This window comes from Hibiscus syriacus, unplaced genomic scaffold (genome assembly GCF_006381635.1).
Source record: "Hibiscus syriacus cultivar Baekdansim isolate YM2019G1 unplaced genomic scaffold, ASM638163v2 tig00112236_pilon, whole genome shotgun sequence".
In the NCBI taxonomy this organism is placed as follows: Eukaryota; Viridiplantae; Streptophyta; class Magnoliopsida; order Malvales; family Malvaceae; genus Hibiscus; species Hibiscus syriacus.
This window is the reverse complement of record NW_024063279.1, coordinates 341,657-482,500: the sequence shown is the minus strand read 5'-3', so window position 1 is coordinate 482,500 and position 140,844 is coordinate 341,657. Positions and strand designations below refer to the sequence as shown.

Genomic DNA, 140,844 nt, shown 5'->3' with positions numbered 1-140,844 from the left:
GAGTATTTCGACTATTAAAAGTTGGTCCTTAAACTATAGGACGTTGTTTTGTTGAGTCCATTGACTTTTAAAAGTTATAAAACGGTCACCCAACTATTCATATGTTCCAAACTTGTAATTTTCTGTTAAAAAATGATTTTCGTTTGAGTTTGACATTAACATACTGATTAAGATATAATAGTCAACTGAGATTATATGATCATATTTTATCATATCTCAATCACCGGTGTTAACGTTAAACTTCGATTTTCGTCAAATTTTTAATAAAAATGACGAGTTTAGAACATATCAATAGTCGAACGATTTTTTTTATAACTTTAATAATTGGATTATTTTATAACTTTAATAGTCGGATACTCAATAAAATAAATTGTATAATCGAAGAATCATTAACTTTAATTTATAGCTTAGTCAACGCATAAACTAATAACGCTAAATTGTTACCGAATACGAAAACTTTGACACTATTTGCTATAGGCATATGATGAATGAAATGGCAATTTGATTAACGCTAATAATACTTGAAATCTATTAAAAATTTCACCATCAATTCTTAAAATAATTTATAAATGTTGGCACGAAATTTATGGCAGTTTCTTTTTATTGGTGCATAAGTTTTTTCATTATTTAAATTTATGAACCGACTTTTTAATTTTAATTAAGGGGGACAATCGTGAGGGGAAACTGTTGCCTTCAATTACATCATGTTTGCGCCGGAGGTCTTGACTAGCTCGACATTTTCAAAAGCTTCAACTTGTCATTATTGCTTAAAAAATTATAAAACTAATTACAACTACACATCAATGTCAAGCTTTTAACTTTAATAATTGTAAATTTCTATGCATAAAAATTAATCTAAATAACCCGACACCAACAATGTGTTAATTTTAAAAAGATGCTGCTGATCTGAGCTGAGAGTGCGTAGTGCAAGCTTTATTGATTGGTCTAATAAATGAAGCATTATATTTTTAAAATAATATTAAATGTTTAAAAAATAATTTAATAAAAAATTATCATCATAATGAGTTTTTATAGTACTTGAATTGAATTACTTAATTAATTAACAGAATATAAATAATTATATTTAAAAAAATAGGTTTATATATATTGTTGAAAAGTCAATAATTTGCAGCTTTCAAAGGTCATATTTTGCTGCAGACACCGTTAATTTGGAGGTTCAAAGTTGGCAGCAAGATTAGTTGAAAGTTGGCAGCTGAAATGTTGGAAATTTGGCAAGGAAAAATTACCAAATTTAGTCCCTATACTTTAAGGTATTTATAAGATTAATCCTTAAGCCTCAACTATAAATACCATAACCTATTTAGCTTCAAAAACCATCACAAATCATTTCTTTCAATCAATACTAAAGAGTTTAGAGAGTTTTCTTGTGAGTTGTGAGTGTTTAGTAAATACTGTAAATTTTCTCTCTTTAGTAAAATATCTGCAGCAGTCTGGAGACGTGGGCATAATTGGCCGAACTCCGTTATCAATTTCGGGTATTATTTTTTCGCTTTTATTTCGCATTCTCACTAATATGGTTATAGGGAAATTACTCGTTTATTTCCCAACAACTGGTATCAGGAGCTTTTGGTGGTGAATTTTGTCAGTTTTTCTACAAGGTTACTATTCATGTGAATAGTGAATTTCGTGAATAGTAAAATTTGGTCGGCGATACAAGCTTTTCGAAGGAGGTGTTCTAATACACGGTGGTTCGCAGGAATTGTCAGAAACGATCCAATTGAAGCCAGATTTGAGTGGGAGCGATGGCTGCAAACGAAGAGAATATGAAAATTGAGAAGTTTGATGGTGCAGACTTTGGCTTTTGGAAGATACAGATTGAAGATTTTATGTACCAGAAAAATCTATATGAATCTCTCTTAGGAAAGCAATCAGAGGGCATGAAGAATGAAGATCGGGCTCTTCTCGACAGACAAGCCCTCGGAGTTATCCGACTGACGTTATCCCGCAGTGTTACTTTCAACATAGCAAAGGAAAAGACCACGATGGGTCTTATGGCGGCTCTCTCCAGTATGTATGAGAAGCCATCATCCTCAAACAAAGTTCACATGATGAGGCAATTATTCAATTTGCGGATGATGGAAGGGGCATCAGTGGCTCAACACCTAAATAAACTCAACACAATCACAACCCAATTAAGTTTCGTGGAAATTGAATTCGATGATGAAGTTCGAGCTTTAATTATCTTATCATCTCTACCAGACAGTTGGAATGCTACTGTTACAGCAGTCAGCAGCTCGTCGGGAAACAGTAAATTAAAATTCGACGATGTTCGGGATCTGGTATTGAGTGAAGAAATTCAACGGAGAGAATCGGGTGAAGCATCAAACTCTTCAGCCTTGCACACAGAATCTAGAGGGAGAATTTCATAAAGAAATCTAAATCGTGGCAGATCGAAATCTAGAAGGGGAAAATCAAAATCGGGAAAGAAATATTTTAACTGTTATAATTGTGGCAAGAAGGGTCACTTTAAAAGAGATTGTCGAGTACCGAAGAAAGATACCGGCGCACAGGAATCTGCCAACATGACAGAGGAGACAGGTGATGCCATGATTCTAAGCGTTAACAGTCTGATTAAATCATGGATCTTGGATTCATGGGCATCTTTCCACTCCACTCAATGCAAAGAAATCATGGAGAACTATGTCAGTGGTGATTTTGGGAAGGTTCATCTAGCTGGTGATGAAACCTTGAAGATCGTCGGAAAATGAGACATCCGATTAAAGTTGCCAAACCAGACCACCTGGAAGCTGAAAGAAGTGAGACATATTCATGTCCTCAAAAGAAATTTGATTTCTGTATGACAGCTTGATGGAGCAGGATATAGTATAACCTTTACAGGTTGTGAATGGAATATTACCAAAGGAGCACTCGTCATTGTTCGTGGTAAGAAGATTGGTACTCTCTATGTAACCTCAAACTTGAAGAATACCATTGCAGTAGCAGATGCTGATGAAAAATCAAACCTATGGCACCAAAGGCTTGGCCATATGAGCAATAAAGGGATGAAGACACTTTTATCAAAAGGGAAGCTGTCGAACCTAAAGAGTATAGATGTCGGACTATGTGAGGATTGCATCTTTGGCAAACAAAAGAAACTCAGTTTTACAAAGATTGACAAGACACCCAAGGCTGAAAAGTTAGAGTTGGTTCATACTGATGTATGGGGACCATCTCCAGTTCCATCTCTTGCAGGGTCACTATATTATGTCACTTTTATCGATGATTCTACAAGGAAGGTGTGAGTTTATTTTATGAAGAAGAAATCAGAAGTCTTTGATACCTTCAGAAAATGGAATGCCATGGTGGAAAATGAGACTGGTTTGAAAGTCAAGCGGTTGAGGTCTGATAATGGAGGAGAGTACAGAAATAGTAGATTCAGATATTTCTGCGCAAAAAATTGGATCAAGATGGAGACAACAATTCTCATGACACCGCATCAGAATGTCGTAGCAGAGCGCATGAACAGAACTCTGAATGAACGTGCCAAAAGCATGAGGATACATGCTGGATTGCCTAAATTGCTATGGGCTGAAGCTATCAACACCGCAGCTTACCTGATCAACCGTGGGCTCTCAGTTCCCTTGGATGGTGGAATACCAGAGGAAGTTTGGAGCATAAAAGAAATAAACCTTTCACACTTAAGAGTGTTTTGGTTGTATTTCTTATGTACACATAAATTCTGCTGAAAGAAGTAAACTTGATGCCAAGTCCAACAATTGTGTCTTTTTTAGTTATGGTGGTGATGAGTTCAGCTACCAATTTTGGGACTATGAAAATCAAAAGATCATTAGAAGCAGAGATGTCATTTTCAATAAGAACACGGTGTACAAAGACAGATCAACCATAGAACCAAGTAGCTCCAATACCGAAGCTGAAACAAAGAAATTTGTTGAGTTCGAGGAGATTTATGGAAATGATGTTCAGATCAGTCCTGAAGCAGTTCAAGAAGAACCAGGCACACCAGAACTAAGACGCTCCTCCAGAATTCCTAAACCAACCCAGCGTTATTCGCCTTCTATGCACAACTTGTTGTTAATTGATAATGGTGAACCAGAGTGCTATGATGAAGCAATGTAGGTGGAGGATTCGGTCAAATTGGAGTCTTCCATGAAAGATGAGATGAACTCGCTTATGTCAACAAAGACGATGACTACAGACAAACTGAAGTTGTGTTCAGCTTCAGTTGGCATGCTAGAATAACAAGACCAGAAATGTTGTTGCATTGATCGAGCAGTGAAGACAGATTAAAATCAGTCTTCAAGTGGGAGATTGTTGAAAAGTCAATAATTTGCAGGTTTCAAAGGTCATATTTTGCTGCAGCCACCGTGAATTTGGTGGTTCAAAGTTGGCAACAAGATTAGTTGAAAGTTGGCAGCTGAAATGGTGGAAATTGGCAAGGGAAAATACCAAATTTAGCCCATATACTATAAGATATTTACAAGATTAGTCCTTAAGCTTCAACTATAAATACCCTAACCCATTTAGCTTCAAAAACCATCCCAAATCATTTCTTTCTCCCAATACTAAAGAGTTTAGAGAGTTTTCTTGTGAGTTGTGTGTGTTTTGTAAACACATGTAAATTTTCTCTCTTTAGTAAAAGATCTGCAACAGTCTGGAGACGTAGGCATAATTGGCCGAACTCTGTTATCAATTTTGGGTATTATTTTTCCGTTTTTATTTCTCATTCTCACTAATCTGGTTGTAGAGAAATTATTCGTTTATTTCCTAACATATATATATAATATATATCATGTTGGCGTTTTTTAGTTGGCTTTAGTTTAGGATAAATATTTATTTAATCCTCAAGTTTTATTTTTCGCTCTACACTAATCTTTGAGTTTTTTTACATTAATACATGAAATTTTTGTTTATTTAAAATTAATCTCCAAATTTAACTACTTTCCCCATACCTCTTGCTTCAGATGAATACTTAATTTATTTTTATTGTATGTGATAATTAACTCATGCAGGTAATCAATTCATATGGAAAAACACAAAAATATATTTTATTTAAAAGATAATTAATATGATTATAAGATTAATTTAGGCGTCAATTCAGTGTGAAAATATATTTTATTTAAAGGATAGTTGATATTATTACAAGTGGTGTTAGGTAAGAACAAGAGTAGTGACCACTGAGCCGTGGTATTGATTTGATATTTATTCGTAAAAGGGTATTTTGACCCTTTGTTTGATTTAAAATCAGAGCAGATTTAAATATGACTTGGATGTCGCTGTGGAGCAAAATGGAAGTGAAAGCTACAGCCAGATCAAATAAACAAAAATATACAGACAATGAAATTGGAAAACCACATACGAAACAAGCTCATCTTCTTCTTACAAGCAGCCGCATTACCATTTGCTCACAACCGAATCAAGTTCTTTGTGATTTGCATCGACTAAGGATTATTACATCTTAATTCCAACAATTTTGTCCAAATATTAACATGAAAATTAAAAGACAAAGGAAACGACAGCGTATGCGTATATAATTTCTTTTTTTTACAGATCAGAGTATGGAGGAGACGTCCATATGGAAGCAGAGAGCAAACGCCTGGATTTCCAGCCTAATACGAGCCTGTTATTGGCCAACTCCTCCACTCTAAATCCATCATTGAATAATCCTACCAGAAGCTTTGCTTGACAATGATTACCAAAGCTGATGTTAACTGCCTTGTAACCTACTCTATTTAACCATTCCCACCAGGGTCCACTCTCGTCTTCGTTTCGGGTCCGGTAAATCCGGTTCAAGGATCCGGCTATTCGAGGCCCCAGAATTAGTCTTTCGACCAAGGTTCGAGCCCTGCATTGCGTAGGGAATCCGGCTTCTAATGAGTCGAACATGGCTGAGTAATGGTGCAATGAGTCCATGAACCGTCCCATGAACTCTCCATTTCCCACGTGTCCCACTTCTTCTTCCACCACGGTCACCAATCTTGGATTCAGAGTCTTGGCGCCGGATAAGAACGAAGCGACCGAACCAGGTGCTCGGTGGCTGAAGTGAGGCGAGTGCAACATACAATTGATCACCAAGGCCTCACCTTGTACTAACTTCACGCCCGACGGTCTAAATGTTTCATCGGAGTCCAGCTTATACTGATGGAAAGAAAAAGGCTGCCCAATAGAGGCCGCGAAAGCGGCTAACCGTCGACCAGTCTCTTGAATGGTCCCAAATGATCGACAGCCGTTACTACCTCTTGATAAAGCCGTGATCCTAAGATGTGGGGTTGGTGGTCCTTCCCTACACACCAAAGCTTGCATCAAAGACGCCCATTGGATCCCTTCCATGATGTCGTAGTCCACTATGTGGATCCTCCTGTCATGACTCGCTGCTTCCAGGATAGCTTGATTGGCCGTGAAGTGACCGAATTTCACATATGGTGACATGTCCTGCAACAGCTGAAACGCCGCAATCATGTCTGATTGATGGTGTCTGTCACGGTGATGATGAGTTCCATTGGTTATCAAACATTTGGAATAGTCACCACCGGAGCCTTCGAGTAGACCTTGTAAGGCCTCGGTGAAGTAGGCTGCCAACCTTTCCATGTTGGTTCCATCATTGGGGGATACCAACTCCTTGAGTCGAACGAATATCACCCGAGCTAGTTCACGGCTCTTGGTAGCTCCCATGAGCCCCTCGGCAGCAGCCATCAATAAGTGAACCAATCTCAACCCCTTCAAATCCCCACTGTTCGTTTCATCATCCGCAATAATCCTATCAGTCGAGGCAGAAACAGAAACAGAAACAGAAACAGAGTCACTCGACTCATTCTCGACTTGAGCCAACTCGAACCCTGTTCCATCATCCATCATGGACTCAATGAGATCTTGAAACTCGTCACGGTCGCTCGATAACGAGCCCCAATCAACAACTGGGGAACACCAGTCGTTCCAGGCACGTGCAGGGTCATCATCTGTAGTAGTGGTGGTGGTTGTGCTGGTACTGTAAGAAGAGAAGTCGACCTCGAACTCCAAGGCGTTATCTATGGCCATGGCCATGGCTGCCTACTAGATTAAGGAATTTAGCTGTATCAAGAGACTAAGGTACCGTAGGAATCAAATCGAGTATAAAAGTTATAATAATTTAGGGATTACCGACTGAACTATACGATTGATCCAAGGTTGGTTTAGTTTTATATATACACCCAACACCAAGGTCTCTATCCAATCTTTCCGGAACTTGTATATTTTTGCGGTGGAAGCCCTCCAATTTATGAATATTATCAAACCATCTCCCCTACAAATATTAGCTTTTCTTTTTCTATATCTTTCACTCCCACTTAGGTACAATAGTCACTTTATACTTACATCATGCATGACCATACCTAGAATCTAAAGGTAGATTGTAAACATCAAAGATATAGGGGAGCCATTTGTCTTACAAATACTTGGCAAACGAGGTTATATATTGGTTCGTAAATAAGTTCCATTAATGGAGGTTGGCAAACAATGTCATCCAGGAGCAGGTGATGATTTAAAATCAATTTGTTTGTTAAAGCCACCAGCCACCCTTCCCTGCCTGGTTTTTGTTGATCATGCCCCCCATTTGCAGCACATATATAAAACTTTTGGACGTATAATTAAATAAAAAGAAGACATATTCATCAATTATATTCATGATCTCATGAAAAATTATGTGTATATATAGAGTACTTGAACTTAATGTATTATATTATGCGTTTTCTTTTCAAATTTGCATGTGACATCCACGAAAAATTATTAGACGGTCCCGGCGCACCGTGTCATCCGTGATCCCAACCAATAATATTTGTCTATATCGTTTTTTTCAAGGTGAATCTTCACTTCTTTCCTACATGTAAATAAGAAGCGTGTAGTTATTTGAAAATTATTTTAAAATTCGTGGCTCTCATTTATTGGGACCATAGATGACGTGGTGAGACAGATTTATCAAATAATTTCTCGACGTCCGCATATGATAGGACTAAATTATGCAACTAGAAACTAGAATGGAATGGTGGAATATAGAGATAAAATCATGGGGAGAATATAGAGAAACCTGACAATAGAGGCGCATGACTGCAAAATCTTCAATTTTTAATGAAGGCAATTTTGCGTAGAAATCATCAAAAGTGAAAGTTCAGTTGCATGAGAAAATAATGTTAGATAAAGGGGGTTTGGAACCTTACATTATTGTCTTCATAACACTAATATTTGTGGCGTTTACGAATAAGCTTGCCCAAAAAGGCTTTGAGGAAAAAAGAAGACCAGAGTATCATTTGACCAGTCTAATTAATTTCCTAAATACTAATAATAATTTCTTGGCCGGCTGCACTTCGAATCACCTTCCCAAGTTCACCACACCATACAGCTTGCATGGCTTTCTCCGTAATAGTTTTTTTTTTTAACCCAATGGATGTTCAAGTTTTGATATTTTTTTGAATAGTCTAAATTGATTATAATATAATATTTGTTCAGAATATTTTTAATAATTAACAACGCATACACTCTGTAAATGCAGTTGTTCGAACCCATGACATTTTTAATTATTAAAAATGCACACACTCTGCAAACACAATATTCGAACCAAGGACATTAAGGAAAAACAACACTCCCTTTAACTATTAAGGTCACTTGATAGATTAGATTATTGAATAATTTTGTTGTTAGAATTAATTAGTTCAAATATTGTGATATAGGTTTAGATATATTTCATTATTAATTCGTTTATAATTTATAAAAGTAAATTTTAATTTATAATTATATTGATATATTAGTTGTATCATGTTTGTGAATTGTACTCAGTAACATTGATTATGCCGCACATATGTAATTATAGTTATAACTTAAAAAATATTAAGTTTTTTTTTGCCATCTTTAATTCTTCTACTCATAGGCTATACGGTTAGTCAAAAAAGTTTAGTGTTAGTCTGATTTTAGTTATTAAATTATTTAAAATTATTTTAGTATTATCAATATATTAGTTGTATTCTTATAGTTGTCTTTTTAGTTTTCTACAAAAGATAATCAATTCCTTTGATTGTGGTTTCAGTTAATCGTTCCAATCATTTATCGTCATTCACAATAAGATCAATATTAAAATATTTGCATTTCACTCATCTTTCTTCTTCTGGATTGATTTTCAATGAAACTTATTTAAAATTATAAAAAAGAAAAAAATCTAAAGATTCAACATTCTAACGTTTCGATCTCCTTCGACCATCATTTGGTGATGATAGTTTCAAAATATATTATTCATTTTCTCAAAAAATGTTGCTCGCCATTTTAATCTTTTAACAAACACCATGAATCCCTCAAATTCGAGAAAGCATCCAAACTTTAAAAAATAATAGATTTTGTTTGTGTGTTTACTTTTGTGAGTTTTAAAGAGATTTTAAAAAATTTAAATCAAAATGATGATATGACATCTTCTTCGATATCTAGGATTGTCATACATAGAATGTCAATTTTTGGTGAAGATTGAAACGGGTGAAAACCCTAATTCCGATGAAGACAATGATGAGGTAAAAACTTTGAATTCCGTATCAACACCAAAATATTATGTTAACAGGTTGTTGATGATTTATCATTTAATGCTACAATAATAATAATTTGAAAATTTTAATAATAAAACTGAAATAACCTATAATTTAATGACAAAAAATGAGATAAACACTAAAATTTAGTGACTAAGAATGTAGTTTACTTTTTTTTTTATTTCTCTTAGAATTTCAACATCTATTAAAATATAAAGGATAAAGTACATAAATGGTCCCTTCACTACAAGATATTACTTTATTAGATCTCTCGACTATTAAAAATTACAAAATGGTCACCCGACTATTCATTATGTTCCAAACTAATCATTTTTCCGTTGAAAATTTGACGACAATCTGAGTTGTACGTTAACCTGCTAACTGAGATGATCTCATAATCTCAAACGACTATCATATCTAAGTCAGTATGTTAACGTCTAACTCAGATGACCGTTAATTTTGTAGTAAAAAGGACGGGTTTAGAGCATAATGAATAGTAGAGTTATCATTTTGTAACTTTTAATAGTTAAGGAATAACATTTGTGTACTTTAACCAAATGGTAATTGATAGTTATATTTGGTTTCGAAGCTTTGGATGTTTTAATTGAATATAATAAATTATTTATTAAAAGTTTGAGCGTGTAAATTTTTTAAATAAAATGTCTGAAATTTTATGGATGGGAATACTGGTTGATTGAGTCACATTCAAACACCATAGGTGGCAGCATAATTGGACTTGCTAAATGTCAAGTAATTGCAAAGCAAAATGTTATGATGTAGGGCGGAAGGCCGGTTAAGTTTTGTAGGTTATTTGCAGCTGCGACGATAAATGAAATTTGACCAACAAATAAATCAAATTAACATCCACTTCATACAAAACCATCAACATTTAACTGATTACACCTAAGCACAAAACGTTAAAAAAAAGGATCAATCGCTGCATTTCTCCAAAGGTGCAATTTTTCTTTATTCTTTTTTGATAATTTTAAATTTAATTGTAATTTTACCTAGAGGGAAGGAAATGTTGGTAAAGAGACTGTAAAATTCAAACTGTTAGCACTGACTAGATGATAATAAACAAAATGAACAAGAAACAAATAATCGTGTCGTGGTATGAATCACTGCCTTAGAAACGATTTCGCCTCGATGTATGTAATCGTTGCAGTAGGTTGTTGTCCCCCTGTAGACACCAAATTTCGTCCCATTTATAATATTTAATATAGAACATATTATATATATATTATATGCGTTATTATTATTTTATTAACAGATACTCTTTTATTATGTACAGGTCCAATACATTAAATAAAATGGCCTAACAATAGCCCATTTTTAACAAAGCCCAAGACCCGTGGAACCCCTAACCCAGGTCAGCTAGGGTTTCCCAAACCCTAGCAGTTCCAGCCGCCTCTCACCATCAGCGCCGCAGCCTCTTCACCAAGGTCCCCTCTCGCAGCACGTCTCTTCAAATTCCCACAGTGTCGTTTCCTCTACGCCTCTGCCCAAGTTTTACAATGGCACGCCACCACAGTTACACGCCTCTCAACGATCGAGTTTCACGGTAACCCACTCCGAACCGTTCGTCGCAAAGATCAACACCAATCAACTAAGTTAGAGTAGGATTCAAAAACAAAACAACATACTTTACTACTATAAATAACTGTAATCAACCATTGTAAAAGGCATTCGGAATATATACGAAATACAAGTAAACTTTTGCAGAGATTATTTTCTTCTAGTAGTACATTCGGCAGTTACGAAAATATTCCCGAGAAGTGAGCAGAAGGTAAAAGGCTCAGATTCTTTAGTGATGTAAAATGTCTCTCTTGAATTTGAAGCTAAAACGCTGATCTTGAATTTGAAACCGCGAGGCTTCATTTTTCGAGGAAGTTATTTAGATTATTGGAATGAATATACAAAGAGCTTCAAGAAAACATGAACTTTTTCGTATTCTATCACCGGCGAGCGGCGGTCGGCGCCAGTAGTGACGGTCGGAATCTGGGTTTGGCGGCGGCGCTCATGTGTTCATCAAGAACACATGAACTGGGCAGAGAGAATGAGAGAAAACGGGGGGGGATCGTGCGATTTGGAGAAGGAAAATGAAGGATTTTAAAAAAAAAATTAACTTTTATACTAAAACCATTTAACACGTGTGTTGACCCGACCCGTTCTTTGGCCCGCGAGTTTTTTTAGTAAATAAGGGTAAATATTTGTTTCAGTCCCTTGTCATCTTCGAACACCCATAATGAACCCTAAAATGAATTCCCATTTTTATTTTCATTTGATGTTCGACCCCTAATTTATGTTTTTTACGATTTAATCCCTGAGCAATTTAATTCATTTATTTTTACTAGTATTTATATTATATTTTATATATATAATATATATATATATATACGGTTATTTTCTTTTTCTTTTCTGTTTATTTATTTTTTATTGTTTTTTTTATGTTTCATTTCCTTATTTACATGTATTTATTACTTTTATCGCTTTATATATATATATATATATGTATTTTTATATATTTTATCTATATACCTATTATTAATATATATATATTATTTTCAATTAACCTTTTGGTTATTTCTTGATCTAACTATTATATCTTATAATTTTATATATATTATATATGTATCTTTTATTTACCACTCTTATTCATTTTAACTAATAAAATATTTTTTTTAACATTTTATTTTATGTATTTACGTATGAACATATATATTCATTTTGCTTATTGTTGATGTTTTTCCTTTCTAATGCTTTACTATGTATATATATCTCGTTTCATTCATTCTTCATTTATCCCATTTTATTTTATTTATTTATCCCCTTTATTTTATTTTCTTTATATCATTTGTTTTCTTTACTCTAACACATTCACTTTTAAAGGGTACAGCTTTTGAATCAATCAATTGTAAGTAGTCAAGATCGCTATTTTACCTCTTAATTTAAATTTACATTTTTCTTAACTAAAGACAACTGGAAATTACGTAGTACCGAAAGGACGGTTCAAGGGTGCTAATCCTTCCTTGACCGTAATTGACTCCCGGATCCGACATATCACTGGTAAAACACAGATCAGGTAAGAAATAATGTATCCGATTAACCTATTTATTTTTAAATAAATAATCGGTGGCAACTCCAATCCACATTTTTCAAGTTGAAGCCCAATTCCGAGGCCCAACCGAAAGACGGTTACGACAGCTTGGCGACTCCGCTGGGGACACAGGTAAGTGAGTCAGGCTAATTTCCAGTTGCCTTTTTAATGAAAATTGTAAGTTTAAATTTTAAGGTAACATTTCGATCCTTATTGCTTACCTTTGATTGTATTTTTCAAGTAAATAGTTGCCCTAACCGTTTTCTAATGATTTCAGCCCTTAAAGATTTTCCACCTAAGACTCTAAACCCGAGCTCCAAACCCGTTTTAAGTAGGGGTGAAAGCGACGCCTTCGTGTGAATTTATTCACCGTATGGGCCTAGCAAGTAGCCTTCGGGATTCATATACCTTATGCCTTCGTGTGAATTTATTCTTCGTATGGGCATAAGGGAATGTATCCTCCCGAGTTTAACTTAGTCCACACAAGCCTGTGATGGGTTTAGGACTAAGGGTCTGGCAGGCTTAAGGGGGCACCAGCAAGGAGAACTCGGGTACCGTTTTTTAAAACCTAACCAGGAGACTATGGAGAAATTAAGCCTACCCCGAAACCACATTCCGAAACCTATGACATTTCTTTTCTAACTATGTTATTTTTTGTCTATTTTTATTTTTATCTTACTAAATTTTTGTCTTCGTGTTTGCATTTACATCATAACGAGAGGTCATTGATCCCTAAAAACGTGTTTATTAGAACTCAAATAATCTGAGTCCATGGATAAAGGTGTTGTAATACAAGAGATTAAAAACCCCGAGGTACGACTATGGTTCGAAAAGACTCAGAAGGAAAAGGGAGACAGTCTTAAAGGAAGCTATGTGTCAGAGCTGGTTAGTTATGCCTCTATCAGCCTAAAACAGAACAATGTGCAAGAGCTTCGAGACATCTGGGACAGTTGGAAGGATGACCAAAACAGAGGTTTAGCCAACGATACGGTGACATTGCACTTTTTGCTTCACGTTAAGACTGATGAGCCCTTGATCAGAGCCTTGGTTTAGTTCTGGAACCCGAGATACAGTTGCTTCACTTTTAACCAGGAAGACATGGTGCCCACCATCGAAGAATACACTACACTGCTGAACTATGAAAACATCAAACTAGAGCGAGTCTACATTAAACACATCAAAAGTCAGCCCTTTAAAAATACACTCGCCAGGGTTGCAGGAGTAGACGAGAAATGGGTAATTAACCAGACTCAGCGCAGAGGCAGTGGGGAAGGAATTGAGTGGAACCACATAAAACAACTATTGAAGAACCTCCCTGATGAATGGAAGACTATAGATCTTTTTGCACTGAGTCTGTATGGTTTGATCATCTTTCCGAAGGCTTTAGGGTGCATCGACGCAGCCGCGGTGGAACTATTTGAGCAACTCCCGAAACGAGTCAACCCAGCACCGGCCATCTTAGTCGAGACTTTCCGATCTCTCAATCATTGTAGAAGAACTGGTGGAGGAAGGTTCACAGGGTGTGTTCAGCTACTCCAGGTCTAGATTGATAGTCACTTTTGGAAGACTAATGGGGTTGTCTACCGCCGATTCAGCACTACCTATTCACCATTGGGAGAGTTCATCACTATGAAATGGCATGAAGGTGCTTCAAATGAAAAATAGATGAAGATCTTTATGCATCTTCAGGACCGGGATATTACTTGGAGAGCCCCTTGGTTGTTCCTCAGTGACGTTCTTTTTCGGTGTTGGGATTCTGACACTATGACCCTACTTGGACTTTGGAGTGCAGTTGGGTATGCTCCGTTGGTGGCACTTAGACAGTATGGGGCACGTCAGTTTGTCCCAGCAACATACGGATTATCTACATCAGAGTTTGTATATCACGGTGACGGTTATAAGAAGAAGATCAAAGAGATTGTCGATTCATGGAAGAAAGTGTTTCGGATGGATATTGTGGCTGCTAAAGACATGCTTACCCCAGACTATTTAGAGTGGCGAAGATTGCGAAAAAACGACAATATCCTGGTGCCAGACTGTGAGGACACACAGACCATGGAGGAGCATCTCAGGCATGTCCCTTCTGAACTCGAGATAGCCAAAGCAGAGTTTGAAGATGTGAAAAATGAGTTAAAGCAGAAGGTCAGAAAACTTGAAGGTGAACGTTATCAATGGAAGCTAGATGCCGACTCTCAGAAAGATAGAGCAGACAAACTGGAAAAAGAACATAAAAAAGTCCGTTTTGAGCTCGAGGATTTGAGAAAAGGGTATCAAGATAAAGTCAAGGATAACTCCAAGTTGAAAGTGGCATCTGAATACTGGAAAGACGAAGCTAATAGCCTAAAAAGGAAATTTGAGGGGCCAGATGAGAAAACTTGGAAAGAACAGATAAAAACTGCCCATAGATGCCTAGTAGACAACCAGCATCAAAACCAACGCTTGAAAATCCAGATGGCTGATCTGGAGAAACAACATGAGAGAGATGGAAAAACAATAGCTAAGTTAGAAACTATTGTAGATGGGTTCAAAAAGCAAGCGAGCGAGCTTCAGATAGTACCCTTCGACGGGGGTTCGCACTGGTTTCCGTTAAAAGCAAGCACAACAAAGGGTAAAGGCCAGAGACGCAGTTATCCGAGACTTCCTGGATCAAGTACAGAAGAAAGCTCGCCATCTACACGGCCTGGCAAGGGAAGCCGGAGTAGTTCAACAAGGCATTCAACCAGTAACAGATGAAGGCAGAAGACTTGTCAACCTACTAGAAGTTGTTTGGGGTTTAGAGGATTTAGTCCGAATATACCTTTGATTGTTTTTATGTCTCTTACAAGATAAAACATTTTTGTCTAAATAAAGATTATTTATAATAATGAACACTTTTCTGGATCAGTGCCTCTAAATCGCATACATCATGCATTGAATACTTTGCATTTTATATTTATGTTTATTTTTATATTTTCCATATTTTTACATTCATATTAACTAACAGAACATGTCTCAAAAGGGAAAGAGCAAACACCAAGCTTACCACCGCAAATATTAAATACGCATCACCCGCACAATACCCGAGCAAAGAAAAGACAAATAGAGGCCAAAATGGAAAAACTCGAGGAGAATATGGCAAGACTACAAAAAGAACTGGAAGATAAGATGGCTCAAAACAGTCAGAGCACTCTGGAGTCCATCAAGAAAAACCAGGAATCCTTGGTCGACCAAATAATGGCCAAGTTATCAGGTTTACAGTAAGCTAGTGCAGTAGGGGAAGTCCCTCTGAAGGGGTAACCATATCACCAACCTCACAGGTGGTTATGTCACCCGAGATCTTACCCAGACCACAAGAAAATTCTTCTGATGTCAAAGGAAAAGCACCATCTGCTGTAAAGGTGCAAACTTCCAAAACTAATCCTGATAATCATCCGGATGATTACAGTATCCCGGATTTCAATGAAGATGACAAAGCGAAAAAGATGGAAGAGAAGATCAGGATGATAGAAGATAGAATGAAGATGGTCTAAGGGGACCATGATTATTATGGAGTGGACGCAAGGGAGCTAAGCCTGGTTCCAGATTTTTGTGCTTCCACCACAGTTTAAAGTTCCTGAGTTTGAGAAGTTCGATGGGAATAGCTGCCCATCAACCCATATCACTATGTTCTGTCGGAAGATGACAGGATATGGAGGGAATGATTAACTCCTGATCCACTGCTTTCAGGAGAGCCTATCTGGTTCAGCTATCCGTTGGTACAATCAGCTCAGCCAAACTCACATCAAGACATGGAAAGACTTAGCCAAGTCTTTCCTATAACAATATAAACATATCAATGATATGAGACCTGACCGGGTTATGCTGCAAAGCCTGGAAAAGAAGCACAATGAGAGTTTCCGACAATATGCGCAGCGATGAAGGGATTTGTCTGTGCAGGTTCATCCACTCTTGGATGAGAAAGAGACTAGAAAGTTGTTTATACAAACCCTGAAGGCACCTTACTTCGGACACCTGGTGGCAATTACATATGGAGGTTTCTCAGATTTAGTCATGGCCGGTGAAATGATTGAGTTGGCCATTAAACAAGGAAAAATCTAGGGAGGAGACTCCAGTAAGAAACCTCCCATGAAAAGCAAAGACCGAGAGATCAACAATGACAACACTTATAACGTCAACAAGGGTGTAACGGTCTCAAGCTCAAAAACCAATGTAACTGTACCATCTAGTACTTCTACCCAAACTCAAAGGGAACCAAGGAGGGAAAGGGAGCAGTTTGATCCTATTCCCATGACATATAAAGAGTTATATCAACAACTCCTCGACACTCATACAGTTTCACCTTACCCAATGGATCCGATAAAGCCCCCATATCTGAGATGGTATGATGAGAACGCGAACTGTGAATATCATAGTGGTGTGCAGGGGCATTCGATTGAAGGTTATCTCGCATTCAAGAGGCTTGTACAACGAATGCGGAATAAGAACTGGATCACCTTCAACTCTGAAACACCAAACGTCGCCCAGAATCCCTTGCCTAATCATCCGGAGACCGAAATTAATGCAGTCATCACCAAAGACGACAGGAGAATCAAAACCATTGTTTCAGAAATCAAAGCTCCTTTGGCTTGGGTATGGAGCCAAATGGTAAAGGCAGGGCTTCTTGTATCCCAGTCATATGCAGTAAAAAATGAAGGTGGTAGCTATTGTTGTTACCACAACGAAGAGGGGCATAAAGTGCAAGAATACCCCGAATTCAAGACATTAGTCTAGCTCATCATGGACCAGAAAGAGTTGGAGTTTTATGAAGAAGTTCAGGATTCCCTAGATGCAGGCATTTGCGCTACCGGAGAATCATCAGAAAAAAGACTCGGTAGGGGTAGTCCTTTAATCATCACCCCTAAGGCAAAGACGACAACGAAAACTCCACAAGCAAAGGTGGTGATTACATCACCTCGACCTTTTCAGTACAAGGACAATCGGCAAGTGCCATGGAAGTACGGATGCCAGGTGAGTACTTTCAAAGGATGTGACAACAATGTGGGGCAAAGACAACTAGAGCCCTTCAAGGAAGATGTATTGGCTATCAATGAGCCTATAAAGGAGGAAGAAGCTAAAGAATTCCTCAAATTACTGAAGCATAGTGAGTACAGTGTTATAGAACAGCTCCACAACTTGCCAACACGCTCTTCAATGTTGGCACTCTTATTAAACTAAGAAGCACATCGGGAGGCACTATTGAAGGTCCTGAATCAGACATTCGTGCCACAAGACATACCAGTCAGCAAGATGGGTCGACTGGTAAATAATATTCAAGCTGATAATCTCATCTCATTTTCAGATTATGAGATTCCATCCGGAGGAAGAGGCCGAACGAAGGCATTGCACATCATTACCTACTGTAAGGGGCATGCTCTGCCAAGTGTATTGATCGACAACGGATCAGCCTTAAACGTGATGCCTTAGTAACATTGAAAAAGATGCCAATAGATACCTCGCATATGAAAGCCTGCCAGAATGTGGTTCGAGCATTTGATGGGACCAAAAGAGAGGTTATTAGTAAGATAGAGGTGCCATTGACTATCAGACCTGTCACCTATGATGTCGAGTTTCTGGTAATGGATATCATGCCTTCCTACAACTGTCTTCTGGGAAGGCCATGGATTCATCAAGATGGTGCAGTACCATCCACACTGCACCAGAAGGTTAAATTTGTTATTGACGGGGCCTTAGTAATTGTCGATGCTAAGGAAGATATTGTGGCAAGTGTGACCACGGAGGCCCCATACATCGAGGTGGATGAGGAAGCGGTGGAGTGTTCATTCCACTCCTTGGAGTTTATGAATGCCACTTTGTGGCGGAAGGAAGAATGATTCCTAGACCCCGGCTTTCCAAGTGTACCAGAATAGAGATCATGCAAACATTAGGATGAGGTGCCAAGACAGGAAGAGGGTTTGGAAAGTTTCTACAGGGGAGGATTGATCTAGTCCTTTTTATTTCAAAGCCAGACCGGTTTGGGCTCGGCTTTCAGCCCAGTTACCATGAGAAGAGAAAAGAAGTTCAGAAGAACCGAGAGAGAAGACTAGCTAGGTTGATTGGAAGTGAACTTCAATGGGAGCCCATGACATTCCCGCCTCTTTGTCATACATTCAAGTCAAGTGGTTATGCGTTTGAGACCACATTGTCAGACTTAGAAGCGGATTTGGAAGATTTGAGCATCAATGTTTTATCCACTGGAAATGCTGATGACGCAGTTAGATCTGAGATATGCCCTCTGCCACTTGGGTTCGTGCCTAGCCGTTGGTCAGTCGAAGAACTACATGTGGTTTACAAGAATCTTTCAGAGTAATATTCAAACTATCCCTATTCGCCTATACATGTGGTTAATAAACATTATGTTTGAGTTCAATAAAAGATGCATTTTTTCTTTTCTCATGGCAAACAAATTTTCCTTTGTTCCTTTTTGAATTCATTGTCTATCTTCTTCATTTCGATACTTCATTTCCACTTTCCCTCAAATTTAATTCTTGATTTTTTGTGTGGGATATTTTCCTCTCACACATGCACATTTTCCCTTCTTTCAGATTCCCAGATAACAATAATGTAGGCACTAATGTGGATTTTGAATCGGCCATTTGCCTCGGGGAATTTTATGAGTGCGACACTGAAGATGAGTGCAACTTGCCTACTGAATTGTTGAGAATGGTAGAAAGAGAAGATAAACAAATACTGCCCCATAAAGAGACAATCGAAATCTTGAATCTGGGTACTGAGGAAGATCGAAAGGAGGTTAAAATCGGCACGACTCTTTTGACGGAAGCAAGACACAACTTGATAGTCTTACTTCAAGAGTACAGAGAGGTGTTCGCCTGGTCGTATCAAGACATGCCTGGATTAGACACGGATATGGTAGTCCACAAACTGCCAATTAAACCAGAATGCAAACCAGTGCATCAGAAATTGAGAAGAATGCGACCAGAAATGCTCCTTAAGATCAAGGAAGAAGTTAGGAAGCAATTTGATGATGGTTTTCTTCAAGTGGCCAATTATCCGGAGTGGGTGGCCAACATAGTGCCAGTGCCGAAAAAGGACGGGAAAGTACGCATGTGTGTCGATTACCGGGACCTTAATAAGGCATGTCCCATGGACAACTTTCCCTTGCCACACATAGACACTCTGGTGGACAATACAGCCGGGAACAACTACTTTTCATTCATGGATGGATTTTCGGGGTACAATCAGATCAAAATGCATCCCGAAGATATGGAGAATACCACTTTTGTCACGATGTGGGGAACTTTTTGTTACGAAGTGATGCCTTTCGGATTAAAGAATGCTGGGGCAACATATCAGAGAGCTATGGCGACTCTGTTCCACGATATGATGCATAAAGAAATCGAGGTTTATGTCGACGACATGATTGTCAAGGCACAGACCGAAAATGAACACATCGAGCATTTGAGAAAGCTCTTCCAAATATTGAGGAAGTTCCAGCTTCGTCTGAACCCTAGCAAGTGTACTTTTGGGGTAACATCCGGGAAACTATTAGGCTTCGTGGTCAGTAAAAAAGGCATTGAGGTTGATCCTGACAAAGTTAAGGCCATCTAGAATCTACCTCCACCTCGAACACAAAATGAGGTTCGAGGTTTTCTGGGTAGATTAAATTACATAGCTTGGTTCATATCTCAGTTAACCGATAAGTGTGATCCAATCTTTCGAATTCTCCGAAAAAACAACCCTGGGGCATGGGTTGAAAACTGTCAGAATACATTCAAAAAAGTGAAAGAGTACATGTCTCATACTCCTATCTTGATGTCCCCCATCCCAGGCAAACCTCTGTTCTTATATCTATCCATATTCGAGAACTCAATGGGGTGTGTCCTGGGTCAACATGACGAGTCTGGAAGAAAATAAAGAGCCATCTACTATATGAGTAAGAAGTTCACCGATTGCGAGGTCAGATATCCTCCTATCGAGAAAGTTTGTTGTGCTTTAGTCTGGGCTACAAAAAGACTCAGACAATACATGTTGTATCACACCACGTGGTTGATTTCCAAATTAGATCCTTTAAAATACATGATGGGTGTACCTGCTCTATCTGGAAGGTTAGCCCGATGACAGATGTTATTGTCTGAGCTCGACATGGAGTACGTGAGCCAGAAAGCCATAAAAGGAAGTGCTATATCAGATTTCTTAGCAATCAGAACCGATGAGAGTTATGAGCCATTAGCCTTTGATTTCCCAGACGAAGACTTGATGGCTTTATCCTTAGAAGAAACAGGTACTTCAACAGATAGTTCCTGGAGAATGTACTTCGATGGGGCATCCAATGCATTAGGACATGGCATCGGGGAAATACTGATCTCTCTAGAAGAGAGTCACTATCCATTTACCAGCAGACTGAACTTTAATTGTACCAATAACATGGCAGAGTATGAGGCATGTATCTTGGGAATTCGAGATGCACTGGGGCAAAATGTAAAAACCTTACGAATATACGGAGATTCAGCATTAGTAATCTATCAGCTCCGTGGAGAATGGGAAACCAAAGATACAAAACTGGTAGAATATCGGAAGCTAATACTGGATCTGCTCGAAGATTTCAATGAAGTCACTTTCCACTATGTACCAAGAGAAGAGAATCAAATGGCTGATGCTTTGGCTACCTTGGCAGCCGTATTCAAAGTTGGCAAAGAGTCTGAGATGATGCCAATTGACATGCAGTCGTATGAGTACCCGGCTCATTGTTACCAGATTGAAGAAGTAAAAGACACTAAGCCTTGGTACGACGATATTTTACAGTATATCAAGCATCGAAGCTATCTAGAGGAGGCCACTGAAACTGATAAAATAACCATTAGAAGGATGGCAACTGGATACGTCCTTGACGGAGAAATCTTGTACAAGAAAAGCCATAATCAAGTTTTGTTAAGGTGCGTCGATACTGAAGATGCAAAAATGATAGTGGAAGAAGTACATGACGGAGTTTGTGGATCACATGCAAATGGACATATGATGTCAAGACAGATAATGAGATGCGGATATTTCTGGTCCACACTAGAAAGTGATTGCATCAACTATGCTAGAAAGTGTCATAAATGTCAGATTTACGGAGATAAAATAAATGTTCCACCACATCGCTTCATGTAATGACGTCACCATGGCCTTTCTCTATGTGGGGCATGGATGTAATTGGGCAAATCCATCCAAAGGCTTCGAATGGCCATCGTTTCATCCTTGTAGCCATCGATTATTTCACTAAATGGGTAGAGGTTGCTTCCTATATCAATGTCACTCAATCAGTTATCTGTAAGTTTTTGAAGAAAGAAATCATATGTCGGTATGGTTTACCTGAAAGGATCATTACCGATAATGCTACAAACTTGAACAATAAAATGATGAAAGCTGATTGTGAGCAATTCAACATAAAGCATCACAATTCTACTACCTACAGACCAAAGATGAATGGTGCAGTAGAAGCAGCAAACAAAAACATTAAAAAGATAGTGGAGAAAACAACCGAGATCTACAAGGACTGGCATAAGAAGTTGTCTTTCGCTTTGTTCGCTTATCGAACCTCAGTACGAACCTCGACTGGGGCAACTCTATTTTCACTAGCTTATGGAATGGAAGCAGTACTGCCCATTGAAGTAGAAATTCCGTCACTACGGGTCTTGACAGAAGTCAAACTAGATGACGCAGAATGGATGCAATCCAGATACGATCAGCTTAATCTGATAGATGAAAAGAGACTGAAAGCCATTCACCATGGTCAAATCTATCAAAAAACGAATGATTCGAGCACATGACAAGAAGGTACGCCCAAGAATATTCCATGAAGGAGATCTGGTGCTAAAGAGAATTTTGCCAGTTCAAAAGATTTCCGAGGAAAATGGACGCCAAATTGGGAATGACCCTATGTCGTGAAGAAGGCCTTTTCCGGAGGGGCCCTTGTCCTGGCTGAAATGGACGACCTGACCTGCCACATCCCATCAACTCAGATGCAGTCAAGAAATATTACGCTTAGGATGAAAACCCGAAAACGTGCCCTAAGTAGAAAAAAAAAACGTTTAGGGTGAAAACCTGAAAGGGCGCCCTAGAAAAAAAAAAAAAAAAGTGGGTTCAATGTGAAAACCCGCAAAGGGTCTTGCAACCAAGATGGATCCAAGTTGAAAACCCGAAATGGCGATTTGGATAAATTAAGAGACCCAGACATTTGAAACTCCTCGGCATATGAATTTCCGCAGACTCAGCGAGTCAGAGAAAGGTTGCACTCTCTTGAAGATTGTCGCACTTTTTCAAAGATCCTTTGGCAAAGGTTGTATTCAAGGTCACCTAACGGCTTTTCAGCTCAGAAGTGCCCACATTATTGAAATCTAAGACATTCATTTATACCTCATCATGTCTTCATCTTCCAGAGTGTTTGTCATGTATTATTTGTTCTTTTTCCCTCATGAATAAAAGACAATCCGTTTCTCTACACCAATTCCTTTTGAGCATCTTGGATTGAGCTTAAACTTAATGATTTATTCACTCATGCAAAAGATATTTGTATATTACTGCACAAAGATTCATTGAAAAGTACAGGTACTCGGAAGTTGATCAGGGCTCATGCATATACTTGAGATAGTCGAGAGGCAGTTCTCGGATCAAGGATAAAAAAACATCAGATTTGAACATTTGAAGAATTCAAGACCAGGCGTCGAAATCTTCAAACTTCCCAATTTCAGAGCCAATTTCAACTTTACAGCGAAGGATATTGGACTCCAGACAACGCAAGTTCAACTTCACGACGAAGGGACCGCTGGTTGTCAATAAACAATTTCCCAATTTCAGAGCCAATTTCAACTTCACAACGAAGGATATTGGACTCCAGACAACGCAAGTTCAACTTCACGACGAAGGGACCGCTGGTTGTCAATAAACAACTCCCCAATTTCAGAGCCAATTTCAACTTCACAGCGAAGGATATTGGACTCCATACAACGCAAGTTCAACTTCACGACGAAGGGACCGCTGGTTGTCAACAACAACTTCCCAATTTCAGAGCCAATTTTAACTTCACAGCGAAGGATATTGGACTCTAAGACAATGCAAGTTCAACTTCACGATGAAGGGACCGCTGGTTGTCAACAATAACTTCCCAATTTCAGAGCCAATTTCAACTTCACAGCGAAGGATATTGGACTCCAGACAACGCAAGTTCAACTTCACGACGAAGGGACCGCTGGTTGTCAACAACAAAATCCCAATTTCAGAGCCAATTTCAACTTCACAGCGAAGGATATTGGACTCCAGACAGCACAAGCTCAACTTCACAGCGAAGGGGTTGGCTGACTGTCAACAAACAATGCTACTTACTTGGATCTAAACTTCACGACGAAGGATATCCAAATCCATGGCTCAACTTCACGACGAAGGAGCCATATACGATTTCAACTTCATAAACAGATTGACCCAACTTCACGACGAATGAGTCATCTGTAACACAACAACACCAAAGTCTTCAGTTCAAGTTTCACCTTCACGACAAAGTATCTTGACCAGAAGACGATTCAGAGGCCACTTTCCAAAAGTTTCGAGCTCATTTTCAACTTCACAATGAAGGATTTTGTGCTCAGAATTTTCCATTTTTGACTCAACCTCATGAAGAGGGAGTCATTTCACCATTGACAAACCAGTTTCAGCATCGGGTTTCAACTCTATAACGGAGGATAGTCGATGCGAACGAAATCTGTGTCTTTTAATCTTTGCTCTATTTCTGTTACACGATAATGAGCAAAGACCCCCGAAATTAACACGATAGCTCTGAATAATTGTACACCTGAAGATAGAAGTGAACAATGGTGGAATTGCTCTTCTCACTGTAAAAATAATTTGATAGAACTTCGAAAGCAGAAAATTTAGTAAAAGCAGATGTTGTTTCTTGAGATAGTTTGAGAATTTTGAAAACCCTATCTATTTATAGACTTTACTCGAGGGTTAAAATCATCAGCATGAATCAATAATAAACACCGACTTAATTTTTTAAAGTAACATCTAATTAATTATTGTAATTAATCTGTTATAGCTGGCTCAACCTGACCTCAAAACTGTTTAGGTTCATCCAAAAAATATAGCTGTTAAAGCAACTTTTATATCAGCTAGTCAAACCACTAAAATTAAGCCTCGTTAATTAGCTAATAAAAATCAAAAATTAATTTGTTGTCTGTTGCATTGAAGGGTTGAATCTGACTAAAAAATGTCTAGATTCATTTAGTGGAAAACCATCAATCAACCTTTCAAATAACAGCTGTAAAAATTGTTATGTTACAACTAATTAATTCTGATTTTATTCTAATTAACAGATAAATTACACACTAATTAATAGATAATTTACAGTCAATGTTATCTATATTAAAACGTTCTGGTTTTAACAATTTGTCTATAAATTTGGTTCAAGAATTCTCATTTCAAAATTTCAAAAAACAATTCTAAAGAAATTATTTCGATTTTTCCCAAAAAGTTAGAACACGCAAATGTGTCGAAGACACATATTTCCATGACCACAACCACGAATCAAAACGAACTAAACGGGCAGGCAGCAGCGGCACATGCGTGCAAGGGAGTTATCTAACTACATTCAACAAAGGAGAGTATGAAAGGCTCTTCAAATACACTTCCCAAGGGATTTACCCTCCCAATATGGGGTATTATCAACATTCCCCCGTAAATTTGAAAAAATATATTTAAAAAGAGAAAATTCTAATTAAAAACGAGAGGAGAAAATGCCAGACTAGTTGTTTAAGCACCAGTAAACGTATATAGAACTAATACATAGTGGTAATGAGTAATTTTTCTCTTAGATAAGTGAACGAATCTTGAACTTTCTAAGATTAGGGTGAGCTCATAACAAACAACTAACATTTTCATCCACCAAAGTCCTCGATGTGTCTACAAAGAATATATACAGATGTGTGTGTGTATATAGCCCTCTTTCCTCAAGATTCTAGCAAGTGTACTGAAAAATTACCCAACGTTTTTCATAGAAGGTGATTAATCCTTCTCACTTACAAAGGTTATTTCATCAGGTTTATTGCAACATAAACCATCCAAAATTGGGTTATAAAATAATTAAGATCTTTTACAAAAGATTTACCTCACAATAGATAAGATGAATTTTTCAAAATCATTTTAAATAAACTACCCAAATTCTAGGATAAGAAATCATTAAGAATAAATATTCAATCTCGTTAATCGATGTATTCAGTATGTCATTCTCTGTTTATTATTATCCAGTAAGTTCTAACGGTTTGATTTTTGCAACCTCCTTACCAACAATTTAGAAACGATTTTTATACTGCAAAATGTTAAACCCCGTGTCAAAGCTTGTTCCTGACCAGTTAAAGTTCGACACACTCAATGGGACCAATTATCGGAGGTGGTCCCAACAAATAATCATATTCTTCGAGCAACATGATATTGATTATGTGTTGCTTAAGCCACCGCCTCAACCACAACCGACTTTGTCCTTAGACTCTACTTTCAATGCTTTTGGTGGTGGCACCACTCCTACTCCTATCAGTGAAGTGCTTCAACCTGTAGCTGATCATGGATCAAGTTTACGGTTATGAGAAGCTAGTCTTTGACATCCCAAATGAGAGCATGATAATGCTTGAATTACAATGATGATATTTTGAAAATTTACCATTTTCCATACTTTTTTCAATGAAAAAAATTAAGCTTGGATATATTAGTACATTTCTTGCTGAGCAAACAACTACGTATTCTTACATTTCTTGAAGTTTTTGAATTTTGATATTATACATTTTTGTTTTCTTTTTGGGAAGTTGAATTAGTTGAGTTCTCAATTCATACGTCAACCCACAGTGACAAATTGTGGCTTAGGAAGTGGCAGCAAATCAGGATGGGATAAAGGCAGTTAGAAAACGGCCGGGCCGGCAGTTGCGTACGTAATGAAAGAAACAGACATGTCCGCGAAAGAAAGGCACCTCTGAGCCGGTTGGGCACACGCCACCCTAGATTACTTTCAGCTGGGACAGCTATTAAATTAGGGACAAGTCAAACTGCCCCTTATCACATCCAACTGTTTAATAAATATCCCAGCTTTTGTCAATTCTAACAAAATATTACTATTGATTTTAATTATATTTGTGTCTGCGTGTTGGTCTTTCCCTCTGTTGTATATGAATGGTATTATACCTGATGTCGAATCTAATTACTTCTAACATTCCTTTTTATTTTTGTTGATTTGAAATTAATCATATTAATAAACATATTAATAGAAAAATGGAATTTAAGTTTAATTATAAACATATTAATATTAATAAAAATAATATTTTAGTAATTTTTATAGTAAAACTAGAAGTGTCAAACTGGTCCTTCGGATCGGGAATGTGTTGGGTTCTTTCGGGTCGATTAATTTTTGGTCTATATAAATTTGGTTTAATTTTGTTCGGATCGGATCTAGTTCGAATCTAGTTCGGGTGTACGATAAATCGGGTCGGGTATCGGGTCGAGTCAATATCATATTGGTTGATTTTCGGTTTAGGTCAACCTTTAGATCATGCCAATTCGGGTTGAATTGGTTATGAGTCTAATAAAAAATCAAGTATATATAGAATTATTGATACATTCTTGTAAACATATGTCTTCTTGTTTGTTATTTTATCATTGAGACTTAATTTAAACTCTCAATCGTTCAATATTTTGTATTAAACCATTATTTAGAGATGATAAATCGATAATTTGATACAAATATGATCCTATAATATGTGTTAAAATTTGTTATCAAAATTTTATGTGTTAGAATTTGTTATGAAATTTTTATATGAACCTCATATAAAAAGTTTATAATGAGAACTCTTTGATAAAGAAATAATTTTTTATTAAAATGTTATTACCAATTATAAATTTAATATTTTATTAAATTTTAAAAAAATAATAAATATATTTATTTATTAAGTTTTAGTCGTAACATAAATAAACTTTATATTATTTTTATTATGAATATAATATTATTTATCTTGTTTTAGTTGTTTTCTATTGTTTTTATTATAAATCTAATATTTTTATTACAAGTAAGATAAGTAAACTTTATTTATTACCGTTTTCAATCATACAATTAGATTCTTAGTTTTATATTCTTCTTAAACTTTCTATTTTTTATTATAATATAATATTTTAATAATTACCAATTTTATTTAAATTAATTTATTATTCAAAATAACTTTAATCATTTAAAGTAAAGTAAACTTACTTATATATATTCAAAATAAAAAAAACGACCTCACTAGTTAGGTTAAAGTATAATTTTATTTATATAGAATTTCTTTTATATATTATTTACAAATAATATATATATATATAAGTATGATGTTCTTCTTTAACTCAATAAATTTAGAATTCAAGAATTTCCTTTATCATCGCTCAATCATGTTAGTTTCAATCGTCACTCAACTCCTGCCAGCTCCAACTGTCGTGCGCAGGTGTCTCCGTTTATGCTTCAACTCTCACACGCAGACACCTCTTCACCCATTACCCAACTCCTCCTACCTTGTTGTGTGAGCACCTTACCATGGTATTGCTTGTTGTCATAATCGATAACTTCTAATTTCCAAATACATCACATTTCACTTTTTTTCAATATTCACTTTAATTTAATTTCTTTAGTTAGCTATTTTAATATCATATCACTTTATTATTTCCATTATTATTTACAATTATCACTGTTAATTTATTACTAAAATCTGTTACGATCGTTATTATTTTTCTAAAAATTAATATTATTTTCTATTATAATTATTATTAAAAAATTAAGTGCAAGAGTTTTTAGTAGTCAAAGTGGTAATGTCAATATCTTTTATCTTATTGTATATCTCGTTCACGCTAATTTGATTATCTTATTCGTCAGTCGAGAATAAAATCTTATTTGAAAAAAGATTTATTCTACGCGACTCTAGGTATATTTCTATATTGTAGTACATTATTTATTTAAAAAATTCTATTCAGATTTTTTGGTTCTATATTATTAATAGAATTATGTGTGTATTTATTACATGTTTTTTTAATATAATTGTGTGATTCATTATGTGTCTTTGACGTGCATGTAAGGTTCAACTTAATACTAGTAATATTTTTCTTTGCTTTTGCAGTCATGGAATCTAATGTTAATGCATGTGAGGTTCCAAGTGATACCAATAATGTTGTAGTATAATCACAATCTTTTTCTAAGAGGCGAAGTCAGATTTGGAAACATTTTCTCGTTATTAATTCCACATAGACTAAATATGGAAAAGAGAGGGCACTTACGAAACATTGCAAGATTGATTCCTTTATTTTTAACTCACATTATGGAACCTCCAATATGCAAAAACACACTGAAGAATGTAAACAATATAATAGTTTGAGAACAGAGGGATTATAAGGTAATGTTTCTGACCAAAAAATCTATAGAGAGTTGGTAGCTAAAACAATTATAAAGCATGAATATATGTTTTTCTTGGGTTGAACTTGAAGGTAATAGAAAATTTCATGCATATTTGAACAATCAAGTTAGAAGCGTATGTAGAAATACTGCAATAGTGGATTGCTTGAAGTTGCATAAAAGTTTGAAATATAACTTAAAGGAAACTCTTCGTAATATCTTCGGTCGTATTTTTTGATGTGTGATATGTGGACATGTTGTCAAACTGAGAGATATTTATGTTTAACTGCTCATTATGTTGATGCTAATTGGAAGTCAAATAGTAAAGTTTTAAACTTTTGTCATATTGATTCACCGCATACTGGAAGTACTATGTATAATATTTTGCTAGACTTACTTCAGGATTGGGGTATTGACTATAAGATTTTCTCCATTACACTGGATAATGCTTCTAGTAATGATAAAACGCAAGATCACTTTAAGGAAACTTTTAATGTTCGAGGGACTTTATTATGTGGAGGGGCTTACTTTCATGTTCGATGTGTTGCACATGTGTTGAATCTCATTGTTAAGGATGGTCTTAATGTCATTGAACATATTGTTGTCAATATAAGAGAATGTGTGAAGTATATCAAATGGCCATAAACAAGAAAAAACTGTTTTTTGACGTAGTGTGAAATTAGCTAAGATAGAAGAACTAAAATATTGTGGGTTGATGTTCCTACAAGATAAAATTCTACATACATGATGCTTGATAAGGTTATTTTATATCGTGAAGCTTTTAAGCAAATAGTTGTTGTTGATTCTTCTTTTTGTCACTGTCCAAACACCGAAGAATGGGAACGCTTGAAAATATTCTAGATATTTTAGAACCATTCTTTGATATAACTGAGTTATTTTCAAGAAATTATTATCCTACCGCGAATTTATACTATGTGAATGTTTGGAAAAATTTATGCTTTTAAGAAAGCTGAGAAGAAGTAATGATGTAGTTTTGAAAACAATGACAATAGAAATGAAGATAAAGTTTGATAAGTATTGGTTCAACTCGAGTGAGGATGACTATGGCACGTTGTTTACCTTTGTGGTGATTCTTGATCCTCATTGTAAGTTGTCTTTTCTCAAATATTGTTATGAAAAATTATTTGAGGATGAAACAAACGCCATTTTCAAAATCCGTGATGTAGGATTTAAGTTAGATATGATTTTTAAAGAATATGTTTCAGAAACACACATCTCACATGAACCATCCTTAGAATTGAGCTCGAACTCAGATACTTTAAACATGTCATATGCACATCACAAGCGTAAATTCGACATTTTTGCAGTAAGTTTCTTATATTTTTAATTTTTTAATTTTTTTTATCTTCTATTTTTCATTTAATGTATTTCATTTTTACTATTTTTTTATAATTTATATAATACAATTTATATTGTTTTTTACTATTTTTACAGGATTATGACAAGAAAGAGTCCATGTTTTCTTATTGTGCCAAGACATAATTAAATGTTTACTTATACGACCCCAATATTGATAGGAAAACAGAGCTTGAATCCTTAATTTTTGGAAAGAAAATTAGTATTGATATTGACAGCTTTCTTATCTTGTTAGGGATATTTTGATTGTACCTCTTACAACTGTTGCTTCATAATCAACTTCTAGTATAGGAGGTCGAATTTTGAATAAGTGGAGAAGTTCTTATATCCCTGAAAATGTGAAAGCTTTGATAACGTCTCGTAGTTGATTATTCAGTTATGAATGTAAGTTTTTATTTCATTTTAGATTTTGTTTTTCAATTTCTTATAGTAAAGTTTGTTTATCACACCATCTTTTTATTATTATTAATCTATTTCATTTTTTTATTTTGGTAAACAAATTAATAACTTTTTTTAATTTATATAGCTACGGAAAAAGATGAGTTTGTCGATTCTAATGTGGATTGGATTTAATTCAACAATTGATGCATATAATATTTATGTCTAATGATATTTTAAGATTTAAGAGAGTTGAATTTGATTCTTTCAAACTATTTTATTGATCTTTTAAGTTTTATTAAGAAAGTTTTATTAAGAAACTCAATGTAATTGAGTTTGATGTGCAAGAGTAGTAGCTACATATCACTTTTGATTTTTTGAATGAGAATTCTTTATTTGAGATTTGTGTTTCATGTTAATTTGTGTTTATAAAAAAGTGATTTTTTTTCTTTTAAAGTTAATTAAAATATACAATATTGAGTATACTATCTGAATGATGACAATTAATGTTAATTGTATATAACACAATATAAGGTAGTAACTTTATTTTATAATTCTTCATTCAAATAATTTTTTAATTGTTTTTAAAAATTATTGAATCAAGTATGAATATAATTTTTAAACTAAAAATTAATATTAAATCATTAAACTATTACTAAAGGTGATATTGATATTCATTAAACGATTACCAAAGTTGGTGGCTAACTAGGAGTATAATTAAAAAAGAGAATAAACCATATATTATTTTACTATTCATCACATTGTTAAAATATATATAATAACAATAAATCACTCGTCCATTTTTACTCATTTATCAAGTAAAAAATATGGCAATGTTCGATTCAAATCAAATTGGGTAAATTAAAGTCGAATTGCTTTCGGTTTGGGTTACTTTTGGTTCGGATTAATTTCTGTTTAGGTTGCTTTTGGGTCGAGTTAAATTTGGTTCAGTTTTCTTTCAGATCGGGTTAAAATTTGGTTCGGGTTTCTTTCGGTTCTGGTTAAAATCTGATTCGAGTTTCTTTCGGTTTGGGTTATTTTTGGTTCGGGTTAGTTTTGGTTCGGGTTGCTTTTGGTTTGGGTCAATTTTAATTTAGGTTAATTTTGGATGGGGTTGTTTTTATTTTCACTAAATTTTATATCAGACATGGTTCGGGTCGGGTATGGGTCAGGTATCGAATCAAATTTGATTATCATATTTGGGTTAATATCGAGTATCGCGTCAGGTAAATCGGTTCGGGTCAAGTTTGTTAGGTCTAAGTAAAACATGTTAAAGTTTCATGAATGAATGTTTAATATGATAGTAAAAGATATTTAAAATGGACTTTTCACCAACGAGGTTAGTTCAAGTGATAAGCAACTTAATATCGCTTAAGCAAGGTCTTAGGTTCAAGTCTTTGTGTATGCAAAAAAATCCCCGCTGAAAGACTCACCCACCAAAGCCAAGTGTACGACCTGAGTCAGTTCAGATTAATCAAGCGAAGCCTTAGAGCTGGAGGGCAACAAAAAAAATAGATTTTTGTTTTTATATTACTCTTTTTATATACAAATTAGTTTGCACTTGAAAATATTTAAATATATATATAACTTAAACATTTAATCCTATTTGTAGAACTTATATTTTGATATAATAAATAAGGGCAAAATGTTTTTGGACTAAATTGAATTTATTCGAGTCTTCAAAAATAATTCAAAGTCTAAATAAAAGTTAAAAATATATTTTTAAATGTTTTTCAAATTTAGTAGAACCTTTTCAAAACTTACTCGATCGTTTTCGCGCTTTAAAGTCATGTTTTCAAGCTTTCTCTCAAAGGATCGATTCCTTAGCAAAAGGATCGATCCCTTTGACAACAGTGAGTTTGGGATCTATCCATGACAAAAGGATCGATCCCTTCCAAAAAAGGATCGATCCCTTTGGTATAACGGTCAAAATATTTGAAAAATGATCGATCCCTTTGGTAAAGAATCGATCCCTTGTACCTTAAAAGTCACAAGTAACACTATTTTGATCCCCAACGGCTAGTAATAAAAAAAACATATCCCAACATATAAAATGAAGTTAAAGACACTTGAAGAAGGTCACCAACACATATCCAAGTGATAACTCCCTAAAAAAGCTACTTTTAAGGCCTTTTTCACTTAAGTTATTGTCTGTTTAAAAGCACATTTATGTCATTTTAGATGCATATAGTTACATTTGTTGGTTGTGCTATTTTATCTTATAAATGTATTGTATGAGGGAAAGGTGTGTCTGTTTATGTTGTGCAGGAAATAACAAGCAAAAGGTTGAACCAAAAAGGAATGATGTGACATCACACGTTGTTGAAGCAGATAGAAATGCCTTGGTATTTCTGGCGCAAAAAAAGACAAACATATATTTTTATAAAATGACAGCTGACAAGGCACATGTCTGATGGTTATAACCGCCTGTTGGGGACCACTGCCACCTGGGAGGATAAAACTCGTGCCCAAGGAGTGACTCTAGGGGTATGATGGGTATTTGGAGTGTTAAAGCCCATTAATACCCTTGGATATTTTTTATTATTTAATACACCTCATATGAGAGAGAAAAAAGTATGTATTTACCATATTCAGCTAGATTTTCTTCACCTTCTCCATTGTATCCTTCCTTTTATTCTCTTAATGGTATTCATCTATTAACGAGCTCCAAGGAGTGGCAAACTAGGCATCCGAGAGGAGCTAGCAAGCTAAAGAGAGTCATAGTGGTCAAAGAGAGCACCAGTTGCACGCGTCGAAGGATTCTTCTCCCTTCCCCTTTGCTATTATTTTTCATTTGATATTGGGTTGTTGGAACGAATGATTTTCGTGTTTTATTTCATGGATGATTCGAACCCTACCATGAACTAACCTTATTTGGTGGGGTTGATTTTATGGATGCTTAATTTTGTTTTAATGGTGTATTTAAATTTATCTTTTGCATTTACTTGTTTTTCTTATGAATGTTTCATCTTCTAAGTTTGTAGGAGGCATGAGAGTGTCCATTACTTAGATGAAGGCTAGGTGTTCAAGAGAAGCTTGGTCATTAATACTTGTAGTATTCGAGAGAAACACAAGTAAGATCCGCATAAACAATGGGGTGTATTTTCTTAAGCTTAAACCCGACATAGTAATAATATATTCTAATCCCTTAGTGCTTGAGAGAGACTAAGATAGGATTTCAACGACTAAGAGGGGTAATTTTTATCAATAGCGTAGGTTTTCATAGTTGAGACCGAGAGGAGATGTCGTGACATTCTATTCTATTAGGTTCCTTTGACTAGAGATAGCAGGAGCATTTTTAGCAAACTCCGTTGACCAAGTAAAGCTGAGATAGATTAAATCTGCTTGAGAGATAATTTTTAGCATTCTTAAATCAATCTCTACCATTCATTCCCCTAGGCAGCTTGTTATGTGAGGATTATCAAACTATAATTTAATTACTATTTTTACCATTTTTCATTGTCTCGACATTTCTATCATTTTCAACATTATATTCTGCGCTTGCCATTACATTTTCATATGATACCACATCATACTATCAATCCATATCCACCAACATATACTTTTTATTGTCATGGCATTCTCCATTGGTACATATCATTACTAATTATACTTAGATAGAATAGTGCTTGCTTTGGTTAAACTTTATAATTTCCACCAATCCCTGTGGAGACGATACTCACTCATCACTTTATTACTTGAGCGATTGTGTATACTTGCACATTATTTGCATATAATTTTTAGTACTCACAACACGCAACACCAAGCATTAAAACACAAGAGAAAAGTTTTTCAATCTTAATTTTCTTTCTCTTGTATTCTTATGTTTTGTTTTTGTGATCTAAATCTTTGTAAACACCAACCTAGAGAGGTCTTCTTGTTTATATATTTCTTATCCTTTGTAAAAGGGGTTTTGGTTCTAGTTTAGCCAAGTAAAAAACTAGGGAGTTGTAAATGTTACTCTTGATCCTTGAAAAACAAAGAACAAATTAGTGGTTTTGTTGGAAAATCCTAAGTGGGGAGCTTAGGTAGTTGAACCACTATAAATCATGTACAAATTTTCCTATCTTTATACTCTTTACTTCCTAAACTTCAAAAAGCCAATTCACCCCCTCTTGGCATATTTTGGTTGATCAAACGAGCTTCATCAAGCCTAACAATTGATATCAGAGCTTAACTCATTAGAAGGTCTAACAACCTTGAGACGATCCTTGAAGAAACTCTATCTATTTTTGAAGCAACCGAGAAGATGGCTTCCTCCTCCAACTCGTTCTACATGGAAGACTCCCAACCGATCGACAAGCCTCCATACTTAAATGGAGCCAACTACCATCACTAAAAGAAATTAATGAAGCTATTCATCCAATCCAATGATCTTGATGTATGGGAGATGATCGAGAACTGCTACTTTTCTCCAAAGAAGAAGACGAAAGAGTGAAGTGCCCAAGAACGGAAGAAAACCCAAATAAATGCTAAGGTCATACAGATGTTGTTTTGTGAATTTGATCCCGATGTCTATGAATGAGTTCTTCTTGTTCAAATTCCAAGGAGCTTTGGAATAAGCTCAAAGAGATCCATGAAAACAAGAAAGAAGAACCAACAAACGTGATGTGCTCAATGTCTCTTGAAGAGCCCAAGGTGTCTTCTAACTCTAATGAATTCAATTCATATTCTTTTGATGAGTTACAAGATGCATATGATGAATTATGTTTGGAGTTTGAGACCATGAACTCCAAATACAAGAAAATGATCTCAAAATTTAAAGTAGAAAACGATTTTCTTTTGAAAGCAAAAATAGATTTTGAAAATCAAAATGAAATTTTGAAAATCAAAATGAAATTTTTAAAATCAAAATGAAATTTTGAAAAATGATTTAAAGCTTTCAAAAATGAAAATTGAAAATTTTGAAAAAGAAAATTTTAATTTAAAAGTTAAGCTTGAATGCTTAACAAAAGAAAAAGAAATCATTTTAAATAATTCATCTAGTTTCATAATGGAAAAATGGTCACATTACCATTATCATGGTCATATGGAACATGCTTGTCCTTTAAAGAAAGGAAAACATTTTAAAATTAGACAAGTATGGGTTCCAAAGGGAACAATGGGCATTGAAACTAACGTTCAAGGATCCAAAGCAATTTGGATACCAAAATCCAATTAAATGTCTCTTGTAGGTATGTGGGAGCAACGATGACAAAAATGAAGATATTCAAATGCTCTAACCACACTTGATATGGAATAGGTAACTTCTAAGTTTATTTTGATTATCTTGCATAATTGGTTGCTCATTTGGTTTAAACATGCATGAGTTTTGATTTTAAATGATTTTATGTTTCTATCTCATGTATGTTAAAAAGTGTTGTGATGAACATTTTATAAAATTTTAATGATTTTTCATAAATGTTTGTTCATCATAATAAATTTTGGTCAAAATTAGTTTTAATGTTTTGTTTTTACAAATTTTAATTTTTGACCTTAATTTAAATGTTTATGTCAGTGATTTTATTACATATGATATCTCTCTAAAAATTGATATTAATTTTTCAAACACATAACATTTTTGGATAGCTTTATGCACATGCACTTAAATACAACAATTGGTATTGCATAAAGTATATTAGACTTGGATATATTGAATTTCATGTGCTACTAACATGTTTGTTCATCTTTGTTGAAATTCAATGTCTTTTAAGTGTCAAGCTTTTAAAGTCATATTTTTGTTTCGAATGCATTTATTGAGGGGAAACTTTTGATTTTTCAAATGATTTTAATGTTGAAATTACTACTTACTTTCTATTGTTATTTTGTACCTTAAAGTTTGAATTATTTTTTATATAACAAAAAGGGGGAGAAGTATAGGTTTGAAAAATTCTATTTAAAGAATGAAAAATAGGGAGCTTTAATATTTTCCAAAATATTTCCTTTTTCATTAAATGTCTTATTAATGTGAGTTTTGCCAAAAAAAACCATTTTTCAAAGGTTTTGTTATAGCAAAAAGGGAGAGATTGTAGAACTTATATTTTGCTATAACAAATAAGGGCAAAATGTTTTTAGACTAAATTGAATTTATTCAAAGTCTTCAAAAATAATTCAAAGTCCAAATAAAAGTTAAAAATATATTTTTAAATGTTTTTCAAATTTAGTCGAACCTTTTCAAAACTTAATCGATTGTTTTCGTGCTTTAATGTCATGTTTCCAAGCTTCTCTGGCTCAAAGGATCGATCCCTTGATAAAGGGATCGATCCCTCGAGGAAAATGATCGATCCCTTTGGCATAACGGTTGAAATATTTGAAAAAAGATTGATCCCTTTGGTAAAAGGATCGATCCTTTGTGCCTTAAAAGTTGCAAGTAACGACTATTTTGATCCCAATGGCTCCGAAACATCCCCAACGGCTAGTAACAGTCAAAAACACATCCCAACATAAAAATGAAGTTAAAGACACTTGAAGAATGTCACCAACACCTATCCAAGCATTAAAACACAAGATAAAAATTTTCAATTCTAATTTTCTTTCTCTCGTAAATATTTGTGTTTTGAACTCAATTGTATATCCTTAGGTTTTGTTTTTGTGAGCTAAATCTTTGTAAACACCGACCTAGAGAGGTCTTCTTGTTTACATATTTCTTATCCTTTGTAAAGGGGTTTTGGTTCTGGTTTAGCCAAGTGAAAAACTAGGGAGTTGTAAATGTTACTCTTGATCCTTTAAAAATAAAGAACAAATTAGTGGATTTTTTTGAAAAATCTTGAGTGAGGAGCTTAGATAGTGTATGTAGACTTCATTGAGGGAGTTAAACCACTATAATCATTGTGCAAAATTTCCTATCTTATACTCCTTACTCCCAAAACTTCAAAAAGTCAATTCATCACTTCTCGGCATATTTTTGTTGATCGAACAAGCTTCGTTGAACCTAACACTATTGAATATATATATTTTTTTGTAGGTGTTTATATACAATATTCAAACCTTTGCAAAGTCAAGTTTTCATTCTTGTTTTTTTTATTAAAAAATCACAATATTAAATTTTATGTAAAATGTGTATAAGAATGTCACTATAATGGATATGTCATCGTTTGATAGATACATATAACCAAATTATGTGCATAAAGGTGTTTTTTACTTATACAGTAAATGGTTTATTAATATAAATTAAATTGTCACATATGTGATGAGGACTGGTAAAAAATATTGATATAAAAAGTGAATTATAAAAATAATTCAAAAAATAAGTGTAAGGGAATAAGTAAATGATTTATATTTTATTTATTATAATTAATTGTAAGGGAAGAGGTAATGATTTATTATAAAAATATTAAGAAATCATAAATCAAATCAAAACACTGCCCAATATAAATATTGACAAATATTTTTTTTCTAATTTCACACTAATTGAATAGTTGTCAACTTAAGTCATTATAAAATTTGGTTTAATATTAATACCATAATTAGCCCAATAAGAGATGAGATTCCTTTGTCCTTTGTAAAGACCACGATATTCCCTTAATTGTTTAATATACTTCACTTAGGTTCGTTTGTTTCACGTAAAACGTTTTTCTCATTTTTCAGTATTTGGTTGGAGAAAAACTGGTTGGTCAACGTAAAACATTTTGCTAGTCAACAGAATTTCCTTTGTGTTTTCTGGAAAACGACTTACTGTCTGATTTTCCATAAGTCATTTTTAAAACTTTTTACTTCAAAGAATAAATACTCAAAATAATTTTATTTTATGAATTTAATATTAATAAAATATTTTAATATCATTTTAATCAAAATATTAATTATTAAAATATATTTATTAATATTTCTAATAATAATATTATATTTTTAATATTATAATAAAATAATCAATTATATTATAATAATATAAGATATTATATGTTTATTTTAATAATATATATAAATTATTAATAAAATTTATATTATGCATTAATTTCATAGAAATAATATATTAAATTATTAATAATGAATAATATTATTTATATTTAATATTAATAATAATCTAGTAATATTTAATAAATATATTTAAAATATACTAATTAATATTTTTAAAATATAATATAACACTATTACTTTAATAAATAATTAATATAATTTATAATATTTTTAGCGCAATAAAATATACCAATATTAATATTTTTATTAATAAAATTATAAAAATAATGTTTTAATAATAAATGAATTATTTTAATATTTTAAAAATAATAATATTAAGTTTTATGATAAATAATATTATTTATTGTATTTAATATTTGTAATAAATAATTTTTTAAAAAATAATAAATTAGCGAAAAAATGGTTTAAACAACATCTTCCAATCTTTGTAAAACGTTTTCCAGAAAATGTAATTCATTTTACGGAAAACGTTTTCAGTGAAACAAACAGACCCTTAATTTAATGATCAATATATCACTATTACACAACACAGCTTCAATGATGTCTTTTCATTAGCCTTTGCAAATAATTTTTTAAGTTGAGATATTTATGATACGGTAGATTACGTACTTGATCATCTTCCGTTAAAAAATTAACAAAACACTGAAAAATTAACAGGACTAATGACATAATTTCACCATTATGAAAAACATGTTAGCAAATATTGAAATAACATTTTGACGAATGCTAAACAAACATATTTGTAAACGTTAAATGAACTGGACACAAACGCCTTAAACATATAACAAATGAACGTGATATTAAAATTTTAAACGAATAATAATCGAATATAAACACTTTTAAAAATAAATAAATAGACAGAAACATAATTTTATTCGTTTAAGCTTGACTCGTTAGCATCCCTCTGATCTTCTTCGCTTCAGGTCTTGGTTATTTCCCGAACGGCACGCAAGTAACAGAACTTTGTCTGATTTTGCCTACTTCCTTGAAGCGATGCCATAATTCTGGGGAGGAATTTTCAGACATTTCCCGATAACCAGCAAGTAGATTTGTGGGCCTCAAACTTTTGTAAGATTGTTAATGTTAACTAGCAAATCAAGCTTTCGTAAAACAAAACCCAAATAAATGCAACTTGCAACGGAGTTGATAGCGAAACCTCTAATTAACTTAATCATGTAGCTAATTGAACCATGTAGTTAGACTAACGCTTGTTTCTCATGTAGTAGACCAACCAGCAGACCGTTTCTTTGTCTTCCACGTGGAGCCATAATTTCAAGTTAATACTGCCTCTTTAGTTTTTTAATCTTAATTTTATGTTTATAATACGCTTAGGCGCATCTTTAAACCAGGTGCAGTTCTCCCGTGCATTGAAAATTCTAATCCAAGAATTGAAAAAACGACGAGTGGATTTGTCAGCTTAAATACGGTTATTAGATTTAAACGTATGATTATCGAATTAGAAGTATTAGTTGAGAGAGTACATATATGTTGAACATATTATTGGAAATTAGAAGTACTAGAATCCCTCTTGCGATGAGTAGATTGGTGTTGGGAGTTAAAAGATGATTATTTTATATTACCTGTTAAACATGGTAGGATTTACTTTTGATGTGTCAGAGATAATTAAGTTGGGACAAATTAATGGGAAATTGGAGGTGTAATATAACTTGTCTTTGCTTAGAGAGAATCAACCCATTTGTTAATACATACCATCTTTAAAAAAGAAATAAGAGTTTTTTATGTAGTTTTGTAAAGCATCATTTAGAGGTTAAATTATGTTAAAAAAGAGGGTGATTTTATTGTTAAAGAAATAGGCCTATTGAAAGGAAAAGGAACCGAAGGGAACGTTAGGAGTTCAACATCAGCGTTCAAAGCTCGAAGTTGGATTTATGAGATTTCAGGCCCAGTGTATGAACGGGGATAGCAGGCTCTACAACAAATTGCAAACGCCCACTATCAAACAAAACTCTACTAGACCAAATGCACAATGCAAAAGTTCATTTGGAAAAGGTTGGAATTTCTTCTTGGATCATTTTGGGACCTTTTCCAAGAAACAAACCGCCTCCAAGAAGTGGAAGACAAGGTCAATGACTTTAAATGCCATTAAGGAGACCTGGATATTTCTCGGTTTTGACTAGAAACAGACGATCCTCCTCCCTGCTTTAGGGAGATGGAGATGGCTCTGGCCGCTGTAACTGCAGAATCTCCCCTCTTGATGATCCTCTCAAATTCCCTCACCCTCTCTGAAAGCAATCGAACATTTGTGTCGCTGGACTGAACCAACTTGTTTGCAGTTTCCAAAGCAGTGCATAGCTGGAGTAAACAGAGGGCAATGTGTTAACAGTTAGAATCATCGAAATCTATAATGGTCCGACTCCTCAGCTTTTTTGAACTTTTGATATACATATCAGACACAACCAGATAAATGGGAAAATGTAACAGAATTGGAATACTTATGTCGGACACGTTTTCATATTCGACACTCACACTCAGTCCAAGTAACATAGGTCAAAATAACTTCTTCAACGGAAATTGTCAAAACAAAACTGAGAATGCAGGATGCTTGAACAAGAGCTAGAATCAAAGAATTAATGCCCCAATTGGAGAACTGATTCTAGTTCAAGCAATAAGTAAAACTGCAGCTCCCTAACCAGTATGAATATATACTCAGGCTAATGCATGACATAAGTTGCAACAGGAACAACTGAAAATAAGCAATGGGAAGCTGTTCTATACATGCTTTAAAAGAGATTATCTAATTACCTCTAAAGTTAGAGCTGTCCATGAATGATCTGAATCATCGAGTGCCACCTTCAATTTCTCGAAGTTTTCCTGAATGAAACCACTATGCGTTTGACATAGCAAAGAAACAAGCTTTCCCAAAAAAAAAAACACACATAGACTGCTCATTTCAGGCATTTACCAGCACAAATCATGAAGATGTATCGAACCATCCCATATGATTCAAAGCTACAAAAATACTTAAAAATCAAATCAAAAGGCAATAATGAACGGAACTTGGTTGTGTAATTGTTTTCCCATCATGTATAATAGAGCTTGAAATGAAATGGCAAATGATTTAACACGTGGGTGATTTATACGAGGAGAAAATGTCAAGGAGGACATCAGCATTCAGCAACAACAAAAACTTAACAGTTTCAACAAATTAAAGGAAGAAAAATACCCTAAATAATTTTAGCCATTTTAATCTGGAACTTAGACATTGAGAGGTTTACTTTAGATTCCAAAGTTATGGATCAATTGCTAAACTTTTCAACAACTCAACTTGGTTCAAGGCTTCAAGCAATAAACTTTTGTTAAAACAAAACATAAGAATGTACAGAGAGAGAGAGAGAGAGAGAGAGAGAGAGAGAGAGAGAGAGAGAGAGAAGGAATTAAAAGCTTTTCCAATTTGGGTTTTACTATGATGATGTAAATATTGAGGAACAATAAAGGACCCTGGAAGAGTTTGATGAGGTCCAAGGATTGAGATAAGGCATCAACGGAATCAAGAAGTGATTGTGGTGGGAGAGTGGCATCACGGCGGGGACGGTGTTCAAGCGCTTCACCGGATTCCTCCCCAACGTCGCTAAGCAGATCCCCTATGGTAAGCAAAGGCCCTCCTATTCTCTCATCCCCTTTATTTTCCTCTGACTCGGTGCTTCTGCTCTGAGCTTGCTTGCATTAGTCCGGCTTAAGGTTTTACCATATTTGATGGGCTTAAATAAATGGGCTTTAGGCCTACTGAAGTCCCCTTCAAAATTTTCATCTGAAACGTACCTAAAGAGCAAGAAGGGAGCAAAGCAGCGTGCTATGAATTATAATCAACAATATTCAACATGCTGATTTACTGTTGCTCGAATCAGGTAATCTTGGTGGTAAAAGAATTATTTTTATATTTTGAGATATTGGGTTCGAGCAACATGAATGTTAGAGTGTGAGCGTTCATGTAAGATGATTGAGAGTTATCTTTAAACATATAATAACTTATACTAACCCAGATTAATAAAAAAATATGTTGCTTTCTCTTCTCTGTTTTTGGCATAATGCTATATATGTGAGGCCCTCAAATTCTTCCAAAAAGATTAATGTGATCCTCCAACTATTTTTTATCTTAATGGCAGCCATAGCCATAGTAATTGCTAACATGTCTAATGGGTTTAATTGATTACCTCAGTTGTATGGAAAATTTGAATGGGCTGATATTATTAGATCTGTTAAAAGTCTTCATGTAACTTTAAAAACTTTGAAGGAGAAAAGATTTAGTGGTGATGCTCTACAACTTGAAAGTGCTAAAGTTGTTTACCTATTTGATGAAAATGGTGTTCCATACGATAGAAGTATAAGTGAGCGGATGGATTCAAATTTTCTTGTTGAGGAGTCCATGCTTTTGGCAAAAATGACAGCTGCAGAAGTAATATCTAGAGCTTTTCCCGGTAGTGCATTATGGCGAAGGCATCCTGAACCTGATATGAGAAAGCTTAAAGAGTTTGAAGCTTTTTGTCGCAAACATGGTCTGGCATTGGATACCTCATCTTCCAGTCAGCTTCACCAGTCCTTTGAAAAATTAAGGGAAAAACTCAAGGATGATTCTGTTCTTTTTGACATTCTTGTTTCATATGCAACAAAACGAAAAAACCTATGGAATTTGCTAGTTACTTTTACAGTGGTGACTTAAAAGATAATGTGAATGATTTGGGTCATCCTCTGATTGATGGAAAACAAAACTATTAAATTAAAATAAATTAAATCCTCTAATTGGGTGGCAACAAGTGTCATGATATTTGACACTAGTGACATATGACACGATATTTTAAGATTAAATTTATTTTAATTTATTAAAATTAGGAACAAATTGATATAATATATAAGAAATATTGACTAAATGTGTAAATATACCAATGTTATTAACTGTCGCATCAGCACTTCCGTTAAATGTTAACGGCAAGTGGCCTGATTAACTACATTTAAATAGTTAGGTGACCTGATTGACAAAAATTCAAAAAAAGTGGTCAAAATAAAAATAGGCTATAGTTAGACGGTCACTGTTATAGTTTGCCCATGGTTACGCCTTGCTTTGGTGTTGTGCTACTTCACAATTTCGGGTCGTTCAATATAATTTGCTAAACTATTATTTAGTCACCCATTTTTTCTTACAACTTTATTTTGATCACTCAAATTTTAAAAAATATATGTTTAACATTATGCTTTAATTCTATTTTGACTCTGTTACCAATAAATAAATAAAATTATCAATGTGTCATCATAATGTAATTTTTTTAATTATAACGTAACATTATCTCACAATGACATGTCAACATCACTGCTTCTTTTTTAACATCGGATGATCAAAACGTAACGTTAAATATGATTTTAAAAAAATAATTGAGAGACCAAAACAGAACTACGAAATATATGAATGGAAAAATAATGCAGTTTTTTCCTAATTTCTAAAAGCACACACAAGTAAATATATAATGCGTTGTGAGCATAAAATTAATTAGTTTTATTAGCGGTCTTAATAGTAAAAAGAGAATGTTGTTCTTTTTGTAAGATTTGAATTTGAGTAACTTGGTTTGCATGGTATGTATGCATTGTCAATAAACTTAAAAAAATTCTAAACAATGAATACCTTATATCGTACAAATTATTTTTTATCTCAACTTTATGCATAAAGTATTTTAACATTAACAAATTTGATCACTTTTGTCATACAACATTATACCTGTGATGCAATGGTACAAAAATATATTTCATTTATCTTTCACTGTTTAACCGTCGTCTTTACATTTCATCTCTTCTATTATCTTTACTCTTTTTCTTTTTGATTGTCTCATTCTTCTTCATTTGAATCTCATCAAAACTTGACTAGACAATGATTAATTTGTATAGGTAGACAAATGAAACTTCAGATTTCGATTGTTCGAGGGATTACCGTGGAGGAATTAGCTCCTTTTCATATACCTGAAAAAACCAACAAATAATCTCTAAGATATGATGATAGCTGATAGCAAACTAACACTCTCGATTCAAACCATACAATAATTAATCATCTAAAAATATTAGTCAAAGCCTCAAATATACCTTAAAAAGATAAGCTTCGCAACTAACAAATTTTAAAATTATACTTGTAATATCTCCAAATTTTGGTTAGGGATCAAAATGAATAAAATGAAGGTTGGTGGCTAAAATATAAACTTAAGAAAAGTTTGGGGATTAAATGATAATTTTCAAAAATAGGTATTTTATTCCCGTAAATGGATAGTTTATCCGCAAGAATAATGTTTTCGTGTTACCTAGATGTTTCATACAGAATTTGTGTTAAAGGCTATGAAGTATGAAAGTTCGGGAAAAATTCGATAATCGGATCGAATCTAAAATTTAGGAAATTTTGCTAGATAATAGAGAAAGGGTAAAGAAGTCATTTTCTATGTTTAAAAGGATAAGATTTAATATGAAACATTAGATTTAAGTTGATTTTTCATATTAAATCTAAACCGTTAGATTTTTTAAGGGCAAAGTTATCAACTACGAACTCATTGATATAATTTCAGCGTTTGGATGAGAAAATTGACAAGTGACTTGATTAGAAACACTAGATTATAAGGGAAAAGTGGTCATTTTGCATTAAAATGAATTTAAGTATTAATAGTTAAAAAGGACTAAATCAAAAGAAAAGAAACATAAAAAATTCCCCAATTTTGCTTCTGAAGTTCAAAAGAAACTCAAGCTTTAATTTCATTTTTAAAGCTTTTTACGTTGGATATAATGTTTAGACATGAAATCTAATTTTATTCTCCATTAAATTTTCTACAATTGATGCCATTTGTTCACGGTTTTGATTAGTATATGTTATGGAATTTGAGGGATTATGAAAGCTTAGATCATGTTTTATCATTTTTATATTCGGTTGAAGTTGAAAAACATTTGTTAAAGCCATGGGAACCTATTTGACTTTCATGGAAAAGTTTAGGGTTTGAGATAAAAAAAAATTGTTTTTGAGTTTTGTCATAAAGGGTTAAGTGTTTAGAAAATTTTAAAGTGGTGATTGAAGCGAAAATTCAAGGATATATTATGGAGGACCAATTTGCCAATTTAAAAACGTAACAGATTGATGTGTAATTATTGTTTGATGAATGAAGCTTGAATTCTAAGGTTAAGAGTGAAGGACTAGTTTGGTTATTAAGGAAAGTTAAAGGGAATTTGTGTTTGAATAGTCTCCTCTGCATGGAACGTTTAGCACACGCAATTACGACTGAAACCAAACATGGAAGTTGGAAACCAATCCTTTTATCCAATATAGCCCGGTTTAACCCATTTAGTTTGTTGGTGATCTAATTTTGTTTGGAGGTGCAGAGGAAAGCCAAGCAGCTATCATCCAAAGAGTCTTCAAGGATTTTATCAAAGCTTAGGACGTAAAATAAGCAACGCCAAGACCATCATTCTATTTCCAAGAACGTGGATAATCAAACACGCATGAGAATCAGTGAGACACTTGGATTCAAAGAAGTGGAGAACATGAGAAAGTACCTTGGAGTCTCAACCATACACTGAGGAGTTAATATGACGCTTTACTAGAATCTAATTCAGAGAATTAGAGACCATGTAGCTGGTTGGAAAACCAAATCCCTCTCCTTAGCAGGGAGGATCACCTTTAACCAAGGCAGTACTTTCAACTATTCCGTATTACAAAATGCAAACCGCCAACCTCCCTTCCGGTGTTTGCGATGAATTAGAAAGGCTCATCAGAAACTTCATCTGGGGGGAAATCGTGGAGGACTGGAGGTAGTAGCACACACCTATTAGGGTGTGATCAACTATTTAAACGAATAAAAGGAGGAATAGGGATCAGAAAAATGAGACTACAAAACGACGCTTTTCTCATGAAGGTCGGGTTTCAAATTATAACCAAAACGGATGAAGCCTGGGTCAAATCTTACGTAGCAAATACAAGGTTAGAGAGAATTTACCTAGAAGCATACACAAGCGGAAGGGATCCAATCTCTGGAGAGGCGTAAACAAATATGGAGCAACCTTATTTCGAACATTACCTGGAACTTGGGAAATGGCGGCGACGTTGAATTCTAGAACGACAATGGATACCTGACTTGGGACCACTTAAAAACCATTGCATGCACCAAGAAGAATTAATAGGCTTAACATGCAAAGTCAAAGATATGATCACATGTAACCAAAAAAAGATATGATTACAAGCAAGGGTGAATGGAACTGGAATCTCTTAAGGTGTCTCCTACCTGAAGAAGCTTTAAAATACATGGAAGTCATCTCCCCCAATTAGATATGACCTAAATGATACACAAGATTGGAAAGGCACGGATAACAGGAGATTCCACAGTGAAGTCTGCATACGATTTTGTGAACCAGAGAGCTACAATCTAAGAAGAAGACCTTTGGACTATAATAACCAAACACCAAAGTCTACCCATGATTAAGACCATCATCTGGCTACTCGCAAAGGAAAGTTACTTACAAATGTAGACATATGGAGCTTGATAGCAGCTGTCAATATGTGGAGAGCCATATGAAGATATAGACCACGTCTTTCAAAATGCTCGACAGCGATCACATAATGGAAACAAGTTGTGCATCCGAGTAAACTGGCAGACTCTTAAACTGCAATATAAAGCAGTGGGTCAATGATAATCTCCTGAACAACCACAAGATAGAGACTGATAAAGGCATTGCCCCACCTTTTTTGGGGTTGTCCTTTGGATACTGTGGAATAGGCGTAATAGAACTATCTTTGACTCTGACATGATAGAAAAAGAAACTGTTTTAGAACAGGTTACAAGGACGGTTAAGGAGATAGACTCTCATAATGACAGAAACAACAGGATCAGTAACCAAGACTAGAAAGCGAACTGAAGGTTGGAAACCACCCTTAGCCCCCTGGGCAAAAGTAAATACGATGGAGCAAGAAGAGTCCAAACTGGGGAAGCTACTTGTGGAGGAGTCGTTAGAGACCATAACGGCCGGTGATAAGAGGTTTCACCAATTATATTGGAGTATGCACAACTTTAGAAGTGACTGTGGGGGATCACTTAACATAATGGAACGTTAATGTATAGAAATTGGGAGGTAAAAGTGATAAAAGTCAAACGAGAAAACTACAGGATAGGTGGTAGTCTAGCTAAACTAGCATGGTCTTTACTCCACGAATAGAGGAACTACCAAGAGAGGTTGCCACGTTAACTCGGGAAGAAGAAATAGTCTAGGTTCTTACTCTGAAAAAAAAATGTCAAAGTTGGAGTTAAAGTATTGAAAGATAGAAAATAAAGTCTTTGCGAAATTATGGTATTCAAGCCTAATTTGAGGAGTAATTTGAAGTATATGAAGTTTATATACTTCGAATTTATATTTATTAAATTTTTTAAAGATTTTTATTTGATTAGTGAGCATGATTAGAATTAAAATTCTAATATGTTTTGGAAGTTTCAGGCGACATTTGTGACTTATCTTGGATAACGCATACGAAAAATGAGTGTTATAATATTTTTTTATGAACTTGCTAAAGGACCTCAGTAGTTGAAGGGTGTATTGTTTTCTTTAAAGATTTTAGATTCAAACAATGACGCCCGTAAAACATATATGTTGTCAATAATTAAAAAAATGTTATAAACAAATACAAACTTTTAATTATCCTACCCTACAAAAATAAAAAATTATATCTTTCCATAAACTTCAATTCTTTGATTGCTCTATGCTTCAGTTCAACGACATACCTTGCACGGAGTTCTGTTTGTCTTCGGCAATGGCAATTTCAATAATTTATGAAATAATTAATTGTTTTTCAAATTTAAGGAAAAAAATCATTATCGAACCAAGGAAAAAGCAAGATCTTTTCTAAGATTTTGTTATTTATTTTTCCTTTATACGAGCTTCCTTTGTCCCACACAAATAATACTTTCTAACGTTGTAGCATCAACATTTTTCACATGTACAATACTTTTAACCTTTTTCGAGAACAAGGAAATAGCAGTTTGTAAAAAGGGGGAAAAACATTAGTTGTAGAATTAAGGAAATTGAACTCCATTCATGTATTACTTTATTATTAGGTGTTGATGACTTAGGCCAACTTGATTCCTTCTGTTATAAATAATTTATTATTAATAATTTAAATATATTTTTAAATAATTTAAATTAAATATAAGATAATATATTTATTTTTTTAAATATATTGATAACACACATACATTTTGTAGACATAATTGTTTGAATTCAAAAATTATAAAAGATAATATTTTATTTTTAAATTATTAAAATATTGAAAAACAATTAAACTATCACACCTTATTTAAACAATTTTTATATTTTATTGTAGTTAAATAAGTCCCTGTGCTCTGACTTTTACTCATCAAAGTCATTTGTTGTTCTTCATCTTACTTGTATACATTCCATATTTTTTTAATACAAACTCGTTAGTTCGATTAAAAATAGAAAATATTCAGAACTACAATACAGATTTATAAGTATAATGTAAAAGTAAATAAAATTATAATTAAGACATTTTCCTATAATCGTTGACATATGTTGTCAATAATTAAAAAAATGTTATAAAACAAATACAAACTTTTAATTATCCTACCCTACAAAAATAAAAAATTATATCTTTCCATAACTTCAATTCTTTGATTGCTCTATGCTTCAGTTCAACGACATACCTTGCACGGAGTTCTGTTTGTCTCGGCAATGGCAATTTCAATAATTTATGAAATAATTAATTGTTTTTCAAATTTAAGGAAAAAATCATTATCGAACCAAGGAAAAAGCAAGATCTTTTCTAAGATTTTGTTATTATTTTTCCTTTATACGAGCTTCCTTTGTCCACACAAATATACTTTCTAACGTTGTAGCATCAACATTTTTCACATGTACATACTTTTAACCTTTTTCGAGAACAAGGAAATAGCAGTTTGTAAAAAGGGGGAAAAACATTAGTTGTAGAATTAAGGAAATTGAACGCCATTCATGTATTACTTTATTATTAGGTGTTGATGACTTAGGCCAACTTGATCCTTCTGTTATAATAATTTATTATTAAATAATTTAAATATATTTTTAAATAATTTAAATTAAATATAAGATATATCTTTATTTTTTTTAAATATATTGATAACACACATTCATTTTGTAGACTAATTGTTTGAATTCAAAAATTATAAAAGATATTTATTTTTAAATTATTAAAATATTGAAAAACAATTAAACTATCACCTTATTTAAACAATTTTTTATATTTTATTTGTAGTTAAATAAGTCCCTGTGCTCTGACTTTTACTCATCAAAGTCATTTGTTGTTCTTCATCTTACTTGTATACATTCCATATTTTTTTAATACAAAACTCGTTATTCGATTAAAAATAGAAAATATTCAGAATTACAATAAAGATTTATAAATATAATGTAAAGTAATAAAATTATAATTAAGACATTTTCCTATAATCGTTGACACAAAAACTAGCCATCTGGATCACACAAGGACCAAAAAAAGAAAAGATTAAAAAATCTAACCAATGCTCGAAAAAAAATAAGGATACAAACAAATTTGATTGCATCGGCAAATGAACCACAAAGGAGATGAAACTACTGAAGGCCACCGACAAATCGTAAATCAGAGTCAGCGACGTGAGAAAATTATTCATGAACGCAAAACGTATATCCAAAATAATATGAGGGTCCAAAGCATGAAAGATCATCATGATAACAAATAAGCGACACTTCTCGTTAATTGGGGGAAGGAGCGATATCAATTAAGTTGAAAATGATAAAACCATAAATAATTATTTAACCAATATACTTGTATATATAATATACAAATTATTCATAAATGTTTTCTATATTTTTATAAATATTTATACCTTAAATAATTGTACTGAAATATATTCAAACACCTATGTCTGCCAACTAAATTAAATTTGATATATTTAATAAATATAAAATTACTTTTATTACATCGTTTTAATTGAAATAACAATGTTTGCTCAAAAATAATTTCGAATATTCTTACAACAATGAAAAAAATGGCCTATCACGGTGGACGTTCCTATTTTCTAATGTGGACCTTGTTTGTTACTCCACAATGTAAATATTTTAATACAAAATAGAAGCAAGAGAAATTTGAAATAGTTTAAGGAGAACATGAAAGGTAGTGGTTAGTTTTTTTTTTCAACATATAAATTAAGATCCTCAATCATTCGTCTATATGTAAAAATAATTATAGTAGACAAACTTATTGTTATAATCTCTAGAGCACATAGCTAAAAATCCTTACATGACATCTTTAATCTCTCTTGAGTTGTGGATCTATACTCATTAGGAGCAAAGTTCCGCTTCTCCTCTCCTAGTTAGAAATGTTAGAAAAATCACGACCTCTAAATTATTACGATAATAATATTAACTCAATTAATACTCAATGATATGTTAATACTTCTACTTATATTTATAAATATAATGATCATATGAATAATAAACTAGAATATTTCAATAGATTGGCTTATATCATATGAACTATATGATATCAACCACTTGGTTTTTAATGAATGGTGTAACTACTAGTTGAACTCGTATTAATAGCATTACCAATTATATCTCAATTGCATTAAAAATCTGTTGATAAAAAAAGTTTTTAGAAGTAGAATATGAAAACTTCAACTTTATAGGATAATAAAATAGTATCCTCTTTCGTGCATATTAGGCTAAACTGAACCTTTGTAATCTTGTTTCGGCATATTATATATAAAATGCGAGTTTGGCCAAGCTTTTAGATGCCTAAATGGCCACGGAACCGGGAGGGTAACCGAAAAAAATGGCCATGAAAGTATGGCTCTATTCAGGGATAGTAATAAGTTGAGTTTAGGGATGGTATCTGACCTGAACTCATCGGGTTTTGCCTCAATTCTATAAGGTTGAATTTTTTTTAATCTAAGTTTTGGTTGGGTTAAATATTTTTGAAGGAAAATATCAATCGAGCCATATTCATGTGAGGATGAAAAATATTTGATTCAACCCGATGCGAGGATATATATATATATATATATATATATATATATATATATATAGGCTATATATATATAGGCAAAACTTTCGAGATAATGTTCTGGAAAAAATTAATTCACGAGATAAAGCACTCCCAAGATTAATTGCTCAAATAAGGTGAAATCCACAGTGTTGGCCGTAGGTCGCCATGCCTTCCGGGCGACCTACTAGGTCGCCATGTCTTCCCGGCGAGCTACAAGAGACTGCATGTGCCATGCACGTCCCAAACACGTTGGGCATCTGAGGCCATCCGATCGAGGCCATCCGAGAGCATCCGAGGCCATCCGAACGAGCTATGCGAGGGCATCCGAGGGCAACCGAGCGAGCTATGCGAGGGAATCCGAGGGAAGCCGAGCGAGGGTAGGTCGCCCGGAGTGCATGGCGACCTACAAGGTCGCCCGGAGGGCATGGCGACCTATGTGTTGGGACTGCATGTGCCATGCAACACGTTCATTCTCTCTTTTTGAGCAAGGGTAGTCGCCCGGAGTGCATGGCGACCTACAAGGTCGCCCGGAGTGCATGGCGACCTACGGCCAACACTGTGGATTTCACCCTATTTGAGCAATTAATCTTGGGAGTGCATTAGCTCGTGAATTAATTTCTTTCAGAACATTATCTCGAAAGTTTTACCTATATATATATATTATATATATATATATATATATATATATAGGGTCAAGTCTAGTACGAGATTTTATCTAAAAGATCTGAAGTCGTAGATTTGGTGTAACTTTTCTAAACCTGAGTTGATTAGATGACACACGAAGAAGTGCTATATTTAAATCAAATTCAGATGATTCAAAATTCGATTGGATCCGACCCAACTCAAAATAATCCCTAATTTGATTAGATCTTGAAACATGCATGTGAGTCCCCCGAAAGAAGATGGTAAAATATCCTTTGAGAAATAATTTAAAAAGGGAAAAATGGCATTGATGGATGGAGGATCCTACTTTCATTAAGGTTAGTTGTCACAACTCACATCCAATCACGGTGGGATTCTGAATCTGAATCTATATCCCCAAGGCCTTAACATTCATGAACCATATAAAGTCTTTATATATATATATTATCAAAAGAACACGAACACAAAACTAGCTAGCTGTGGCTGGCGGAGAGTTGAATATTTGAGTCTTTGCCGTCTGCACAACGGCATTAAGCAGGTTGGCCATAAGCCATAAATGCAAATCAAGCACCAACCATTGCTATTTTCCGGCTACGACTATGATTTCTATTGTAAAAAGGTTAACTTTTTTTTTTTTACTCTTTGAGAAGAAAACAATACGCATACCATGACCGAGCCATTAATTAATTAAGTTATTTTATTATTGAAAAGGTTTGATAATTGTCATTGACAGTTCAAATATATTCCACCATGTGTTCATACATACACGGCATGATACCGTCCTTATATTATTTGTACTATTGCAAACATTTGCCTAAATTTAACGTTTGACTTTGTTACGTTTGAACAAAAATTAAACCCTTTTGGTTAGTTCGACACTTTATTATGCTTTGACATTCAATATAACCAACTTGTTCGATACTGTAGGTTTAGTTGGATTGTTCTGATTAAAAAAAATGTTATTTATATTATAAATTATTTTTACTTCAATTTGATTATTAATATACAAAAATAATATAAAAATAGTCTTGATATTTCAAATAATGATTTATTACCTTTGAGCATGTTTGTACGGATTCCATTAAAATATTCAGCTTAAGTTTTACTATTTTTATTATAATAATAGAGAAACAAGTTTAAATGTATAAAGTAAGGAGTCGTAGAATTCAATATGTGGAATAATTTTTCAAATCGATCTTCGGTAATATTAGGATGGGATTGGACACTCATAAGTATATTATATACTTTTTTAATATATTACTATTGAACTTAAGACGTGAGGAGGAGAAGTGAATCCTTAAAAACTAGACCATTGGAGGAAGTTATATACAATTACCATAATTTATTAATTAAAATTTTGAATTATGTAAGAACTAGTATATGTTCTATATACTCTCAACAATTTGAAAATGAACGTCATGTTGTATACAATTTTATACTATTAGATAATTACATGCTTATAATTAAAAAAATGTGGGTATTTGCCCGAACCAACTTATTTTAGTAGTTAAAAGAATCGTTATTGTTCCTAAAAATCATGAGTTCGAGCACCAGCGATTGTAATAGGATGATTAAGCATTCATTATCAAATAGTTGAGAATATTTAGAACATATACTACTTTATAATTATGTTAGCTTAATAAGAAAATTGTAGATATTTAGTACCTTAATACTTCTTTTATGATATCAAACTATTTTTGTGTACATATTCCGAAGGTTACTTTCATAGTTAAAAGTTTAAAGGTTTAATCATGATACCGTATTAAAATTTATTCTTAATATTCAATAAAATAATATCTTAATCTTTATTTTTCCTTTTGAAGAACGTTTATTGTTAGCGTAATATATCTGCATGTATTAAAGTATTAACGCGATACTATCACATATAATGAAACGAGGAAATAATTAAGAATAAATTTTAATATTATATTTTTAATTATTGTAAAGTTGCTTTGTAAGTATTAAAGTATTAACGCGATACTATCACATATAATGAAATGAGGAAATAATTGAGAATAAATTTTAATATATATTTTTAATTATTGTAAATTTGCTTTGTAACAAGAGTTTAATTAGGTGGGCGTAATATTTTTCGATTCACTTTATATTTATGGTTTAGAGATCTATATTTATTATGTGGGTTGAATTTTTTATCTCTAAAAGTAAAAACTTAGACACAATTCTAGTAACATTAATACTGATTATTTATTCTTTAAGAATTTTCATATGATCAAATGAATTTTAAAAATTTATAATTTTTATTATATATACTTTGATATATAATTAACATTAATAAATATATCAAAATATTTTGATTAACGTATATAATTTTTTTTAAAACGACCCCCAACATATAATGATGATTTTTGCCACTAGTCTCAACTTCCCCGTAAATGTAATTTACAATAGATGGGTAAGCTATTATTATAACAATGGGATTCAGAAACAATCAAAGGAGTAATACAGGTAAGAAATTGCAATATGGATGGTGAGGGGATTTAAATACAACAGGTGGGATTTTAATATGGGTCCAAGTGTTGAAAATCTTATAATTATTTAACTCATGTATATAACACCTGTTGTATATCAGCCAATGGGAATACACATCTGTAGTTTTGACCGCCACCGAATGTTTCATACATCTTACATCCCCAGTTGATGTTATCTTCAATGAAATGATTTTACTTTTAATCAATCTTGTATGTCAAATCCCTTCGTCAATGGCTGCTGAGCTAAGCACCCACAACCGGAGAATTAAAAACAATTAACAAAAACATGAGGCAAACGCATATTCCGCCATTGTTATCAACAAGGTTGTGATCTTCTTTTCTCCACTTCAAATGGGATCCTCCTCCACCTCCTCCTTCTTCTTCTTCATCGTTTTCCTTAATTTTTATCCTTTTCCTGTCTCCGGGGCTTCTTTTTCTGAATTTATCTACCCAAACTTCACTGCTTCGCACTTTAGTTCTATTAACAACAATGGCGCCTTCTTGTTCTCCCGTGATGGAACATTCAAAGCTTCCATCTACAATCCCGAAACCCAGGAAACCAGATTTTACTTGTGCATCATACATGTAGAATCCAACACCGTCATCTGGTCAGCCAATCATGATTCTCCGATCTCCAGCTCCGGTGAAATGGATCTTAACGGGAAAGGGATTAGCGTTACTGGTTCAGATGGCGTTCTCAAATGGTCAACCCCACGGTTACAAGCCACGGTTCGTGCCTTAACGTTGACTGATAAGGGAAATCTTGTTTTGCTCGATCAATCCAACGGTTCTCTTTGGGAAAGTTTCGATTATCCGACGGATACAATCGTGTTCGGACAACGGCTCTACGTTGGGGCGAATCTGTCGAGTGCTGTCTCGGGAAGTAACTTGTCGACCGGCGATTTCAGATTCATGGTTACCGGCTCTGATGCAATATTGCAATGGCATCAACAGACATATTGGAAACTGTCTATGGATACTGAGGCTTATATGAACTCGAATGATGTTGTCGAGTACATGGCAATCAACGAAACAGGTTTTTATCTCTTGGGTCGAAATGGATCAGTTGTTGTACTAAGGGTTAACTTGTCGACGACCAGGTTTCGGATTGCCAAGCTGGGTGTTTCAGGTCAGTTTTCTGTAAGTAGTTTTTCTAGTGGCGAATGGGTTCAGGAATTTGTTGGCCCCATTAATGGCTGTCAAATTCCAACCAGTTGTGGCAAACTGGAATTATGCACCGCTCATTCAACCTCGAATGCACCCGCATGTTCTTGTCCCTCTGGTTTTCATTCAGCTTCACGAAATATTGGTGGCTGTTCGCCGGATAATCTTTCTTATTCTCTTCCCACTGCATGTGATTCCACCAATAATGTCACTGTTGCTATGTCAAATTCTTCAGATATTTCATATATGAAACTAGGCTCCGGCATGGAGTATTTTTCTCTTATTTACTCTCATCCTGAAATAAAAGGTGTAAAGTATTCAGCTTGTCAAGATTTCTGCTCGGAGAATTGTGCTTGCTTGGGAATTTTCTACGACAACTCTTCCGGTTCTTGTTATGTGCTTCAAAATGAATTAGGCTCAATTATACTAAGTGATACTGTTGAAGATGATCTTCAAGGTTATGTTAAATATTGTTGGACCTACTCCAACGGATTCCAATGGCGGAAATGGTGATAGCAATGGAAGAAAAAATTTCTCCATCGCTGCCGTTGTGCTATTACCTTTCACCGGCGTTTTCCTCTTAGCCGCTCTGGTTTTCCTCTGGTGGAAAAGATGTAAATTCAACAAATCTGAAGAGATGAAATTAGGCCACCAAAACTCGGTTACTTCGGATGATCTCGATGGATTCAGCATTCCAGGCCTGCCTCAGAAGTTCAATTACGAAGAACTCGAATTAGCGACTGAGAATTTCAAGACCCAAATCGGAGCAGGTGGCTTCGGTGCTGTATACAAAGGGACACTCCCTGATAAAACTATCGTGGCAGTCAAGAAGATAACAAATCCAGGCAATCAAGGCAAAAAAGAGTTCTGCACGGAAATTGCGGTAATCGGAAACGTTCACCATGTCAATTTGGTTAAACTGAGAGGATTTTGTGCCCATGGGCGACAAAGGTTTTTGGTGTACGAGTATATGAACCGAGGCTCGTTGGATCGATCCCTCTTCAGCAATGGTCCGGCCTTGGCATGGCAAGAGAGGTTCGACATAGCACTTGGGACTGCTCGTGGGCTCGCATACTTGCACGGCGGTTGTGAACATAAGATCATTCATTGTGATGTTAACCGGAAAAACATTCTCTTGCACGATCATTTCCAGGCAAAGATCTCCGATTTCGGGCTCTCGAAGCTTCTAACACCCGAACAATCCAGTCTCTTCACGACAATGAGAGGCACTAGAGGCTACCTTGCGCCCGAATGGCTTACAAACTCCGCCATTTCCGAAAAAACCGACGTTTACAGCTTCGGGATGGTACTGCTTGAACTGGTCAGCGGTAGAAAAAACTGCTCGTTGAGATCAAACAGCCGTACAACCAATGGAACCAACAGTGGTGGAGCCAACAACTCGTCGTCGTCGTCAGTAATGGGATTGGTTTATTTCCCACTGTTTGCACTGGAGATGCACGAGCAAGGCAGGTACATGGAGCTCGCTGATCCGAGACTGGAAGGGCAAGTAAACAATGAAGAAGTGGAGAAACTGGTGCGCATTGCTTTGTGCTGCGTTCATGAGGAGCCTGTACTTCGGCCGAGTATGGCCACCGTTGTTGGGATGTTGGAAGGTGCGCTTCCTTTAAGTCATCCGAGAAATGAATCGTTGAACTTCTTGCGGTTTTATGGCCGCAGATTTACAGAGGCTTCCATGGTGGACGAGGAAAATAGGCAAAGTGATGATGATTTCATGTTTTTTCAACAAGAAAATGCTACAACTGGGTCAAATACTTGTTTTTCTTACATGTCGTCACAGCAAATCTCAGGCCCCAGATAATTTAAATGGTTTTGAAGCTCAGTCACTGTTGCATGAACAAGAATTGACAATATTGTGTTGTTTAGTAGAACAAGAGGAGGGATCATACTAGAAGCTGGTTGTATTTAATTCGGCATTTTGTAAAGGTATTTGCATTATCAGAAAATTAGATGGTCATTTTATCATTGTTTTTTCAATAGGGGTGATGAAGTTTATTTAACAATGATTTTGAAATCATATTTATTGAGGATTGTTCTTTATAAAAAAAATAAGTAACTTAGAAATTTTATTTGTAAACATACATATCATAAATGATTAAAGGAGATTATGAGCAAATATTATCTTATTACTTTTAAAAAGATTAAAATGTTATTATTACTCTTACTCGTTTTTATTAACCTTTTGATTTTCTTAATATAAATTATAAATAATTTTATAAAATTGATTGTTTTAATTAATATTATAAATATGTTTTACAATATTTTATTATTTTTTTCCGCTTAATAAAGTTGCGTTACACGTGGCGGCAAGAGAGAATCCTGATAAGTGCAACGAATCATAACCGAACACGTATATATTAAGGCCCAGAACCAATCAAAATTAAGTCTTCCTACCGAAAGTCAAAGTCCATGAAAAGTTTAAATACGCCGATTAGAACACCGTATTCATCTTATAATTTTCCTCTTTCTGGAGAGGAAGACCTTGGAAATTTCCTCATGGCTTACGTCGAAAGAGGTTGGTTCCTTTTTTTTTTCTCAAATTTCTTTTTTTATTATTTTAATATATTTTATGTAATGAGATCTTGTTGTTCCAATTCGAAATTCGTTGCCGATCATTACTATTTTTATTATGATTTATAAGATTTCTTTTTGGGTATCGAATTTAATATTGTAGAAACCCTAATTAGCTTCGGGAAAGGAAAAGAACGAATTGTTCATACTTATGTTATCAGATGATTGTCTGTCGTAATGTATTGTGAGTTTATGCAAATTGGGATTTTAGTCTGTGGTTACGCGATGCTTTTGATGAGGATTGTTCTAGTTTGGAATAATATTGGATTTATAACCCTTTTAATATATGAATTCGGACGAGTTTTTCTTCTCTTTGCCTTGCTATGGAACGGCTGAAATGGAATTTTAAGCTGTCCTTGAGCCTAGCTTGGATTGCCGTAGGGTTCGTGAGGAATTCTTGTGGAAAAAAAAACCTTTTTAAGATGACATTTAAAATTAATTTCAAATAGAAATATGGTCCTTTTTTTCCATTGCTTGCAGTCTTCAGGTGTGCTTAAAAACCCTCCTCTCTTGACACCCCCTATCATTGGTTTTTCTCATTTAAAGGTTCAACACTTCAACACTTTAATCTTGTAGAGCCCTTTCACTTGCCTTTCTGCAGCTACGTGCTTTTTGCCTCTATTGGTTGGTACCAGTTAAAGCTGTGATGTTTGGAAACAGTTATTTCCTAATTTCAATTTGAAAAGAAGTTCTGTATGTTATTCCAATGTAGCCCGTGAGTGTATATGTATCCTTGTGATAAATCCAAAGAGGATGTGGTTGTGTTGATTACCTGTCTTGGCTTGATTGATTTGGGATTGCTGGTGATTTCTTAAACTTTGCAGAGCTTTGGATGACAACAATTGCATAGCATTCCTAGCTGCATTGTTAATACAGTATACTGCCTTTGTGATGAAAACATTTCCATTTCATTACTTTAGCATATTGTTATGTCATGGAAAATTCTCTTCATATTTGGGATTTGGGAATAATTTCTTCATGCATGATTGTTTAGGTGTTGTGAAATCAAAGCGGTCAATATGGCGACTGAGAACTATCACTGATTTTTTCTGGGCGATTATCAATTTCATCGGAGTGTTCTTCTCAACCATGTTCTCGGTAAGATTCGTTTTTTGTGTGTCATTGGCCATTGCTCAGGGTTTCTCTTTTGTTTTCATTTCTTTTAATCTGTACAATCAACTGGAAACCTGAATGTTGGTGTGCATCAGATGGAGAAGTCTGATGCCTATAGAAAAGGTGTTGGTTCAAGCAAGAAATGGGATGGTGGTCCAGGTGGACCTGGAGTGGACCATATGGTGGTGGTGGTGGTGGTGGCCCTCGACAACCACCGCGTGGACTAGATAATGTTCGGGGAATTGACCATAGTAAGTGGTTTGGCCTTTTGTTTTTTCCCACTGTATAACATTGAATTATCTGTTGTTTGTCATCTTAGCTTTCCTCTCTCTCTATTTTTATAGATTTAGTTGTCCGCTAAAAGGTTTTTCTTTCTGGTACTTTATTTCAGGTTCCCTTCCTGCCTGTGGCTCTTGCTGCGGTGGCTAACAGCAGCACAGCATATTTCTTGTGCCTACACGGTTATTATCTGATGTCCTCTTATTATGAGTTATATTGAAGTTTCTAATGTTAATATGTTGCCTGTGAAACAGACAATTTTTAAACCTCTACATGCTTGTATGTACTTTCAAACTTTTTTACCTTTATCATCTTTCAGCATTACGGGTTTCATTAGTGTTTCCTCTGTTTTAAACCGATTGGCTTCGGGTGTGAAGAATGTATTTCAGGTTTAAACCGATGGAAAAGTCTAAAATAGCCCTTAATAGATCTTAAAGAATCAACCTTGCAATTGAATTTGTAAATTGCAATCAGAATGTACAGAGGATCATTATATTAATAAATTCAAATTAAAATAAAATCTCAACACACATGTATTAGTATTTGGCTTTAAACATCAATTTAATATAAAAGATACTTTTTAAAAATATTAAATATGATTAAAAGATAATTCCTACTAAAACAAAATACTTCACAGCCTTGATTCTTAAAATGCATGCCTCAAACAGTCCAGTCCCAAGTTTCGACCCACCAAGGCGAAAAGACTCGGTAACCCATGAGATTAAGACCATATAATTGAATATCAACCTCTCAAATGTTATAAACCAAGATAAGGACTTATGGCTCTCAAAAACTAATAACCAACTAGAGACCCGCAAACCTCGCCATTGTTTTTCTTTTTCTCCGTGTACCTTTCAGTGATATAATTATCCATAAGAAAGAGAGGGAGCGAAAAAAACAATGTCCACAATATTATCAATGTTTCAACATATATATTTACAAAAGAAAAGAATAGATCACACAAAAATAATTTATCCTATATAATTCGGACTTGAGTTCACAGCTCCATACATATATTTTGGGATCCTAAAAAGATCATAGATTCATTCTATGTCGAATTTTTATACTATTATTTTAATGTTGAAGTAATTATTTTATAATGATTTAAAAAATTCAATTAATATTTTATAATTTAATTATTAAAATAATTATGGGTAAAGTATACAAATGGTCCCTCGACTATAGGGCAATGCTTTTCTGAGTCCCGTGACTATTAAAAGTTACAAAATGATCCCCAACTATAAGGTGTCGCTTTGTTGAGTCGAATGTTTAGTAAAAGTTACAAAATGGTCACCCAACTACTTATATGTTCTGAACTTGTCCTTTTTCGTTAAAAATTTAACGATAGTCTAAGCTAGATGTCAACTTTATGAATAAGATATGATAAAATATAATCTCAGAATCTCAAAAAGTTGTCATGTTTTAGTTAGCATTTAATGTTCAGCTCAGGCAACCGTCAAATTTTTAACAAAAGAAAAATGAGTTTGAAATATATGAATAACCATATGACCATTTTGTAACTTTTTTATAGTCGAGGAACTAAATAAAACAACTCCTTATAGTTTAGGGACTATTTTGTAACTTATAATAGTCAAGGGGTTTAATAACATATTGCCCTATAGTCAAGGGACCATTTATGTGCTTTACCAAATAATTATTTAAACGTATTTTTTTTAATTGTATTGAAAATATGGGTTTAGGACTATAAACGAGTCGATTTCGAGTATTACTAAGCTCGACTCGACTCGAAAACTCTAAAATGAAGCTCGATTCGGCTCGTAAACTAACGAGTCTAAAATTTTCAAGCTCTACTCGAACTCGAAATCATGAATTGAAGCTCCTAAAAACTCAAAAAAGTTATAAATGGAAAAAATCTTAAACTTAACTCGATTGAAGCCTTAAACTCAAACTTGAACCTTAATTACACGAAAATCTTCTATTGCATTTAAAAAAAATCAACAAATAAATGTTAATATTATTAATGTTTTATTTTTTAATAATAAAATCTTAATATCTTATATTTTCGAGTTGCTCACGAGCTTTTCGAATCGAGTAACAAGTAGCTCATTATGGCTCGTTAAGAACTCAAGTCGAGTATTTATCGAGCTTTGACCTAGTCAATCTCGAGAAGCTCACAATCTGTTTGTCTCATTTACAACCCTATATGGATTAACTACATGATTTATCACTTATGTTTGTGTTTTGTCCATTTTTCCTCACTGATTTTGAAAAACACAATTAATGGTCACTTTCGTTTTTATTTAATTAAGATGTGATCACCACTAGTTAACTATCATCGAATATTTTGGTATAATTACACATTTGGTTCTTGTTATTTACATATTCTTTTAATTTAATCATTCTTTTAATAAATTAAAATAAATTTATTCCTCCAATCGAATGATGCCACATGTCACCATTCGGTTAATGAACTAACTTTATTTTAATTAGTATTTTTATTTTAAGCTAATATATTTATTATTAATTTAATTTAAAAATACTTTATTTTTTATTTAAACATATATATTTTATGTTTAAATATTTTGAAGTTAGTCCTTTAACCAAATGATGACATGTGGCACAACATGTGATATGTGACATCATTCGATCGCATGATTAAATTTATTTTAATTTGTTAAAAACATGACTAAATTGAGAGAATATGTAAATAACACGAACCAAATATGTGATTATACCAAAATATCACCTCACCTAATATGTTAATTGTTAAGCCATGATGACCACATCTTAATTAAATAAAAAAGAAAGTGATCATATCTTAATTAAATAAAAATGAAAGTGGTCATATATTATGGTTTTTTAAAATCAATGAGGATAAGTGGACAAAACAAATATAATGATCAATCACGTAGTTAATCCTTAAAATATATGAATGATCTCTAATGTAATTTATATTTAATTATAACACTAAAAATAATAAGCAAAAAGACAAATCCCCTATTTTTGGATCAAAAGAAGAGAATAAATGTAAGAATAAGAATTAACTCAATTAAGGATCAAAAGAAGAGAATAAATGTAAGAATAAGAATTAACTCAATTAAGGATCAAAAGAACAAGAATCGATAATAAAAATAAGAGAATAACAACAATAATAGCACATTATACAACGTCACCAGGTCACTCGGAATCGGAAAAAGAAAGTCTGATCGGACAAAATAAATAGCTTTTGGATTTCTCCTTCTTTTGCTCGTAAACACATTTGCAACACACCATGAAAGAAATACTCACAAACTATATAGGAATCTCCGATTTCGTTTTGGCAATCATTTGTTAGGGCAATCCCTTGCAAAATGGCCTTCATCTCCACAACTAAAACATCGTCCCCCAGCTCCTCCTCGGCCATCACCATTGCCTCTGCCGTATCCTCTACTTCCACCATCGTCTCCACGGCCACCGCTGTATCTCGATCTTCCACCACCTTCATAACAATCCCTAGCTAAATGCCCTGTCCTCCCACAATTATAACACGCGCCACTACCTCCGCCGCCACCATAACCTCCTCTCCTGTAACCTCCACCAGCACCCCTACCCCTTCCGCCAAAATGTTCTCCTCTTCCACCGCCACGACCACCACGGGGAGGGCGGCGAGATCGGGCCTGAGGTGTTACATCAACTGCCTTTGCTCGGCCATCTTCGCCGATATCAACGGAGAACTCAACGGGTTGATTATCAGAGAGTGTACGGAAGCCTTCGGAAAGGATAGAGGTTTGGTGGACGAAAAGGTCGTCGCCTCCGCCGTCAGGAGCAATGAAACCGAAACACTTCTGGGCACTGAACCATTTGACTATGCCAGTGGATCTCTCGGTGGTGGTCGTCTCAGCCATCGCCTTCGAGAAGATTCTAGAAAATGGCTAAAGTAAAGAAGTTTCTCCTCCGGGGGGCTTCTCTCTCGTTTATTTTGTTGGAGTGCGCCAATAATATTGAGGGGCGGGCTTTTTTTATATGTATTGTTGGATAATGATCGGAGGGTAGAGAAGATGGGTTGGATTAGATCTGACGGTTTGAATGTTTTGGTAGTTTATCCGTTTGGGGTGTTTGACTGGCTTCGCTTAAATATGAATGGATATGGATTAGCTTTTTCCCCTTTCTCATCTTGTATATGAATGATAAAGAAAAGTTAAAATATAACGTTTGGTTAGGGAGATAATAATCTTTGTATTCCTACTTTTTTTTTTTGTTTAATACCAAAATAAGTGTTCAAACTATACCATTTTTTCTAAATAAGTGTCTAAACTATTTTTTGACTCATCTAGGTGCCTAATGAGATATCGATTTTTAACCTAGGGTTTTTTAAATATAATATTTTTTAATTTTTTATAAAAATAAATTTCAAAATCACCAGTTATGACACGTATCACTTAACGGTGAAAATTAACGCCGTTAATGGCCCAAACACCTAAATGCGTAACGTTTGTAACGTTCGGCATTTGGATGAGTCAAAAAATAGTTTAGGCACCTATTTGGAAAAAACAATATAGTTTGGGCACTTATTTTGGTATTAAGCCTTTTTTTTTACAATGAAATGTTAATTGCGTTAGCAAGGTGCGAACTGAAGTGGGCAGATTGTTTAATAGAAAACAAACTTCTTTATCTATCTATTAAACAACTTTAAGAATTGATATTTAGTCAGAATTGTTTGACTGTAGGGTTATGTTATCCGCATTGCACCATTTGCCAATAGAATGAATCCTCCATAACAGTTCAATTAGGCTTAGGCAATATGAATGCTTATTCATATTTCGCCTCCTCTTTCGTGTTTCTCTAAGAATTACTGTCTTGTAGATTTTGTTTACTCGTTCGAAACAATAAATATAGTGGTTCCAGTTCAACACGTCTCAACCTTCTCTCTCTCGATATTATCCTTAAATGGATTTGCTCTTATTAGTCCATCGAGTATTAGATGGATAAATCAAGTTGAACTCTCACCCATTGCTATAGCAGCTACTATTAGCATCATGTTACTTATGTATATGACCTGTATCAAGCCTTTAGTATACAAAAGTTTTACTACAATGGAATTATTAGTAGTACTATACTTCTAGGTCCTCGAAGGCTTGGGAAGGGAGCCTAATTAATTTCCAGGGATCTAATCAATTTGGAGAACTTAAGTGTAATGAACTTTCTTCTTTTGAAACTGGAATATCTAGCTGCATGTTCGTATGGGCTTGTTCTCATGCATGCGAGTGAATGCTTTAACCAAATTGAGCAAAGTGTTCTATTCTATCAATGGCCTACTTTGAATCTACTTGGTGTGCGTTTTGCAACGAGGTCTAAAGCACTTTTAGTTAAAAAAAAAAAGTTGTTTTAACTGCAAAATCAATGCCAAGCGATTAAAAATTGAAATAAAAAATACAGAAAAAATTATGGTTTCAAACCGACCGCAAAAACTGAGATTTATAAAATTTTCATTTCCAACTTTACGTGGAGACGTAAATTTATATTTTTATTCTTACTAATACATGGATTCAACTCATTTGCCCATGAAAAGAAATTTGAAATTCAATTTCCTTCATTAATTATGTATTTACATTTCATTTCAATAATTTAATATTAACAACTTTAAGAAAATAATTTATTGTTTAATAATTACTTAAAAATAAATAAAATTTATGATTTATATATTAAAATATTAATACTGAGTTATTATAAAATATATTTTTATTATAACTATACTTTTTTGTATTTTTATTCTTTTATTATATATAATGATTTCTTTTGAATTTATTTATGATATGTCTTTTTTTAATGTTTAAAATGATAAATATATCATTTAAATTATTTTATTTTAAATTTTAAATGAGTGATTGTGATTAAATCGAATAATTAAAATATTTTTAAAATTCAAATGTTAATGAGTGACTGTGATTAAATCGAAATAATTATTGTTTCGTAATAATTTTAAGTCCACATGTTAAAAAGTATTGATAATATATTTTTTCTTATTAAAATATTTTATACATAAAAATATTATTAATGAGTTATCTTCAAATATTTTTTATATTTTTGTTTTATTTTAATTTGATATATTTTATGTATAATAGTATTGATTAGTATAAATATAATTTAAATGCTATATTTTTAATTTACAATTATATCTATAATTATATCTATAATTAATATTTTTTCAACATCATTTTTTAACAACAATCTCATTTATTATAATTTGAATTGCACTTTTGAAAAGCAATAGTATGAAATTGTTATCTATTTGTGGGGTCACTCCCCGGCTAATTGACTGTGCAAACAAACAAGGCAGTTCAATGACCTCCGAGATACCGATCTCAGTAAAATTGTTGGACTTATATTTGATATTTTATCGTTTGAAGATGCGTATGAAACATATCTGTTCTCAGTTTGCTGTTGGAAAGCTTTCAAGGAGGAAATGAATGCAATGATGGTCCCCATTCCCCAGAGTTAAAAAGTTTAACAGAAAAACTCCCATATACAAATGCCCTTTGCCGGAATGTGCATGCCTCCAGAGCTCAAATAATTCAACGATCAGACTAACTGATAGTGCAAATCTACTTGATTCCCACCATGAGTGTACAAGATGACAAGCAAAGTTCATGCGTCAATGGCGCCCATTACAGTGCAATCATCAGTCTTATATATACATGGAAGTCTACGGTTCCTGCAAAACTTGATCCACCAAGGAAGATAGCCAGATAGGGTTCTGGTTCACCGACCTTGAGTTCATAGTCCAACTTTCGGATTTGCCTAAACATACAGATTTTGCTTTCGCTTCCAGTGATGATGTAAGTGGTGCGTGGATTTGCACACACTGATCATATGAGGTAGCGGGTTGACTTATAGAAGGAGCAGGACAGCTTTCTCGTTTCTTTTTATCATAATGTGAACTGATTTTAGTTTAGATGATAAAATATCAAAACATGAATTGGGTAAATTACACTGTTAGTCATCCAATTATCTGTTATAATCAATGTAGTCTAAAAAAATCCATCCCTAAAAGTGAAAACCAGTACAGTTCCGTTTTAGTAATAAATTGAATGCTGGAAAAAGGATTAGATGGTCCCATCCCATCCCAGTAGGTAAAACGCTGATCCAACCATTGACCCTGACCCAACAGACACAAGCCGAACATGTGGCTGGGTTCCACGAATTGTCGGTGTCAGGCCAAGAGCCCCACCTTCCCTTCCAAATCCCACCGTCTAATAATTAACCCGTTGCCAAAGCTCTCCATTCTCTTTGTTTTGCCTTGTTGCTTGCTGCCTTCACTGCCCTTCTTTCCTTTTCCTCTCATGTCACGTTGCCTTCTTTTCTTCTCAATCGTTTTTCATTTTTTTTTTCTCATGTAAAATGTAGTAATATGAAACAAGCTATATATGATGATTATATAACATGAACATGGCATATAAATACACGAATCCTCATATGTGGAGTGCATGATGAAATAGGGCTTGAGCTTCAAGCATCCGTGACGTGGTTTTGTTTCCATTTTACTCTTCTCCTTCACTGTAGAACTAATGAAAAGCTCTCAATGTCTGAACAAAAGCTACACAAAGCATGCATATATGCCATGAGAGCCATTTTTTATGCCTCTTTCTTTGGCGCCAAATCCGTAGTAAATTTTGACTATTCATGCATGCAATAATATGTTTCTTGAGAGTTATAACAAACACAAAATATTTTAATTAAAATTTCGAGTTAATTTTTTGGAGATAAAAAAATATAATTAAAATTTTATTTTAATTATTTTTGTTTTGCACTGTGTCATTTCTAATATCTAGATCTAACACAAAAAGTAGCACGCTGTACGGAAGGGTCAGATGGGAAATAGGGTTGTTTTCTGCACTCAGGGTGATCTTGAATCAAGGGTTTTAACAAAAGTTGTCGAGACAAACTGCAAATCAGATGCATCTTCAGTAATGTCTTATTATATGCAGCAATAAAAACCCAAAATTTGTCAGGGTTTTTATTTTATGTTTTGTAATATTCACACTAGTTTGAACAACCTGATCAAGAGACCAGACATGTCAGGCTCTGTCCAGTGTTCCATATCCATGGAGTTCTATTCCAAATTCCAAATGTACTTCGTTTGGCGTTGGCAAATGGAATGGGAATCCGGACATTGATGTAACAAAGACAATGCCAGTTGCTGACATAATTCTTTATTCGCTAAAAATTCTTTTAGCTTCTTCGATTATCGGAAAAAACTATCTGATTACAATTTTTTTTCATTTGGATTCAAAATCAGATATTTCAAACAATTTCAAGGTCAGTCAGCATTAATTCATCCAATGCGTTTTATGCAAATAAAAAAAAACTACACTTGTTAGTATCAAACATTACATTTAAACGTGCTAATTCTAAAACCCTCCATAGATAACAACAAAACAAGGCAAAATAGCCCTAGGATTAAACACAAACAGTTCATCCAGATCGGAGTAGACCCCAACATCACCGGCAACGGAGTCGTAATCCTCGATGTTACCGTCCATGTTCTTCTTCACTTTCCCAGCGATCACTCTACAAACGAGCATTGCCCTCTTCTCACAACCCTCATCTTCAACCCCAATTGCCTTATCATGAGCTTTGCCACTGGTTGCTGTTGTTAAGATTCCTTTTCCATCGGTTTCTTGAGCCACCTTGAACCCATTCTTTATAATGCTACAGACATTGCACTTTGGAATCGCGTTGCACAAGTTGGTGGAACCGCTGTCACCGAGTGAACAAGCAAAAGTGGTGCAGTGAAACCTTAGGAGCTCGTTACCGTCGGCTATGCAACGTGGGAGCTTCTTGGGGAGCTTGGTGGCTTTGGATTTGATGGAGTCACGGTATTCTTCGAATCTGGAGATTGTTTTGGGGGTGTTATGGACTTTAAGGACGCGATCGATTTGGCAGATGGGTGTTTGTTTCTTCAACCAGCTTGACTGGAATATGATTTCCACTATGTTCTTGCTTGTATCCTCATGACCCAGTTCAGATACTGTTTGATCATACACAAAAAGATGAGCTTTAAGTGTTTTTCTAGTGCTAAATCAGGGTTTTCAGGGGAGTGGGTTTTACCTGCATGCCTAACAGCTTGATGAAGCTCCAAGTTTTCAGCTTTCATGAAAATCTCACCACAATCAGGGCAGGAACAAATGGCGCCCCTAAAGGAGGGGTCTTTGGATATTCCGAGGAGGGGATCAACAACCATTTTGCACTCATAACAGCCGGAGAATCTCCCAAACGGCATTCCTCCAAAAGAACCGCCGACTGAGGAGGCTGGTGCGGTTGAGGATACAGAAAGCAGTGAAGAATTAGAGGAAGAAACGGGCAGTCCATTGAGTTCACGCAGAGGAGCTTTCATGGATCTGGTAGAAGCATCATCGGTTGTGGCGAATGATGCCCTTTTCTTGTGAACTTCAGGGGAAGCTACTTCAGGCCTCTGAATGACCTTTGTGTTGCTACATATGGAACCTGAACACCTCATCTTCTTGCATTTCTTGCCCGTTTCTTGCTCCAGTTGTTGCTTTTGCTTCTTCATCATCTTCTTCTTCTGCTGTAGTGGCTCTTGCTCTACTTGCTCTTGTTGTTTTCGTCGTCGCTGTTTACCAAAGAAGAGCCTTTTGAGAACCGCCCAAGAGGGTGGTTTGTCGATCTTGTGACGCCACTTGTTTTGGTTTTGGTAAGCTTCCATGGTAGGCTTTATTTGGTGAGTTGATCCAGGTATTTCTAAGGAGGTTTAATACTAATTTATAGGCTCTTTTTCTTTTTCTTCAAGGTATCAGAATCTTGGAATGACTGCCATTAAAGACATTGCAGACATGCTTCTTATATCATAGGCACCTTCCGGCTACTGAATAGTGACTTTAGCTAAGGCTTGGAAGTTTTGGAGTTATTTTGAAAATTGGATTCATAAATCAATGGTCACAGAGTTCTCATTCCAAATAATGGCCGTTGAATTTCATTGTAGATACTTGGATCATCAGAACAAGAAACGAACAAGAGCGGGTCCCAACAATTTAATTCCTCAAGTGAATGATAAATGGAAGGATAAATTACAAGTTTACCTACCTAACTTTACTCTATCTTATGTTTCACTCAGTATACTCTATATCTTTTTAATTTACTCACTAAATTTTACTCTCATGTTTCTAAATTGACTTTGATTTGAGTCTTCTTTTAGTAAATTTCCTTTTTATTTTTGAACGCCAATTATAATATGAAATATATAGAATATATTGTAATCAATATACCAAAATTCGAGAGTTAGTCCAATGGTAAAGTCACACCAATCAAATGGCGACTTAGGTCACTAGTCACATGTGCAAATAAATATATAATTATATTAATTTTATTAATTATTATGCATATTCTTCCATCAAATATTAACGAAAAATAATTTGATTGATATTATTTAAATAATCCAATTAACAAATTAAAAATAAATAATTAAAATATAAATTATTCATAATTAATTAATCACATATATAATTTATCCTATTTTTATTAGAATCCAGAGCAAATTGGAACTATTGATTGCTAATTTGTTACTTTCTAAAGAGAGTGGCTCTTCCATATTACTCCTCAGTATTACTAGCCTTGTGAGGTTTTTTTTGGCCCAATACTCTAAGCGGGTCAATTATTTAGAGTATAGGGCCTACCAAACTATATTTTGGAGTTTACGGTAATTTTTTACATTGCACCTCGAACTCGTCACCTTGAGCTGACGAATTATATTGAATATTATTTTTAAATGGTCCCCAAGTAACAGACCCCATGTAAGACATTATTTTATTATCATTAAAATGACTTGTCACGTTTTGCTGACGAATCTATTAAAAATATTTTTTTAAATATTTTTTAAACTTTTTAAAAAATAGGTGGAACTCATCACGTCGAGGTGACGAGTTCCTTCAAAATCAAAAATACTAGCTGTTGGTTAACGAAAAGATGGGGTTCGATCGAAAATTTGAAATTTCTAGTCGTTTATAGCCATTGAGGTTAAGGCTATAAACATGTGTATTGGGTTTTGGTTTTCACTAAACCCTGAATCCAAAAAAATAAAACAAAATCGTACGTTGTGAGAAAATCCCAAAAAATGACAACTCGAGAATATATGTTGCGTCTGGATGCCTATGTTTCGTCGATTCAACGCCAGTCGGACTACGATGAATGGAATATTCGTAAGCAGTGGATGACAACTAGATAGCCGCATCAGCGGATGATGTCATATATATATTTGCATCAATTTGGTCTATTTTCGGCCATATCTTTATGTGGCTTCAAGCTGTACCCAACATTGATTGAGGCTCTGATCGAATGTTGGCGGCCTGAGACGCACGCGTTCCATTTCCCAAGAGGTAAAGCGACGATTACTTTGGAAGACGTTGGTTAGCAACTCGGTGTTCCTATGAATGAAGCCCCATGGTGAGGCAAAACATTTACGACCCCATGATGTTGGCCTACCATGTTTTGGGAAAATGGCCACCATCCGACGTCATCAAGGGCTATCGGGTAATGATAATGTGGTAGGAGTCCGAATTCCAAGTGACTACCAAGTCTACCGAGATAGAGATTGTTTGCGCGTCCCGAGCATTTCTTCTCCAAGTGACCGGAGGGATATTATTACCAGATAAATCCGGTAATTTGGCGCACACTCAATATCTGTAATATTTGGAAGACTTCGTTGTGTGTCGTAATACCAGTTGGGGCTCGGTGATTCTAGTATTTCTGTACCGGGAGCTTTACGAGGATGAACTTGTCCAACCGGGTCGAAAAGCCAATGTAGTAGGTTGTCTGATACTGCTACAGTCCTGGGCTTGGTGGTATCTCTTCCCATTTTTTTCGTCAATTACACTAGCCCCAATCGATTTCCGTTGGCTGCAAGGTAATTGTTTAACTTAATTTATTTAACCTTTTATAAATTTATTTACTTTTTATTTGTTTATAATATTTTTTCATTTTAAAATATTTTAGATGTCGTCATAAAATATCAGAGACAAAGTTGGCGAGTGCCACTGCACAAGATATACGGATGAGAATTGACATTGCTAGTTGATATGCAGTATGACATACAATTTTTTTTAATCTTTTTAACTTTATATATAATAACTTTGTGTTTAATATTTACAATTATCATGGCTTTCGTATGTTGACGACGAGATCAATCAGTTATTGCCATCGCGATTTTTTGAGGGGTCTCACTTATGGTGTGTCGTGACGCCGTTATTGCACCAAGCCATTGTTAAGTGGCACACCGCTGATAGACTGATGTGACAATTTACGTCGCACCAGTCGATTCCTACGCAAATCGTTTATATGAATGTGTTTCAAGCAATTGATATGCGTGGGATACATAACAAAAATTGGCCTGTGAGGCACGCTTACTACATTGACCTATGGAATCAACGTGAACTATAGCTCCCCCCACGTGGCGACATTAGACCGTTGGACCTAGATTTCGACCATTCTCCCTATCTCCAAACTTATGAAGCAAATAGGAAACCATATCTCACGACACCAGAAGAGATGGGAGAATTGCGACATCATCAGGCCACGCGCGCCAAGTCCAAGAATAAAACAACATCGTCATCTTCTTTCGCTTCAGCATCTGCAACTAAAGAGTACTATTGTGCATCTCAAGCTAGTTTCAATTTCTATCCTCTATTTCATACAACAGTCGAGACTCGACTGAATTGGTTTGGAGTTTCATGGGATGCACCGCAATGCACTCAAGCATCTTCGACGGAACATGTGGTTGCGGGTGAGTGGGACCATATCCTATATGATCAACAAAGTAGTAGCCAAGTCGAAACAGTTATGGCAATGATAGCATCAAATGTCATAAATCCATCATTGTATTTTGAAGGTGGATCACAGAGTATGTTGAGTACACCTCATCGGCAAGACGATGACGAGGGCGGCGACGACGACGATCAAGGCTTATGACCCGACGTACTCGACGAGCCCGCCGCCATTATCATTCGACAACTCCTCAGCATCGTCAAGAACTTAGGAAATATAGATAAATTTTCTTTTGTAATTTTTTCTGTAAATAATTTAATTTTTGCAATTATTTATTTACTTTTTATTTTTAAAATATTAATAAAATTATTTTTCTTTTAATTTATTTTTTTAAATTTTATATGGCCGAGGTGACGAGTTCCAAGTGACCATTATTGACCGTTGACTAACGGCTAAAAAACAGTTAGTATTTTCGAATTTGAAGGAACTCGTCACCTTTAATATGACGAGTTTCACTTAATTTTTTAATTTATAAATTTTATTTTTATTTTTAATTTTTAAAAAATAATTTTTAATAGACTCGTCGCCTCGAAGTGACGAGTCATTTTACAATAAAATAATGACCCACGTGGGGCCTACTAATCGAGGACCATTTAAAAATAATATCCAAAGGTGACGAGTTCCGGGTGCACTGTAGAAATTGTTGTATTCTCCAAAATAAAGTTTGGGTAGGCCCAATACCTTAAATAATTTATCCGTTTGGGATATTGGGCCAAAAAGCCACTTTGTGAACCTGAAGCCCATGCGAGCGAGTTGGTTGTGGCCTATGTTTTAGGAAAAATTGGCCCAATAGATCGGGCAAGTAAAAAAAATTGACCTATTAGATTATCTTTAAAATTAATTTGGGATCTACGACATTTACTACAATGACTTGAAACTCGTCACGTGGGCATGACAAGTTTGAATAAAAAATATTAATTGAAAAAATTCATCATGTGAGTGTGACGAGTTTGTCCTACACTGTATCATTTATCGTAAATCTCAAATTAAAATTCAGGTTGACCTAATGGGCTAATTCTTTTACCCGCTTGATTTATGGGCCAATTTTGCCTATGTTTTATGCCTTAGTTTAAAAGAGTAATTGGGCTGTTTCTCAGGGAATAAACACAGAAGCGTCCTAGAACCTGAAGAAAGCAAATGGCCCATCAAATGAAATATTTAATTTAGTTAATCAATAAAAAAAATGAGAGCGGCAAATAGGCTTTCAAACTTACAAAATTTTCACTCTTTCCATTTCTCATGGAAGACGAAGATACTACCATAATCCTAACCTGAGTTTTTCCCCTCCATTTCTCAGCTTTTACATATCTCTTCCTTCTTTCTACCGGAACTTCCCCTCCATAGACCGGAAATGCCGCTGAGATCCGCCCATGGAAAGGGAGGCTAAGCTTCCGCTCCCACCATCTGCCAATCTGGTGCGCTCGATCCCCAATCAGGAGACGTCATCTTCCACCTCATCCTCTTCGTCCCCTCCTGGATTCATCCGTGATGTTCAAGCCGCCTTCAAGCGCCATCGATCTCTCGGTACACCTCTCATATTTAGTGTTCTTCTACACCAGATCCCTATTGTTTTGCTTAGTTAATATTTACAATTTAGTATCTGTTAATTTCCTTTATTAAAAGCTATTTTAATTCAGTTAAGTGAAGTAGAAATTTAGGTTCCTACTCATATTGATTTTGCAGTTGATGTCAATTAAGACTGTCATGATTTATTGGATAAATTTTGTTAACTAACGAGACTATTATGCGATTGGTTTAGATTTAAGTTTATGTTGAGTTTTCTGAGGAGTTTCCAGGTACAATACAGACGAATGGTATAATGCCAAGACGAATGGTGGTTCCCCAGCGTGCCGCTTCTAGAAATATGGATGTCAATTGTGATACTAACAAGTCTAAGGATTGTGTTTCGTTGAGTAATGGTCAGTTGGTCAAGGAGAAAATTAATGCCGGGGAGTCTCAAGAAGATGCATTTATTACTGCACCTTCCATCACGGGAACTACTACCAAAACCTTTGATGAAAATTTCAACCCATTTGATGTGGATCGAGATCAGCACAAGGTGGTTGATGCTAAGAAGGAGAATAATTTGATCCCTTTGCAGGATGTACAGTCTCTAAATGTCGATGTTCAGAAAAAGGTTCAGTTTTTAACCGAACACAATGCAGTTTCCCAGGGTAATATGTTTTAAAATGCTCTTTAAATTGCTAATTTAGGGTTTTGTGGGATTTTCTTTGCTGCCATACAATGTGTCATTGTGACGGAAATGGTTGAATTCTAGCTGATTATCGGTAGCTCATGAATTTGTCACTATGCCCTACGATGCATTTCTCTTCCTTTTAAATCTGCAGGGGCCGATGATGGAATGGCCACTGGACTGGAAAATTTATCATCTCATATGGATTCTCTTTCCTTGACAGAAATGGAGTGGAATGCAGTCAATCAAGTAGAGTCGTCAACAGTTGTCAATAACAATTCAAAGCACCAACCCTTCCAAAACCCAGAATCTGAAATCAGTTTGAAGTCTGATGTTGGGATCTCTTCTTTGGCAAAGAGAACTACTATTGTACAAGATCAGATACATCATTTAGGAAACTTTTTAGGGCAACCCGTCATGCAATCTTCAGTTGTGGGGTCATCATGTGCTACCACAACATCTATCTATTCTAGTTCAGCTCCAATGCTTAACCTGACAACTTATTGCTCTCGTTCCCATGAAGGAGTTTCTCATATCTCAAAAGAAGCCATGGGAGATTTTGACGTGAATCATCAAAATCTAAATCAAGGGAATGTGTTGCAGCAAGAATTTCCTTCAGGGAAGGAAATAAGCAGAATGCTAGCTGATCAAGCAGCTCAGGCTTCTACTTCTGGTAATAATTCCCAACTGGAGGTCAATGAACTTGACTTGTCCAAAAGGCAAGAAGGAAGCTTGGTGACCCAAAATGAACTTCCAAAAGATTCTTGTCCTCTGAATGATAAGTCAATCAAAGGGCAAGAATCTATAGATGGTGTCACTAATATACGATCTCAGTCTCCATCGTCGAAAGACTTGAATTCAGATGTAAAGGTAGAACCTTCTAAAGCAGAGAAGCAAGGGAAGGTGACAAGTAGTAAAGGAACATCAGCACCTCGTAAACGGAATTATGATCCTGACTTGTTTTTCAAAGTTAATGGAAAGCTGTATCAAAGGCTTGGAAAGATAGGCAGCGGAGGAAGCAGTGAGGTCCATAAAGTCATTTCATCAGATTGTACAATATATGCACTCAAGAAAATCAAGCTCAAAGGTCGTGACTATGCTAGTGCATATGGGTTTTGTCAGGAAATCGAATATTTAAACAGGTTGAAGGGAAAGAACAACATTATCAACTTAATAGACTATGAGGTAAGTCCTTCCACCCGTAGTAGCGTTAAATTTTGATATACTAAATCTTGTTCCTTTTAGCGTTCCAACTTATGCACCAACAGCACAAACTGTTAAACAATCACGCTGGTCAATGTTTCATGCTAAACTAAAATGTTCCTGTAACTGTAAGGGGCTTTATCTCTTTACTCTATGTAGTGGCTAGAGATATTGTGGGAAAAAATGAGTGGTTGATTTTGCAGACTAATCTCATATGTTATGGAACCCATCTGTCTTGTTTTCTAGAGTTATAAGTATTTGAAAAGTTTTATGGTCATTGAAGTTGTTTGCTTATTATCTTCTCAGAATGGTGTCACCACTGAGATAAGTTTTAAGTTTTATAGCTCATAGGGTCAAGTGTTCCATAGTGACCCTAGTAAAAATTTCTTTAGCACCCTTGCAAGTAAAAGTAGATCTTGTTTGGCAGGAATGATTCCTTTTTTTTCTTTAATGATAAATGACCTGAACTTTGATGTTATATTTTGTCAGCTTTCTTGTTGATGGTAATCTTTCTTGATATTAGGTGACAGATAAGAATATGCTCCGAGAAATGATGAATGGCAGCATGTCAAATAAAGATGGCAGAGTCAAGGATGATAGCTATGTATACATGGTACTCGAATATGGAGAAATTGATTTGGCTCACATGTTATCCCAGAAATGGAAGGAAATGGATAGCTGTAATCAGAATATAGATGAGAACTGGCTTCGATTTTACTGGCAGGTTTTAAAGCTATCCCTTTCTTTGAATCTGTGTTGGTCTTTGCTAATGATATTGATAACCTTTTCTAATTATATGCAGTAATTCTAAAAGCATTTTAGCTAATTTGAAATTGTGTACCATTCATGAGTCTTGGCTTCATCTTATACAATTAATTTTATGTAAAAAAGCTATTCACTTTAGTTTGGTGAGCAATTTGCAGCAAATACTTCAAGCTGTCAACACTATACATGAGGAACGTATCGTGCACTCCGACTTAAAGCCTGCTAATTTTCTTCTTGTAAAAGGCTCTCTAAAACTTATTGATTTTGGTATTGCCAAAGCCATAATGAGCGATACAACCAACATCCAAAGGGATTCACAGGTATTCCTTAATTGTTTCCCTTCAAGTTTAGATTTAACTTACTATCACTTTTATCAATCAGCATTTTATTTTGCATTTGTTTTTCATATTTACTATTCTGCATTGACTTTGATTTTAAAAAGACCGAGTATTTCACTAAAAATGAAAGTTATATATGATACATGGGCCAGACAAGCATTTAATCGATTATTACATGCAAGACAATGGTAGTTACTTTGGTACTGGTATTCATATATGATCTGGAGCATCAATTTCTCAATTTATCTCAAGTGGTTGATCATTTGACCAAAGAAAGTACTTACATCTAAACCTTTTTGTAAAACTACGAATGCAGGTTGGAACTCTGAGTTATATGTCGCCCGAGGCATTCATGTGCAATGAGAGTGATGCAAATGGAAATACAATAAAATGTGGCCGACCTTCTGATATATGGTCCCTTGGGTGCATACTTTATCAAATGGTTTATGGGAGGACGCCTTTTGCAGATTACAAGACTTTCTGGTCCAAGTTCAAAGTTATAACCGACCCGAACCACACAATCATATATGAACCAGTTTCTAACCCATGGCTTCTTGACATCATGAAGAAATGTCTTGCATGGGACCGAAACAAGAGGTGGCGGATCCCTGAGCTACTTCAACACCCTTTTCTTGTTCCCTCTTTCCTTCCCCTACCATCTTTGGCTCAAGACCAAAGCTTTCAACTGATTGAACTTATAGCCAATTCATGTTCAAACAATCAAGGTGCTACGATGTTGTGCTCTCAGCTCACTCGGCTGCTTCGAGACCCAATGTCACAGGTGACATCCGAATCACTAACATCACGAGAACAACAATGCAAATTGCTCTCTCAAATGTCAAAGCTGTGTTTTCAGCTCCAACAACATTTAAGCCAGTCAGGGTAAGAGTTTGTGGGAAAGTGATTATGCTTGTCTCAGCATTTTTTTTTCGAGTGTTGCAATTGCGGGATGCCAAAATTGAGCTCAGTTTTGGCCGCTTTGTGTAAAAAATTGGTGTCCGTAAAGAAACATCAACCTTCAGAGATTTCATGAATGTATCTGCTCGTCAAACTTCATGTTTTATAATTTTATAATATGATTAACAGAGTTAATTTTTTGTCAAGAGTGTATGAAAAATAAGTTACATAACATTATTCAGAAAATGAAAAATAAGTTCTCCGAACACAAATTTTTTATTAACTAATATTTAAAAATCATAAAATAAAACTATTTTATTAAAATAAATAAAAATCTTACAATCTAAAGTTATTATGGAAAAAAATAAAAACTAAAATTAACCGAAATTTGATAAATTATATAATAAAATAAGGCTTGATACCAAAATAAGCGCCCAAATTATACATAAATTCTTGAATAAATGCCTAAACTATTTTTTGACCCATCCAGGTGCTTAATGTTACAAAAGTTACCCATTTAGGTGCTCGAACTATCAACGACGCTAATTTCTCCGTTAAGTGACGTGTCACAATTCAATATTTTAAAATTTTATAAAAATATTACTATATTTATAAAAAATATAATTTCTCTTAAATTATAAAAAAAACTCAAAATACTTCAAATCCCCAAATCATATCCTTAACTCGCCGTCTCCATTTCCGGCCGCGACCAACGTAGTCCTTGCCATCTTCCTAGTCACAAGTCATTGTAGTTACCATCGATTGGCCATCAAGATCGTGTGGGATCACGGTTTTCATCCTAGGGTTTGCGGGGTATAAAACGTCGATTCAATGTCGATCGATCATGATTTCATGGGGGTTTTGATCGCCATGGGAAGATGAGGTCGGGTGGGGCTTCGTCGAAGGCAAAGGGTGATGGCCAACGTAGGTTTAGGAGTTGAAATGAAGGTTTTCAAAGTTTTTGGGTTATTTCAAAATGTTTATATTTTTCTTAAAAATATGTATAATTTTATTTTTTATTTTAAATAATTTTTTTAAAATCACTGGATTGTGACATGTGTCACTTAAATGGGAAATTAACATCATTGACGGTCGAGACACTTAAATTAGTAACGTTTGTAATGTTAGGAACCTAGATGAGTCAAAAAATAGTTTAGACACTTATTCGAGAATTTAGTAATAATAAACGTGTACCCCTTGTTTTCATTGTTATCTCCGTCGGGAAAACCTCTCAACTGTCAAAAGTAAACTTCACTAAATACTCGTCTTTGACTTCACTTCGCCATAAGTTGATTATGGATGTTAGTACCTATGAAGTACAGGGACGGCAAAGGATCTCCATTTTAAGTATCCGATACGTTTTTGGTATGGGGATAGTACGGGGACTGTTGGGGTACGTATCAGAGACGTGCCATGGTGGCAAGGTACAACTGATCGAATTTGGGGACGATCAGAGCTTCTTTGGGGATATTTCGGTGATGTTCCCAGGGGTAATTTTGACTACAACAGGCTGCGAACGGCGGCAGGGCAATGAGAAATGAATGAGCGAGGGCGGTTTTGTGAAAACAAAGAAAGAAAGAAAGAAAAGGAAGCATGGGTTGGGGGAAGAAGAGTGAGAATAGTATTTAAATAATTTTTGGTCTAATTGTCAGTTGATCCCTGATCTTTTTAGGTCTTTCGAATATGGAAACAATTTTTTTTCATTATTTTCAAATTGACCAAAAATTTAATTTAGTGATTTAGAAAAAAATTATCAAATGTTAGAATTTTTAATTAGATTTAAATTAGGGTGTTACACCAATTTTATAATTTTAAAAAGAGAAAATAACCTCAGTGACCAAAAATCCCATATAATATATGATTTTAACCAACTTTTTCCGGATTTGCCAAAATGACCAACAAAATCGCAATGCGATCGCTAATTCGCAACGCGATCTCCATTATCGCAAATTCGCGTTGCATTTTCGCAATGCGATAGTTGAAAATCGCGTTGCGATGGTCACAGTGTCGTTGCGATTTTCCCAATTCGCAATGCGAATAAGTAAATCGCAACGCGAATTGGGAAAATCGCAATGCGAATAAGTAAATCGCAACGCGAATTGGGAAAATCGCAATGCGATACTGACTATCGCAATGCGATAATACAAAATCGCAACGAGATACTTACTTTCGCAACGCGATACTGACTTTCGCAATGCGATTCTGACTTTCGCAACGCGATAATACATAATCGCAATGCGATTTTCAAAGCGCCATTAGTATCATGGCCAAGTATTTTATTTTTAAATTCCAAACACGAATATTAATATATTGGAACACTGAACCGTCCACAGTATATCCCGTAATCGCAACTCATAACCTAAAACCTAAAATCACAACTCAGTCCCATCTCCATCTCTCACTCTCTCACCCATCTCCGACGAAATCCGTCCCCATCTCCGACGAAATCCGTCTATCTCCATCTCTCAGAGCCACCCTCACAATTAGAAATGGAAAATCAACAAATCAACCAACGAGGGTTAGTTTTTTTAATTATTTTCTTTTTGAAATTTTTGCATTATTATCAGGTTTTTCATATTGAAATTGATGATAAGTTTACTGGTAATTTCAATAATAGATTAACCATTTCACTTTGATTGCTTATTAAATCAACCGAGAATCACAACGCGAAATGCAAATCGCAACGCGATTTTAGTTTCGCGTTGCGATTCTCTCGTTGCGATAGTCAAATTCGCGTTGCGATAGTCATTTTCGTGTTGCGATTTTCATTTTCAGAAACTATTCTTCTTCTGCAAATTGAAACTTGAATGAATTGCATTACTTCAACCAAAAAACAAAGACAAATACGAAATTCACAGTGTTGCAAATTTAAGTTTGAAGAATAAACTACTACTCTTTATGTTTATTATTGTTTTTGGTATATCTTCACAGTGTAGTTTTTGGTATATCTAATTTAGTATGTTTATTGTTTTTGTAGAACTTTTATTCGGCTCAATTGACCTTGAGAAATAAAGTCAGCCTGGCCAAAACAATTGCGTCGAAGCTTTCACCTGCACAAAGAAAAATGTTTGAGGATACATGCTTCGGGCCATGGCTGAAAGTACAACATCCCGGTGGAGATGCGATGTTGACACACCTGTTTCTTCAAACCATGACTAGCGATCTACCAGAGACTATACAATGTCGTGATGAAGATATATGGTTTGATTTTCCACCGGCGTATACGTGTTTTGGGCGGGAGGAGTTTTGCTTAATCACCGGTCTACGCTTCGGACACGATGATGTAGGTCGGTACACTAGACATATTACCCGCCCATCATGGCTATCCCGGGTTTTTCCTGAGCTGGAGAGGTCGAGTCTACACGTAGAAGACCTGAAAAGATTGTTGAATAATAAAGACGGTTTTACTCGGATGGATGACGTCGACGTTGTCCGAGTATGCATTCTAATTCTTTTGCATGCCGGCTTTTTAGGCAGAGAGGCCAGACAACCTATTCCAAATGATCTAATCAAATTGGTAGAAGACCTAAATGCGTGGAACATGTTTCCGTGGGGCACGTATTTATGGAAAGCTACATGGAATAAGTTATCGTCTGCGTTGGATGATCGAAAAAGTTTGCATGGCGATGGTTCCAAATACACTTTGACAGGCTTTATTTATCCTTTAAGGTAAGAATTTTTATATGATGTTTCCAAAATTATAAGTAATTATTTAACAATTACTAATGTTTGTTATTATATTGTTTGTAGATTTGGATATTTGAGGCCTTTCCCGCCATGAAGACATATGCAATAAAAACTTCAAATGATATTCCCAGGGCTATTTCCTTGAAGAGGAAACGGACCTTGCAATGGGAAGATTTACTACGGTATACGACAATAAATAATGTAAGTTAACATAAATACTACCATATGTTTATAAACAAGTTATTACTAGTACACGTTTAACTTTGTTTGAGCTTTTATATTGTTAGGAGGCCAACACTCCTCTACAGAGGCTGACACCCACGGAAGCTGAGCTTGCCACTGATTGGTGGCAAGCTAGTAAGCGTTTTTTTGATGGAACGGTTGATGAGCAGCCTCCACTTCGGGAGCCATCACCTCGCCCAGAGCTATCACCTCACCCAGAGCCATCATCTGATCGACCCGACTATACACCTCCACAACGACAGCCATCACCTATTCTGTCACATCATCGAGCCTCTTCTCTACCATCACCGCAAGATAGGGGACCGGCAAAGATGCCACGACGTTTATCTCCCTATTCTCCACCTCCACCTCAACGGGATGAGTTAGAGGAGTTACGTGATGAGGTCAATGCCTTGCGTGAGGAGGTCGGTACTTTACGCAAAGACGATGGTGCATGGCGTGTTGAGGTGTCTACATTACGCGGTGAGGTAGCCGCTCTACGTGAGATGGTAGCATCGTTGCAGAATGAGGTCCATACTCTACGCAACGAGGTAAGTTTAAGATTTTTCATACTCGTAATTCATTCGGTTGCTGCCAATACTGCTAAACTGTTTTTGTTAGTATTTGTTTTTGGTTTTGTTTTTGTCTTTTGGTTGAAGTAATGCAATCCATTCAAGTTTCAATTTGCAGAAGAAGAATAGTTTACTTTCGCAACACGAAAATGACTATCGCAACGCGGAAATGGCTATCGCAATGCGAAATGAAAATTGCAACGACAAAATCGCAACGCGAAATGAAAATCGCAATGCGATTTGTGTTTCGCGTTGCGATTTTATCGTTGCGATTTCATTTCGCGTTGCGATTTTGTCGTTGCGATTTTCATTTCGTATTGCGATAGCCATTTCCGCGTTGCGATAGTCATTTCGCGTTGCGATTTTAAGTTTCGTGTTGCGAAAGTAAACTATTCTTCTTCTGGAATGTTTATATATGTTGTCCTTTTAAATGTTTATATAAGTGCTTACTTCTGGAATGTTATATGAGCATTTTGTGAACTATGATAGAATAATGACTTGGGTGAATACAATGCTAGTTTGAAACATATTTGTCTTTGTTTAATATCATGTATGTTTATTTACTGATTTATGTATTAATTTTTTTAGCGGCCCGATAAGGTGGATGCTTTACGTCGGGTTTTCCTTGCACAACGGAGTTCACGCATCAGACGGCGTGGACGTGCTATTACGTCTCCGTTCACCCCAATGGTGCGAAGACTCCGCAAGAAGAAGCCCGACTCACCGATCATCCCTCAAGAGTCCCCTCCAATCGTTCAAGAGGCCCCTATTCTCCCTCAAGATTCCCCTCACCGTTCAAGAGGCCACTGTCATCGTTGAAGAGGTCCCTCCCACCATTCCAGAGCCCGATTCACATGGGGTAATATATCGAAGTATTGAGAAACCCCCACCGGTTCCGGACATGATGGATGAGAGTTGGCTCTCGTATGAGTTACCGGCTGGTACCCTTCCGGTATCTGAAGTGGAGAGGAGACAACTACCGGAAACAATTGTGGATAATACCCTTTGGGCTAAGACCGCAATTGATTTTTATCTACATGAGCGGAGCCAAGGGTGTTACACTGACATCAGCAAACTCAACGATGAAATGTTTTTGTTGCTTGATCGGTCTTGGTGGGGTGTGCTATTATGGGTTGAAGACAGTGGCTATTTGGATGGGGAGGTAAGTCTTATATTTGTCTTATATATGATTTTGATTAATTTGTTTAAAAATTAATGTAATTCACTAATATATGTATTTTTTTGTAAAACAGCATATCGATGCGTGGGTGTCACGTCTACTAATAATAAGGAAGCTTAGGAAAAATAAAAAAAATTCGCTATATACAATAATGCCGACGGCTTTTCACGCAGTTCACTTGAAGAATCAACGAGATGAATCATTTTTGTTGGGCAATGGACAAGCTAAACTTTATCCTGCATGGTGGGAGGTCGATAAGGTTAGTGTTTATTTTTTAAATTTTTTAAAGGTGTTCATAAATAAGTGCGCAAATAAATGAATTATTACTTATGATCGCAGGTGTTTATCCCTGTTTTGGAACGTCATCACTGGCTTCTCGTCCAACTTCAGCTCCCATCCCTGAAGATAATAGTGTATGACAGCATGATCAATTACATATCACTGTCTGATTTGAGAGATATTTTCAAGGGATGGAGCTCTCATTTGGCTAAATTCTTGGATGGGATTAAGTATTGGAGTCATTCTGGACACAAGAAGCCAAAGAAGTTCAATGTCACAGTTGTCAGAGACGAGACCGCGCCACAGCAATCGCCGGGAGCCAGAGGGGATTGTGGTCCTCTCGTATGCCTTTGCTTGGCGCGTTTGACGACGGGAAGCACAGAGTTTTTACCTCCCACCGATAGAGATAGAGCTGCAGTAGGCTTGTGGTTTCGGCATTATATGGCTAGAGCAATATATTCGAGACGCTGCCTACCTACATCCGCGTTATGAAAGTGTCCATTGTTAATTGGTAAGTCAAATGCAAGTTTTGTTAACATATATACTCCTTTTGGTTTGAAAATGTTTGGTTAAGTACCTAGAATTCAATAATTTGCTGTTTGTAGGTTTTAGATGTGTAGGAAGTCTTGTTTGAGCAAATGTTTGGTTTCTGCAGGTTAATCCTTAAGTGAGCTGCGTGAAATGGATGTACGGGGTCACAAAGTTGTTGATTCATTGATTCAATAATTGATGAAGAAATAAGAATTATTATTTTTTGATTGTTTAATTGATTTGTAAAGATGATTTGTAAATGTTGATTTGTTTAATTGATGTGTACATAATTTGTGTTGAAATGTAATAGTTGATTTGTTGATTTTCAATATGCTTTATGTTGAAGGCAAAACAGACTATCGCAACGCAAAATGGCTATCGCAACGAGAAAATCGCAATGCGAAATGAAAATCGCAACGAGAAATCGCAATGCGATTTTCATTTCGCATTGCGATTTTCTCGTTGCGATAGCCATTTTCGCGTTGCGATAGCCATTTTCGCGTTGCGATAGTCAAATGAATGTCTAATAAGTGATAACAACTGAACAGATCATAGCAATGTTCAAACTCAAGTTACTAATACATGCCTAACTGAAAATGTTAAAAGTGCACACATAAAATACACATAATGCAAGTTTTGTTAACATATATACTCCTTTTGGTTTGAAAATGTTTGGTTAAGTACCTAGAATTCAATAATTGTTAAAAGTTTATGCATGTTAATCCTCGTTGCCTTTTTCATTTCGCATTGCGATTCTATCGTTGCGATTTTCATTTCGCATTGCGATGGTCAAATGATTGCCTTTCGCAACGCGATTCTGACTTTCGCAACGAGATAATACAGAATCGCAATGCGAGTTTCAAAGTTCGCAACAGGTTTTAGTTTCGCAAGCCAAATTTTTTGTGTATATATATACGCAGCAGCAACAACTCATAACCTAAATCCCTAAATTGTAACTCATTCCATCTCCATCTATCACTCTCTCCGGCGACATCCGTTCCTATATCCAACGACATCCTTCCCCATCCGACAACAGGTCTTAGTTTCGCATCTCGTTTGTTTAGTTACAACCATGAAATCATCTAATGTTGATCATGTTTGGATAGATTTGTGTTTTGGAGGGTCATGGGAGAATGTTCATGGTGTTTTACAATATATGCCTTTACCCATGAATCTTCAACTAAAACTGTCATTAAAGAAGTTAACTTATGAAACCCTAATGTTACGTGTTTCAAAGAAATTGAATTTAGAGCCCCTAAGTGAATTTAGGCTATCTTATCAGAGAAATGGTAAAGTTTATTTGTTAACCGACAATGAAGATGTTGAACGATTCATTGCTTACATTAATATTTCAAGTGATGATGTTACATTGTATGTTGTTGAACCTAGAAGTAGTATTGTTGGGTCAGTAGCGGGTAGTAATCAACTAAGTGGGTCTCAAAACCCACAGCCTTTCTCTAATCCAAATCCAAATCAACTTTCAGCACCAAATTCCGGTTTTCGTATTGACCAATTAGACGATGATGAGCCAAGAGAAAAAATTGTGAGTACTAGTCAGTATTCGAAATTTGATCTTGGTCAATACCCGAACTTTGATATTGGTCAATACACGGATTTTGATGATGTTTCAGAAGAAGAAACAGACCCTGCGTGTAATGATTTTGATATTGGTCAATACCCGAATTTTGATGATGAAACACCCGTTGTCGAGGAAGATGTTGTTGATGATAATGAGGAGGAAGTTACGACTGTGAATGAACATGTTGAACATCCATTCTGTAATTCATATAATCCTGAAGAAGAAAAAGTCCCCGAAAAAAAGAAAATGCTACGAGAGTATAACTGGAATATGCCAGAATTACTTCAGCTACCGGAAGAAGAGTTGGCAAAGAAAGCAGTTGATTGTTACACAAAAGTTATTCGTATCAAGAAAGATGATTGTTTTGATACAAAGGAAGACTTGAAGATAGCTTTGTATACGAAATGTGTGGAAGATGGCTATCAACTAAAAGTTAACAAATCAAGCAAAGATTGTTTCGAAACAAGGTGTACGATTGACAAAACCTGTACGTGGCGTATGATTGCAAAGAGGATAAAAGATTGCACAATGTTTCAAGTTAGGACTTTTATTGATAAACATACATGTTCAAGAACCCAAGTTTTTCCTCACCATAGACAGGCAAACAAAAAGGTGTTGGGTGGTTTTCTGGCTGAGTTAATGTTTTTGAATGGCAGGGTATATCGGGGACATGAAATTATGACTGACATGAATGCTCGGTTCAAGATTAGTATATCATATTCTCAAGCTTGGAGAGCCAAATGTTATGCCTTGGAATTGTTGAGGGGGTCGCCAGAAGCATCGTTTGCCCAACTGCCGGCTTATTGTCACAATTTAAAGCTGAAAAATCCTGGGTCGGTAACTCATATCAAAACAGATAGAGATGGACGCTTTGAGTTGCTGTTTATCGCCATTGGTGCTGCGGTTAGTAAATCAATATAATTCTGTTGACTCATTTCTGTTAGTTACATGCATTTCACATTTAAATGATTATATTTCTTGTGTATATTATTTTGTAGATTCGTTCGTTTATTACTTGCATGCGCCCAGTTATTATAGTTGACGGAGCACATTTGAAAGGTCAATACCTTGGAGTAAACTTATTAGCAGTAGCCATGGATGCTAACAATGGATATTGCCAATAGCTTACGGGTTGGCAAATCTGAAACCTCTAATTCATGGACATGGTTTATGGGGCATCTTAGGGATTGCATAGGTCCTATTAGCAATCTGACAATCATATCCGATAGGGCAAACTCAATTGACAACACTGTTAGAAGGTGTTTCCCATATGTTTTTCATGGACTTTGTGGTGTTCATTTGTATAGAAATCTAAAATCAAGGTCTGCTGGTATAAAAAAAGCACAAATGGACATACTGGAAGGTTGTAAAGGCTTATCGGGAAGTGGATTTCAATAAGCATATAAACTGTTTAAGACGTGTTTTGCCTCAGTGTGCTCAAACACTAGAAGATGTCGGGTTTGAAAGATGGTCAAGAGTACATCAACTTGGAGCAAGATATGGTTTCATGACGTCTAATAGTGCAGAATCAATTAACGCTCTAAGTCGTCATTCCCGGAAATTACCCATTACTATGTTAATGGAGTTTTTTTGAGCCTCTATTCAACAGTGGTACTACAAGAAAAGAAACCATGCAGGTATTATTTCTTTGAATTCGTAACTTATCATATATTTTTACTAAGTATTATTTATTTAAATTTACAGGAACATTGGAACATCGTGTTACACCATGGACTGAAAAAAAGATAACGAAACGTGTTGTGAAGTCAACGTCATGGAGAGTTGAACCATGTTCAAACACTTTGTTTGAAGTACTGGATAATAACTTAAATGGACTTGTCGATCTAAATGCAAGGACGTGTAGTTGTATGAAATGACAAACATCTGGTTATCCGTGTGGCCATGTTATAAAAGTTGCTCTTCATCTAAACCAAGATGATTCAAGCACATACGCTATGGATTGCTACACTACAGAAGTATATCGACAGACTTATGCCGAGATTGTCTACCCTATTTCACATCCTTCTGAGTAGGACATACCAGATGACTTACAAACAGTTTTGCCACCAGCCATGGACAGAAGGCTACCTGGTCGACCAAAAAGTCACGATCGTATACCGTCTAAGGGTGAAGAGAAGAAGAGATCGACATGTATTCGGTGCAAGGAAAGTGGTCATACAAGGTTGACATGTGGATCACCAGTGCCATCACAATCATCTTTTCCTCTACCAAAATATGGATCATCATCAAAATCCAAAGCTCATATGGTGTCAAGAAAAAGGCAATCAAAATCGCAATCATCTTTAAAATCCCAATCACAACTGGCTTCACCTTTTGGGACTGTTAACTTAGGTGATTTTTAAATGCAAACGTTGTATTATGTAGATTTTATGTGTGAACTTTTAACATTTTTAGTTAGGCATGTATTAGTAACTTGAGTTTGAAAATTGCTATGATATGTTCAGTTGTTATCACTTAATAGGCAATCATCTTAATGTCTATCGCAACGCGGAAATTACTATCGCAATGCGAAATGAAAATCGCAACGAGAGAATCGCAATGCGAAATGAAAATCGCAATGCTAATTTCGCAATGCGAAATGAAAATCGCAACGAGGGAATCGCAATGCGAAATGAAAATCGCAACGCGAATTTAATTTCGCGTTGCGTTTCTCTCGTTGCGATTTTCATTTCGCGTTGCGATTCTCTCGTTGCGATTTTCATTTCGCATTGCGATAGTACTTTTTGCCTTCAACATAATACAGATTGAAATCAACAAAATCAACCATTACATTTCAATCAATTAAACAAGCACAAATAAGAATTATGTTAACATCAATTAAACAAATCAACTTTTACAAATCACCTTTTACAAATCAATTAAACAATCAAAAAATAAGCAATAATTATTAGAGAAAATAACACTTCTACTATTGAATCAACTTTTGCAGCCATACATCATTTTCACGCAGCTCACTTCTGAGATTAACCTGCATAAACCAAACATTTGCTCAAACAACACTTTCTACACATCTAAAACCTACAAACAGCAAATTATTGAATTCTAGGTACTTAACCAAACATTTTCAAACCACAAGCCTATAAACATACCAATTGTTTATGGACATTTTTATAACGCGGATGCAGGTAGGCAACGTCTCGTATATATCGATCTAGCCATATAATGTCGAAACCACAAGCCTACTACAGCTCTATCTATATCGGTGGGAGGTAGATACTTTATACTTCCTGTGATCAAACGGTCCAACGCCAAGCATACGAGAGGACCACAATCCCCTCTGGGTCCTTTCGTTTATCGTGGTGCGGTCTCGTCTCTGCTAACTGTAATATTGAGCTTCTTTGGCTTCTTGTTTCCAGAACGAGTCCAATAATTTATCGCATCCAAGAATTTAGCCAAATAAGAGCTCCATCCCTTAATAATATCTCTTAAATCAGCCAATGATATGTAATTTATCATGCTGTCATATACTATTGCCTTAAGGGATGGGATCTGAAGCTCGACGAGAAGCCAATGGTTACGTTCCAAAACAGGGATAAACACCTGCAATTATAAGTAATAATTCATTCATTTGCGCACTTATTTATGAATACCTTTAAACTCAATCTAAAATAAACACTAACCTTATCGACCTTCCACCATGCAGGATAAAGTTTAGCTTGTCCATTGCCCAACGCAAATAATTCATCTCGTTGATTCTTCAAGTGAACGGCGTTAAAAGACGTCGGCATAATTGTATATCGTGTATTTCTTTTATTTTCCTTAAGTTTCCTAATTATTAGAAGACGTGACACCCACGCATCGATATGCTGTTTTACAAAAAAAGACATATATTAGTAACTTACATAAATTTACAAAAAAATAATCAAATTAAAATATAAGAAAAATATAAGACTTACCCCTCCATCGAAATAGCCATTGTCTTCGACCCCTAATAATACGCCCCACCAAGACCGATCAAGCAACAAATAAATATCATCATTGAGCTTGCATATGTAAGTGAAACACCCCTGGCTTCGCTCATGTAGATAAAAATCAACTGCGGTCTTAGCCCAAAGGGTGTTATCCAGAATTGTGTCCGGTAGTTGTTTCCTCTCCTCTTCAGATACCGGTATGGTACTGGCCGGTAACTCATACGAGAGCCAACTTGAATCCATCATGTCCGGCACGTCAGAGGGTTTCTCAAGAATCCTACATATGACGCCATGTGAATCGGGCTCTTGAATGGTGGGAGGGACCTCTTCAACGATGACAGTGGCCTCTTGAACGGTGGGAGGGGACTCTCGAGGAATGATAGGGGCCTCTTCAACGATAGGAGTGGACTCTTGAGGGATGACAGGCGAGTCAGGCTTCTTCTTGCGGTGTCTTCGCACTATTGGGGTATACGGAGACTTAATAGCACGGGCACGCCGTCTGATGCGTGAACTCTATCGTGCAAGAAAAACCCGACGTAAAGCATCCACCTTATCGGTCCGCTAAATAATTAAATACAAATATCAGTAAATAAACGGACATGATATTTAAACAGTGAAAACAAAGACAAATATATTTCAAAACTTCAACCAAAAGACAAAACAAAGACAAATACTAACTTCACAGTGTTAAAGAATACACAGTTTAGCAGAATTGGCAGCAACCGAATAAATTTACTTCAACCAAAAGACAAAACAAAAAGACAAATACTAACTTCACAGTGTTAATAAACAGTTTAGCAGTATTGGAAGCAACCGAATAAATTTACTAAGCAATCTAAGTGAAATGGTTAATTTAAGTGAAATTACGAGTAAATTTATCATCAAGTTAAATATGGAAAATCTTAAACTTACCTCGTTGCGTAGAGTATGAACCTCATTCTGCAACGATACTACCATCTCACTTAGAGCGGCAACCTCACCACGTAAAGTAGACACCTCCACACGCCATGCACCATCGTTATCGCGTAGAGTACCGATCTCCTCACGCAAGGCATTGACCTCCACACGCCATGCACCATCGTTATCGCGTAGAGTACCGATCTCCTCACGTAAGGCATTGACCTCATCACGTAACTCCCTTGACTCATCCCGTGGAGGTGGAGAACAGGGAGATAGAAGTCGTGGCATCTTTGCCGGTCGCCTATCATGAAGTGATGGTGGAGAAGAGGCTCGATGATGTGACGGGATAGGTGATGGCTCTCGTTGTAGAGGTGTATAGTCGGGTCGATCAGGTGATGGCTCTGGGTGAGGTGATGGCTTTCGAAGTGGAGGAAGTGGAGGCTGCTCATCATTCGTGCCATCAAGAAAACGCTGACTAGCTTGCCACCAATCAGTGGCAAGCTCAGCCTCCGTGGGTGTCAGTCTCATTAATGGAATGTTGGCCTCCTAAAAATATAAAAACTCAAACAAAGTTAAACATCTACTATTAATAACTTGTTTATATATGATAGTATTTGTGTTAACTTACATTATTTATTGTCGCATATGGTATTAAGTCTTCCCAATCCAACAGACGTTTCCTCTTCCAGGAAATAGCCCTGGGAATATCATTTGAAGTTTTTATTGCATATGTCTTCATGGCGGGAAAGGCCTCGAATATCCAAATCTACAAACAATATAATAACAAACATTAGTAATTGTTAAATAATTAATTATAATTTTGAAAACATTATATAGAAATTCTTACCTTAAAGGCCCAAACAAAACCTGACAAAGTGTATTTCGACCCATCACCCCGCAAACTTTTACGGTCATCAAAGGCAGACGAAAACTTAGTCCAGGTAGCTTTCCATATATACGAACCCCACGGAAACAGATTCCATGCATTTAGGTCCTCTACCAATAATATTAGCTCTTGAGGAATATGTTGTCTGGCCTCTCTGCCTAAAAAGCCGGCATACAAAAGTAGTAGAAGGCATACTCGGACAACATCGACGTCATTCATCCGAGTAAAACCATCTTTCTTATTAAACAATTTCTTCATGTCGTCGACGTGTAAGTTCGGCTTCTCTATTGACTCATCAGGAAAACCCTGGATAACCATGATGGGCGGGTGATATGACGAGTGTACCGGCCTACATCATCGTGTCCGAATCGTAGACCAGTGATTAAGCAGAACTCCTTCAGCCCAAAACAAGTATACGCCGGTGGAAAATGAAACCATATCTCTTCCTCACCACGTTGTATACTGTCGGGTAGATCTCTAGTCATGGTCTGAAGCCACAAATGGGTCAAATTAGCATCTCCACCCGGATGCTGTACTCTCAGCCATGGCCCGAAGCAGGTTTCCTCAAACAATTTTCTTTGTGCAGGTGAAAGCTTCGAAGCAATTGTAGTGGCTAGGCTAACTTTATTCCTTAATGTCAATGAAGCCGAAAAAAATTTCTACAAAAACAATAAACATACCAAGTTAGATATACCAAAAACTACACTGTCAAGATATACCAAAAACAATAAACATAAATATTAGTTTATTCTTGAAACTAAAATTTGCAACACTGTTTTGTCTTTTGGTTGAAATGAAAATCGCAACGAGATAATGAGAATCGCAACGCGAAATGAAAATCGCAACGCGAAATGAAAATCGCAACGCGAAATGAAAATCGCAACGAGAGAATCGCAACGCGAAATGAAAATCGCAATGCGATTTTGGTTTCGCGTTGCGTTTTTTATTTCGCGTTGCGATTCTCTCGTTGCGATAGTTATTTCCGCATTGCGATTTTCATTCTCGAAACTATTCTTCTTCTGCATTACTTCAACCAAAAGACAAAACAAAGACAAATACTAACTTCACAGGCTAAACAGTTTAGCAGTATTGGCAGCAATCGAATGAATTTAATAAGAAATCTAAGTGAAATGGTTAATCTATTATTGAAATTACCAGTAAACTTATCATCAATCTCAATATGAAAAACCTAAAATAATACAAAAATTTCAAAATAAAAATAAAAAAACTAACCCTCGGAGGTTGATTTTCCATTTCTGAATGATTGTGAGGGATTTTTGACTGTGAATGGTTGTGAGGGATTTCGCCGGCGATGGGGACGGAAATCTTCGGAGATGGGGACGGATTTCGCCGTAGAGAGTGAGAGATGGAGATGGGACTGAGTGTTGTGATTTTGGGTTTGAGGTTATGAGTTGCGATTACTGTGGACGGTTCAGTTTCCGATTTATTAAGAAAAAATTCGTGTTTGAAATTTGAAAAAAAAAATACGCGTTAATACGAATGGCGCTATGTAAATCGCGTTGCGAAAGTCAGTATCTCGTTGCGATTTTGTATTATCGCATTGCGATAGTAAGTATCGCATTGCGATTTTTCCAATTCGCGTTGCGATTTACTTATTCGCATTGCGAATTGGGAAAATCGCAACGACACTGTAGACCATCGAAACGCGATTTCCAACTATCGCAACGCGAAATGCAACGCGAATTTGCGATAATGGAGATCGCGTTGCGAATTAGCGATCGCATTGCGATTTTGTTGGTCATTTTGGCAAATCCGGAAAAAGTTGGTTAAAATCGTATATTATAAGGCATTTTTGGTCACTGAGGCGATTTTCTCTTTTAAAAAATGTTCAAATGTTAGGATTTTAATTAGAGTTAAATTAGGATGTTAACACTGTTTGATTTATGTTTAATATTTTTCTACACTTAATATTATGGTTTGAGTCTTAAGATTTGACACTTTAATATTATGATTTGATTATGGTTTTGATTATTCAAGAGTTAATATTATAGTTTGAATCTTGAAATTTGACATTTTAATATTGTGATTTGTTTATTGATTTTACTATTCTAAACTTAATATTATGGTTTGAGTATTGATATTTAACTTTATTTATAATTTTTTTTTATATTTATAATTTTAAAATTATTTTATATATCAGACCCTTACCGTCTTCATATTCTGTAATTTTAAAAATTAATATTTTCCGTCGCTGTCTCCGTATCCATCCTCGTATCCGTATAAGTGCAACATAGGTTAGTACAAAGCAGCCGCTTCGGCTTCCTTTTCCCTGCCATTCAAAAGCGCATTCCTTCAAGCCTTTCTTTCTCCGTCGTTTCCTTCGCCATGGATACGGCCTCGCCTTCTGCGCTGCTTTTATACTGAAAGTCATCAGCGGAAACAGAAATCGCCAAATCATTGAAAATCAACGACGTTCTTAATCTCCCAAACGGCGGTAGAATTCCAACTCATTTACAATCGGAGATTAATAGTTCCCGATTTGGTGAAGATGCTTTTAATGTCGAATTGTTTTTTAATTCACTCTCAACTAATCGTTTCTCGGTAAGCAAATCATTCACCTGGAAATAGAAAGAAAAAACGAATTTAGTTGAATATTGGATTTATTTTTTTATGATAATGTCTGATTTTTAGTTTTTGAACAGTAATATTTGTGAACTTCCAGTTGGTGCGGCCTGTGTAGTTGATACTCAGTTTAAAGGGCGAGGTGAATACTATTTATGAATTATTGAAATTTGAATTTCGGTTAATATGGTTTTGTAAAATGTTTCTGAGTTTTTTTTTGCAGGTCGGTCCAAGAATGCGTGGGAGTCTCCTAGGGGATGCCTTATGTTTTCATTTACATTACAAATGGATGATGCAAAAATTGTGCCTGTGGTACAATATGTGGTGTCTCTCGCTGTGACAGAGGCTATAAAAGATGTTTGTCATCGAAATGTAAGCCTCTCTTCTTTCCCTTTTTTACCCATATGATATAATTTTTCTTACAATGCAATGGAGATGTGTACCGGCTTTCTGGCCATTAATTGAGCTAAAGAAATTTATTAGGTTAGCTTCTTAGAGTATTGAAAACAATATTTAATGTTTGAATCTTTAATATTCATTCCAGTAGGCAGAACAAGTCCATAAAATTCAATGATGAATGTCGCTGAAAAAGGATACTTAGTCCATTAAGTGCCAGTTAAAAGCTAAATCATGGAACTTTAATTGCTCTTATCATGCTTTGCAACTAAGAAAATGTTAATTTTCTTTTTGGTTTTTGTCACTGGTACGTCAACAATTCAGATCGTGTACCATTAATATATTGCAAATTATTCTCTGGTGTAATCCTGAAGTTTTACATCACAAATGGTTTCAGGGATTCCCCTGTATTGATGTTACGATCAAGTGGCCGAATGATCTGTACTTAAATGGCCTTAAAGTTGGAGGTATTCTATGCACGTCAACTTACAAATCAAAGAAGTTCAATGTTAGTTCTGGTAAAGAGACTCAATCCTTTTCGTTGACAATATTGCAAATTCAATCTGACAATGTATACTTCTGTCTGTTTGTTTAAATTTTAAATCCCTAAATTCAATCTGGCAAATTCTGGTAAAAAGATAGTTTTTCAATTATTTTGATTTAATCACAATCACCCATTTAAAAATTACAATAAAATAATTTAAATGATATATTTATCATTTTAACCATTCAAAAATAAAAAGATATATGTTATAAATAAATTTAAAAAATAGGGTAAAGTATAGTAATGGTCACTGAACTTTTCTGAAGCGTGCATTTAGGTCCCCCAACTTTTAAAACTTGCAATACAGTCCTCCAACATTTAGTCTGTTTGCAATATGGTCCCTGACGTAATCGGCCGTTTGACGCCGTTACACTGCCTTTAGTACGTTTGCAATATGGTCACTGAACTTTTCAGGCGCTTGCACTTAGGTCCCCCAACTTTTAAAACTTGCAACACAATCATCAATTTCATTCTAAATCTCGAATTCCAAAATAATTCAATTATATTTTAAACCCCAAATTATAAAATACTTCAATTTAGAGTTTAGAATGTAATTAAAGTATTTTGGAATTTGGAGTTTAGAATGTAATTGAAGTGTTTTGGAATTTTGAACATGAATTTGCTATTTGACAGTGTTTACTTTAATATAAATTTGAGGTTTATTGCATGCACATCCAACGGCTGCCGCACTTTGAACATGAAAAGTGCACCTATCACGTTTATTGCATAAACCGTTGAAGTAAAAGTAACAAGGTCAATTTGTCTTGTTCGTAGCTGCTACACTTTGGTATAACAATCCAATAGGTTTGAATGGAACTTGAGCATGCACATCCAATGGCTGCGAAAATAATAAAGAGTTTTAGTTTATAGGACTACAACATACAACCAAGCAATAACTAAAATAAACCAAGAATATCAATTAATAACTCATTCAAAATGAGAACTTAATAAATAAAGGGGAAGAGGTTCGGTCATAGTCACTCCAAAAGCATATAGACATTAGATGCCAAATACAACATTACCAGTTACAAATGCATTAATGGCATACTCTTTTAACATATAATTTCTTCTAATGCTCCATGTTTAATGTTCCTCAATAGCCAAACATGATGAGAATCTAAAGCAGATAGCGGAACTAAAATCATAAGACCCCATAATTCTTGTAAATTCATGGCATGTCAGTAATAAAAGACATTGTAAAACATAGAGGACACTGCAACAAACACATATATGCCAGAAATGAAGGTGCACATATGCAATGATCGGGCAACATATCAAGTAGCTGCTCCAAATATAATACACTGTCATGATGCCTTTCGAGTTGCGTGCATGCATAATTGTCTTCTAAAGCTATAATTCAATACATATTCAACTGTAAAATTTCCAAAACATGTAAAAAATCTAATTCGTTCATGATATATCAGCCCCATAATCAACATGAACTTATTAAAACGAATACGAGCTCACATGACGCCGAAAACCACAGGTCGAATCAATACAATTCCTAGTAAACTAGTACCAACAGTCTCTCGGATTGAGCCTGGCGATTTCACTATGCCAATACTCACACCCAATTCCCTGATTTAAAGAAAAACCAAACAAGAAAATCAAAAGGAAAAAAATTAGCCTATGACCCTCTTTTACTTCTATTCTGATGGACTGAATATCTTTTATAATGAGTACTAAAAGTTTTGATTAAAAAGAAAGAAAAAAAATTAGATGATTTTACTAACACTGAATATCCAAATCCTTGACATGCAGTTCTAGAAACATAAAAATTTCAACAAAAAACACACAATGCGAGATGAAAACGGGAAAGTGCAAAGAGGAAAAGCTTACTTCCGGATAGCCCAAAAGAGAAAATAAATACTTTCTTGCAAGTGAGGGGAGAGGCTAAGAAATAAACACAATCGGTGTTGCATTCCAGCAATTCTTCCTCCATTTTTTCTTTGTAAATAAAAAACTGAAAGACAGAGCACTGCTTGAGTTTACAATTTTACATGGCGGAAAACTGAAGAATAAAAACCAAACGCGAGTGCATGTGAGCGAAGAGACTGAGAGGTGAAGGCGCTGTTTGGGATTTCATTATATTTGATCATCTGTTGGAAAATCTTTAACCACAAGGATTAAACAAAGAAATTATTATATGTCATTTATACAAAATAATTTCATCTTTGTTTGTGACTTTCAACAATGATACTTAGTTCATCTTAATAGTATTTGTCAACTCTGCATTTCTAACCCCATTTTTTTCTCACAAGCATTTCATCGAACATCTATGCTTCACCTGAGATGACATGTATCTCAATAGACCCTTATTCAAGTCAACGCCTCTACAAAATTCAAAGTTAGATTAGAATTTCTCATGCATCCCCGACTGAAAAGTTACGCTGGAAATGAGAAGAGAGAAGAAAAAAAGGAAATTCGAGATCGAAAAGGAATTTGGGGTTTAGAATGAAATTGAAGATTGTGTTGCAAGTTTTAAAAGTTGGGGGACCTAAATGCAAGTGCCTGAAAAGTTCAGTGATCATATTGCAAATGTACTAACGGTAGTGTAACGGCGTCAAACAACTGGTTACGGCGGGGACCATATTGCAAACGGACTAAATGTTGGAGGACAATATTACAAATTTTAAAAGTTGGGAGACCTAAATGCAAACTTTAGAAAAGTTCAATGATCATTACTATACTTTACCCTTAATTTTATAGACAAAATGAATTTTTTTAGCAAAGTGTTTTTAGACACATTATCAAAGTAAAGAATTATTTGCGAAGGTTTCTGAAATAAGGGTCAATGAGCAACTGGTTCTCACTTTTTAGAGAGAAATTTCTTTGTATCATAAATTAATAATTGGCTCCTATTCTCAATGGTTTGCAAATCGTTTGGGAGAGCGGAATCCGGCACCTGGACCTTGAGACTGACAATTTGGAAGCTTTTCGCCTTCTCAGCTCCTCAAATGGCTCCACCCAATTGGCCATTGTCCGAAGAATAAAGCTTCTCACCAAGCTCCCTTGGTCCCTAAAGTTCCAGCATACGCTTCGTGCAGGCAATAAACTGGCCGACAACATGGCGAATATTGGCCGAGATCTCAACCAGGACCTACAGATTTTTTATCAGCCCCCTACTGAAGTGCAAAGAACTCTCAACGACGAGTGCAATGCTTTGTACTTAAGGCATCACCACTGAGCTCTCTCGTGGTTTTTTTTGTCACAAAAAAAATACAAAATTAAACATTAACGATAAAAGTCCAAAAAGAAATAATAGAATGAATCAAATATAATTAATTTTTGAAACTTTAAAACATAGAGGGTGCCTATGTGACATAATAGGCTAATCCAGTTTCAACTTTGAAGGAATACAATCCATTCCAATTGCTGTATCCCACATCTTCCCCAATGAATACCAAACATTTCAAATTCCACTTCCTCTCCTGTAAACCCTCAAATGGAATTGGATTCTCTTACCTATTTTTCTTGTTTTTTTATAGATTCGCATTGTTTAAAAAAAGTATATTGTCATAAATTATTTTTAAATGATATTTTAAATTATTTATTAATATTTAAAAATGCTTTAAATAAATTATTTATTTATTTAAAAAAATGTTTTTAAAATATAAAGAATTACCGAAAAATTCAGAATAAATAAAGAATTTTATTAAAAAAAATCCTTTTGACAAGAAGCTAAAAACTATAAATTTAAACTTTTGAAAAACAGTTCTCAACCTAAATTAAAATATATTTTCTTCCTGAAAACTACTTTTCAATATTATTCATGACATACAGATTAAACTGAGCTGATTATAAAGTAGTATTTGTTCTAAATACTCTTAATTATTTGACAATGAACACTCAATCACCATGTTGGTGCTCGAATTTGTGACCTTTAACAATAACAACAATTTCTTTAACCACTGAAGTAAGTTTGTTCGTAAAATAAAAAACAATGTTAAACGTACAATAAATATTATATAATAATATAATCCCTTTCTACCACGTAAAAGATTTACCAATCAGATTAAAAAAATATCTTTACACGTGGACACAAATTCTTAGATCATCTTTTTTTAATATTGATCATGAACCTTGAATTTCTGCATTGTTAGTAGGACAGGCACCAGCAAACCACCATGGCCGTCATCACAAGCTTTATGAAATAATGATGAATCCGATTCTAAAGTTGTGGTGTGCATGACTGAAATTACCATTAATAGATTAATTTAATGAAATTTATTTTTTGCCAGATGAATTGAATATGTCAAATTGTCCTTGGAGAAGCTTGCTAGTGCATTTGCATATAATCATGTGGGTGTTTACAAAATTTACATGTTTTTATTAGTTAATAATAAACTGTATATATATTTTCTGAGTGTGTTTGTAGATTAATGATGTGAACATTCGAATTAATCAGTCACTTGGAATAATTCGACCTACTATATCAATTTCTTTGCATTGACTTTTCACCGATATGAAATATTTCCCGACCTCTTACCTTGTTTGAGAATATATTTGCGCGAACGGGTATAGATTTAAAAATTTTACTCATCATAAAATATAGATATGTGATGAATACAAGAATATTATGTGGATATATGAATAAGAGATGAAATATTTGTACTTGCCCAGTCTGTTTTTTATCCCTGCTACTGATTTTTCTTTTAGAGATCAAGGAGGAAAACTCTTCTTACCTGAGAAAAACAAGTGAAGAAAAGGTTAGGGCTAGATAGGTATAGTCATGATTTAGTCCATAATGTAAACAACATTTTTTTCATTTTTGTTATCTAATATCTTTCTATTTTAGAAAAAGAAGTTAGAAAATCATAAAAATCCAAGGGCGAGGAGAAAGTTTAGAGATTGTATAACGCCTCGAAACCCGAGTCAATAGTTTGAGTCAACCTGAGATCTATTTTAGAGCCTAATTGGATCTATTAAAATAGTTTGGACTAAGTTTTGTTGGAATTGGGCTGAGTTGTGCCAAAAGATTTATAAAAGGTGTTAATATTTGTATGAGCTTGAAAGTGTATGGACCTAAAGTGTAGTTTACCCATTTTTGTTTTAAGCTGAAAACTTTTCCCTTATTCTTATATCAGGTCACCTAAACTAACCCCCGAATATCTCACCAACTCTTATTCTTCTTCCTTCCATTTTCTTCTCTTATTCTTCCTTTCTCAAGTAGAGATTTTTAAGCATTCCAACTCTAGTTGGTTGATCTATGGTAAGAATGCAAATTATCATCTTTTAAGCTTTAAATTGAGCTCCATATTGCAATTTTTTATTGAGTTTCCAAAATGGGCTTTTTTGGGAGGTTTAAGAGAAATCTTGGATTCTAAGTTGTTTTAATAGGTTTAAGTTCTAGGAAATGTTTCAATCCTTATTTCCATCACTTAGTTCACTTAGAATTTCTTTTCTTACCCTTGAATTGTGAAAGAAGTGGGAGAAAGCTCAAAAGCTCAAAGAAAAGTGAAAGCACCTCTTGAGTGAATTGGGGGCTTTTCATTTAGCCAAGAATACAAGGTAACCACACTTACATCTTCTTCATACTTCTTGGGGGTCACTAGAAGTGTTAGATAACATGAAAGTTGAAGAATAAGCTTGATGAGCATGTTAATGGTAGATTCAATGTCTTATGTTTTAAGCTTGTTTTGAAGCCTTATTTATGACTCTTATTGATCAAATAAGACATTAATAATAATTGGGAACCTCATTGTAGCAATGTGGATGAATTTGGGAGTAAATTTTGAGCCTAAGTAAGCCATTTTCGAGCAGGAGTATCGATAATGTTCTTACAGTACCGATATTGTTCTTCAAGAAGTGTAAAATTGGCTTAGTTTGAATGGGAGTATCGATACTGAGAAATTTTTAAAAATATCGAAGCTAAATTTGGTATCGGTACTCATAGGAGTATCGATACCCAGGGTAGAAGTATCGATACTGAGATTATTTTCAAAACATCGAATCTAAATTTAGTATCGATACCCCGTTTAGTATAGGTACCCTAGCTTGGAAGTATCGATACTAGGTGGTGAGTATCAATACTACTCCTTTTCAAAGTATGAAATAATAAGGTAAAGTATCGATACTTAAGGCAAAGTATTGATACTAAGAGATCAATACCGATATTAAAAGGCCAGTATCAGTACCAACGTACATTTTAAGTTAAGGATTTTCAGGGGTTTGTAATTTGGAAATGAGTTTCCCAATAAATCTATAATTACTCTCAAATAAGGTTATAAGTGGAAACAATAATATCACCAAATCAAACGTAGAAAAGGGATAAAGTAGGGGATAAATAAGACTAATATTGTTTGATGCTCGGAAAACTAATCGAATACCTGAGTTCCTTTAGTTTCGGGTGTCGAAGTATAAAATCAATCTGGATATCCTTAGAGAGTGCGCAAGGCACTTTAAACTGACTAGCTAGGGCGCAAGGTCTGACACTCGCAAAGGGTGGGCTAGTTGGGGTGTGGTGTCTTATGCAGAAATTCCAGGGGGCCACATCCTCAGTAGACTAAAAGGGTGTGTGAGCTCTGAGATGCAGATATTTGTCAGCTGCACCATGATGTCTACCATAACATAGAGAGTGAGTATCACAAGGATACTTGCTAATGATTGAGATTAAATAGATTCATTATACTTTTTTATCAGATGTGTAACACCCTCAACCCGTATCCGACCCGAATACGAGTCTGGGGTGTCACATTGACTAAAATAACCAAATTCGATCAGAGCATATTCAGCTCAATCAATTAGTACATGCCAACTATGTTCAGATTAACCAAACACATTTAAATTATTTATTTTTTGATTTGAAACATTGTAAGGAAAATGTTGATCTGTCTTGCTCCTCTAAACTTCTCTTCTTGCTTTCCAGAACCTACATGTGAAACACTCACACGCTAAGTCTATGACTTAGTGAGGCATTAAACACATTAAAGTAACTTTAACTACTTAATCATGCATGAACATATCATATCATGCTATCACACAAAACAATATAGCATTTCATGTAATCAAATGTACACATATACACATCATCTTATCAATCATATAATACAATTCATATTACAAAAGCATATACTTTACACGTAATATCTATGTTTATTATTATCTCTTTGTTAGCCCATGTACATATGTGAGAACTGTAGATATGTGAGTCTATTGAGGTTGTGCACTATGCTATTACCACAACTCGTATGGGGTCCCACTAGGGGCTATGAATTTTGTCCCGAATGACCTATGTACTGTATTTGTCCCGAAGGACCACTCCTTAAGAACCATATACATATTTCAATGGATCACATATGTGTCTCACAAGACCCTGTAAATGTTCCAAAGAATACATATATGTCCCAAAGAACCACGTAGAACCTTGGACTTTTGGCATGCCAACTATACCTCTAGCTCTCTTTACACATAACATTGACATTTTCACTTATATCATTTCACATATACATTTTCATATCACATGTTCATATAAGTTCATAGCTTCTTTCACATATACATGTAGACATATATCTTCTTTTCATATAATTCATATCACTTTTCATATAATTCACATGTTCACATATAACACCTATGACTATATTCATGCATAAATAATAATTATATCACCCATATTAATATTCATAAAATCATGTAATCAAATGTTAGAAGTAGACTCATCGCGAGTCTTTTCCACAAACATCATATACTAATGCATATGCACTCACCTGAGCCTCACTAAGTTTCAATCCACTTTTGTGATTTTTTCCTTTCTTTCTTTCGATCGAATCTTAACTTGATCATCGTTCTGGAACTTGTTCGTGTTCGATAACTACATAATCATACATTGATACTGTTGAACTATGTTTCGATATAACAATTTAAGGCAAAATGGTTTTTGGACTTGAATTGAATTTACAGTACCCCGAGGCTAAAAAATTCCAGTATGTAAAAGGGGAACCGATTCCCCCCAAGGGGGTACCGATTCCCTCACTGTTCATCAGCCCAACGGTCATAATATTTGAATATTATAAAGGGGTATCGATTCCCTATGAAGGGGTACCGATTCCCCCCATTCTGGGCAGCCTATTTTTGCAGAAAAATCATTCCCAAACGGCTCCAAAACATCCCCAACGACTAGATATGACTTCAAACACATTCCAAGCTATAAATACAAGCTAAGGACACTTGAAGAAGTAAGAGAACAACTATCCAAGCAATCAAACACAAGTGAAGAGTTTTTCATTCTTATTTCATATTTCTCTTGTAAATATTTTGTTCTTGTGAGCTTAATTCTTGTAAACACCTACCTTAGAGAGGTTTTATTGTTTACATCTTTTATCCTTTTGTAAAGGGGAAAGGTTCTAGCTTAGCCCGTGTAAAAGCTAGGGAAAGGTTCTAGTTTAGCCCGAAAAAACTAGGGAGTTTGTAAGGTTACTCTTTATCCTCAAAAGAAAGAACAAATTAGTGAATTTGTTAGAAAATCCTTGGTGAGGAGCTAAGGTAGTGGATGTAGACTTTGATTGAGAAAGTCGAACCACTATAAATCGCTGTTCAATTCTCTATCTTTCAATCTCCTTACTCCTTACTCCCTAAACACAAAACCGTTCCGACCCCTCTTTGCAAACCGTTCCGGTTGTCGATTCGAGCTTCCGAAAATCCTAACAAATACATATCAGTATCCAATTGATATATTCTAAACAATCACTCCAAAGGATAAAAAAAAAAGCTATTTTCAACTTTTAATAGAAGCATGCATCGATGCACTACCCCATGTATCGATGCATCCCTATACGGGTGCATCGATGCACTATCTATGCATCGGTGCATAAATCCCATTCGATGTTTGTATTTTAGGGGATGCATCGATGCACTCCTTATGCATCGATGCACCAATCGCATTCGATATTTCCATTTTAATGGGTGCATCGATGCACTCCCTGTGCATCGATACACACTGAATAATTTCTAGAGATTTACCCTTGATGCATCGGTGCACCTTGAATGTGCATCGATGCACATAGCTCAAAATTCAATTTTAACCCCAAAAATATACTCAAATCCACTCAAATGCTTCATCTTTCATCCCCTATCATGTTCTCAACTCACATACACATATTCAAACTCATTTCTATTCATTAATCACCTCCTTAACATCAAAATCCTATTCTCCATATGTAATTAAAGAATTACACTAAATTTTCAACATGTTCCATAATCAATTCTATTGCTTCTAACTTCTTAATTAAACCCTTGACAAGTCAAATTCATCCTTGTAACTTCAAAAACCTTTTTATAATAAAAGTTCATTTATAAATCCTTAATAGAAATTCCTTTCTAATTCTCTCTCTTTGGTGTTTTAAACTTATATAAGCTTTCCTTAAGCTTATATAACCCCAAAGACTCAAATCCAACTTAAAACTTTCAAGAAATCAACAGCTAAATCAAACTTACTTTTGCTCTTGGCTTCCACGTGAAGAAGAAGAAGAAAGGAGAAGAGAACTCTGGAGAATTCTCTCCTTTTCCACGTGTATTTATCCTTACCAATCCCATTTTTAATTCATTTCTTGGTCAATTGACCCTTTTGCCCTTTATTTCCTTTAATAATTACTAAATAACCTTCATCATATATATCCAATAATCATTTAACTATTTCATTCTTCTACTTTAGTCACCAAATTCTGAAACTTTACAATTTGGTCACTAACCCGGTATTGCGGATGTTACAAATCTCCCCTCCTTTTTAAGAAAATTCGTCCTCGAATTTTCACTGGACATCTTGATAGAAACATATCTTCTAAAGTTCTCATGTTGCTTCATTTAATTAATCTTTCTTGTCATTATCAGAAACTTACTTTTCAATCCTTTAGCTTTTCAATTACCTTTTTCCTTTATATATATATATATTCATATCATGTCACTTATCATTTAAACCGCAACCAGTAACTTCAATCCATTTTCATCAATCAACAACCTAAATCCATCTCTAACTACCTTATAATAATAACCAAATTCGTTTTTCATCATCATTTAACCAAAAACACGACCTTAAATCTTCTTTAAATATGATTCAACATACACTTTTAAAGAATCTATTCACATCACCTTGCACACTTTTCTTACTTCTATATCAAAATTATCATCTACATTCCATATAACCTTTATCGTATCTGATCCTTTAACTCAATCCCTTTAATTTCTTTATTCCATTCTTCCTTTATTTATTCCTTATACACAAATCATATCTTTCCTTTCCTGTTCACATACTCTTGTCTTATCACCTATACTCATCTCTGTGTAACAATCTTCATTGCATCCTCATAACTTTGATATCCCTATTTCTTATACAGAACTTTATTCTTTATCATCTCTTGTATTTGTATTTTCTTCTTTAAAGCCACTTTTTAAAACATACCAATGCTTATCTCTTTGCCTACACCATATCTGTATGATCAAAATACATAACCACATCCAGATTCATATCATATTTGATTAACTCAACTTTATCTTTCCTCCAATCTTATAACTCTAGCACCTTTACTCTGACAGGTAGATAATAACTTCTGTTCAATCTAGGGCACAAGCCCTATTCTACCAATCATATACATCCTTTCCAATCGAAATTATCTCAAAATTTGCTTACTCAACTTATCAATTTTACCTCTATTCTCATACATCCTGAAATTTCTTTTGCTCAAACTCAACATTCTAACTTCATGTGTCTTATAATTTGATCATCGATATACACATTCTCAAACTCTTCTTATCAATCCTCAACTTTACTCAAATATCTAAATCCTTATTTCCTTTACTATACCAAATTATCATGTTCCAAATATATAATTGTATCCAAATCCATTTCATATTTGGTTATCATATCATGACAATATATTATATTCTTATAATTTCAGTACATTTTTATCACGTACTCTGGTTAGCCAACGCTAACTTTTTCCATCTTAACTGCAAACTCTTATCATAAACATACTCTTGTTTATGCTCAATATTATCACTTCGTTTCAACTCATAAGCTCTGACTTTATACATCTTATACACTTGTCACTAATGCACTTATCATTGAGTTCTTCTATAAGTACTCACCACGTCATTCGATCTTTTTAACATTTTTATAGTGACACTTGTTCACCATATTCTATCTTATCCACATACTAACAAAACTAATCCTTATCGCTTTTCCGATTCAAAACAATAATGATCTTCTTTCACTATTCTAATATGATTTCAACTTTATGAAATCAACCTTTGATCTTATTAGGCACTTCCTGAGGTGTCCGCTCTTCCTCCTGTCTGGCCAGGGCAGGTGAATTGCTACAACCATCAGATTCACCCCCTCGCTTTCTTTGAAATTCTCATAATCAGATTTCTACTATATTAAACTAATTTTATTATATTAGCAAGACAACATACTCCTTACACTATCAGATCAGATATATATATATATATATATTACTCTGTGTTGGCATGTACACATTTTATGACACTTTGGACTTTAGTTTATGCCGAGAATCGGTTAAACCGTAGCTCTGATACCATTAAATGTAACACCCTCAACCCGTATCCGACCCGAATACGAGTCTGGGGTGTCACATTGACTAAAATAACCAAATTCGATCAGAGCATATTCAGCTCAATCAATTAGTACATGCCAACTATGTTCAGATTAACCAAACACATTTAAATTATTTATTTTCTGATATGAAACGTTGTAAGGAAAATGCTGACCCGTCTTGCTCCTCTAAACTTCTCTTCTTGCTTTCCAGAACCTACGTGTGAAACACTCACACGCTATGTCTATGACTTAGTGAGGCATTGAACACATTAAAGTAACTTTAACTACTTAATCATGCATGAACATATCATATCATGCTATCACACAAAACAATATAGCATTTCATGTAATCAAATGTACATATATACACATCATCTTATCAATCATATAATACAATTCATATCACAAAAGCATATACTTTACATGTAATATCTATGTTTATTATTATCTCTTTGTTATCCCATGTACATCTGTGAGAACTGTAGATATGTGAGTCTATTGAGGTTGTGCACTATGCTGTCACCATAGCTCGTATGGGGTCCCACTAGGGGCTATGAATTTTGTCCCGAAGGACCTATGTATTGTATTTGTCCCGAAGGACCACTCCTTAAGAACCATATACATATTTCAATGGATCACATATGTGTCTCACAAGACCCTGTAAATGTTCCCTCAACTCTTGGCAAGCCAACTATACCTCTAGCTCTCTTTACACATAACATGGGCATTTTCACTTATATTATTTCACATATACATTTTCATATCACCTGTATATATAAGCTCATAGCTTCTTTCACATATACATGTAGACATATAGCTTCTTTTCATATAATTCATATCACTTTTCATATAATTCACATGTTCACATATAACACCTATGACTATATTCATGCATAAATAATAATCATATCACCCATATTAATATTCATAAAATCATGTAATCAAATGTTGGAAGTAGACGCATCGCGAGTCTTTTCCACACACATCATATACTAATGCATATGCACTCACCTGAGCCTCACTAAGTTCCAATCCACTTTTGTGATTTTTTCCTTTCTTTCGATCGAATCTTAACTTGATGATCGTTTTGAAACTTGTTCGTGTTCGATATCTACATAATCATACATTGATACATATCAATATCCAATTGATATATTCTAAACTATCACTCCAAAGGATAAAAAGAAAGCTATTTTCAACTTTTAATAGAAGCATGCATCGATGTACTACCCCATGTATCGATGCATCCCTAGACGGGTGCATCGATGCACTATCTATGCATCGGTGCATAAATCCCATTCGATGTTTGTATTTTAGGGGATGCATCGATGCACTCCTTATGCATCGATGCACCAATTGCATTCGATGTTTCCATTTTAATGGGTGCATCGATGCACTCCCTGTGCATCGATACACACTGAACAATTTCTAGAGATTTACCCTTGATGCATCGGTGCACCTTGAATGTGCATCGATGCACATAGCTTAGAATTCAATTTTAATCCCAAAAATCTACTCAAATCCACTCAAATGCTTCATCTTTCATCCCCTATCATGTTCTCAACTCACATACACATATTCAAACTCATTTATATTCATTAATCACCTCCTTAACATCAAAATCCTATTCTCCATATATAATTAAAGAATTACACTAAATTTTCAACATGTTCCATAATCAATTCTATTGTTTCTAACTTCTTAATTAAACCCTTGACAAGTCAAATTCATCCTTGGAACTTCAAAAACCTTTTTATAATAAAAGTTCATTTATAAACCCTTAATAGAAATTCCTTTCTAATTCTCTCTCTTTGGTGTTTTAAACTTATATAAGCTTTCCTTAAGCTTATATAACCCCCAAAGACTCAAATCCAACTTAAAACTTTCAAGAAATCAACAGCTAAATCAAACTTACCTTTGCTCTTGGCTTCCACGTGAAGAAGAAGAAGAAAGGAGAAGAGAACTCTGGAGAATTCTTTCCCTTTCCACGTGTATTTATCCTTACCAATCCCATTTTTAATTCATCTCTTGGTCAATTGACCCTTTTGCCCTTTATTTCCTTTAATAATTACTAAATAACCTTCATCATATATATCCAATAATCATTTAACTATTTCATTCTTCTACTTTAGTCACCAAATTCTGAAACTTTACAATTTGGTCACTAACCCGATATTGCGGATGTTACAAGAAGTATGAGCATGTTATAAATGAACCCCTGTTAGCATGGTTTAATTGTTAGTGTGGCACTGGGCTAGTTAGCTCAACTTTTGGAATTTGTTTCCTTACGCAAATTCTTAGGTGGATCACTTGAAGAACTTTTGCGTCGGTTAGATCCAAACCCAGATTTTCATAGCAGAGTACGTCTCTATTTCTTCTTAGAGGGCATGTATATTTGTAACCCTTATTTTTGTATAATCGATTCATAACTTGTTTTAAATTCAAGGTTGATACATTTGATTTTTTTTTTGTATCCTTGGGAGCTCCCAATTGTAAATTGTTTTGTATGAAATTTATTGTCTATTTTATCACAAGTAATTATTAATGAATGTTTTTCCATTGAATATGATAAAGAAAATTTTGGTTAGCCACTCCAGTGCTTCTGTGTGACGCTCTCATCAGGCGACTGTGTGTCGTACTAGTGTAGGGTGTTACAGATTGAATGAAGGATCTTTCATCCATAACTTTTGGTTAAAGGTAATAAACTTTTATTCCTTATGTTTCGTGTGTTATAAATAGACAAAGGTTAGCTAAAATAGATGTTTCTCGATAGTAAATGAGAAATTTAGCAACGTTTCAAGCTCTCCAAAAGCAAAAATTTGGGTTCGAATAATGATAGTATTAGAACAGTATCAATACCATAGACATTTCTAGAGAATCTAGGTGAAAATATCATGGTGGCATCGATACTAAAGTACTGAGTATTGATATTAATGGGTGAGTATCAATACCAAAGTTTCATGTATTGATACTCTATAAAGAGTTGGGAATCTAAGAAATTCCAGAATGCCATGATGATATTGGTACCCATCTAAGTATCGATACCCGTTAAGTGTAGTATTGATACCCTCATATTAGTACTAATATTATTGAACTAAAGGTTTTAAAAAATGCTGAAAGTAAATTGATAGCGAGTAAAAGGAAGATTAGCACTGATAAGGTATCATAATGAACAAAATATAAAAAGGATTTTAAAGGTGGTTTTAATCTCTATATTATATATATACATATTATCGTATGAACAATTATTTCGGGTAACTTGCACGGGAGTCTCGAAAGATTAGAGTGACTCTCATGGAAGCACCTAATCATAATCATTCTGGGTGACTCGCACGAGAGTCCCAAAGGATTAGAGTGACACGCATAGGAGCACCTAATCATAATCATTATGGGTGACTCGCACGGGAGCCCAAAAGAATTAGAGTGACTCACACAAGAACACTCAATCATAATAATTTTTGGGTGACTCGCAAGGGATCTCCGATGAGAAATTTGAGTACTTTCTATGGATCTCTTACTATTTTGTGTTTGTATGAAAATTGCAAAAAGATATTTCATAAGTTTCCAATGACTACATAATTTCTACGTTACTTATTTATAATATATGAAATCCAGGAATAATTGTTTATTACTAGGCTCTGGTAGTTCATTCTTTAAATGTTTCCTCTCAGGTAAATAGGAGTAGACACTCAATTTAGGTGCACTATCTCCGTGGAATCCCAGAACTGCTTGCCAGAGTATAGTTCTAATTTCTTTTGTTGGGCTTTGCATCTATGTATGTTTGCAAAGTTAATCTGGGTATTTTGTGGTTATGTAATGTATTGGGATAGACACCATAACTCTTTGGATTTTTTTTTGTGTAAATTATCATAGTAATGGGAGCTCCATATTTTGAAATTTAAAATTTTAAAGTCAGTACACAGTTAATACCCCTTTTTTCTGATGTATTGTGTCAAATTTCTATACGAGGTTATATTGTGTATTCATGCTTATATCATGGGAGATACTAATAATATTACATCCCGTACTCAAAATGGGTGGGGTGTTACAACATATGTCACCATTTGATTAGTTAGAAAATTTATTTAATTAAATAAAATAAAATTAATAAAAAAATATCAAATGAGGTGGTGACAAATGTCACTAGCGACACGTGTCATGATCATATGCTGACACATGTTAGATCTTGATTGGATAATTAATTTATTAAATTAAATTTAAATTAGGATCAAATTGATAGAATATATAGATATTAAAGACTAAATATATAATTATGCTAATTTTTTAACTGTCACATCAATATTTCCGTCGATTGTTAACTGTTATAGCTTGATTGACAACAATTAACTAGTTAGGTAGCAAGAACCAACTTACATCAGTGGTTAAAAGAATCGTTGTTGTTCTTAGAAGTTACGGGTTCAAGCATCATTGATGGAAAGGGTGTTTGGACGTTTATTGTCAAATAATTGAGAATACCTAGAACAAATACTACTTTGTAATCACCTTAGGTTAATAAAAAAATAGTTAGGTAGTCTGATTCAAAAAATTGAAAGATCGGTGATAAAAGTAAAATGGTTAAAGAGTTAAGTAGTCAATGGTAAAATTTACCCTATTATTTTATGGAATTTTGGACCTACGCGTCCAATTGATAGTTCCCAACTGTTTTCATCATGGTTCCATATGTCACCATCGATTGAGCTGCTAATATAAACATCACCCTCTTAATGATTCTAACTTCTAACATGCTAGCATTATGGTAAGATTTATGAAAGTTTTTTTGGGGGACAGTTAGAGACGTTGGACATAAACGAGAATGAAGTTTCCTTCTTTTTTTAAAAAAAGAAAGAAAGAAAGAAAGAAACTTGTTCTGAAACCCAGCTCAAGCAGGATTCTAAAGGCCCGTAATCTCTTTCTTGGATCAGTAGGCTCAATATCTCTTGACTTTAGTGAAAATTTTATGTTGCAGCATATAATCGTGTTTATCGATGGATTTTTTTTAATAATTTAGTGTGATTGTAAGGTAAAATTTGTTTAAAATATTTTTTAGATATTGATAACGTGTACATGTTCTGTAGAGATAAAAACACTTTCTTTTATCACGTAACACTTTCTTTTATCACGTAAGTGAGTTCATTTATGATTTTTAAGTTAAAAATAACATAGTTCGATTTTTTTTTATAAAAAAAGCAGGTATAACTTGTAAAAGAAAAAAAGATATCAAAACTTAGATTAAAGAGAATGAAAGATCACAAGGACGACCACTTTGTATTTACTTTCTATTTATATCAAGGTAAACACCAACATGTAGTACTTCATGCAATAGTAAATATTAATCTCTTGACTGATCTTTGTACCCATGCATGGAAATTTGAAAGCACCCAATTTTTTTTAGTGCATGTCGATACATATAACTTAAGTTGGGTTAATCTAAAAGTGCATTAAGAATGAGTTTGAAGTCCTCCAAGGTAACAGCTCCATCACCATCTGCATCCATGGAAGCCACCACACACTGGCAATCCTCAAGGGAATGTTGAGGCATTCCAAGGTTACCCATAACTTGATACAGCTCCGTGGCTGTTAAAGCGTCGTCCCCTTGGACCTCAATAGCCTGGGAAGCTGTCTTGAGAGAATTGGCGAGCTCCCCGAGCACCATGTCCTTGGTGTTCATCTCAAGGAACTCTTCCATGCTCAGCAACCCGTCCTTGTCACCGTCTCCTTCCCGCATCATCGCCCTCACGTCTTGCTCGCTAGCGTTGTAGCCGAGCGAGCTCAGGATTCCGCCCAGCTCTGCGGCATTTATAGCACCGTCGTTGTCTGAATCGAATGCTCTGAAAGCCTCCACTAGGCTCAGGACATTGCTCAGCGTCTCGGTTTCTGCTGACAGAGACGATCCCAGTTGAGCCATGGTGCTATATATTCAACTTAACTTTGCCTAACCTCCTTGCTCGCCTCTTCCTATAAATAACCGGTGGAGAGCAAAGGATAAGTGATCACTTATTCTTTTTTGGGGGAAGGTGGCACCTTTGTGTCTACATAAAGTTGAAGTGAAATCGATGACAGATTCTTCTGCTTGTAGATAATTATCCTAATGCTGCAAATTTTGTGGTCTGGTTGCATGTCATCCACACTAATATATATGTATTTGGGGTCAAGATTCTTGATAGTAATATATACATGTATCCAGACTCTAGACACTTGTTACTTTCTAGGGTTCTTGATAAGATCGGTGCCAATATTCATTACGTTCAACTTGGCAAAGATTCCTGATAGTAATGTCATCACTAGATATTGTATGCGCTGGGCTTAAATGTTGAGATCCATATATCTAGCTGTCCCATAACTTAATTTTTTTATTAATATATGATAATTATAAGGTAGTATTGGAAAAAAAAATTAGTCAATTGATAATAAATTCACACATCCTATAAATATAGTTCTTCGAATTCATGATCTTTAGATAGAACAATACTTCATTTATCACTGAAGTTGTTTAATTACCATCCTCACCATGGTCCCAAAAACACTGTAATTTCTGTCTTCAAACTTAAACCAATCTCAATTACAAATCTAAGAACTACCCACATGTAATACACGACAGAAATCAGAAACTGAAAAAAATTACAAACTTAATAACAAAACAGTAAACTCAGCAGAACAAAATTTAATTAATTAAAAACTTCAATTAAGGACTTGCATCTGTCAAAGCTTCCATCACCACCAATCTCCAGGCTTACATAGCCACCAAAACTCATCCACAGCCTAACCATAACACAAACCAAATAAAACTGTCGTTAATTGTTTTAATAGCTAATAGTTGAATTTCCATGCATGAAGGTTATAATATTTTCATGCCGTCTCCCTTTATTTTATTACTCGACTGTCACTTGTAATCCTGTCTTTTTTAAATGCCAGTCCCAAAGAGCACAAAAGATTTGGACCCTAAAGGAGAAAAAATAAATGCATGCAACTCCACCCCAAAAGTAACGTACAACATGATAACTAGCTATCCATTGCAGTATTAGACAAAATGATTACAAATAAATTAGTTCCAACATTAAGGTTTGACATAGGTAAGTCTGTAATTGAGGTTTTTGATTAATTATATTCTGTTTTGTTGGGTTTACAGTATTGTTATTAAATTAGTATTTTTTTTAAATTTTATTTTCGTTTTTATTCCTATAACGAGGTATATATTTTAGTATTTAAATATAATTTTAAAATTAACTTAATACTTTACTTTTTTTTATTTATTAGGTATATAAATTTAACTTTTATAATTTGAATGTTTACATAAACTTAACTTTAAAAAAAAGTTAAATTAAAAAAAGTTAAGTTCATAAAATAAAAATTAAACTTTTTAGTTTGAAGTTTTAATTATCAAAACTAATAGACTATAAAATATCAATATTGTACAAGTTCAATTATCAAATTTAATATTATAAAAATATTCAAATTATTATTTAATTATTTAATATTAAAATATTTTACATTTATATATTTAAATTATTTTTATATAAAATAAAAATAAGTATTAAATAAAAAAATAAACACGTGCAAGTACATGTGATAGAAAGAAAAAAGTTAAAAATTGAATCATAAATTAGTTCACATATCACGACGATAATGCAATTAAAATCCATCAATTATAAAACAACACATATCTCGTAAACTTCAATAATAAGACAAATTTATAAAATTAATTAATTCATATTCAATAGACTAAATAAATAAATTTCTAGATGAAATGTCATCTTAATTTAACACTTAATATATCAATTAAAGAATAAGACACTACCTTGGTATGCCTCTTCACATTGGAAAGAATAAGACAAATACATTTGAATATTTGAAAGAAAAGGTTTCAAAGAGAATTGACGCGTAGACGAAACATCTACTTTCATTTGGAGGTCGTGAGGTATTTCTTAAAACTGTAGCCCAAGCTCTTCCATAGTATATTATGTCTTGCTATCGGCTTCCTGATTGTTTAGTTCAGGATTTGGTGAGTAATATGAGGCGCTACTGGTGGTCAGGTGATGCTAATAGGCGTGGTTGGCCAATAGTTGCTTGGAAAACAATGTGCAAACCCAAAAGAGAAGGTGGGATGGGATTTCGGGACTTGCATAGTTTCAATTTGGCTTTATTATGCAAACAGTTATGGCGCTTTATTAAAGATCCAGAGAGTTTGGTGGCTCGAGTATTTTGTGCTAAATATTTTCCCCACGGTGATATGCTTCATGCTACTCTAAAGGATAGAAGTTCTTATGCTTGGAAAGGTTTATACCATACATTGCAAGAGATACGTGTAGGGATGGCAACGGGCCGGTTTCGGGCCGGGTATTGGTCCCCCCGTCCCCGTCCCCGTTTAAAAAACCGGTACCCGTCCCCGTTTAAAAAACAGCGGGGATTTAAACGGGGATCCCCATCGGGTAATCGGGGAAAACCGCGGGGAAACGGGTATCCCCGTTTAGCATAAACGGTTATTTAAACGGGTATTGGGCCGGGTATTGGGTCGGGTATTGGGCTGAGAATCGGGCCGAGTATATATATATATATTTAAATTAAATATATAAATATATATTTTTTTATTTAAATTAAATTTATTAATATTATATATATATATATAAATAATTATTTTTAATATTTATCGGGTCGGGTATCGGGCGGGTAATCGGGGCGAGTAATCGGGTAATCGGGGCGGGGATTACCAAACCCGTCCCCGTTTAAAATAAATGGATTTTCCCCGTCCCCGTCCCCATTTATCATCCCCGAACCTGACCCGTTTAATTCGGTTTTCGGTTTTCCCCGTCGGGTTCGGGTTTTTTTGCCATCCCTAGATGCGCGGGGGTCTTTCTTGGCGTATTGGTATACGAAGAAATAAACAGGTTCACCATGATATCTGGGGTGGTTCAAAAGCTGTTGCTCTCATAGGGAGTTATTCTGACTCTGATCTTAATCCTCTTTATTGTTCTGATCTTATATATGATTGATGGTTCTAATGTTTGGAATGAATCTTTGATTTATAGGTTGATTTTTAAGGAATATGCTATGCAGATTATTTCTGTTCCTATTGCACCTTGTGCTGAAGATGTTATTGTTTGGGTTAACCATGATTCGGGTATCTACTCAGTTAGATCTAGTTATTGCACCTGTGGGTAGTCGGCTTAAAAGTGTTGGTTTTGGTGATGGAATTTGTCCTATGTGTTCTAATGGGGAGGAGACTATTATACATGTCATTAGGGGTTGTCCTGTAACTTTGGAGGCTTTACGTCTAGCAGATATGCCTCATTCTGTATTTTTTAGTACTATGGATAGTCCTTTATTATAGATGGAGGAAGTATTCTTCATTCTAGGAATTGATGTTTTTGCTGGTTTTTTGGTAATTCTGTGGAATGTCTGGAATAATCGAAACTCCTTTGTTCATTCTGACAGGTTGCAACCAGCGTGGCTCTTGGTGAATAATGCAAAGATACTACATCAGGAATATTTAAGGGCTATTAGTGTGGGAATGAATACACAACGGTCTGTAAATTCTGCTATACGATGGACTCCACCTTTGGAGGGGGTTATCAAAGTGAATGTTGATGGTGCCTTTGTTGCGGAGCACCGACTGTCTGCAATTAGAGTTGTTGCTCTTGATAAGTGTGGACAGGTTTGTGGTGGTTTGGCCTAGTCTTTTATTGGATGTTTTGAGGCGGGTTTTGCAAAACTATATGCTTTACTCGCTGGTCTTAGAATGGCTTGTGATATGAGATGGTCTGATGTTCAGTTTGAAACTGATTCCTTGATGCTCGTCCATAAGATTACACAAACTTCTACAAATATTTCTATCCTCGGGGTGTATGTTCAAGAGGCTCGTACTATTTTTATGGCTCATCCTCGTTTTTGTATTTTGTATACTCCTAGAGAATGTAATCAGGTTGCTCATGCATTAGCAAGCTGGGCTTTAAATTCAAGTGGTTCTTTGTTTTTTGAGTCGGTTTGTCCTGACATCATTGCTCAGAATGTTAAAAACGATGTCATTGATATTTGATTAATATATTTTGGACACTCTTTTCCCCTTACTAGATTTAGAAGGGGTTTTTAATGAGGCCTACGAGTTTTCATTCAAAAAATAATAATATCTCAATCAAATAAACATCTACATTAAGGAGACATTTTAACTAAATTAAAAATCCTATAATCAAATTTCGCACCTATTTGATTCTGAAATTTTAAATAAGAATTTATATGATGCAAAATTTTACTCAAAACTAACTTCATTATCTCTCTACTCAACATAAACCAATTTGTTATATAAGCTCAACAATAAATATATTCAATACATGAACAAACTAGAATTAATTATTTTTCATCAATAATGAGATACATATATACAAAGATGTATAATTGTTACTGTAAATTCTCCTATAGCTAATGCTTCACCCATAAACCCAAAAAAAATACAAAAACTTTTTTTTAAAAAAGAAGGGCTAAATCAATCCCAGGCCTTACAAAATTATGACACAACAATTTAACAGCAAGCGCAGTTCTGCTCTCTACATCATGGAGATTTAGATCTATGTCAATGCCATTAGGCCTTAGTCAATGCTTCAGAATTGTTTTTAGCTTACCAGATTTCAGACTCTTTGAGTCTCTAGGGGAAAAACTAAAGGTAGCAATATTGGAGCTTAACTTAAGGAGGCAAATTTGTCTTCTACCTCGTGATGGACCGAGCTGGCTTCATGCAAAACCAAAAACATCCATGTAAAACCTAAAACCAACCGAACTCCGTCAATGCGTAACTTTCTGCACACAAATACGATAATAAAGTTCTCAATGAAGCTAAACAGATAACAAAAATGTACCCATTGTTAAAAGGATATTTTTCATGCATCTTAGGATATGATATATAGCTAATATGTTGTGATAAATGCAGAGATATAAACATATGATGAGGGGAACATGTATTGTTTACCTGATCACTTGTTGCAATTTAGTTTCAAGGTTGAACATTCAAAACCGGCGACCAATACGAGGAGAGGCTGAGCCTGAGTGTGTTGGAAGAATCCTCTTTACAAATGGATGATGTAATAGTACAGCAGCAGTTGGGCGAGCACCAGGATTGACTTGTAAGCATTGTAAGATAAAATCTCGTGCATCTTTGGACAAAGAATCGGGAACTGCTGGTGGTTCACCTCTGCCAATTCTAAACAATGCTTGCATCTGTTTCAGTATACACCAAAGATGTCATTAAAGACGCAACAATTGCACGAGAACGGACAGCATCAAAACTAAAATCAACAATAACACTTCTGCATAGCTCTTATAGGAGGAAATTATATGAAACGAATGTTCGTATCAGGAAATTTTCAGAATCTCTTTTTATCTCTCCATTTTAATTTCATTTTAATTTTACATTAACTTATAATAAGCAAAACTAATGCTTGCACCAGGAAGAAGAGGTACATACGCATTCCAAATAATGGTATGGAATCTGACGAGTTAACATCTCCAACACAGTACAACCAAGGCTCCATATATCAGCAGGAAGTCCATATCCATGACCCTTCTGATTGACAACCTATACAACAGTCGATAATCAGAATGCAGGAAGACTTGTCATCACTGTTAGTCTGTTACTCTGTGTCGCAAAATATATTACTACTACTGCAGCAAGGGCAACAAAAACAATGTGCTTATAGAGAAAAATGTACTGGAAGTCTGGAACCCATCCTACTAGGAACTTAAGAATTCAGGTATGGTTTAAGAAGGGGCCAACAGTGTTTCAGAAAGGGAGAACTGCCATTATCAAGTATTAGCTACCAGTCAATGAAAATTGCATAAACAAATACTACTTTGCTAGTTTACTGGTGACCTAAAAGATAAAAGAAATGTTCATTCTAAGCTAAATATTAAGATCCAGGCAATGAATGAAGCCTCAGAAAAAATATGATGGATAGGCAAGAGTGATTTACACCTTTTGTCCACTATACAGATATATCTGCAAAGAAGGTCATCATTCTTTTCATGATTAAGTATTCTGATAACCTGAATACCTACAGTACTCTTATATAGAAGAGAAATATTTACTAAGAATGTATGTCATCATTTCTTTGTCATACTCGTGAATCAGTATACCTTGCTACACAGCGAAAGATCTCAAGCACAGGGGCAAAGATCTCAAGAATGTATGTCATTATTGAATTAAAAATTTTGAGTGTGGGGGGTGAAGGTTTGCCATTTTATTAATTTATAACTTTACAGTTTCTGCGGGGTAATTTTACCCATTCTTAGTGGGGAAAGAGAAAGGAAAAAAGAGGGGGGGCACGCAGTGTGCCAACCCTGCCCAAGCAGTATCTCTAATACAAAAGAAATTGATATTATACACAAATTAAACAGCTATAACGGGTTATCACTTCTGAAAGGAAAGAAGAGAGAGACAAACCTCGGGGGCCATCCAGAATGATGTCCCTTTACATGATTTAACATCATTCAACTTGTTTGCCTGAAAACATGCACCAACACCAATATCACCACTACTGTTGATTTGACAATCTTAAAAGCTAAAAAAAAGAAACAAGACTAAAATCTTAGGATTGGTGGATAAAAACCTTTGCCAGCCCAAAATCTGCAAGCTTTACCGATCCACTTGCATCCACCAATATGTTTGCACACTTAATATCCCTGTATCACCAAACAAGTAAATGAGCCTTGAGAGCAGAATATTCAAAGTGTCTGATGACTTACGTAGAAGATTGTAAAAGCACTTTTATTTTCAATGTCATAACTCATAACTATAACAGATGCCACATCAGGAAAGAGAACAGAGTTAAAGCTGACACCCAACCTTAAACATAATGGAAAAATAAATACAATATAATAAGTAAAATGCTGAGAAAAACTTCTATGATCAAACTACATCACATTATTGACTCCAAATGTCTTCCAAGAAGATACATTATTTATGCAGACAGACAGGTCCCAATAGAAATAAGGATTGAAAACTTCTATTGGTTCAGTGAAGAGATGTTTATATCATTTTTCATATTTGGCTAGAGGAAAAAAACAGAAGTTTTAAGTGGTACATAGATAATTGCACAGTAACATACAGTCGCTTTGACTTACCTGTGAATCACATTTCGGTCATGAAGATACTCCAATCCATGCAGAATCTGCCTTGTATATGCAGAGACTTGAGAATCTCTGAGATGATACCTCAGATATAGGTTTAAAAGAGAGCCTTTGGTTACAAGCTCAAGAAAGATGTATAATTTGGAGTCATCCTGCAAAGACCACAAAATCAAAAGAAAACATTAGACAATAAATATGCAAAATTACAAGGTCTATTGCCAAGTTAAATGTAATAAATTTGTACCTTAGCTGTGCCATAATACTGAACTATGTTTTCATGTTCAAACTGACTTAAAAGAGAAATCTCCTGGAAAAGAAAGGGAATAAAGAAATTAAATCAGACAGAGACAAGAAGAAGATGGATATTTCAAGAAAATGAACATTTAAGGAATTAAAAGACAAAGTTTGACTTACATGTTCAAGTCGGATAATACTTTGTTTCCCCTGACTTCCTTGATCAAGCAATGAAACTTCCTTCACGGCAAAAAAGAATCCATCGCTACAAGGAAATGAATTAAATAAATAATTAGTGAAGCATTGCAAAACGGAAAACAACTCTTTCAAAAATAACAGCAAGACATAATCCATTAGACAAGTAGATGATAAATTAAATGCTAATAGGATAAAATAGGCTTTTCCCTGCAATTTTGGAAATAGTACTAACAGATATTCCTGCTGTCTCTGAAAACTGAAGCCAAAAAATAGCTTAGAGGCTAGAGCCTTAGATAATCCAAAATCTCAACAATTTACGCCATATCTCAAAGATCCTATTGCAATGCGCTTCTCTAGATGCTTAACCAACACTAAGAATAACTCTCACCCTTAGATGCTTCCTAATCTCTAAAAGAGTGCCGCCCCAAGTGAAAACATGATGATTGTTGCACTTAAGGCGGTTCCCAAAATAGGTTGCAAGCCACACATCAAAAGATAATTAACATTTTTTTAAAATAACTACCTAGAAGCATTTAACCAACCCGGAAATGAAGTTGGACGACATATGAAAGGCATTATTTCATCACTTACTCAGAAATCCCTTCGAAAACTGACCCAAATTATCCACGCCCCAGAAGCTCACCTTTCTCCCAATAAGTGATTGTTCTTTTGAACCTACCATTAGGGGAAATAGTTGACGTAGGCTCTGTCGTAGAACTTGATGAATCGTCATCATTTGAAGTTGTAAACAAACAAGATTCGGAAAGCGCTGCAGTCTCACCAAATCTCATTAAACTCTCCTCCTCAGAATTTTCTTCATTACCCCCACCCTCCTCTCCTTTAACTTCTTCTTCATCGGAATATGATCGTAATTGAACTGGAGCCATACACCCTTTATCACCTTCGGGGGCAAAATCCCTAAACAGATCCTAAGTTGAGCACGCGTTATCGACTACCGGTAGCTTCATCACCGGAGGCGGCTTTATAACCGGTGGTCTAGTCCCTTTAATTCCATTACTCCCTCCGCCATCGGAAACATTCGAAGCCCAAGATGCGTTTGACTTCAACTCAGTTGTAGTAGCAACATCTAACAATTTTCTATCGGCACGGCAGCACTCATTTAACTTTAACTCCGGCGAGTCATCCTTGGTCAAATCAGTAGCCAAACCCCTCTCAGCTAATTCAGAGACTACTATTTGAGTGTCATCTTTTATCTTGTATGTCTCTTCCTTAGGACTATCCAGCGGTTCAATTTGGACCCAGAACATCCAACGACGACGATCGAATTTACGGGCCTCCCAAGCGGCAGCTGGAATTAAAAAATCTTCAGGCCGGAAAGACCCAAGGTCGGCAAATAAGGTCGAACTCGCGTCGGTTCCTTGGATACGGAAGCTGGTTTTTCGGACAAATCGAGCGATCGCGATTAGAGAAGAAGAGGAATCATCGAGAGACGAAGAAAACGAAGCTGCATCATAGTCAATGTGCTTCGCTGCATTGCGGCGCTCGAGTATCGGCTTCTCGGCCGCCCTTCGAACTCATTGAGCTTCTATAACTAAGGAATCGAGGTAAATGATGCATGTGGAGCCAAATCCATCTAAAATCTCTAATTGAAGTAATCTAGGGTTTCCAAAATGTGAATTTAGAAGGAAAACGTAACTTTCTCTTCTTCTTTTTCGCAATTTTCAAGGGGAAATTGGAGAGAAATATTGGAGCGCAAAGGAGCCGACTTGAAGAGAGCGAGAGAAAAAGAAAAAAGAATCTAAAATGGAAGGACAGAGAGACCGGTAAACGCCGTCGCGATTGAGAGAGAAAGGTAAAGAGATTATACGCGGTGCCACGTGGAAAACATTAATTTTGGAGAGTAAATTATATCAACGGTCACCAAAAGTTTCATAAATTTCTCTTTTCATCACTAAAGTTCGAAAAATTATGTTACAATTACTAATATTATTAATTTGTAATAAAACAATGTTAAATAATTAACGTAACATTCTTATAAAACAAAATCTTTCAATAAGATAATATCATATGTCATTATTTTATTAATATAAAAATATATTTATATATAAATAATAAAATATTATAAGATTTTAATACATCAAATTATTATTATTATTCTATTAACAATTGAATGATTACTTTGTTACTAATTAATTATATTAATGACTATAACATATTTTTAACCTTAATATTAAAAATACTTGAATTCTAATGTTCCTTTATATAGTTTATTCAATTGTAAAAAGATTGCTTTAGTTCGACAGATAATATCATTTTTTATTAGTTTGAGTCTTAGGTGAATACAATATAATAGCTATTCAAAGACACTCAATCATTTTATAATGAACACTCATGTAAATATGATTCTCAAATTCAAAATCTTAAAAGATAATAACAGTCCTTTAACCAATAAAATTTTAAACCTTATATTTTTGTCCATATAAATTTGTGGTATATGAAATATCAAATTTGTTTTGGTGTATTCATTCTATGTCCATTTTATTTACACCATGGTTTGGTTTCTTATGTATTCATTTTTATTAGTAATGATTGAGGTTTTTAAATACATATATATTAATTTTGTGTGGATTTAAAAATTTATTGGTATTTTAATAAAAATATTGGTATTATATTCAAAGTTCGTGTCACTTGTGAAAAACTCTCTCCGATAAACAAAGTTTGTTCTGGTAAAGATGTATTGACACTAAACGACTAGCATAATAAAAAAAATCCACGCGTTCGGTTTTCAGTTAAAAATAAGGGTAAATTATACTAGTGACCACCCAATTATAACTTTTTTTTTATTTTGACAACTATTTTTGAATTCATATCAATCAGACCATCTAACTATTTAAATGCATTCAATCAAGCCATTAGTCATTAACCGTTAACGAAAATATTGACGTGACAGTTAATAAAATTAGTATAATGCTACATTTGGATCTTATTACTTATAAATTTTATCAATTTAGTCATAATTTTAATTTATTTTAAAAAATCAATTGAATAAGTTTTCAATCAATTAGGTGGCCACCGTTTTAAATGGAAAATAAATCCAAATTGAAGATGACATTTGGGGGAATTGAACTAATGCCCAAAAGCATTTCTATGCAACGCCTCAACCACTGGTATAAAGCCTAAATTTGTTATTTGCTTTCAAAATATTTTATATATTGCGGTCTAGATTATTGCAAAAAAAATAATAATATGAAAATGAAAAAGTTTTGATGCAAATTCAAATTACATATTTGAAAAAAAAATCTGTTAATGGTTTTTCGAAAAAAAATTGTTAATGCCATATATTTAAAGTAAATGTATTTAAGATTTATATATTTGCAAATTAAAGTATCTTTTTATATTATTTTTAAATGATTATAAATTTAAATAAAATGAAAAATATTTTTAAAAATCTTTTGAAGACGAGAATTTAAGATTTGAATTATAAATTTATCTTGTCACTTAAGTTGTGCTCGTAACTTTGACTTTATTTTAATATAATTTTATTTTTTAAAATAAAAATAATTTAATTTTACAAATATAAACATTTTAATTTCAAAATATAAAAATAGAAATAAATTTGGTGCAACTAATTTTAATAAATTTTCTATATTCTCATAATTATTTTTAAATGATTATAAATCTAATTTTTCCCGCTAATAAAAGATATTTAATAATATATAAATTAATAATGTAATTATTTTTTAAAAGTTTTATTAGTCTCGATGATTAAGGTTAGAGATGCACATAGCCAAATTTAAATTCGATCCGGATCAGATAAAAATCGATCCGGTTTTTTTACTAAACAAAAAAACTGGTTTATAAAAAAATCGGTTCGGATCATAACCGGTTTGTAGAGGTGTACAAAAAATTCGAATATCCGATTTTGAGCAAAAAATATCCGAAACCGGATTTGGGAAAAAACGGTTTTTTTTAAACTGGATCGAATATTTTAAAACCGGATAGTATAACCGGTTTGGGAAAAAATTGGACGATCGGATTTTTTATCGGATTAAAAACCAGTTTGAAAAAAACCGGATAAAAATTGATTTTTTATCTGGAAAAAAATCCGGTATGGGGTTTAAAAAATTGGATGACCAGATTTTTTACCAGATTAAAAACCGGTTTTTTTTTTAAATCGGTTTTTTTCAAACCGAAACGGTTACACCGGTTACATCATCCGGCCCTCCAAACTGGTTATGATCCGAACCGGTTTTTTTATAAACCGATTTTTTGGCTTGTGAAAAAAACCGGATCAGTTTTTATCCGATCCGGATCGGATTTAAATCCGGCTATGTGCATCTCTACCGGTTTAGAGGGCCAGATGATGTAACCGGTTTCGGTTTGAAAAAAACCGGTTTTTAATCCGGTAAAAATCCGGTCATCCAATTTTTTAAACCCCATACCGGATTTTTTTCCAGATAAAAAACCAGTTTTTTATCCAGTTTTTTTCAAACCGGTTTTTAATCCGATAAAAAATCCGGTCGTCCAATTTTTTCTCAAACCGGTTATACTATCAGGTTTTAAAATATCCGATCCGGTTAAAAAAATGTTTTTTCCAAATCCGACTTCGAATATTTTTTACGCAAAATCGAATATTCGAATTTTTTGTGCACCTCTAATTAAGGTGCACCCATTTCAAGTTAAAATCCTCAAGTTTGAATTCTTTTCATGCCTATATATTTTATTGTCTGTCATAATATAAAAGATAGTATATAAAACCTTTTGCAATCAAACACTCAAAAGGGGAGTTTACCCTATTGGTTTAGGTGTCCCTTGAACTGCCTAATACCCTTGGTTCAAATCCTTCTATTAGCAATTTTAAACTTGTTGCTTTCCATTTAATAGGTGACATATGACATCCTTTAATTCAAGATTAATTTTTGAATTAAACTAAAAATTAGAACTAAATCGATAAAATATATAAGTAATAGGGATTAAATATATAATTATACTATTTTTAATAGTTATCACATTACTTCTTCAATTAACTGTTAATGTTAATGGTAAGTGATATGATTGAATGCATTTAACTAGTTGGATGACTAGATTGATAAAAATTCAAAAATAATGATCAAAATAAAAAAGGTCTATAGTTGGGTGGTCTCTGGTATAATTTACCCTAAAAATAATTTATTGGAGGCATGAATAATGGTGTTTTTCCCGAAAAATCATCGGTGACCGGTATATTTACCGATCTAACACTGGCCATATTATATTTCCCGATCTAACACCCGTAACAGTAAAGCGCGCTCCCTGTCCCGTGCTATATGCTGATTTGGCGCCATGTGGGGTATAGCACGCGCCCTGATCCGCGCTATACGCCACGTTTATCTGACACGTGGGGTATAGCGCGGCCCCTGATCCACGCTATATCTGTTTATCTGACACGTGGGGTATAACGCGGTACAGGGGGGAGCTATACCTTTAATTACCCTCCAATCCTCCATATAAATACCCCATCATCTATTACTTTCATCACACCATATTCTCTCAAATACTCTCTCTATTTAAGATATATTTTATAATATTTTTAATATTATGTATTTAATTTATTTAAGCATTTTACTTTATTTAATATTTTACTAATATAATTTTTTTGCAGATATATAATGGAAGGCGATCTACTTCGCTTGGATGGAAATCATATATCTCGACACTTTGCTGATACGGTAACATTTTAAAGTTTTAATTTAATTTAAAATTGTAATAATTTGTTGATTTATTTAATGCATGATTAAGAATTAATTTGTGCAATTATTTAATTTTAGAAGAAGAACCGTGTATTAGATCCTTTTATTAGGAATCTTAAGTTAGTGATACCTAGTCGTGTCTTGATGTATTTAGTAGAGGCTGAATTTGGTTACATAGGTAGATATCAGGGTCACTGTAAGATAGAACCAGACCTTATTTCTGCCTTAGTAGAACGGTGGAGGCCGGAGACCCACACATTCCATCTTCCGTGCGGAGAGTGCACGATTACACTTGAGGATGTTGCTATGCACCTAGGGCTTCCGGTGGATGGATATGTCATATCAGGGATCTCGCAGGGTTCATGGACTACTTTGTGCCGGGATAATCTAGGACGTGTCCCGAAAAGTTTTATCGGAGGTAGGATACCGTTAAATTGGTTAGATGCCAATTTTCGGGAGTTGAGCGTAGACGCCTCTGAGGATGAAGTTAAGATGTATTCACGGGCATGCATACTGCAGTTGATAGGAGGGTTGCTGATGCCGGACAAATCGCGCAACCTAGTTCACTACATGTGGTTGCGATATCTTAGCGACTTTCGTCTGGCCGGATCATTTAGTTGGGGCTCGACAGTTTTGGCTTTGCTGTACAGGGAGATGTGTGGAGCCACTGACTACAGGCGTAATGCTATCAGCGGATGTCTCCTGCTGCTGCAGTCTTGGGCATGGTATCGATTGTCCTTTTTATGAACCGTTGTGAAGAACCCATTCGTATTTGCACTACTTCTGAAGTAATTATAAAACTGATTTTGTATATTAATAATTTTATACATCGTATAATAATTTTTTCCTTGAATAGATGGTCTACTGATAGGAAAAATCATCAGGAAAAAAATTAGGGTGCTAATCGATTAGAAGGTTGGCACACAGGTATGAATTTTAATGTTTAAAAATCGATTTTAGATTATAGTTGTATAATTAGATTATTATTTTGATAAAAAATTATATAATATTTGTTTTATTTTGAATGGGTGCCATATTGTACTGATGATGTGAGAGTGGTGATCCCACCTGAGTTGAGGGGCCCATCAGATGTTTGGATGGCGATGGTCCATCTGATCTGTTATGCGACCGTCGAGTGGCACTCTACTGATCGCGTGCTCCGACAGTTTGGTTGTTTTCAACCAATTCCGGAAGCACCTCGCAATATGGACGAGTTGCATAGCTTAGATAGACGCGGCAAGACAGATACAGATTGGCTGGTGAGACATCATGAGTGGTTCGTGTTGTGAGAGGATCGACATCAGCGCCTTCCCCGTAGAGAGCCCATTTTACTTGACCTCTTGAGTGTTGCTGAAGGTTATTATGAGTGGTTCAACAATAACGGGAAACCGTTTCTGCTTCCCGAGGATGCACGAGGGCAGACCTTTCCGCCACATCGACAGAGACGTTCACCGACACAGCACTATCGTCCCCTGACTCGTGGACGGAGAGCAGGTGCTTCCGGTTCATCATTAACTGCACCAACATGACCTTCACATCAGCCACCGTAGCCATTTATGATGTCGCAGTCATATATGATGCCACCACCTTTCCATTACCAGATGCCGCCGCCTTCACCTGGACAATTTTCACACTCAACCTCATCACCCATGGCCGCAGTACAGACACCTCCTGTACAGTTTTCACACTCAGTGATGTCTGGGTTTTATGAGTTTTCCCAGTTTTCGCAGGCCGGTGGGATAGTCAGTCATACACCTCCAGGGTCCTTATTCTATGGAGGTGCTTCATCGTCATCAGCTCCTCATCAACCTAATGTACCTGCTCAGGATGACGACGATGACGACGATGACGATGGTGATGATGATGACAGCGAGGAGTCAGAACCAGTGATACGATAAAATCCTCCTCGAGACCGATAGTCACCGCCCTGCGGAACATATTCGCATCGCAGGCATCGATATTTTTTATTTATTATATTTGTATTTACTTTATTTTGTTAAATTGTAATTTTTTTATTATTTCTCATTTAATACTTACTTTATTTTGTTAAATTTGTTGGACTTTTTTTTAATATATTTCAGTTAATTTTGTTTTATTACCATTTAATATTAGTTATTTTAATTTGGTTATCATTTACCATTTAATTCTTATTGTAAGTTTGTTGTATTTAAAATTATATTCAAATACCAAATTGTTATTAGTTTGATAAAATTTAATGATTGTTTTCGTTTTTTTAATCTTCATCAGCGATTATCGAATGACATTAACTTGAAGTAAATGCAAATCAAAGTACAAGAATTATTATTTGATAAACAAATACATCATTTCCTCATCAATTGTTACTTGATTGCAACAGAAGTGAACATGTTTTTCTAGTGTGTCCTGGGTTTCTACAATATCCACATCTTTTGTCTTGTCTAGATCTTTCTCGAATATCCATATCGCAATGAATTCAATTGGATTTTGGACAACCACGCACCCTCAATAAACTCGGGTTTGGTACAATCGGAAGCCAATCTTGAACTTCATCAGGGTCTTTGTCATTACCTATGGGGGGAAACTCAAATTCGTATACCTTAAAAACTTCATATAGTAGGTATACAGGATCCACAAAACGGTTATAGTCTTGACATGTATGCGAGCAAGCTGCTATCACTTGAGATCATGGATACTTCAGAGCTTGGAAAAACCCGCAGTCACACGTTCTGTCCCTTAGATTTACTCTTAACGACACAGCTTCAATCCCTTGAAGAGGTCGCGACAACTCTGTGACACGAAACATTTCATGCCTTCTAGAGAAGCTTGTTATAGACATTCCATTTGATGCGGCAATTTTTTTTTCTGTAGATCTGCAACTAATCTAGGGTGATAAACATGACCGCCTTGCATCCAGGTTTGAGCTTATCCCCCGAGTTTCGCAAAAAGCGCCCCAAACGAAAATATGTAGTCTTTACCAAAGCCGCTACTGGTAAGTGACGTGCACCCTTTAAAGTTGAATTGATTGCCTCTGCCAAGTTGGTCGTCATGTGTCCATATCGATATCCACCATCATATGCGTTCATCCACATTTATTTATTGATGAGGCTGATGTAATCGTATCCTTCCTCGTTCTTCGCCCATAAATCTTGAAGCATTGATTCAAACGTTCGAGGAAGTAGTTCTTAACCTGATCAAAAAATGTATAACTTACTAACTTGCTTTCTTTGCAAAATTAAAACGATTGAAAGAAAACAAACTACATCAGTTTCACTTGCCCATGCGCACAATTAATTGACGCTCATAATTCTTCTTGTACCTTCCATGATAGTTCGCAACAATGTGTCAAAGACAATACTTATGTTGGACAAAGGGTGGTTACCGCATTGAACCTAAAGACTCCATTGCTGCTTTGATCCCAGCTCCGCGGTCTGAAATGACACAGATGTTTTCCCTCGTGATAACATGTGCTCATAAATTTCGGAGGAAAAAAGCCCAAGAATCTGTATCTTCTCCTTCGACAATAACAAAAGTAAATGGAAGAATGTTGCGATTGCCATCTTGGACAACTGCCAATAATAAAACTTGCTTGTATTTTCCATACAAGAAAGTCCCGTCGATTTGGACCACAGACTTACAGTATTTGGCAGCATTAACACACTGTGGGTAACTCCAAAAAACCCGGTAGAATTGGCATCGATTGCAGAGAACTCGATCATTATGGTATGCATAGGAGGTTTCGAAGTCCACAATTGTCCCATGATTCAACCTCCGTACCAGTCTAAACCATCCTGGAAGTTCGTTGTAAGATGCATCCCATTCACCATGAAGTTTGAAAATGGCATTTTGTTTTGCCAACCAAGCTTTTTTATAGGAGACAGTGTACCCATACTGCGATTGTATAGCTGAAATCAATACTGCAACAGCTATATGAGAGCTTGCTTTTACCATGGGCATGATGGCTTGGCATATCACTTCAGAGTCCAAGTTGGGATGATCTTGGTTGACCCCTCCAGCACAACATGTGTGAGGACCGTTGTATACTGTTAGTTCCCATATGTTATTTTTCCTCTTTCTTTTCGATACGCGAACCATCCAATTGCATCCGTTTTCGCGTCGGGCACAATATCATACATATTTTTCGGTCGTAGATCGGTTGACTCTGGACTGAACAGAATTACAGATATTGTAATTTTTTTATAGCCATCACCTCTTCTTCTTTGCTTGAGAACTGCATGCCTGAAGATAACTTACCATTATTTATTGATGAGTAATATCCATAGTCACCGAGATGAGGCATATCCGCAAATTCTGGCCCGTACATTGCACCATAATCAGCTTCATACATGTGTGCAGGAGGGTCAGTTTGTGCCATATTTCCTAGAACTTCATCATCATCGGAGTTGAATTGCGGTGATTCTGGGTGAATGAATAGTCCAGTCTTAGCACCATCCGCACCAGGCTCACGAAGCGGTTCTTCTGGTGGAGATGATGGTTCCTCCATGCTCTCCACATTTAGGTCGAAGAACCTACTACTTGCACGCCTTCCCCTTGAACTGGAAGGCATATCGACATTGAGATTGAAAAAGCTCGCAGTCGAATGCCTCCCCCTGAAGCTTGAAGCCATCGTGTCAAATGAAAACTACACAGATGGTTGCGTCGATGACATCTCTATATGGTCAAAGAAATTTGCAGATGAATGTCTTCCCCTTGAACTGGACGCGGTGTTGCCATACAGATTGTTCGTGGACCCACCTCGGTACATATCATAAGGAGTTGCGGATGAATGTCTCCCCATTATGGCATTAAAATCATTATACATTACTGTAGTCGGGCTGTCAACTTGATCAACTTGTTCAGCCAACCCATAGTGGGAGCTTAAAGATTGACCCCGAACAGCACGCACTTGAACAAAAATGTGCATACATCTCAATAGCGGCGTCTGAATAATTACTTTGATCTTCAATCATCATTTGAACATCATCATTGTTCGAAAGTTCAAACGCTGTATAAGTTAATGGCAACAATGATGTTTGAAATATGTACTGCAACGACGACATTCTTCTACTACTTCCAACATGAATCTTCCTTGAAATCTTCGTTATCAGCTCCTCAAGAGTTATGTTTCTCTTGAATGATATTTTAACACGCTCATTTGATACGAAAACAACGCCGGTTTCATCTTCTCGAATTTCACCATCATAATAAACAATAGATGAAAGTCGCGCCATTCTTTAAGCTTAAAAGTGCAACAATATTATATCTGCAAAAAAAATAATTGAAACAACCCTAATTAAATAAATTATATATGAACGAAAATATAACACAATAAATTTTTTACACATCAACGTAAATAATTTAAATAATATAATTTTATATTATTACCTGTACCGCAAAACTATTTTGACGTATGCTCATGCTTTTCAATTTTACAAACACAAAAATTAATTGAAAATAATTAGTATAATATTTTTTCAAATAATCATAATAAACAATAAGTATAATAAAAAAATTATAACAAAATTTATAACGAAAAATCGCACGAACTTCTAAATCAAATATGAGAAAATTACCAGAATTATTACTCGTTGACGGAATTGTTGTATTAATTTATAAGTAAGAGGAGAGAGATGTGAGGAACTTAACGGGGAGTGAAGGGTATTTATAACCATATAAGGCGTAATACCTGCACCGCGCTATATGTAATTATTCAGATAAAGGTATAGCGCGGACCAGGGTCCATGCTAAATATAATTCATACCCAGGTATAGCGCTGAGCAGGGGCAGCGCTATACCCCTACGTGGCGTATAGCGCGGATCAGGGCACGCGCTATACCCACGTGTAAGCCATGTCAGCGTATAGCGCGGTAAAGGGGCGCGCTTTACTGCTACGGGTGTTAGATCGAGAAATATAATCTGACCGGTGTTAGATCGGTAAATATACCGGTCACCGATGATTTTTTCGGGAAAAACGTCATGAATAATTCTTATCTATTATCCCTTACTATAAATTTTTGGGGTAAAGTACACAAATGATCCTCTTATTATAAGGTATTATTTTATTAAGTCTCTCAATTATTAAGAAATTATAAAATGACCCTCTAATTATAGGACATTATTTTATTGAGTATCTTGACTATTAAAAGTTACAAAAGATCACTCGTTATTCATATGTTCCCGACTTATCCTTTCCAGTTAAAAAATCATCGGTCGTCTAAGATGGATGTCAACATGTTTGATTGAGATATGATAAAATATAATCCTAAAATTGTTTGAGTTGTATTTTGTAGATCAACTCTCCATTATATCATCGAGTTAGTGCTCGAAACATTATATCGTTGAACTAGTATTTGACAACAATGACAGTGTCAACATACATCATTAAAATATAATTTTATAATATCATAGTTAGAATGTTAATGTAAAACTCAAATGGTCGTCGACATTTAATGGAAAAAAATGAATTTAGAACGTATGAATAGTCATATGATTATTTTACCTATCAAAACACGCCAACCACTAAGCTAGATTCATTGCCTGGTTATACAATGCAGCACTTGTTTTACCTATCAAAACAAATGGCAGAAAAAAAAAAGAAAGTGAAAAATAATTTTAGTTTTAACTTTAGTAATAATTTTAATTTTTTAAAAATAATTTCATATAATTATTTTTGTAATAATTTCATATATTTTAATAAAAATAAATTACGTTAAAAAATTTAAAATTATTACTTAAATTAAAAAATTAATTTAATGATTATATATATGAAATTATTAATAAATTTTTTAAAATTATTACTTAAGTTAAACAATTTAAATTGATGATATATATATATATATATATATATATATATATATAAATTATTGTTAAATTTATCAAATAATTTATTTTTTAAATAAAATGATATATATATATATATGAAATTATTAGTAAAAAATTAACTCAAGTTAAAAAATTTATAATGGTTATATATAAAAATAGGGTAAACTACATGTTTAGTACCTAGACTATCACTTTTGTTCCATTTTAGTACCTAAACTTTCAATTTTTTCAAAATCATACCTAATGTTTACTTTTTGTTTCATTTTAGTACCTAAATTTTTAAGGTGGGGTACTAAAATGAAACAAAAAGTAAACTTTAGGTATGGTTTTGAAAAATTTTAAAGTTTAGGTACTAAAACAGAACAAAAGAGATAGTTTAAGTACTACACATGTAGTTTACCCAAAAAAAGATTGTTACATTTATCAAATAATTTCATATAATTGTTTATAAAAATAATTTATCAAATAATTTCATATAATTGTTTATAAAAACAAATTGAATTAAAAATATATACATGAGATTATTAAAAATATTAAAATTATTACTTCTTTTTTAAACTTTCTTTTCCTTTTGCTATCTTTTTGTTACAATATGTAAATTAAATTCTGCATTATACAGCCTAGCACTGAGTTTATCCTAGTTCTTTGGGCCTTGATTCATACCCATATGACGCAGGTTCAAATCCTGCCCTCCCTTTGCTTATCCCTTTTATTTCTAATTTTCCATCCAATATGACGGTGACACATTAAATTAGGATCAAAATAATAGAATGTATAAGTATTGAAGATAAATGTAAAATTATACCAATTTCGTTAACATCATTAAATTAATGGAATTCGTTAACATCCACGTCAGCATTTTGTCAACTATTAATTGCAAGCATAGGGGTGTAAATGAAACGAGATTGAATGTCCGTTTATTTATTGTTCACGAACATGTTCATTTAATGTCCGCGAATGTGTCATTTGTATATTCACGAACGTGTCCTTGAACAAGTTCGATTAGCATTTTTTAGCGTTTGTTTATCGTTCGTTTATATATTCAATTTTTAATTTCATTTGCAATCTAAAAAATGATAAAATTACACCACTGGTGCTTAAACTCTTTAAAATTCATAGTCTAAAATACAATTTTTATTATGTGTACTATTTAATCCTTATCTTCACCAATATTTAAAGTGTAAAAAAATATAAGGAAAAAGTGAATCGGGTAAACAAGTTTGTTCATGAACATAAATGAACTAATTGATAAACGAGCTCATAAATGAGCTTGTTCGTGAACATAAACGAATCGAACACACATCTATTCGTGTTCGTTCGTTTATTAAATGAACATAAATTTTTTGTTCATGTTCATTTGTTAACTTAACAAATGAACATAAACGAATATTATATGAACGGTGAACAGTTCACCAAACGCTCTGTTCATTTACACCCCTAGGCAAGCGGCTTGATTGAAAAAAATTAACTAGTTAAGTGATCTAATTGACAAAATTAAAAATTAGTGGTTAAAGTAAAAGGGTTAAATAGTTGACTGATCAATGGTATAATTTACCCTATGGAGCTGAAGTTTTTTCTTTCCGTGATCGATTCAACTATAATTTAAAATTCCGATAGATATTTGTAGTGAAAATAAGCCGCGGTTTATCACTATGATCATTTCAATGTAAGCCGGTCAAAAAGTACATATTTTTTTTTGTTTTTCAGTTTCAATACAAGAAGCTTCAACTCTGGTCATAAAACCCACTATGTAATATTTTTATGAAACTTGGAAAGATTTAAAAATATATTAATGGTAGTCAAAAATTTGAATTTCAATATCTGGTCTCAGTTTTCTATTTTTGAATAATTTTGTTTTTCCCTTTGAAATGAATTAAAATAAGATAGTTTAATTTGAAATAAAAATAATTAATGTTGGATAACATAAAAATATATTCACATCAGTTGTAACTATTTAAAACTGAAATAAAATAAATTCAAATTATGAGATAATGTAGAAAATTAAATTATATTAAAATAGCGAAATTATTAATACTAGATGACAATGTATTTTTGTCAGAGCATAACTTTAAATTTATTATAATAATTTTAAAAATTATCTGAATATAATTAGTGCTCAAATTAATTTAACTTAATAAATTTAAAATTATTACTGATAATTTTGAATTGAATAATTAGAGAATAAGAATTATATGTAGGAGTAATATTATAGTTAATAATATGGAAAAATAATTTAAAATAATATATTATTTTAATAGAACAAGAAAAGAAACACACAGCGGGAAATTTGCGCCACCGTCTTGAAACAAACTAAAGAAAAAAAAAACCCTAATTTATTTTGTGGGATTCCAAAAAAGAAAAAAAAAGGCAATTTTTTACTTTTCTGCTTCACTTTCACTCCCACTGGAACTCTCTCTCGTTTTCTTTGTCATTTTTTCCCGGAAAATTAAACGCGTTATTTGGATTGGGATGACTGTTATTTGAAAAACGGTTACGTTAATTAGACAATTGCCAAAATCGTAGCGGAGGCTAGGGTTAGGACTTTCCCGTTTCTTTCATCTACCCTCGTCATTTTGTCTAGAAAAGTTTCTTCTTTACCCCATTCGGTTCAAACTCTGGCGTTTGGGAACTTATTTTTGAAATTTTAATCCAGGGTTCTCAATCTTAGTCCAAATTTATTGTTATTTTAGAATTATTTTCCTATTTGTACTGCTTTATGAGAATGTGCTGTTATCTTGGTTTTTTTTAATTTATTGGAAATTATGAGGGTTATTTGAGTCCAGAAAATCAGCAATATGAGAGTCGATGGTGATAAAGGGAGAGAGTTAACTAAAATATAAGCTCTTTATTTTAGTGGTTTTACATTTGTGTTAAAATTCTGCTCCTTTTAATCAAACAATTCTTCTTTCCATTTGTTGAACAACGTATTAAATCCTGAGTTGAATGACAAGCGACTGGGTTAAGAGTTTGTGACTTGTCTACGAATTAAAAATAATTTGGTGGGTTAGGGTTTTACGAAGGTGGAAGAAGGTTTTCCCCTCTGATTATCATGTTCAGTTTCCATTATGGAAAGAAGTGAACCAGAATTAGTTCCAGAATGGTTGAGAAATACGGGCACTATTAGCGGGAGTGGCAATGCAGCCCACCAATCTGATTCCTCCTCTTCTCTCTCAGGTACGCTTGTAAATACCAATTACGTTTCTTCTTATATTTGTACTTGATTACAATGTTACTGTTGAACCTGTATCTCCTATTATGCACTTTCTTTCCATTTTTATGGCATGTCTTTTTTATTGCATTAATACCGAGTAGTTGTCATAGTAGGAACTTCTGTAATATTTTATGGGAATATATAATGACTCCATTCTTGTTGTTATATTAGATGTTTCTTCATCGCCACATCATAGGAGAAGTAGAAGCTCTGGGAATATTGGTGATTTTGATTCCCTTAGTTTTGCATTTTTGAATCGGGCATCTTCCTTGAATTTATGGAGGAGTTCTAGTAATGGTTCTTCAAGGCATGCTTATAGTAGTATTAGTAGGAGTCATCGTGATAAGGATTGAGAATGGCATAAGGAGAGGTTAAATTTTGGTGTTCGTTGGGACCGTGATTCTTCTGACCCTTTAGAAAGTAGTTTAGCGAGTAGTGTTGAGAAATTAGGAGGTATACCCACCTCTAGGGTGGAGATTGATACATTTCGGCAGTCTCGTTCTATGGTCTCTAGGAAACAGGCTGACCCTTTGCCTCAAAGGACTGCAGTGGACTCAAGAGACAGCAGTATTAGTAACAATGACAATGACAAAGGTCTGGTTTCTGGGGGTTCTATTGGGAGTAGCATCCAGAAGGATGCATTTCGGAAAGATTTTCCCTCTCTTGGAATAGAAGAGAGGCAATCAGTGCCTGAGATTTCTAGAGTTACATCTCCTGGTTTGAGCTCAGTTTCTAAGTGTTTATCTGTTGGCAATTCAGCTTTGATTGATGGGGAAGGATGGACCTCAGCTCTGGCAGAATCACCTACTGTGGTTGGAAGTAGTAGCACATGTTCCTTTCCTGCCCCCCTAACTGTTTCCACCCCAGTTTCTGGGATTCCAAGTGCCACATCTGCTCTTAATATGGCAGTAGCATTAGCTAAAGCTCCTTCACGAGTACATACTGCTTCCCAGGTAACAGGCTCATACAGTTCTTATTGCATGTATAAATTATAACCTATATATGTTATTAACTAGACAATTGAATCCGATACAGTTATCTGTCAATACTCAAAGGTGTGAGGAGCTGGCCATTAAGCAATCAAGGCAACTAATACCAGTGACACCTTCAATGCCTAAGGGTTCGGTAAGCTATTTGCCTTCGCTTTCAGAAAAATATAGTTCGCTAGTGCTGTTTAATTTGTAGTTTTACTCGTATTAGACAATTTTGGTTCTCGTCCCTCTTGCTTCTGCCTTCCTGTACATTATTTATATTGATCAGACATTGTATACTTAATATTTCTTTATATCTATTTCCTGCTATCTGCATTTAGGATTTCTATGTTATACAAAAACTTTATTTTGGTACTTATGTGCTGGATTATATCCTTCTTTGAACAAGTTGTCTATATGGCAATATTACCAAAATTTTGATAAAAAAGATGCATGTTCTTTTTGTTGGTCATACTAATTCACATTGACAATGGCTTGATGAAAACAATTACTGTTTTAGGTTTGTGACCATTTTTGTATTTTCTGACTTGCAATCACTTATGTCTTGTTTCTTTATGCTTTTCATCCTCTCAATATAAGATTTTGCTCTTGCTTACTAGTTTTTATTTCTCTTTGAGATCCAATGCTAGTCTTTGTCTTTCGGTTAGGTGCACCAATAGAAAGATTAAGTTGTATCAAAACCTGAATTTGTGTTCTTCATTTTATGTCATTCCTTAGCCATAGAAGATCTGAAGGTGATGTAGTTTAAGGGGGGGGGGGGAAACAGCAACAACTAAAATAAATAAGACTGAACAGATGATTAAGAAAGAGGCTGGAACGTTATGAAACTTAGGGCTGTTAAACCTCTATTTCTCTATTAATTCAAAGAAAAATATAATAATAATTATCTTGGCTGTAAAGCCTAAAACTTGTTTATATAGGCTTCCTTTCTTGCAAGCAAAGTTATAATCTAACCCTAGATTTTAACCCTAAAAGTACATAACATCCCTAGCCATGTGTCACATGTTTAATAATTAATATATATATTATAAAATGAAACTGAAATAGTAAATATTGTAAAATGGATAAAGCGCCTACATCAGAATGCCAAGCTAGATCTTTTGTTTTGCTCTTTGGATAAGGCTCCAATGCAATTTGTTTAATGGATACTATCAATTAAATACAGTCAATTGATGAACAATATAACTTTTCAAGGTGCCTATCACTATCTTCTTGACGGATTAGAATTTAAATAGAATAAAGGTTATTCTAGACCTATTCATCCATCACCTAAGCAACTCTTGTCTTTTCCAACGCTGGTTTTGTTTACGCTGGATGGTTTGAAGTCCATGAGGACTTCTGTTTATCATCTGACTATTCTGGTACAGAGTTGTGCTGCTTTTGTACATTTTCACTGAAATTTAAATGCTAAGATTAACAATAGTTAGCTAATAAGCTGTCTGCTCATGAAGTGGCCCTAAAGTGCTTCCTTGCATTACCCATCTACTGCATGTATAAAAGAACCACTCATTAATAGTTAATTATATATTCCAGGTAATAGATATTCAAAAGTATCAGGTAATAATTACCTAATTTCTGACCAGGTTCTCTATTCAGTGGATAAATCAAAAGCCAAACTAGCATCAAGAACAAGTGATGTGAATATGGCTGTGAAGAGTGGGCAGCAGCAGCCTTCTTTTATTCATAATGGTAATCAATCTCCTCATAGTATACATTTCAAGTCTGATATGCAGAAGACATCTGGTAAGCTTTTGGTTCTCAAACCAGGATGGGAGAATGGGGGCTCATCACCTACTAAAAAAGACACTGCCATTCCTACAACAATTGCAAACTGCAGAGTTATTACTAGCCAATGTGCCATTGCTCCTGTTCCATCGGCTGCCGCAATAAACTCAAATAACTCGAAGCTTTCTGTTGGGGAGCCCAAGGTAGGTCCCTTGGATCCAATAGCTGGGTTCAATGCGGAAAAAAGGCCTTCTTTGGCTCAAACGCAGAGCCGAAATGATTTTTTTTAATCTCCTGAAGAAGAAGACCCCATCTAACTCTTCTGCTGGTCTCTCAGATTCAGACCCTCATATTTCATGTTCTACCACAGAAAAATCCGAAGTTACAAAGGAAATAGTTGGTGCGTCTGTTACAGCTCATGCTAATAGGAAAGGTACTGCATCAACTAGCAATGGTGATGTCTGTCAACAGCCTCAAAGATTTTCTAATGATAACGAAAAGGATTTTAACTCCACTGCTATGGTTCATTCAGAGGAAGAAGAGATTGCATTCCTTCAGTCTCTTGGCTGGGAAGAAAACTCCACTGAGGATGAAGGCCTTACAGAGGAGGAGATCAATTATTTTTACCAGGAGGTAAGATGCATCTTCTATTTTGCTGTTCCTTAACTTATATAACAGATTTTTTTCAATGATTTTTTCATGGAAGTTACTTTGATTTGTTCCCTAGTATTATTGTTCCTAATGAACCATGAAGCATATATACCAAAAATTATATAAAGCTGGTCATGATCTGTCTATTGGATGGTCAGACATAACGGAATATGTTTTTTCTTTATGGCCATTGGATGGATTATGTGGAGCTGGTCATGATTTATCTATTGGATGGTAAACATAATGGAATATGTTCTATTTTTTCCTTATATCAATTGGATGGTTTATATGGAGCTACTTGTTAGCCTTTTCATTGTTTAAAAGCAGGGAATGGTACACAATATATAAAATAAGTAGTTAAGAAATAATTCTTAAGTCATTTGCTTATCGTGGTTATTAATTTAGTTTTTGCAGTATATGAAACTGAGGCCGTCAATGGAACTCTGCAATGGCATTCTGTCAAAGCTGGCTGAATCTTTTGCGACCAAGTTGAATGGAGCTTCTTCTGAATCAATCCCACTCGACTCCAAATCTGAAGCTTGATTTTGTTTTATGTCATTGCACAGTAAATCCAAAGACGTTCCAATTTTTTAATTGCAGATGATTAGCCTCCCCCCTCCTTTTTTCCCCCCTCACGTTCTCTCTCTTTTTATGCCTTCTGTTGGAAAGAAACTTGACAAGTTTGACAGGAAAAGGGTATAGTTTTGTTTATTCTTTCTAAGGTTTGCTGGGAAAAGGGGCGTTTTCGTTCTTTCCTTTCAAGAGGGTTCAATTTTGCTCTATTTTTCATTAAGGAAAAACAATCAAATCAAAGGTTCCATTTTTAGTTCGGTTCATCTTACATATTCATTTTTCATGTTAGCTTTTTCGTTTTCATTTAGCCGATGTTTTAGTGTATTTTACTGAATGGTTCCTAGTATGTGGCCAGTGAAACATTGGTTTCATTGATCTTTCCCAACAAGGCACATAATAGGCATCAGGCAGACTTATGGTACTTTAGTTTTTAGTTCAAGACAGATTTGTTTAGACCCAGACGAGCCCGTACAAATGTTCATAACATTATGCATAATTAGTGTTTCTCAGGCTGCCCAACAGAAATGCGGCGATATCATACATGGATTTTTTATTTAGTTTTGAAAACTATGATTTTGAAATTAAATATAAATAATCAAGTTTGAAGTTGAGTATAAGAATTACAATAATTTTCTATTACTTAATATTAAAAAAAGTGTTCAAATTATATCGCTT

The 140,844-nt window shown here is 34.7% G+C and overlaps 8 protein-coding genes and 3 pseudogenes across 12 annotated transcripts; 5 read left to right on the top strand and 6 right to left on the bottom strand.

Annotated features, from left to right (window-relative positions):
• Nucleotides 1-5,481: 5,481 nt before the first annotated feature.
• On the bottom strand, nucleotides 5,482-7,089 carry LOC120176349 (protein NODULATION SIGNALING PATHWAY 2-like). Its single transcript, XM_039182792.1, has one exon. The coding sequence runs from the start codon at nucleotides 7,018-7,020 to the stop codon at nucleotides 5,524-5,526; it is 1,497 nt and encodes a 498-aa protein (XP_039038723.1). The 5' UTR covers nucleotides 7,021-7,089; the 3' UTR covers nucleotides 5,482-5,523.
• A 33,434-nt stretch (nucleotides 7,090-40,523) lies between these two features.
• LOC120176367 lies at nucleotides 40,524-42,431 on the bottom strand. Its single transcript, XM_039182803.1, has 4 exons — nucleotides 42,408-42,431; nucleotides 42,121-42,331; nucleotides 41,426-41,493; nucleotides 40,524-40,975 (listed from the first exon to the last, which is right to left on the bottom strand). The coding sequence occupies exons 1-4, from the start codon at nucleotides 42,429-42,431 to the stop codon at nucleotides 40,766-40,768; spliced, it is 513 nt and encodes a 170-aa protein (XP_039038734.1). The 3' UTR covers nucleotides 40,524-40,765.
• A 12,719-nt stretch (nucleotides 42,432-55,150) lies between these two features.
• LOC120176377 lies at nucleotides 55,151-57,990 on the top strand (annotated as a pseudogene).
• Nucleotides 57,991-58,406: 416 nt separating this feature from the next.
• LOC120176376 lies at nucleotides 58,407-60,310 on the top strand (annotated as a pseudogene).
• A 2,813-nt stretch (nucleotides 60,311-63,123) lies between these two features.
• Nucleotides 63,124-63,899, bottom strand: LOC120176375 (cold shock protein 2-like). Its single transcript, XM_039182808.1, has one exon. The coding sequence runs from the start codon at nucleotides 63,820-63,822 to the stop codon at nucleotides 63,262-63,264; it is 561 nt and encodes a 186-aa protein (XP_039038739.1). The 5' UTR covers nucleotides 63,823-63,899; the 3' UTR covers nucleotides 63,124-63,261.
• A 4,426-nt stretch (nucleotides 63,900-68,325) lies between these two features.
• Nucleotides 68,326-69,689, bottom strand: LOC120176366. Its single transcript, XM_039182802.1, has 2 exons — nucleotides 69,026-69,689; nucleotides 68,326-68,945 (listed from the first exon to the last, which is right to left on the bottom strand). The coding sequence occupies exons 1-2, from the start codon at nucleotides 69,639-69,641 to the stop codon at nucleotides 68,326-68,328; spliced, it is 1,236 nt and encodes a 411-aa protein (XP_039038733.1). The 5' UTR covers nucleotides 69,642-69,689.
• A 4,338-nt stretch (nucleotides 69,690-74,027) lies between these two features.
• On the top strand, nucleotides 74,028-78,195 carry LOC120176337 (serine/threonine-protein kinase MPS1-like). Of its 2 annotated transcripts, none has more exons than XM_039182779.1 (6): nucleotides 74,028-74,275; nucleotides 74,548-74,925; nucleotides 75,169-76,130; nucleotides 76,672-76,872; nucleotides 77,072-77,233; nucleotides 77,568-78,195. In XM_039182779.1, exons 1-6 carry the CDS (start codon nucleotides 74,122-74,124, stop codon nucleotides 78,135-78,137), a joined length of 2,427 nt encoding a protein of 808 aa, XP_039038710.1. In that variant the 5' UTR covers nucleotides 74,028-74,121; the 3' UTR covers nucleotides 78,138-78,195. The 2 variants fall into 2 exon arrangements, with proteins under 2 accessions (XP_039038710.1, XP_039038709.1); XM_039182778.1 differs by having other exon boundaries at nucleotides 75,100-76,130.
• Nucleotides 78,196-79,026: 831 nt separating this feature from the next.
• On the top strand, nucleotides 79,027-95,498 carry LOC120176365 (biotin--protein ligase 1, chloroplastic-like). Its single transcript, XM_039182801.1, has 5 exons — nucleotides 79,027-79,072; nucleotides 79,471-79,675; nucleotides 94,580-94,641; nucleotides 94,723-94,871; nucleotides 95,293-95,498. The coding sequence occupies exons 1-5, from the start codon at nucleotides 79,027-79,029 to the stop codon at nucleotides 95,488-95,490; spliced, it is 660 nt and encodes a 219-aa protein (XP_039038732.1). The 3' UTR covers nucleotides 95,491-95,498.
• LOC120176351 (probable calcium-binding protein CML29) lies at nucleotides 81,856-112,915 on the bottom strand. The gene is made up of 3 exons (XM_039182795.1): nucleotides 112,410-112,915; nucleotides 84,831-84,835; nucleotides 81,856-81,890 (listed from the first exon to the last, which is right to left on the bottom strand). Exon 1 carries the CDS (start codon nucleotides 112,890-112,892, stop codon nucleotides 112,410-112,412), a length of 483 nt encoding a protein of 160 aa, XP_039038726.1. The 5' UTR covers nucleotides 112,893-112,915; the 3' UTR covers nucleotides 81,856-81,890; nucleotides 84,831-84,835.
• A 4,675-nt stretch (nucleotides 112,916-117,590) lies between these two features.
• On the bottom strand, nucleotides 117,591-122,210 carry LOC120176342 (annotated as a pseudogene).
• A 13,163-nt stretch (nucleotides 122,211-135,373) lies between these two features.
• LOC120176341 lies at nucleotides 135,374-140,384 on the top strand. Of its 4 annotated transcripts, none has more exons than XM_039182784.1 (6): nucleotides 135,374-137,181; nucleotides 137,264-137,353; nucleotides 138,804-138,909; nucleotides 138,988-139,148; nucleotides 139,283-139,578; nucleotides 140,002-140,383. In XM_039182784.1, the coding sequence occupies exons 1-5, from the start codon at nucleotides 136,732-136,734 to the stop codon at nucleotides 139,340-139,342; spliced, it is 867 nt and encodes a 288-aa protein (XP_039038715.1). In that variant the 5' UTR covers nucleotides 135,374-136,731; the 3' UTR covers nucleotides 139,343-139,578; nucleotides 140,002-140,383. The 4 variants fall into 4 exon arrangements, with proteins under 4 accessions (XP_039038715.1, XP_039038713.1, XP_039038714.1 ...); XM_039182782.1 differs by having other exon boundaries at nucleotides 135,374-136,191; nucleotides 136,400-137,181; nucleotides 138,804-139,148; nucleotides 140,002-140,380; XM_039182783.1 differs by having other exon boundaries at nucleotides 135,374-137,163; nucleotides 138,804-139,148; nucleotides 140,002-140,384.
• Nucleotides 140,385-140,844: the final 460 nt, after the last annotated feature.

Bases quoted from the DNA above. Each gene is read 5' to 3' on its own strand.
- LOC120176366 (XM_039182802.1), bottom strand. From the start codon at position 69,641: ATGGAAGCTTACCAAAACCAAAACAAGTGGCGTCACAAGATCGACAAA. The intron at 68,946-69,025 runs GTAAAACCCACT...ATGATCAAACAG, and splicing joins TCAAGCTGTTAGGCATGCAG to TATCTGAACTGGGTCATGAG.
- LOC120176349 (XM_039182792.1), bottom strand. From the start codon at position 7,020: ATGGCCATGGCCATAGATAACGCCTTGGAGTTCGAGGTCGACTTCTCT.
- LOC120176367 (XM_039182803.1), bottom strand. From the start codon at position 42,431: ATGAAAATTTTGAAGGGGACTTCA. The intron at 42,332-42,407 runs GTAGGCCTAAAG...AAGCAAGCTCAG, and splicing joins AAATTTTGAAGGGGACTTCA to AGCAGAAGCACCGAGTCAGA. The intron at 41,494-42,120 runs GTCCTTTATTGT...GTTTCATTCAGG, and splicing joins CCTCATCAAACTCTTCCAGG to AAAACTTCGAGAAATTGAAG.
- LOC120176337 (XM_039182778.1), top strand. From the start codon at position 74,122: ATGGAAAGGGAGGCTAAGCTTCCGCTCCCACCATCTGCCAATCTGGTG. The intron at 74,926-75,099 runs GTAATATGTTTT...TTAAATCTGCAG, and splicing joins ACACAATGCAGTTTCCCAGG to GGGCCGATGATGGAATGGCC. The intron at 76,873-77,071 runs GTTTTAAAGCTA...AGCAATTTGCAG, and splicing joins GGCTTCGATTTTACTGGCAG to CAAATACTTCAAGCTGTCAA.
- LOC120176351 (XM_039182795.1), bottom strand. From the start codon at position 112,892: ATGGCTCAACTGGGATCGTCTCTGTCAGCAGAAACCGAGACGCTGAGC.
- LOC120176365 (XM_039182801.1), top strand. From the start codon at position 79,027: ATGAGGTCGGGTGGGGCTTCGTCGAAGGCAAAGGGTGATGGCCAAC. The intron at 79,676-94,579 runs GCAATGAGAAAT...GTTTTTGAACAG, and splicing joins AGGCTGCGAACGGCGGCAGG to TAATATTTGTGAACTTCCAG. The intron at 94,642-94,722 runs GTGAATACTATT...TTTTTTTTGCAG, and splicing joins TACTCAGTTTAAAGGGCGAG to GTCGGTCCAAGAATGCGTGG.
- LOC120176341 (XM_039182782.1), top strand. From the start codon at position 136,732: ATGGTCTCTAGGAAACAGGCTGACCCTTTGCCTCAAAGGACTGCAGTG. The intron at 137,182-137,263 runs GTAACAGGCTCA...AATCCGATACAG, and splicing joins GAGTACATACTGCTTCCCAG to TTATCTGTCAATACTCAAAG. The intron at 137,354-138,803 runs GTAAGCTATTTG...ATTTCTGACCAG, and splicing joins CTTCAATGCCTAAGGGTTCG to GTTCTCTATTCAGTGGATAA.
- LOC120176375 (XM_039182808.1), bottom strand. From the start codon at position 63,822: ATGGCTGAGACGACCACCACCGAGAGATCCACTGGCATAGTCAAATGG.